Source organism: Entelurus aequoreus, linkage group LG25 (genome assembly GCF_033978785.1).
Source record: "Entelurus aequoreus isolate RoL-2023_Sb linkage group LG25, RoL_Eaeq_v1.1, whole genome shotgun sequence".
NCBI classification, from domain to species: domain Eukaryota; kingdom Metazoa; phylum Chordata; class Actinopteri; order Syngnathiformes; family Syngnathidae; genus Entelurus; species Entelurus aequoreus.
In genome coordinates this window covers 2,110,041-2,254,219 of record NC_084755.1, presented here as the reverse complement: position 1 = coordinate 2,254,219, position 144,179 = coordinate 2,110,041, and the positions used below count along the sequence as shown (strand labels likewise).

The 144,179-nt window shown below is 39.7% G+C and overlaps 2 protein-coding genes and 1 long non-coding RNA gene across 6 annotated transcripts in view; all 3 read right to left on the bottom strand.

Annotated features, from left to right (window-relative positions):
- LOC133642395 (uncharacterized) overlaps window positions 1-1,356 on the bottom strand; it is a 119,366-nt gene extending 118,010 nt beyond the window's left edge. For both annotated transcript variants that reach the window (XR_009824506.1, XR_009824507.1), the window contains exon 1: window positions 1,219-1,356. This is a non-coding gene — a long non-coding RNA (uncharacterized LOC133642395). The remainder of the gene's footprint in view (window positions 1-1,218) is intronic.
- A 26,498-nt stretch (window positions 1,357-27,854) lies between these two features.
- LOC133642999 (axin-2-like) lies at window positions 27,855-82,540 on the bottom strand. 3 transcript variants are annotated; one of them, XM_062037417.1, is made up of 11 exons: window positions 81,918-82,540; window positions 76,665-77,599; window positions 70,245-70,367; window positions 56,976-57,078; window positions 52,242-52,382; window positions 51,649-52,157; window positions 51,405-51,578; window positions 47,138-47,356; window positions 46,911-47,051; window positions 43,448-43,615; window positions 27,855-28,906 (listed from the first exon to the last, which is right to left on the bottom strand). In XM_062037417.1, the coding sequence occupies exons 2-11, from the start codon at window positions 77,471-77,473 to the stop codon at window positions 28,780-28,782; spliced, it is 2,514 nt and encodes an 837-aa protein (XP_061893401.1). In that variant the 5' UTR covers window positions 77,474-77,599; window positions 81,918-82,540; the 3' UTR covers window positions 27,855-28,779. The 3 variants fall into 3 exon arrangements, with proteins under 3 accessions (XP_061893401.1, XP_061893402.1, XP_061893403.1); XM_062037418.1 differs by having other exon boundaries at window positions 47,138-47,353; XM_062037419.1 differs by having other exon boundaries at window positions 52,266-52,382.
- Window positions 82,541-106,772: 24,232 nt separating this feature from the next.
- The window catches only part of LOC133642392 (centrosomal protein of 112 kDa-like), a 159,964-nt gene continuing 122,557 nt past the window's right edge, over window positions 106,773-144,179 (bottom strand). The window contains exons 5-7 of the mRNA XM_062036556.1: window positions 120,167-120,268; window positions 112,890-112,954; window positions 106,773-107,299 (exon numbers count right to left, since the gene is read on the bottom strand). Coding sequence (XP_061892540.1) covers window positions 107,296-107,299; window positions 112,890-112,954; window positions 120,167-120,268 — 171 coding nt within the window. The 3' untranslated portion in view covers window positions 106,773-107,295. The remainder of the gene's footprint in view (window positions 107,300-112,889; window positions 112,955-120,166; window positions 120,269-144,179) is intronic.

Genomic DNA, 144,179 nt, shown 5'->3' with positions numbered 1-144,179 from the left:
AAAAAAATAAAAATAAATAAATAATGAAATCAACATAAAAAACACAATATATACGTTCTATATCAATATATATCAATACAGTCTGCAGGGATACAGTCCGTAAGCACACATGATTGTATTTATTTATTTAAAAAAAAAAAAAAAAAAATTAATTTTTTTTTTTTTTTTTTTAAATACACCCAGTCCATAGTGGATCTAACATAATAGTGTGAGAGTCCAGTCCATAGTGGATCTAACATAATAGTGAGAGTCCAGTCCATAGTGGATCTAACATAATAGTGTGAGAGTCCAGTCCATAGTGGATCTAACATAATAGTGAGAGTCCAGTCCATAGTGGATCTAACATAATAGTGTGAGAGTCCAGTCCATAGTGGATCTAACATAATATTGTGAGAGTCCAGTCCATAGTGGATTTATCATAATAGTGAGAGTCCAGTCCATAGTGGATCTAACATAATAGTGTGAGAGTCCAGTCCATAGTGGATTTATCATAATAGTGAGAGTCCAGTCCATAGTGGATCTAACATAATAGTGTGAGAGTCCAGTCCATAGTGGATCTAACATAATAGTGTGAGAGTCCAGTCCATAGTGGATTTATCATAATAGTGAGAGTCCAGTCCATAGTGGATCTAACATAATATTGTGAGAGTCCAGTCCATAGTGGATTTATCATAATAGTGAGAGTCCAGTCCATAGTGGATTTATCATAATAGTGAGAGTCCAGTCCATAGTGGATCTAACATAATATTGTGAGAGTCCAGTCCATAGTGGATTTATCATAATAGTGAGAGTCCAGTCCAAAGTGGATCTAACATAATAGTGTGAGAGTCCAGTCCATAGTGGATCTAACATAATAGTGTGAGAGTCCAGTCCATAGTAGATCTAGCATATTAGTGTGAGAGTCCAGTCCATAGTGGATCTAACATAATAATAATTTCCGATATTACATTTTAAAGCATTTATCGGCCGATAATATCGGCAGGCCGATATTATTGGACATCTCTAGTTTTATTCGATTAGTTGTTGCAGCCCTAATTTAGTGTCCAAAATAAATGTAAAACACAAACCAGGAACTAGGAATAGCCAAACTGAAAACAGGAACCAGCAGACAGAAAAACTGGAAACAGCTAACGGCTAACAGGATCTAGCTAACAGGAAAACACGATACAAAAGAGCTAGGAGACAGCAAAGTGTAAATAGCTATTAGGAACATCTTACCGCAAACAATGAGAGTGACAAGTAGTAGCTCCAACGACAAGTAGTAGACAATCACATGGACAAGTCTTAGCGACAACACTCCAGCACAGACTGGATGGCAAGGCAGGCTGATTGACACCAGGTGTGACCAGGTGTGGCCAGCCGCAGCGCTCAGGGAGACAAGCAGGAAACAACCAAAATAAAAGCGCTGACAGGAAATAAAGACAAACACAGAGGAAAAACTAAAACATAACCAAATTGTCAGGGACTAGCCTGACAAACATGTGTTCTTTGGTTGATCAACTCACGGAGGAGACGTCTAACAACATTGAATACACCAACAAATGTTGTTTTTCTGCATCACAAATTGAAGATACCAAAGAATAAAGACTATATAAAAGGGAATGAAATCCAACAGAAGCTATGAAAAAAATACACAGAACTTAAGTAAATTGTAGTCCTAGTGGCAGTGCTTGGAACAACACTAACTATCATGACCATGCTGTACTATTGTGAGGGATGAAAAACACAATTGGGTATTTTGGGACATTTTCTGTAATAAGTACTGTCATGAAAACGTTTCCAAAGTAAACTTAAAGTGCTTGATGGAAACGAGACTGACGTTCCATCCTAGCACGCCACCACGGACTTACTGCACCAGTTGAGTTAGCTGAGGTATATAATGTACGGTGTATTTTGTCAACAACTGTATGTGTGTAACGTATTTCTTGTGCTGAGCAATCATAAAACGGCTGCGAAGACGCACTGGCTGAGGCTCGCAGTAATCCCGCCTCCTGGTGGTAGAGAATGCACCCCCGCCGTAGAATGCACCCCCTGACGGGAGTCAATCAATCAATCAATGTTTATTTATATAGCCCTAAATCACAAGTGTCTCAAAGGGCTGCACAAGCCACAACGACATCCTCGGTACAGAGCCCACATACGGGCAAGGAAAAACTCACCCCAGTGGGACGTCGGTGAATGACTATGAGAAACCTTGGAGAGGACCGCATATGTGGGTACCCCCCCCAGGCTAGCGGTCCACCCCGGGTCCCGACTTTGGACAGCCAGCACTTCATCCATGGCCACCGGACCTATGCAACTCCCCCTCCCAAGGGACAGGGGAGAAGAGGAGAGAAGAAAAGAAACGGCAGATCAACTGGTCTAAAAAGGGGGGTCTATTTAAAGGCCAGAGTATACAAATGAGTTTTAAGATGGGACTTAAATGCTTCTACTGAGGTAGCATCTCTAACTGTTACCGGGAGGGCATTCCAGAGTACTGGAGCCCCAATAGAAAACGCTCTATAGCCCGCAGACTTTTTTTGGGCTCTGGGAATCACTAATAAGTCGGAGTTCTTTGAACGCAGATTTCTTGTCGGGACATATGGTACAATACAATCAGCAAGGTAGGATGGAGCTAGACCGTGTAGTATTTTATACGTAAGTAGTAAAACCTTAAAGTCGCATCTTAAGTGCACAGGAAGCCAGTGCAGGTGAGCCAGTATAGGCGTAATATGATCAAACTTTCTTGTTTTTGTCAAAAGTCTAGCAGTGTTGTATCAACTAAAGCCCACACTTAAACTTTCCACGCGCAAGATTGAATCTATTTAAAAAAGTTACTTAATAAGAAGCCAAAAAGGGCAAAAACAATAATGTTGGTGTTGGAGGAGTTGTGAATGACTGCAGGGCCACAACATTAGGTACACCTGCAGACTGCAGCACGGATTTCATATTTCAGTCATTCACAACTCCTCCAACACGAACATTATTGTTTTTGCACTTTTTGGCTTCTTATTAAATAACTTTTTTAAATAGATTCAATCTTGCACGTGGAACGTTTAAGTGTGGGCTTTAGTTGATACAACACACCCGTCAGGGGGTGCATTCTACGGCGGGGGTGCATTATCCGGCACAACAGCGGCGCATGGACTTCATTTATAAGTGAAGATAAGACCATAATAACGTTTTTTTTAATTAAATGTGCTTTTTTGTGTGCTACAGTTTGTATGTGTAAAGTTAAAGTTAAGTTAAAGTACCAATGATTGTCACACACACACTAGGTGTAATGAAATTTGTCCTCTGCATTTGCCCATCCCCTTGATCACCCCCTGAGAGGTGAGGGGAGCAGTGGGCAGCAGCGGCGCCGCGCCCGGGAATAATTTTTGGTGATTTAACCCCCAATTCCAACCCTTGATGCTGAGTGCCAAGCAGGGAAGAATGCTGGTATGAGCTTTTAAACATAACCCGTTAACTGCTGCCAATCAAATGGTGAATAAGATACTCTTTAGGGTTCATATGTTTGTAAATCTGACTGTGATGAAGTCAGTGCCTCACCAGTCATGAACCTCACCGCACGCCACTGCATCATAATACAGTCATCACACAAGTTAATCATCAGAGTATATACATTGAATTATTTACATTATTTACAATCCGGGGGGTGGGATGTGGAGGGAGGGGTTGATATCAACACTTCAGTCATCAACAATTGCATCGTCAGAGAAATGGACATTGTAACAGTGTAGGACTGACTTGGTAGGATATGGACAGCAAGTAGTGGACATAGTGAGCTCAGAAAGCATAAGAACAAGTATATACATTTGATTATTTACATTTGATTATCGAAATCTGGGTTTAACGTGGTTAGTGGAGCTCCCCCTGGTGGTGTGGTTCCTACTGAGGCGTGTTCTCATCAACAGAAGGTGGAAGAAGCACATCTTCATCTCCAAACATTTTGCTTTAGGATGGAGATGACAAGTATGAAACAACATACTGGAACTTGAGGGTTCCAGGTTCGAGCCCCGCTTCCGCCATCCTAGTCCCCGCCGTCGTGTCCTTGGGCAAGACACTTTACCCACCTGCTCCCAGTGCCACCCACACTGCTTTAAATGTAACTTAGATATTGGCTTTCACTGTGTAAAACACCGCAAAATATCTCAAATAAGGGTGATATTTGCTTATTTTCTGTCTGATAAGATCATTCTTCTTGTTAGAGTGTTTTACTTGTTTTAAGTGTTTTGGTCCTAAATGATGTCAGTAAGATATTACAGCTTGTTGCTGAGATGTTATGACCTATATTGAGTAAAACATGCTTGAAACTAGAATATCAACTGTTGCAAAGCTGTGTCATCAACACTCACAAGTAGAAAACTACTTTTTTAAAGTCATCATTTCTTATTCCAAGCATGAAAAAAAATAAAAAATTAACATGTGACATTTCTAACAATTTTGAACAGAAATAGTTCATGCACATTCAGATAAATTCTTCAAAATTACAATTAAAAATTAATTTGACCGTATACATGCGCACTAATGGACTGAAAGAGCACGCACTTGGCGCGATGATGTCATGTTATCCATGGAAAAATGCATTTTTAGACAATATGATTTGCCTGAGCGGCTAGGAGACCCCGAAAGTAACAAGCGCTTGCCTTGTTGCCTTTCCATTAAGAACAATAAATTAGTTTTTAGTCTAAGTTTGCTGGTTTCAAGAAATGTAATGCCGAGCGCATATCATTATGTCAAGATAATGGCACTAGCATTTACTTCATTTAAGAATATTTGTCAACATATTGAGCAAAAAGGTCTCATTTTTTTTCCTACCAAGAAAAGTGCATTTGTTACTAGTGAGAATATACTTATTTTAAGCTATTTTGGGGTTCATTGAAGTTAGCTAATTTTACTTGTTTTGGAAAGTCCAAAACAAAACAAAACAAGCCAAATTTTCTTGTTCTATTGGCAGATAATTTTGCTTAGTGTAAATAAAATACCCCTCATTTTTGTGTTTTTTTTCTTGTTTTTGAACACTGACTTTTTGCAGTGAAGTGCTTTGAGTCACTGGAGAAAAGCGCTATATAAATATACAGTAATTCACATCCTTCATCTTTTTGCTTTTACTTTGAAAGAAAGAAACTTGTTTTCTGTGTGTAATCTCTGCCTTCTTCTTCTCCTTTTTCTTTTTTCACATCTACACCCTCCCCTTCTTCTTCTTCTCTCATTATTCATATTATTACTACCTTTCCTCCTTTTCTTCTCCCTTTTTGTTTTTCCTTTTTCATCTTCTTCTTTTCCCTTTTCCTCCTCTCCTTCTTCCATGCATCCTTCAGTGTTAGCTGACCCGAGCTAATTTTTCTGTTTACACTACTCAGCGTTTCACAGATCAAACATAAGTTTGTTTACTCTGACCGCCCGGCCGACTCGCCGGGAACGAGCGCCACTGCTTTCCCTTCCACAGCCATGTTCTTTCCCCCCCCCCCTTTTTCTTTTCATCACAGCCTCTCTCCTTTTTGGATGGCTCGCCTTTGGCCCCCTCGCCTTGGAAAAAATAACAAATGCTGTCCTGGTAACTTTTTTTTTTTACATCTCATCTCCTGCTAGCCTGCATGTAGAACATGTAGTTTGTGCAGGTGGACCTAATGAAGGGTTCTGTCAGTCACAGCGACACATTGAATACAAGAACAAAATCTAATAAAACAAAATAATACACAATGATGTATGTAATATAATTGTAAAACACCGTAATAATTAAAATAAAAATCATAAAAATAAAATAATGCTAAGGAAAAATGACGAAAATGCCAAGACAAAAAAAGATAAGACGTTGCTAAAAAAAAATTTTTTTTAAATGGGACAAGCGGTAGAAAATGGATGGATGGAAGAATATGTAAAGACACAAAATATAAGAAAATGCTAAAAAAAAAATAAAGAAAAAGTAAAGACAAAAAAAGATGAGATAATGCAAAAAAAATAAGGACAATTTAAAGACAAAAAAATAATAAGATAATGCTAAAAAAAATTAAGAAAATGTAAAGACAAAAAAAGATAAGACGTTGCTAAAAAAAAAAAACAAGAAAATGGGACAAGCAGAGAAAATGGATGGAAATGTAAAGGCACAAAATATAAGACAATGCTAAAAAAAATAAAGCAAATGTAAAGACAAAAAAAGATAAGATAATGCAAAAAAAAAATAAGGAAAATGTAAAGACAAAAAAAATAAGATAATGCAAAAAACAATAACGAAAATGTCAAGACAAACAAAAGATAAGACGTTGCTAAAAAAAAATAAGAAAATGGGACAAGCAGTGGAAAATGGATGGATGGAAGAAAATGTAAAGACATAAAATATAGGACAATGCTAAAAAAAAAAAATAAAGAAAATATAAAGAATAAAAAGATAAGCTAATGCAAAAAAAATAAGGAAAATGTAAAGTCAAAAAATAAATAAGATAATGCTAAAAAAAAATTAAGAAAATGTAAATACAAATAAAAAAGATAGAATAATTTTCCTTTACTAAATATTTGGTTTTATCTTCAAATTAAATCCATTCGTAAGTTTTTAAAAAACACATACAAAAATGTATAACAAATATTTTTTTTTATAAATATTTATCAATTCTAGATTGACAACGATTTTCTTATTACTTATTTTCATATTTTATTTATTGTTTTTATTTATTTATTTAGTATTACTACCAATAATAACAATATTAGTCATTATTATTATCACTGTTATTTTCCCATACCATCATCATCACCATACAGTTTTTAAACTTGTACAGTAATATTAAACAATTACTACAGTATGCTATAAAAAACAATAATGAATAATACAAATAATTAGGTTTTGTATTACAGTATTCCTTGAGACCTCGTGCTTCTAAAATTTTGGCATCACTCAATCCCAATTTTTCAAAAAAATTATTTTACAATTCCTTGCTGTTTTATGGCATAATAGACTTATACATTATTTTGGCCTCAATTAAGTGTGTGTGTGTGTGTGTGTGTGTGTGTGTGTGTGTGTGTGTGTGTGTGTGTGTGTGTGTGTGTGTGTGTGTGTGTGTGTGTGTGTGCTTGTATTTCTAGCCTTCTTGAGACGTGAAGAAGGAAAAGTATCTTCCATATGAGGAGGTGTGAACAAGTGATGACATAAATCATGGGCCCAATAACATTGCATCTAATAGAGAATGTCTCATTAGCACCCCTGCTGGTGACTACTATCAAAATGAGGGTGGTCCCAAAAAGGAGGGATTTTTCACATTGACTGTGTGTCGCTTTTAAAAGTGCTCCCCCCTCTGGTCAACATATGAAATAACAAGTGTGTGTAAAAATTTGAGGTGCTCCCCCTCTGGCCAATATATGAAATAACAAGTGTGTGTAAGAAATTGAAATGCACCCCCTTTGGCCAAAATTAATTAAAACATATAAAATAAATATGTATATAGAGACATACTGTAATAACTTGAAGTAAATAATGGAGATTACAATCCAATTACAAATAAATAGATAAATAAATTGACTAAAAGCAGTCTTTTTTCACAATGTGTCGACTTTTTTCTTATAAAATTGGGAACAATTTCTCATATTCTATCTGTTTCTGTAATGTTGCAATATTTTCTCGTAAAATTATTACTTTTTATATAAAATTATTACTTTTTAAGGCAAAATTGTGACATTTGTCATATACAATTCTGGCTTTCATCACGATGTTGCCAAATTTTTGTTGTTCTTGTAAAACAGTGACATTTTTTGAGTAAAATTATGACTTTTTTTTCATAATTTTGCAGAATAGAATTCCGATTATTTTTACATTGCCCAAATTTCAAAGTTTTCTTCTAAAATTGTGACTTTTGTCGAGTAAAATTACGACTCTTTTCATAAATTGCCACAATTTTAAGCTTTTCTTGTAAAATTGTGACTGTTATTGAGTAAAATTCCAACTTTTATCATACTATTGCACAAATGTTCAGTTATTCTTGTAACATTTTGACTTGCGTTGAGTAAAATGACGACTTTTATTATAATACTGCCACAATTCTAAGTTTTTCTTGTGAAATTGTGACCTTTTTGTGAGAGTCCAACTAATTTTTCACAACAAGCTTTTTTATATTTGCATAGTATGTATATATTATTCATGTTGTAAATACACATCTTTATATATCTAGAAAGGCTGGTCCTAAAGAGGTAGGCATTTTTTCGGAGGTCTCAAGAAGGTAACAAATACAAGAATGTGTGTGTGTGTGTGTGTGTGTGTGTGTGTGTTCTTGTATTCCTGCCCTTCTTGAGACATGAAGAAGGAATAGTATCTTCCATATGAGGAGGTGTGAACAAGTTAGGACATAAATCATGGTCCCAATACGGAAAACCATTGCATTGAATAGAGAGCAAAATTCTAGAGTCTGTGAACATTGCTCCAAAGTCAGGATTTTTGGTTGATTTAATGTGCATTTGATGTTAGCCAGCGTGTTTTCCTTCACTGCAACTTTGCATACGTGTGGTTTGTGTGTGTGTGTGTGTGTGTGTGTGTGTGTGTGTGTGTGTGAGATATGTTCAAATGAAAGGTTCATGTTAAAATGAAGCATTGTTGTGCATGATGACCTTGCAGGGTGTGCTGCACACATAATTCATGAGCTCATTCCTGACCGAGCGATACTGTTGATGGAATTGTTACAGAAAGAAGGCGTATTTAATGTTGCCCACAGGCCGCATGCTAATGTCCTCCCACTCGCTTCCAACCAATGGCGGGGCAGCAGAGCAAACACAGCCTGGACGTGTCCTTGTCAAATAATGAGCATTGTGCGCTTGACCTGCTGAGATCAACGCTGGGTTTTGTCGTTTTGGGTTTCCCTGGCGGGGGGCATCCGTGTTGTTTAATAATCAGTGGGATGTTTGGATTATGGATGCAGGTCAGCGCGGGGAGAAGTCAGAGCCATCATCTCTGCGTGGAGCGCCATCATCAAAACAAGAACCACATGTTCCAGAATGCGCTGGTACGGAAGAGAGCAAAGCCCCTCAGCCTGGGAAAGAACGTGGAAGCGCAGCGGATCCAAAGACACATGTGGTTCGCCGTAAAACTTCACATGCACTTTTGAGCAACCCACCCGCCCCCCCCCCCCCTTTTCTCGTCAACCCCGCACTCCCGGGGCCTCCGAGCGCTCGCACCGCCGACTCACACGTCGAGCCGCCAGCGGGGAGAAAGAGGAGCCACCGTGGAAACAATAGGAAGCAACAGGAGGCCACAAGCTGAGCCCAAACAAAGATGGCGCAGGACCAGTCGGCAGGACTGCAGGCCGCCGTCCTTACACGGGTCCTTGCACGGGTCCTTAAACGGGTCCTTACACGGGTCCTTGCACGGGTCCTTGCACGGGTCCTTGCACGGGTCCTTAAACGGGTCCTTGCACGGGTCCTTGCACGGGTCCTTACACGGGTCCTTCCACGGGTCCTTGCACTGGTCCTTACACGGGTCCTTACACGGGTCCTTGCACTGGTCCTTACACGGGTCCTTGCACTGGTCCTTACACGGGTCCTTACACGGGTCCTTGCACTGGTCCTTACACGGGTCCTTGCACGGGTCCTTAAACGGGTCCTTGCACGGGTCCTTCCACGGGTCCTTCCACGGGTCCTTGCACTGGTCCTTACACGGGTCCTTACACGGGTCCTTACACGGGTCCTTGCACTGGTCCTTACACGGGTCCTTACACGGGTCCTTGCACTGGTCCTTACACGGGTCCTTACACGGGTCCTTGCACTGGTCCTTACACGGGTCCTTGCACTGGTCCTTACACGGGTCCTTACACGGGTCCTTGCACTGGTCCTTACACGGGTCCTTCCACGGGTCCTTGCACTGGTCCTTACACGGGTCCTTCCACGGGTCCTTGCACTGGTCCTTACACGGGTCCTTCCACGGGTCCTTGCACTGGTCCTTACACGGGTCCTTCCACGGGTCCTTGCACTGGTCCTTACACGGGTCCTTCCACGGGTCCTTGCACTGGTCCTTACACGGGTCCTTCCACGGGTCCTTCCACAGGTCCTTGCACTGGTCCTTCCACGGGTCCTTCCACAGGTCCTTGCACTGGTCCGTACACGGGTCCTTCCACGGGTCCTTGCACTGGTCCTTACACGGGTCCTTACACGGGTCCTTCCACGGGTCCTTGCACTGGTCCTTCCACAGGTCCTTCCACAGGTCCTTCCACGGGTCCTTCCACGGGTCCTTCCACGGGTCCTTTCACTGGTCCTTACACGGGTCCTTACACGGGTCCTTACACGGGTCTTTGCACTGGTCCTTACACAGGTCCTTCCACGGGTCCTTCCACAGGTCCTTGCACTGGTCCTTGCACTGGTCCTCACACAGGTCCTTGCACTGGTCCTTCCACAGGTCCTTCCACAGGTCCTTCCACGGGTCCTTCCACGGGTCCTTACACGGGTCCTTACACGGGTCTTTGCACTGGTCCTTACACAGGTCCTTCCACGGGTCCTTCCACAGGTCCTTGCACTGGTCCTTGCACTGGTCCTTGCACTGGTCCTCACACGGGTCCTTGCACTGGTCCTTACACGGGTCCTTACACGGGTCCTTGCACTGGTCCTTACACGGGTCCTTCCACAGGTCCTTGCACTGGTTCTTACACGGGTCCTTCCACGGGTCCTTGCACTGGTCCGTAGACAGGTCCTTCCACAGGTCCTTGCACTGGTCCTTACACGGGTCATTCCACGGGTCCTTGCACTGGTCCGTAGACGGGTCCTTCCACAGGTCCTTGCACTGGTCCTTACACGGGTCCTTCCACGGGTCCTTCCAAGGGTCCTTCCACGGGTCCTTCCACGGGTCCTTGCACTGGTCCGTAGACGGGTCCTTCCACAGGTCCTTGCACTGGTCCTTCCACGGGTCCTTCCACGGGTCCTTCCAAGGGTCCTTCCACGGGTCCTTCCACGGGTCCTTGCACTGGTCCTTACACGGGTCCTTCCACGGGTCCTTCCAAGGGTCCTTCCACGGGTCCTTCCACGGGTCCTTGCACTGGTCCGTAGACGGGTCCTTCCACAGGTCCTTGCACTGGTCCTTACACGGGTCCTTCCACGGGTCCTTCCAAGGGTCCTTCCACGGGTCCTTCCACGGGTCCTTGCACTGGTCCGTAGACGGGTCCTTCCACAGGTCCTTACACGGGTCCTTCCACGGGTCCTTCCAAGGGTCCTTCCACGGGTCCTTGCACTGGTCCTTGCACTGGTCCTTACACGGGTCCTTCCACGGGTCTTTCCAAGGGTCCTTCCACGGGTCCTTCCACGGGTCCTTGCACTGGTCCGTAGACGGGTCCTTCCACAGGTCCTTGCACTGGTCCTTACACGGGTCCTTCCACGGGTCCTTCCAAGGGTCCTTCCACGGGTCCTTCCACGGGTCCTTGCACTGGTCCGTAGACGGGTCCTTCCACAGGTCCTTGCACTGGTCCTTACACGGGTCCTTCCACGGGTCCTTCCAAGGGTCCTTCCACGGGTCCTTCCACGGGTCCTTGCACTGGTCCGTAGACGGGTCCTTCCACAGGTCCTTACACGGGTCCTTCCACGGGTCCTTCCAAGGGTCCTTCCACGGGTCCTTCCACGGGTCCTTCCACGGGTCCTTGCACAGGTCCATACACAAGTCTACAACAATGGCTGTCCTGAAACTCCACACGCAACGTAAACACCAGGACCAGGACAATGGTGCTCGCTCTTTGTACACAAAGATGCTTTCCTCTAGCTCGGGGGGGTCGAAGCAGACAGAAATCCCCCTCCGTGTCCTCCATGGCCTTTGAGCAAGTCACACTGCTGCACAGGTTGAAGGTTGGGTTGCTAGCAATGAAATATTACGGGGATAATTGTGGTCTGAGATAAGAGTGGTATGTCAACTAATTGTTGTGTGAATGCTCCAAACATTCACACATGTGGTTTTCTACACTAAAATTCATCGATTTATTCTTCTCCAGATTTCGGCGCGCTCTACCTTTCACATTTTTCACTGTTCAGCTCTTGCGGGAATCGCCGACTTTCCCTTGACAAATTCCAAAAATTCCCAGATTTCCCAGAATTCCAGGTTTCCCGGGACATTTACTACTTAGGTATAAAATACTAAAGGGTCTAGCTCCATCCTATGGCAAGAAATCTGCGTTCTAAGAACTTATTAGTGATTCCCAGAGCCCCAAAAAAGTCTGCGGGCTATAGAGCGTTTTCTATTGGGGCTCCAGTACTCTGGAATGTTCTACCGGTAACAATCAATCAATCAAGCAATGTATACTTATATAGCCCTAAATCACAAGTGTCTCAAAGGGCTGCACAAGCCACAACGACATCCTCGGCTCAGATCCCACATCAGGGCAAGAAAAAACTCAACCCAGTGGGATGACAATGAGAAACCTTGGTGCAATGAACGTCGAATGGATCTAACATAATATTGTAAGAGTCCAGACCATCGTGGATCTAGCATAATAGTGTGAGAGTCCAGTCCATAGTGGATCTAGCATAATAGTGTGAGAGTCCAGTCCATAGTGGATCTAGCATAATAGTGTGAGAGTCCAGTCCATAGTGGATCTAACATAATATTGTGAAAGTCCAGTCCATAGTGGATCTAACATAATAGTGTGAGAGTCCAGTCCATAGTGGATCTAATATAATAGTGTGAGAGTCCAGTCCATAGTGGATCTAACATAATAGTGTGAGAGTCCAGTCCATAGTGGATCTAACATAATAGTGTGAGAGTCCAGTCCATAGTGGATCTAACATAATATTGTAAGAGTCCAGACCATCGTGGATCTAGCATAATAGTGTGAGAGTCCAGTCCATAGTGGATCTAGCATAATAGTGTGAGAGTCCAGTCCATAGTGGATCTAACATAATATTGTGAAAGTCCAGTCCATAGTGGATCTAACATAATAGTGTGAGAGTCCAGTCCATAGTGGATCTAGCATAATAGTGTGAGAGTCCAGTCCATAGTGGATCTAACATAATATTGTGAAAGTCCAGTCCATAGTGGATCTAACATAATAGTGTGAGAGTCCAGTCCATAGTGGATCTAGCATAATAGTGTGAGAGTCCAGTCCATAGTGGATCTAACATAATAGTGTGAGAGTCCAGTCCATAGTGGATCTAACATGATAGTGTGAGAGTCCAGTCCATAGTGGATCTAACATAATAGTGTGAGAGTCCAGTCCATAGTGGATCTAACATAATAGTGTGAGAGTCCAGTCCATAGTGGATCTAACATAATAGTGTGAGAGTCCAGTCCATAGTGGATCTAACATAATAGTGTGAGAGTCCAGTCCATAGTGGATCTAACATAATAGTGTAAGAGTCCAGACCATCGTGGATCTAACATAATAGTGTGAGAGTCCAGTCCATAGTGGATCTAACATAATAGTGAGAGTCCAGTCCATAGTGGATCTAACATAATAGTGTGAGAGTCCAGTCCATAGTGGATCTAACATAATAGTGAGAGTCCAGTCCATAGTGGATCTAACATAATAGTGTGAGAGTCCAGTCCATAGTGGATCTAACATAATAGTGTGAGTCCAGTCCATAGTGGATCTAACATAATAGTGTGAGAGTCCAGTCCATAGTGGATCTAACATAATAGTGTGAGAGTCCAGTCCATAGTGGATCTAACATAATAGTGTGAGAGTCCAGTCCATAGTGGATCTAACATAATAGTGTGAGAGTCCAGTCCATAGTGGACCTAACATAATAGTGAGAGTCCAGTCCATAGTGGATCTAACATAATAGTGTGAGAGTCCAGTCCATAGTGGATCTAACATAATAGTGAGAGTCCAGTCCATAGTGGATCTAACATAATAGTGTGAGAGTCCAGTCCATAGTGGATCTAACATAATAGTGTGAGAGTCCAGTCCATAGTGGATCTAACATAATAGTGGGAGTCCAGTCCATAGTGGATCTAACATAATAGTGTGAGAGTCCAGTCCATAGTGGATCTAACATAATAATGAGAGTCCAGTCCATAGTGGATCTAACATAATAGTGGGAGAGTCCTGCTGCAAAAACCATAGTCAAAGATCATCTATAGGATGATCTTAGACTATGGTTTTTGCAGTAGATCCCTAAAAACTGCATAGGACTTCTGTCATATAGCTGATCTTTGACTATTGTTTTTGCAGCAGATCCCTAAAAACTGCATAGGGCTTCTGTCATATAGATGATCTTTGACTATTGTTTTTGCAGCAGATCCCTAAAAATAGCATAGGACTTCTGTCCTATAGATGGTCTTTGACTATTGTTTTTGCAGCAGATCCCTAAAAACAGCATAGGGCTTATGTCTATAGATGATTTTTGACTATTGTTTTTGCAGCAGATCCCTAAAAATAGCATAGGACTTCTGGCCTATAGATGATCTTTGACTATGGTTTTTGCAGCAGATCCCCAAAAACAGCATAGGGCTTCTGTCATATAGATGATCTTTGACTATCGTTTTTGCAGCAGATCCCTAAAAAATAGCATAGGACTTCTGCCCTATAGATGATCTTTGACTATTGTTTTTGCAGCAGATCCCTAAAAACAGCATAGGGCTTCTGTTATATAGATGATCTTTGACTATTGTTTTTGCAGCAGATCCCTAAAAACAGCATAGGGCTTATGTCTATAGATGATCTTTGACTATTGTTTTTGCAGCATATCCCTAAAAACTGCATAGGACTTCTGTTCTATAGATGATCTTTGACTATTGTTTTTGCAGCAGATCTCTAAAAACAGCATAGGGCTTCAGTCATATAGATGATCTTTGACTATTGTTTTTGCAGCAGATCTCTAAAAACTGCATAGGGCTTCAGTCATATAGATGATCTTTGACTATTGTTTTTGCAGCAGATCTCTAAAAACAGCATAGGGCTTCAGTCATATAGATGATCTTTGACTATTGTTTTTGCAGCAGATCCCTAAAAACTGCATAGGACTTCTGTCATATAAAAAAATGCTGTTTTCTTCGACAGATGTTCACTGAATTTAGATCTCCTGACATTTTATGAAATAAGTCTTGCAAAAAAAGTTGAGAAAGCAGAGAAAAAAAAAGCAAAACAATTGCAGATGTTCCTTTTGAAGGAGAGCCATCTTCTAGTCTGGCCAAAAAAGGCTCAAAAAGCCAAAGAAAAAGCACTTGGTGAAAGTCTAGGTTGTCTGTTTGATGGAAGAGATGGTCCACATTGAACTGAAAGTCTTTTTTCTGCTCCCAAAAAAAGATTCGGTGGAGGAAGGACACGTTCTAAACTTAGTCATGTGCTCTAATAATCTTTTTTCCCCCGCACTTCCCACATGTAAAAAGGCATCAAAGTGAGACTTCGTCCCAGTGAAAGCTGCGAAAATAAGCCTGTTAATTCCCGCTTGACGGATGGCCGCCGCGTCTCGGCCGTCATCTCCACACATCAGGAAGTGGTGGTCACGTGACTGGTCACATGGCACGCGGTCCTGGCTGGAGACCACAGCAGCGGCGGCGCCTGGCTACGTTCCAGATGAGGCCTCCCCTCGCTTTTTTTTTTGGTAGACCGCAGTCCCACGGTTGTCTGGGATGATGCCTGTGTTGTAAATGAGGGGGTTCAGGACCCAAAATTGGGGGTATGGAATGTCTGACAGTAAGCTGTGTTTTCCCAAGGCTGCGTCCGCAGGCACGACACTTCAAAGATGGCCATTTTTGGACAAAACCAATAAAGAAGTGACGTGAAAACCTGGACTTGTCCAATCATAATCTGGACTTATCCAATCAAAGCCTGGACTTGTCCAATCAAAGCCTGGACTTGTCCAATCAAAGTCTGGACTTATCCAATCAAAGTCTGGACTTGTCCACTCAAAGTCTGGACTTGTCTGATCAAAGCCTGCATTTGTCCAATCAAAGTCTGGACTTGTGTGATCAAAGCCTGCATTTGTCCAATCAAAGCCTGCATTTGTTTGATCAAAGCCTAGACTTGTCCGATCAAAGCCTGGACTTGTCCAGTCAAAGCCTGGACTTGTCCAATCAAAGCCTGGACTTGTCCAATCAAAGCCTGGACTTGTCCAATCAAAGCCTAGACTTGTCTAATCAAAGCCTGGATTTGTCCAATCAAAGCCTGGACTTGTCTGATCAAAGCCTGGACTTGTCCAATCAAAGCCTGGACTTGTCCAATCAAAGCCTGGACTTATCCAATCAAAGTCTAGACTTGTCCAATCAAAGCCTGGACTTGTCCAATCAAAGTCTGGACTAGTCCAATCAAAGTCTGTCCAATCAAAGTCTGGACTTATCCAATCAAAGCCTGGACTTCTTTGATCAAAGCCTGCATTTGTCCAATCAAAGCCTGCATTTGTTTGATCAAAGCCTAGACTTGTCCGATCAAAGCCTGGACTTGTCCATTCATATCTGGACTTGTCCAATCAAAGCCTGGACTTGTCTAATCAAAGCCTGGACTTGTCTAATCAAAGCCTGGATTTGTCCAATCAAAGCCTGGATTTGTCCAATCAAAGCCTGGACTTGTCTGATCAACGCCTGGACTTGTCTGATCAAAGCCTGGACTTGTCCGATCAAAGCCTGGACTTGTCTGATAAACGCCTGGACTTGCCTGATCAAAGCCTGGACTTGTCCAATCAAAGCCTGGACTTGTCCGGTCAAAGCCTGGACTTATCCAATCAAAGTCTAGACTTGTCCAATCAAAGCCTGGACTTGTCCAATCAAAGTCTGGACTTGTCCAATCAAAGTCTGGACTTATCAAAGCCTGGACTTGTCCATTCAAAGTCTGGACTTGTCCAATCAAAGCCTGGACTTGTCTAATCAAAGCCTGGACTTGTCTAATCAAAGCCTGGATTTGTCCAATCAAAGCCTGGACTTGTCCAATCAAAGCCTGGACTTGTCTAATCAAAGCCTGGACTTGTCTAATCAAAGCCTGGATTTGTCCAATCAAAGCCTGGATTTGTCCAATCAAAGCCTGGACTTGTCTGATCAACGCCTGGACTTGTCCGATCAAAGCCTGGACTTATCCGATCAAAGCCTGGACTTGTCCGATCAAAGTCTAGACTTGTCCAATCAAAGCCTGGACTTGTCCCATCAAAGCCTGGACTTGTCCAATCAAAGCCTGGACTTGTCTGAGCAAAGCCTGGACTTGTCCAATCAAAGCCTGGACTTGTCCGATCAAAGTCTAGACTTGTCCAATCAAAGCCTGGACTTGTCCCATCAAAGCCTGGACTTGTCCAATCAAAGCCTGGACTTGTCTGAGCAAAGCCTGGACTTGTCCAATCAAAGCCTGGACTTGTCCCATCAAAGCCTGGACTTGTCCGATCAAAGTCTAGACTTGTCCAATCAAAGTCTGGACTTGTCCAATCAAAGTCTGGACTTGTCCGATCAAAGCCTGGACTTGTCTGAGCAAAGCCTGGACTTGTCCAATCAAAGCCTGGACTTGTCCCATCAAAGCCTGGACTTGTCCGATCAAAGTCTAGACTTGTCCAATCAAAGTCTGGACTTGTCCAATCAAAGTCTGGACTTGTCCGATCAAAGTCTGGACTTGTAATTCTATCCAGTACCACCATACTGACAACCGTAAAATAGAGTAGCCAAATAGGCCTACATATTCATTAAAACAATTCAGAGGTTTCCTTTAACAAGTATATTTAATATTTACTAATATATGACCCAGTTTGAACAGTACCACTGTGTTTGAATATTAATGAAGTGATTCTATGGCGTACCACTAGTAGTACAAATATCACAGTTTGAGATATGGAGGATTGTTGACTAGCGTTTCTGAAATTAGCCCTTGAAAATAGTGCTGTAGGATTTGTTGGACAGTATCCGTCTAACTTTGTGAAACACTTGCGGATTATTTGATTTTTTGACTGCTAAGGTTCAGTGATGCATTTTATCCAAGAGCAGACTGAGGGTGTGGCAGCATAGTCAGCAGACTGAGGGTGTGGCAGCATAGTGGAGACTGTGGAGTATTTGGAAGGACACAGAATATAGTGAGCTCCATTGTTTTGGTCATTTAAAGCCGTGTATCCTCACGATGAAGTCCCAGTGACCAACGAGAAGGCATCAGGGCTTGGTTGCTTTATTGGGTCTGCTCCTGTCTCTGGCCATTGTTTTTCGTATTTCTATTTACTATCTTATTTTTTATTTTTTTGTAGCTGTATGTAGACGTGGCTGGTTGCATCAGCTCTGCTCTTTTAATGTCCTTTGATGTTTCCCTCTTACACACATGTTTATGTGTGCTATGGCTATGAGGTTTTATTCTTCCTTGGCCTCAGTCTGGACATCCTCTCCAGGGGCCAGGCTTAGACTGAATATTTTATTTTATGTATTTTTTTACTCAACCCCAGCGTTGACCTGTTTCTTACCTTTTTTTGTTAGGGGCGCCGGAAGTTGGCAGACCCGTTAGCAATCCTGTTCTGTCTCCCTGTAATTTTTCATCCTGTTCTGTCTCCCTGTAATGTTTCATCCTGTTCTGTCTCCCTGTAATGTTTAATTATGTTCTGTCTCCCTGTAATGTTTCATCCTGTCCTGTCTCCCTGTAATGTTTCATTATGTTCTGTCTCCCTGTAATGTTTCATCCTATTCTGTCTCCCTGTAATGTTTCATCCTGTTCTGTCTCCCTGTAATGTTTCATTATGTTCTGTCTCCCTGTAATGTTTCATCCTGTTGTTTTCCTGTAATGTTTCATCCTGTTCTGTCTCCCTGTAATGTTTCATCCTGTTCTGTCTCCCTGTAATGTTTCATCCTATTCTGTCTCCCTGTAATGTTTCATCCTGTTCTGTCTCCCTGTAATGTTTCATCCTGTTCTGTCTCCCTGTAATGTTTCATCCTATTCTGTCTCCCTGTAATGTTTCATCCTGTTCTGTCTCCCTGTAATGTTTAATTATGTTCTGTCTCCCTGTAATGTTTCATCCTGTCCTGTCTCCCTGTAATGTTTCATTATGTTCTGTCTCCCTGTAATGTTTCATCCTATTCTGTCTCCCTGTAATGTTTCATCCTGTTCTGTCTCCCTGTAATGTTTCATTATGTTCTGTCTCCCTGTAATGTTTCATTATGTTCTGTTTCCCTGTAATGTTTCATCCTGTTCTGTCTCCTTGTAATGTTCCATTATGTTCTGTCTCCCTGTAATCTTTCATTATGTTCTGTCTCTCTGTAATCTCATCCTGTTCTGTCTCCCTGTAATGTTTCATCCTGTTCTGTCTCCCTGTAATGTTTCATCCTGTTCTGTCTCCCTGTAATGTTTCATTATGTTCTGTCCCCCTGTAATCTCATCCTGTTCTGTCTCCCTGTAATGTTTCATTATGTTCTGTCTCCCTGTAATGTTTCGTCCTGTTCTGTCTCCCTGTAATGTTTCATTATGTTCTGTCTCCCTGTAATGTTTCATCCTGTTCTGTCTCCCTGTAATGTTTCATCCTGTTCTGTCTCCCTGTAATGTTTCATTATGTTCTGTCCCCCTGTAATCTCATCCTGTTCTGTCTCCCTGTAATGTTTCATCCGGTTCTGTCTCCCTGTAATGTTTCATCCTGTTCTGTCTCCCTGGAATGTTTCATCCTGTTCTGTCTCCCTGTAATGTTTCATTATGTTCTGTCTTCCTGTAATGTTTCATCCGGTTCTGTCTCCCTGTAATGTTTCATCCTGTTCTGTCTCCCTGTAATGTTTCATTATGTTCTGTCTCCCTGTAATGTTTCATCCTGTTCTGTCTCCCTGTAATGTTTGTCTGCTCTTGAATGGGATTGTGCTGAAAATCTTAATTTATGTCTCTGGAAAAGTCCATCATCGCTACCAAGCTGTGGAAAAAAGTCCTGAAAATAAACACTTGTCTCGTAAGCCTTTCAAACCCGAACTACCCACCTACCTATCTACCCACCTACCAACCTACCTACCTACCAACCTACCCACCTACCTACCTACCTACCTACCCACCTACTTACCCACCTACCTACCTACCTACCTACCTACCTACCTACCCACCTACCTACCCACCTACCCACCTACCTACCTACCTACCTACCTACCTACCTACCTACCCACCTACCTACCTACCTACCAACTTACCCACCTACCCACCTACCTACCCACCTACCTACCCACCTACCCACCTACCTACCTACCCACCCACCTACCTACCTACCTACCCACCAACCTACCTACCCACCTACCCACCCACCTACCTACCGACAGACCTACCCACCTACCTACCTACCTACCTACCTACCCACCTACCCACCTACCTACCAACTTACCCACCTACCTACCCACCTACCCACCTACCTACCTACCTACCTACCTACCTACCTACCTACCTACCTACCTACCCACCTACCTACCTACCTACCTACCTACCTACCTACCTACCAACTTACCCACCTACCTACCCACCTACCCACCTACCTACCTACCCACCTACCTACCTACCTACCTACCTACCTACCTACCAACTTACCCACCTACCCACCTACCTACCCACCCACCAACCTACCTACCCACCTACCTACCCACCTACCCACCTACCTACCTACCCACCTACCTACCTACCTACCTACCTACCAACTTACCCACCTACCCACCTACCTACCCACCCACCAACCTACCTACCCACCTACCCACCCACCTACCTACCGACAGACCTACCCACCTACCTACCCACCTACCTACCTACCTACCTACCCACCTACCTACCCACCTACCTACCTACCTACCTACCTACCTACCTACCCACCTACCTACCTACCTACCCACCTACCTACCTACCTACCTACCTACCTACCTACCTACCCACCGACCGTCTTGCACTCCTTCCAAGTGTGCCGTCTTCAAAGAAGAAGTGTGCAATCTAAAACAGCCACTAAGGAGCGGCCCTCAAGGTCCCTCAGACTGACTTGTGAAGTCCCCCGAAAGGATGACCTTCAAGTGTATACGCTCTGACCTTTGCTGATGAAGGCGACGCCCCAAATGCTATTTGAACAACATCACGCTGCCCTTTCACTATGAAAGGAGGCGCAAAGCGACGCTCTTACCCTCGCTGGCTCAAGAAGGGCGAGGGAGGCACACACAAAGACATCACACCATCTTTTTTACCGAGGCTGGAAAACAAGCGGAATATTTACTCAGCATTAATCGCAGTTTGTTCATAGTCAACTCTAATTAATGGCCGTTAATCGCGGATAGTTACAACTTTTCATCATTTTTACCCTATTTTGCGTACAAAAGGCGCACCGGACTATAAGGCGCATTAAAGGAGTCATATTATTATGATTATTTACTAAATGTAAAAGACTTCCTTGTGGTGTGATGGTGGTTCTTTGCTCAAAATGTTGCATAGATGATGTTTTACACATCATCTTCAACTCACTTTCTATGCGCCGTTTTGTGGGCGGTCTTATTTACGTGCCTCCACTTCGACAGCGTCTTCTCCCCCGTCATCTTTGTTGTAGCGGTGTAGCGTGCAAGGACGGGAGTGGAAGACGTGTCAAAAGATGGCGCTAACTGTTTTAATGACATTCAGACTTTACTTCAATCAATAACGAAGCAGGATCTCCTCATCCGTGGCTCACTAGTGCAACAACAACACCCGAAATGTGTCCCGAGAAAAAAGCGTCCGACCGGAACTCTCTAATACCAAAGACTATAAAAATGGGAGCCATTACCTCCCTGCTTGGCACTCAGCATCAAGGGTTGGAATTGGGGGTTGAATCACCAAAAATGATTCCCGGGCGCGGCCACCGCTGCTGCTCACTGCTCCCCTCACCTCCCAGGGGGTGATCAAGGGTGATGGGTCAAAGGCAGAGAATAATTTCGCCACACCTAGTGTGTGTGTGACAATCATTGGTACTTTAACTTTAACTTTAATAACTAAAGTTCCTTGGGTGAATAATGTAAACTCACTACACCGGTATGTTTTAGTGCTTTCATGGCGAGTTTACTGACAGATATAAGTAAGAACTTTACACTACTTTATATTAGAAATGGCAACAGCGGAGGATGAATGTCACATAACAAGAAGCTTATCGACTACGGCGTCCACACGGACTACAAAGGCGGATGCGCGCACATATTCAGGACTTATGCAGATCCCAAATACAGATCAGCAGGTACCAAAAGGTAAAAAAAAGTTGGTTTTGCATAATATTGCGAAACAAAACGCCAGATAGTGTCTGCTAATAAGTCCCATTTTGCGGTGCTTATACACACACCATAATAACACTCCTATGTTTAATGCACGGACAATCCATCAAGCGGTGTGGCTTCATAGCTTACCAAAGTCCTACTAAAAACATTTAGACAGATTTTTGAGCGCCGTGTGTAATGTTCTATATTCTCAATGGAACATTTAAAGTTTTGGTGTTGTTTACTGGCGTCATATTGCAGTCTACACGTATCTCTTATGTGTGACTGCCATCTACTGGTCACTTATCATTACACCATGTACCAAATAAAATTGCTTCCAGGCCGGTCAGCACGACCAGAATTATGCCGTACATAATGTTTCATCCTGTTCTGTCTCTTGTAATGTTTCATCCTGTTCTGTCTCCCTGTAATGTTTCATCCCGTTCTGTCTCCCTGTATTGTTTCATCCTGTTCTGTCTCCCTGTAATGTTTCATCCTGTTCTGTCTCCCTGTAATGTTTCATCCTGTTCTGTCTCCCTGTAATGTTTCATCCTGTTCGGTCTCCCTGTGATGTTTCATCCTGTTGTCTCCCTGTGATGTTTTATCATGTTCTGTCTCCCTGTAATGTTTCATCCTGTTGTCTCACTGTAATGTTTCATCCTGTTCTGTCTCCCTGTAATGTTTCATCCTGTTCTGTCTCCCTGTAATGTTTCATCCTGTTCTGTCTCACTGTAATGTTTCATCCTGTTCTGTCTCCCTGTAATGTTTCATCCTGTTCTGTCTCCCTGTAACGTTTCATCATGTTCTGTCTCCCTTTAATGTTTCATCCTGTTCTGTCTCCCTGTCATGTTTCATCCTGTTCTGTCTCCCTGTAATGTTTCATCCTGTTGTGTCTCCCTGTAATGTTTCATCCTGTTCTGTCTCCCTGTAAAGTTTCATTATGTTCTGTCTCCCTGTAATGTTTCATCCTGTTCTGTCTCCCTGTCATGTTTCATCCTGTTCTGTCTCCCTGTAATGTTTCATCCTGTTGTGTCTCCCTGTCATGTTTCATCCTGTTCTGTCTCCCTGTAATGTTTCATCCTGTTGTGTCTCCCTGTAATGTTTCATCCTGTTCTGTCTCCCTGTAACGTTTCATTATGTTCTGTCTCCCTGTAATGTTTCATCCTGTTCTGTCTCCCTGTAATGTTTGTCTGATCTTGAATGGGATTGTGTCCAATTAATAAAGCTATTAATTGGGGATTAATAAAGTACTTCTGATTCTGATAATTGATACACTGGGAACCGGTTATTATTCGGAACCGGTTTTCGATTCCCGTCCCTACCTATTTTTTTTATCATGTTAAACGGTGTTGTTTTTTTCTATTTTTCAACAATACCGGAAAGCCACAATGGAGTTTATTTCAGATACACACTAACTATTCAAGGTAACACCTATTCAAGGTAACAAATAGCATTACGAACAACAAAGTAACATTAAGGAGTGGGAAGGACAAGAAAAACATAGCGAGCATTAGCATAGCTACGTTGGCTACAATGCTAACAATACACCTTACATTTTGCTAAGTTAGTCAATTTGCTGAATTAAACTGAACTGATGTCATTTAAGATGTGTAGTGAAGCCTTTTTTCATTGTAATTAAAAGCTGGCCTCTGTGAAATGGTGGCAACATTTTCTTAAATGACAACATGAAAAGCTACGACTTCAAAAGCAACCCTTTTTTTTTCCCGTCAAAATTGGAGGGAGACGATTTGTCTCCTAAACCAGCTCTCCATTACTGTTAGAATCTCATTAAAAAGTACACTTTCCATAACGGGGGACTTTTAAAAAGCCCACAGTAGTACTACTTAGCATCGGACTCCCACGCTGTGCCGAGCTATATTTGTCAAGATGCGGATGCAGTGGGTGTTTGTTTGACTCCCCGGCCTAAAAATAAGACGGAAAAAATTCCCTATTTACGTGTTTGCGACAGACGACATCACGGTGCCGTTTTAAGACGGGGCTATTTCTGAAATTAAAATTACATATTTGCAAGCCGCTGTAATTACACGGCTCGCGTCCGACGAATGCCGGGCGGCCGGGCCCAGACAGGAAGTCGGTATTAACCTAGTAACGTCTTTGTTTTGTTTACCGACGTCACGTCAAGAGTCGTCCACCTCGCCAGTCATCAGGGCAAAGACTAAATTACAACAACCAAACAAGGTATTTACACACTAAAGTGTCGCCGACTATACCACGTCTGCCTTAAAGTCTCATTACCACTACTAGACTACTACAACTCACTTCTTGTGGGGATCCCCAGCAAGAAGGTCCAGAAGCTGCAGAACTTACAGAATAGTGCTGCTAGGATCCTGAGGAGAGTGCGGAAATATGACCACATCACACCAAGTCTCAAATCCCTTCACTGGCTTCCTGTTCCACTCAGGATTGAATTCAAAGTCTCCCTACTAACCCACCAGTGCCTCCATGGAAATGCCCCCCCTCTACCTCAAAGAACTACTCACCCCCAAATCCTCCACGCGACACCTCTGCTAACCTCCTCCAACCTCCAAGGACAAAGCTCCGAACAATGGGAGACCGGGCTTTCTGCTCCGCCGCTCCCAGTCTGTGGAACGCTCTCCCTGACCACCTGAGGGCACCACAGACTGTGGATGATTTAAAAAAACGCTTAAAGGCCTACTGAAATGATTTTTTTAATTTAAACGGGGATAGCAGATCCATTGTATGTGTCATACTTGATCATTTCGCGATATTGCCATATTTTTGCTGAAAGGATTTAGTAGAGAACAACGTCGATAAAGTTCGCAACTTTTGGTCTCTGATAAAAAAAAACAACCTTGCCCCTACCGGAAGTAGCGTGACGTTGTCAGTTGTTCACTCCCTCATATTTTCCTATTGTTTTCAACGCAGCTAGAGTGATTCGGACCGTGAAAGTGACGATTACCCCATTAATTTGAGCGAGGATGAAAGATTCGTGGATGAGGAACGTTAGAGTGACGGACTAGAATGCCTTTTTCTATTGTGGATCACGGATTTGTATTTTAAACCACCTCGGATACTATATCCTCTTGAAAATGAGAGTCGAGAACGCAAAATGGACATTCAGTGCCTTTTATCTCCACGACAATACATCGGCGAAATGCTTTAGCTACGAGCTAACGTGATAGCATCGTGCTTTAACTGCATATAGAAACAAAAAAAATAAACCCCTGACTGGAAGGATAGATAGAAAATCAACAATACTATTAAACCTTGGACATGTAAATACACGGTTAATGCTTTCCAGGCAAGGTTAACAATGCTGTGCTAACGACGCCATTGAAGCTAACTTAGCAACAAAACATTAGCTCTCCACCTACGCCAGCCAGCCCTCATCTGCTCATCAACACCCGTGCTCACCTGCGTTCCAGCGATCGGCGGAAGGACGAAGGACTTCACCCGATGCGTTTGGCGGCCCGGAGACGTAGGAAGTCAAGGTGAGGTCGGCGGCTAGCGCGTCTGCTCTCCAACAAAGTCCTCCTGGTTGTGTTGCTGTAGTCCGCTGCTAATACACCGATCCCACCTACAACTGTCTTCTTTCCAGCCTTCATTGTTCATTAAACAAATTGCAAAAGATGTCCAGAACACTGTGGAATTATGAAATGAAAACAGAGCTTTTTGTATAGGATTCAACGGGGTACCATAACTTCCGTTAAACTGACTTCGTCACGCGCATACGTCATCATACCGCGACGTTTCAGCCGGATATTTCCCGGGAAATTTTAAATGTCACTTTATAAGTTAACCCGGCCGTATTGGCATGTGTTGCAATGTTAAGATTTCATCATTGATATATAAACTATCAGACTGCGTGGTCGGTAGTAGTGGCTTTCAGTAGGCCTTTAAAAGCCCTTCTTTTTTTTAAAAAAAAAGGCTTTTTTTTTGTAGATATATGCATACTAGTTATAGCTATTTGGCTGTTCTAGTTTTAATTTTTATTTATTATCTTTTTATTTTTATTATTATTCTATTTTTAATACACTGTAGCACTTTGAGATTGTTTACTCAATATAAAGTGCTTTTTACAAATAAAATCTATTATTATTATTATTACCACACACTTAAAAGATGCACGCTTTGACTCTCGCTCGGCTCCGATGGCCAAATTAAAGCTACATGCTTTCATTTCCAACAGGGAGTAAATTAAGAGCTGACAAAGCTACGAACAATGGGAGACCGGGCTTTCTGCCCCGCTGCTCCCAGTCTGTGGAACGCTCTCCCTGACCACCTGAGGGCACCACAGACTGTGGATGCTTTTAAAAAAGGCTTAAAAGCCTTTTTTTTTTTTTAGATATAAGCATACTAGTTATAGCTATTTGGCTGTTCTAGTTTTTATTTTTATTTATTTCTTTATTATCTTTTTATTTATTTTTTAATACACTGTAGCACTTTGAGATTGTTTACTCAATATAAAGTGCTTTTTACAAAAAAATCTGTTATTATTATTATTACCACACACTTAAAAGATGCACGCTTTGACTGGCGCTCGGCTCCGATGGCCAAATTAAAGCTACATGCTTTCCTTTCCAACAGGGAGTAAATTAAGAGCTGACAAAGCTACGAACAATGGGAGACCGGGCTTTCTGCCCCGCCGCTCCCAGTCTGTGGAACGCTCTCCCTGACCACCTGAGGGCACCACAGACTGTGGATGCTTTTAAAAAAGGCTTAAAAGCCCTTTTTTAAAAAAAAAAAAAAAAAAGCCTTTTTGTAGATATATGCATACTAGTTATAGCTATTTGGCTGTTCTAGTTTTTATTTTTATTTATTTCTTTATTATCTTTTTATTTATTTTTTATTTTAATTTTTTAATACACTGTAGCACTTTGAGATTGTTTACTCAATATAAAATGTTTTTTACAAATAAAATCTATTATTAATACCACACACTTAAAAGATGAACGCTTTGACTCGCGCTCGGCTCCGATGGCCAAATTAAAGCTACATGCTTTCATTTCCAACAGGGAGTAAATTAAGAGCTGACAAAGCTACGAACAATGGGAGACCGGGCTTTCTGCCCCGCCGCTCCCAGTCTGTGGAACGCTCTCCCTGACCACCTGAGGGCACCACAGACTGTGGATGCTTTTAAAAAAGGCTTAAAAGGCCTTCTTTTTTTTTTAAAAAAAAAGCCTTTTTTTAGATATATGCATACTAGTTATAGCTATTTGGCTGTTGTAGTTTGAATTTTTATTTATTATCGTAAAATTTATTTTATTTTAATTATTATTTTTATTTATTTTTAATACACTGTAGCACTTTGAGATTGTTTACTCAATATAAAGTGCTTTTTACAAATAAAATCTATTATTATTATTATTACCACACACTTAAAAGATGCACGCTTTGACTCGCACTCGGCTCCGATGGCCAAATTAAAGCGACACGCTTTCATTTCCGACGTGACGTCACGTCAAGAGTCGTCCACCTCGCCAGTCATCAGGACAAAGATTAAATTACAACAACCAACCATGGTATTTACACACTAAAGCGTCGGGTCTCCTGCGGTGCGCAGGAGACCCAAATATCATGTTTGCCTTAAAGTCTCATTACCACACACTTAAAAGATGCACGCTTTGACTCGCACTCGGCTCCGATGGCCAAATTAAAGCTACATGCTTTCATTTCCAACAGGGAGTAAATTAAAGAGCTGATAATGGATGCAAATCTGGCGGAGATTTCTCCACGGATCGCCTCAGCAGGGCGGAAGCGGATTGAAGTCGACGCAATTAAAAAAAGGAGGGAAATCCATACATTGCAGGGGGGGGGGGAAACCCAAAAGGAAGACGTTTGCTCATTTGAAAAATAGAACATTTTATTTAATAAAGGCTACATCTCTTCATAATTACAATAATTAAAAGTACCAAGCTCTATAGAACGCATAATTTACAGTTTAAGTGGAGCCGAAGAAAGCCATGAAAAAATATTAAAAAAGGATGACGAAACAAGATACTAATCATAAAAATGGCATAAAAATATCTTTTTTGGGGAGGTGGGGGCCCTTGTGAAAACCAAGGGAGTAACAGGACCCCTTAGAACGGGGTCAAACACGGCAAGAATCCATGTAGGCACAGCTGCTGTCCTCGATGTGTACATGTACATCGTCATCACTTGCAACACACAAATCCGCTCAGTCTCGCATACACAATAAGCACATGGGGGCTAACGTAGAGCTTCTGTTGGGATGTAAACACATTAGTATATTTTTAGAGGGGGGGGGGGGTCTTGATGGCCTCTTGTGCGAAGGCTATTTGTGCAACGCCGGCGCCACTCAAACAAAAGGCACTAAGACGAGACAGATCAAGGCGAGCTGGGCACAATTAAATATTATATTTGTCATATATGGTCCACTCTTGGCAAGGGGGTGGGGGTCACAAATAGCACTGCAGTAGTAAATGTAATGTTCAACTTGGAAAGAAAGTGTTAGTGACCATCAGAAGAATGTGGAGTAGTTTTTGTCACTACCGAGCAGCATGTCCATAGTGTGGGGTTCTCTTCAATAAATAAGCAATAAAGATCTTTACATGACAATACGAGCGTCACAAAGGGATGCAATGTACACCTGCAGGGGAGGGGGGGGGGGGGGGGGGGCGGGGCTTCGCTCACGAGTGGTCATTCACCTTCAGAGTCTACACAGTTCTCCTTTTTTTGAAAGAGTGCTTTGGTGCAAAGTCCGCACTCTTTTTAAGTCCCAACGGCCCCTTTTTTGGGAGGAGGCGCTCTCACTCCATCCTCTCCACCTTGCCCAAGATCTTGCCCTCGTAGGTGGGCAGCAAGGAGCAGTCGTCCGACACTTCCTCGAACACGGCGCCGCACTCAAACTCGTCGCTGGCCTTCTTGAAATAGTACCTGCAACACGAAAGAGACGGGAGTTTTTAGTCCCACATCTCCACATCTTGTAGTACAGATTTTGGGCATGAACACAGTATTGACACAGATTACGGGGCACCCTTCCCTGCCTTGGTACCCAACGAGTAGAGGAATAATATTCCAGCATGCAGTATGTCCTAGGAACCCTTCTCTTGCCGGAGGAGAGTCAGAGTACAGGCTTTTTCCTGCGTTCAAAATTGCGTAGCGGGTTATTTTGTGGCGCCCCCAGCCAGAGCGATTCATGTCCCTCTGCGGCAGCTACGTATTTTTAACCGCAGTTGCCGCGTTTCGCCACTATAGAGGCGCTATATCGACCGCAGTGCACCGGAAAGACCTGAAGCAACTACCGAAGAAGAAACAGTTCGAAAGGTGTGTTTTTTTCCCCCATTGAGCGCCTGATACGGAGGGATCACTGGACTCCTACAGAACACTCCAGACTGTGCTGTGAACTTTTTGTCTCTGGTAAGTGAACACAGCAAGTAGTGTGTTGGCTTCCGTTACCAACCTTTTCTGACTAATTACAATAGGAATAATATTCCAGCATTGCAGTATGTCCTAGGAACCCTTCTCTTGCGTTCAAAATTGCGTGGCGGCCTCCTCCAGCTAGTTTTGTGGCGCCCCCAGCCAGAGCCATTGATGTCCCTCTGCGGCAGCTACGTATTTTTAACCGCAGTTGCCGCGTTTCGCCACTATGGAGGCGCTGTATCGACCGCAGTGCACCGGAAAGACCTGAAGCAACTACCGAAGAAGAAACAGTTCGAAAGGTGTTTTTTTTCCCCCATTGAGCGCCTGATACGGAGGGATCACTGGACTCCTACAGAACACTCCAGACTGTGCTGTGAACTTTTTGTCTCTGGTAAGTGAACACAGCAAGTAGTGTGTTGCCTTCCGTTACCAACCTTTTCTGCCTAATTACAATAGGAATAATATTCCAGCATTGCAGTATGTCCTAGGAACCCTTCGCTTGCGTTCAAAATTGCGTGGCGGCCTCCTCCAGCTAGTTTTGTGGCGCCCCCAGCCAGAGCCATTGATGTCCCTCTGTGGCAGCTACGTATTTTTAACCGCAGTTGCCGCGTTTCGCCACTATAGAGGCGCTATATCGACCGCAGTGCAGCGGAAAGACCTGAAGCAACTACCGAAGAAGAAACAGTTCGAAAGGTGTTTTTTTTCCCCCCTTGAGCGCCTGATACGGAGGGATCACTGGACTCCTACAGAACACTCCAGACTGTGCTGTGAACTTTTTGTCTCTGGTAAGTGAACACAGCAAGTAGTGTGTTGGCTTCCGTTACCAACCTTTTCTGACTAATTACAATAGGAATAATATTCCAGCATTGCAGTATGTCCTAGGAACCCTTCTCTTGCGTTCAAAATTGCGTGGCGGCCTCCTCCAGCTAGTTTTGTGGCGCCCCCAGCCAGAGCCATTGATGTCCCTCTGCGGCAGCTACGTATTTTTAACCGCAGTTGCCGCGTTTCGCCACTATGGAGGCGCTGTATCGACCGCAGTGCACCGGAAAGACCTGAAGCAACTACCGAAGAAGAAACAGTTCGAAAGGTGTTTTTTTTCCCCCATTGAGCGCCTGATACGGAGGGATCACTGGACTCCTACAGAACACTCCAGACTGTGCTGTGAACTTTTTGTCTCTGGTAAGTGAACACAGCAAGTAGTGTGTTGCCTTCCGTTACCAACCTTTTCTGACTAATTACAATAGGAATAATATTCCAGCATTGCAGTATGTCCTAGGAACCCTTCGCTTGCGTTCAAAATTGCGTGGCGGCCTCCTCCAGCTAGTTTTGTGGCGCCCCCAGCCAGAGCCATTGATGTCCCTCTGTGGCAGCTACGTATTTTTAACCGCAGTTGCCGCGTTTCGCCACTATAGAGGCGCTATATCGACCGCAGTGCAGCGGAAAGACCTGAAGCAACTACCGAAGAAGAAACAGTTCGAAAGGTGTTTTTTTTCCCCCCTTGAGCGCCTGATACGGAGGGATCACTGGACTCCTACAGAACACTCCAGACTGTGCTGTGAACTTTTTGTCTCTGGTAAGTGAACACAGCAAGTAGTGTGTTGGCTTCCTTCACCAACCTTTTCTGACTAATTATAATAGATGGATTGATTGAAGAATTGATTGGAAGTTTGCATATGATCAGGTAGATCGACTGGTACGAGGTCAACTAGCAGGAGTTACCCCAAGAAGGGTTGCAGAATTCCAGGAATATTCAAAGTTGGAAACTTTCCATGGGAATTAAATGGTAATAAACTTGAATGCAACATGCTAGATCTTTCAGCATGATTATTAGCTAAAACCTCCTGATTTAATGCAAATTCAGTAGGATTTCAACCCTGCACTGTGCATTCCTCCATCACATGCACAGATAATTACCAGCATGCTACACACTACAGCAGGGTTATTGAGGCCACACTAGTATTTGAGCCCAAGGACTTCATCCAGTCATGTAAGTGTTGATGATATTACTGGGGTAAATATATTTGATCTATGGTATTTAAGTGTTAATAGAGGTGTAATTGCTTGTTACTGTATGACTGTAGACTACTCCAGCAGACTTACACTCAAGCTAGCTAGCTGTTCCTGTACTTGTTCAATGATTTTGGGGCCAATATCTCTAGCTAGCTAGGTTTATGTACCACCACCAGTCTCATAATGAAGCGAAAATATTTCTCCGTTAGCCGTGATGCTAATTTTCTCTCTGTTAAATCCCATTCATTTATGCTAACAAGGTTAGCGATCCCAATTTATACCTTTTTTGTGATGTGTAAAGTTCAACTAGCAAATACTAAATCAAAAGGTGTAGTTTCCTCTGCCTTCTGTTCTGCTAGCCATTCTGTTGTCGTACAAGAATGTAGCTTATAGTTTGATTCAGCATGCCGATTGACTGTTTATTTATTAATTTGTCCATCAATAAAATATTTTAAAAATATTTTTAAAGACTACTCCGATTGTCTAGCTGACTATTTATAACTGTGTGTGGCATTGCATTAGTGTTTTGCAAGAATAAATCAATACAAACAGAATAATGCCACGTACACCATCTGATGTGTGGAGACATTTCACCCCAAGCAATGTAGGCGGAAAGGCGGTGTACATTTGCAAATACGGTGCAAAGAGCTACGTCAAAAATGCCACAAAGATGCAGCAGCATATAGACAAGTGCCCTATAATATATCATTATTGTAATTACCCATTCATTCCCATATATTCCCATTAATTCCCATATATTTCCAGTAATTCCCATTAATTCCCATGTTTCCAGTAATTCCCATATATTCCCATGAATTCCCATAAATTCCCATATATTTCCAGTAATTCCCATATATTCCCATTAATTCCCATATATTTCCAGTGATTCCCATTAATTCCCATATATTTCCAGTAATTCCCATATATTCCCAGTAATTCCCATATATTCCCATTAAAGGCCTACTGAAACCCACTACTACCGACCACGCAGTCTGATAGTTTATATATCAATGATGAAATCTTAACATTATAACACATGCCAATACGGCCGGGTTAACTTATAAAGTGACATTTTAAATTTGCCGCTAAACTTCCGGTTCGAAACGCCTCTGCGGATGACGTATGCGTGTGACGTAGCCCGGCGAACACGGGTATGCCTTCCACATTGAAGCCGATACGAAAAAGCTCTCTTTTCATTTCATAATTCCACAGTATTCTGGACATCTGTGTTCGTGAATCTGTTTCAATCATGTTCATTGCATTATGGAGAAGGAAGCCAAGCAAGCAAAGAAGAAAGTTGTCGGTGCGAAATGGACGTATTTTTCGAACGTAGTCAGCCACAACAGTACACAGCCGGCGCTTCTTTGTTTACATTCCCGGAAGATGCAGTCAAGATGGAAGAACTCGGATAACAGAGACTCTAACCAGGAGGACTTTTGATTTGGATACACAGACGCCTGTAGAGAACTGGGACAACACAGACTCTTACCAGGATTACTTTGATTTGGATGACAAAGACGCAGACGTGCTACTGTGAGTATGCAGCTTTGGCTTTTTTTTGCGTATGTACGTAACTTTTTTAAAATATATAAGCTTTATGAACCTTGGGTTAGGTGAACGGTCTTTTGGGCTGAGTGATTGTGTGTGTTGATCATGTGTTTGAATTGTATTGGCGTGTTCTATGGAGCTAGGAGCTAGCAGAGGAGCTAGGAGCTAGCATAACACGTACCGTACCGTACGTGCGCGTCACGTACTAACTTTTTAAAAATATATAAGCTTTATGAACCTTGGGTTAGGTGAACGGTCTTTTGGGCTGAGTGATTGTGTGTGTTGATCAGGTGTTTGAATTGTATTGGCGTGTTCTATGGAGCTAGGAGCTAGCAGAGGAGCTAGGAGCTAGCATAACAAACACGCAGGTGTTATTATGCAGGATTAATTTGTGGCATATTAAATATAAGCCTGGTTGTGTTGTGGCTAATAGAGTATATATATGTCTTGTGTTTATTTACTGTTGTAGTCATTCCCAGCTGAATATCAGGTACCGTGAGTATGCAGCCTTGGCTGCTAAACATTCGATAACTTGACCGTATGTGCGCGTCACGTACGTAACTTTTTAAAAATATATAAGCTTTATGAACCTTGGGTTAGGTAAACGGTCTTTTGGGCTGAGTGATTGTGTGTGTTGATCAGGTGTTTGAATTGTATTGGCGTGTTCTATGGAGCTAGGAGCTAGCAGAGGAGCTAGGAGCTAGCATAACAAACACGCAGGTGTTTTTATGCAGGATTAATTTGTGGCATATTAAATATAAGCCTGGTTGTGTTGTGGCTAATAGAGTATATATATGTCTTGTGTTTATTTACTGTTGTAGTCATTCCCAGCTGAATATCAGGTCACCCTCGGCTCTCACAGCATCTTCCCTATCTGAATAGCTTCAACTCCCCACTAGTCCTTCACTTGCACTTTACTCATCCACAAATCTTTCATCCTCGCTCAAATTAATGGGGAAATTGTCGCTTTCTCGGTCCGAATCTCTCTCACTTCATGCGGCCATCATTGTAAACAATAGGGAACTTTGCATATATGTTCAACTGACTACGTCACGCTACTTCCGGTAGGTGCAAGCCTTTTTTTTATCAGATACCAAAAGTTGCAATCTTTATCGTCGTTGTTCTATACTAAATCCTTTCAGCAAAAATATGGCAATATCGCGAAATGATCAAGTATGACACATAGAATAGATCTGCTATCCCCGTTTAAATAAAAAAAATTCATTTCAGTAGGCCTTTAATTCCCATACATTCCCATATATTTCCATCAATTCCCATATATTTCCAGTAATTCCCATATATTCCCATATATTTCCAGTAATTCCCATACATTCCCATTAATTCCCATGTTTCCAGTAATTCCCATATATTCCCATGAATTCCCATATATTCCCATGAATTCCCATATATTTCCAGTAATTCCCATATATTCCCATTAATTCCCATATATTTCCAGTAATTCCCATTAATTCCCATATATTTCCAGTAATTCCCATTAATTCCCATATATTTCCAGTAATTCCCATATATTCCCATTAATTCCCATACATTCCCATTAATTCCCATATATTTCCAGTAATTCCCATATATTCCCATATATTTCCATCAATTCCCATATATTTCCAGTAATTCCCATATATTCCCATATATTTCCAGTAATTCCCATATATTCCCATTAATTCCCATATATTTCCAGTAATTCCCATTAATTCCCATATATTTCCAGTAATTCCCATTAATTCCCATACATTCCCATATATTTCCAGTAATTCCCATATATTCCCATTAATTCCCATACATTCCCATATATTTCCATCAATTCCCATATATTTCCAGTAATTCCCATTAATTCCCATATATTTCCAGTAATTCTCATATATTCCCATTAATTCCCATACATTCCCATTAATTATAAATGATAAATGGGTTATACTTGTATAGCGCTTTTCTACCTTCAAAGTACTCAAAGCGCTTTGACACTATTTCCACATTCACCCATTCACACACACATTCACACACTGATGGCGGGAGCTGCCATGCAAGGTGCTAACCAGCAGCCATCAGGAGCAAGGGTGAAGTGTCTTGCCCAAGGACACAACGGACGTGACTAGGATGGTAGAAGGTGGGGATTGAACCCCAGTAACCAGCAACCCTCCGATTGCTGGCACGGCCACTCTACCAACTTCGCCACGCCGCCCCTAATTCCCATATATTTCCATCAATTCCCATATATTCCCATTAATTTCCATATATTCCCATATATTTCCAGTAATTCCCATATATTCCCAAATATTTCCAGTAATTCCCATATATTCCCATTCATTCTCATATATTTCCAGTAATTCCCATATATTCCCATATATTTCTAGTAATTCCCATATATTCCCAATAATTCCCATTAATTCCTATGGACGGTGTCCAACTTTGAATAATCCAAAAATCGTCAATATTTCCAAACTTCCCGACCTTAACTTCCCGTGGAAAAAGTTTCCGGAAATTTACCGGAAACTTTCCACCCCTTTGCAACCCGTAACGCTTAAGAAAGCATTACAAGCATGTCGTGTTTATTAAAAAATAAATTTAAAAATAGTTTCCTCTGTGTCAGAGTTATGTTTTTTAGCGTTGCAGATATGGCAGGCAAAAAAATCAGCCACTACTTTAAATAAGTGCTCTCGCGGGGAGGAAAGTTAGGAGAGAAAGGAACGTAACAGGCAGCAAAATGTCACCATTCATGGTGGTGACAACATTTGTCCACAGAGCGCTTGAAGGCGGCTTCAAAATCATCTGTGAGGGTCTCAAGCAAAAGTGGCCCCCACCACATAAGCTAGGAGCCCATCATTCTCTTATGCAGGCACTTAGGCCACAGGTGTCGAACTCAAGGAAGGAGCTAAAGAGTTGCCGACCCCAGTTCTAGGAACTTTTAAGTTCCTAGAACTGTCAGGTACAAAACTTTACCTTACTAGCCTATATAAATCGACCATTTATAAATAAAGTTCCTAGAACTTGTGGTGGAAAAGGCCTATTGTGTATGTTTCGGGGGTGTGCGAGTACCCGTTGAAAATATGCAAACTTAGATCTTGAAAGTCCTGACTGTGAGGCAGACATGCTAATAACTATGATATTGCAGTGTATTGCAGAAAGTACACACACATATAGGACGGGTGGCCGATAAACGTTGAACAACGAGGAAGTGAGGGGGTTAATAACATCATGTGGGTCGTTAATGATGCAACCCACCATCATTCTTATTTTTGAGGAAGAGAAAGCAGCAGGGGGGGGGGGGGGGGGTTTGTAGTAAAGAGGAGGGGTGTCTCACTCACAATTCACTCATTAACCATGTCATGGAAAAATGCCTTGATTTGCTCCGTGTGTGCATGTGTGTGTGTGTGTTCTTGTATTTCTAGCCTTCTTGAGACATGAAGAAGGAAAAGTATCTTCCATATGAGGAGGTGTGAACAAGTGATGACATAAATCATGGTCCCAATAACATTGCATCTAATAGAGAATGTCTCATTAGCACCCCTGCTGGTGACTACTATCAAAATGAGGGTGGTCCCAAAAAGGAGGGATTTTACACATTGACTGTGTGTCGCTTTTAAAAGTGCTCCCCCTCTGGTCAACATATGAAATAACAAGTGTGTGTAAGAAACTGAAATGTGCCCCCTTTGGCCAAAATTCATAAAAACAATAAATAAATTCCGGTATGTATATAGAGACATACTGTAATAACTTGAAGTAAATAATGGAGATTAAAAACCAATTACAAACAAATTTTTTATTTTTTTTAACTAAAAGCAGTGTTTTTCTCACGTGTCGACTTTTTTCTAATAAAATTGGAAACAATTTCTCATATTTTTTCTGTTTCTGTAATATTGCAATATTTTCTCGTAAAATTACTACTTTTTTTTATGTTAAATTATTACTTTTTAATGCAAAATGGTGACATTTGTCTTGTAAAATAGTGAAATTTTTTGAGTAAAAAATTATGACTTTTGTCATAATTTTGCCAAGTAAAAATTCCGAATACTAATATAATATTGCCAAAATTTTTAAGTTTTCTAATAAAATTGTGACTTTTGTGCAGTAAAATTACGACTCTTTTCATAAAATTGCCAAAATGTTAAGCTTTTCTTGTAAAATTGCGACTGTTATTGAGTAAAATTCCAACTTTTATCATAACATTGCACAAATGTTCAGTTTTTCTTGTAAAATTTGGACTTGCGTTGAGTAAAATGACGACTTTTATTACAATACTGCCAAAATTCCAAGTTTTTCTTGTGAAATTCCAACTCATTTTTCACAACAAGATTTTTGATATTTGCATAGTATGTATATATTATTAATGTTGTAAATACAAATCTTTATATATCTAGAAAGGGTGGTCCTAAAGAGGTAGGCATTTTTCGGAGGTCTCAAAAAAGTCCACAAATACAAGAACGTGTGTGTGTGTGCGTTTTTATTTTTGTATTCAACCCTTCTTGAGACATCAACAAGGAAAAGTAATTTCCATGTGAACAAGTTAGGACATAAATCATGGTCCCAATACGGAAAACCATTGCATCTAAAAGAGAGCCAAATACTAGAGTCCGTGAACATTGCTTCAAAGTCAGGATTTTTTGTTGATTTAATGTGCATACAAAAGTAAACATTGACAGGTGCAAAGGCAGCAATATATGATAAAACAAGCTAAAGAAGGACTTCCCTATTAATCCCCCAAAAAATCCGCCAGGTGAAAGCTGATTTTACGACTTCCGGTGCTGACGTAAGACAACCCATATGTGACCATAGGATGAACAAATACACTACGCTACTAAGACTAGAGTGGCCATTAACAGTTAGCTTCTACAGCTGGGTTGCTCAAAGTGCGCCACAGGTGCCATCTGTGGTCCGTGACTCCTTTGTCATCGGCCTTAAGCACATTACAAAAAAAAACAAAAAATAGAGATCTCAATTGGTGGTGAAATCTATCAAAATGAGGGTGGTCCCGAAAAGGAGGGATTTTTCTAATTGACTGTGTGTCGGTTTTAAAAGTGCTCCCCCTCTGGTCAACATATGAAATAACAAGTGTGTGTAAAAATGTGAAGTGCTCCCCCTCTGGTCAACATATGAAATAACAAGTGTGTGCACGAAATTGAAATGCGCCCCCTTTGGCCAAAATGCATTTAAAAAAAAAAAAAAAAAAAAATGTATATAGAGACATACTGGAATAAAGTAAATAATGAAGATTAAAAACCAATTTTAAACAAAAATTTATAAAGAAAAAAATGACTAAATGCTTACCTTTTTTATATTTGCATAGAATGTATATATTATTAATGTTGTAAACACACATCCTTATATATCTAGAAAGGGTGGTCCTAAAGAGGTAGGCATTATTCGGAGGTCTCAAGAAGGTAACAAATACAAGAACGTGTGTGTGTGTGCAACCATGTTACGTTTTTAACGAGAACAGGCCATTCTTATAAAAGGATAATCTTGAGAAACAGCATTCTGGGGATAGTTGGGGTGTGTTTGGGGGGCCTTCAACATGCATGCGGGGGGGGGGGGGGGGGGCGGTACTAAAAAGTAGTAAGATACATGAAGTAAATGAAACGAAAGGGTCATCACGATCATCAAGAAGCGTCTCTCCTGTTTGCTGGGGAAGAGGTCAGCGACATGAGGAATCATCAAAAGAGCCATCATGATCCACAGCCTGAGAGCCAGAATTTCCACTGGAACATGTTTTATGTGGCTAAATCCCCCCCCCCCCCCCAACCCCCCAACCCCCTTTCCTTCGCACTGACATCTGGCACCAATATCGTCTGGCAGGGCCCAGCATTACTGTTCTTTGTTGAACCGCTGCCATGCTGGAGAAATGACCAAACGTCACACATTCTCTGGCTGCTGTTAAACTGCTCTCCCTTTTGCCCCCCAAAAATGTGGACGTACCACACAGGGACCAGAGATAGAGAAGAGAGAGAGAGAGAGAGAGAGGAACGAGGCCGACAGACCCTCGTCACAACTGTTGATCTCCCGTTACTAGCGAACAAAAAGAAAGCAGGCTTGATCACGTTGCTAATTAATTCCACAGCATCTTCCTAATGCCAGCGCTGCCTTTAACAAAGTAGCCATCAAATGACTACAGCGTGTGTAAACATGGTGCATGTACACAGCAGAAGAAGGCGAAGGAGGATGAGGAGTGTGTGTATGTGTGTGGTGGTGGTGGTGGTGTGTGAGCTGGGGGTGGAGGGGGTTGAGAGGGCCCCTGATAGCATCAGTGAAGCATTTGCATGCTGGCCATTTGTGAGAGTCTTTGTTGGTTCAAATGAAAGCGGCCGGGGCTTCAAAGCCGCGTATTAAGTGTGCCTTAGCATGGAAATCAATACCAGATGGGACCCAAAATCGCTGCAGTTCAAACTCTCCCACTAACCTCCCCCCCCTCCAAACACCATACGCCCTCCCCTTCTCAAAACACACACACACACACACACACCAGACACGGTCCTCCGTCTGAACCCAACAGATAACATGACTCCCATGAACAAGCATTAAACACAATAATAACCTCACATCATTGCTCTCCATGGTCAGAGGTAGGGCATCCTTTCAATTTGGACTACCGTATTATTCGGAGTATAAGTCGCTCCGGAGTATAAGTCGCACCGGCCGAAAATGCATAATAAAGGAGGAAAAAAACATATATAAGTCGCATTGGAGTATAAGTCGCATTTTTGGGGAAATGTATTTGATAAAAGCCAAAACCAAATATTGACATTTGAAAGGCAATTTAAAATAAATAAAGAATAGTGAACAACAGGCTGAGGGACGATGTTCGAAACCGGTTTTCCCGGTTGTTCGATAAGAAAATAACCGATTCCATGGACTCGAATCCCTTTTTGAGAACCGGTTCCCGTTATCGAGGCCACTATAGTAAAGAAAAAGAGTCGGTTCTTTATTCGAATCCCTGGGAACGAATCCCGTCCCACAAGAAATGCCCCGTGGGACAACACAGGAAATGTTGCTCTGAACTACGTCATTTCCTGTGATGTCACACAAGCAGCAAAAATAATGGACCGGAAAAAAACGCCTCAAGGCATGGCTATTCACCTATAGTGATCACAGAGACAGGTTGTTTTTGTGTTACTGTATATATTTGTTTTTCTGAAAAATCCCACTTAATATACTTTGGGTAACTACAGTCAATATTTATTTTTTTAAATTTTTTTTAGGGGGGTAACAGTCAATATTTACTCATTTATTTTATTTTATTTTTTTCTTATCAAATAAAAGTGAGCTTTTGTTAAACCAAATATTGTTTTTTTCCCATATACAACAACCTATCTGGATTCGATAAGAGAATCGATAAGGAATCGGTTCGATAAGAGGATTCGATAATGGGCTCAAACTCGATAATTTCTTATCCTAATAATATTCTTACCCTAGTTATATGAGGCATAAATAACCAACTGAGAACGTGCCTGGTATGTTAACGTAACATACCATATTTTTCATATTATAAATCACAGTTTTTTTTCATAGTTTGGCCGGGGGTGCGACTTATACTGAGGAGCGACTTATGTGTGACATTATTAACACATTAGCGTATAATATTATTGATCTCATTCACGTAAGAGAATGAGAATCATGGGATTTAGCGATTAGGAGTGACAGATTGTTTGCTAAACGTATAGCATGTTCTATATGTTATAGTTATTTGAATGACTCTTACCATAATATGTTACGTTAACATACCAGGCACCTTCATTTATGCCTCATATAACGTACACTTATTCAGCCTGTTGTTCACTATTCTTTATTTATTTCAAATTGCCTTTCAAATGTCTATTCTTGGTGTTGGCTTTTATCAAATACATTTCCCCCAAAAATGCGACTTATATATGTTTTATTCCTTCTTTATTATGCATTTTCGGCCGGTGCGACGTATACTCCGGAGCGATTTATAATCCGAAAAATACGGTATTCAGATTCCGTTTCCTAACAATTTTAGATTTTTTTTGCTATTAAGAAGGATGGTCAAAAATGTACTATGAATTTCTCGAAGGGCTATTTTCAAGCAGAATGTAAGTAATACATCTTTAGAACTTGAATATAAATTAGAGATGTCCGATTATGGCTTTTTTGGCCCATATCCGATATTGTCCAACTCTTAATTACCGATTCCGATATCAACCGATACCGATATATACAGTCGTGGAATTAACACATTATTATGCCTACCGTATTTCCTTGAATAGTCGCCGGGGCGTTAATTAATTTAAAACCTCTTCTCACTCCTGCGCTTACCAAAAGCATGCGGGATGGGCAAGCATGCGCTAATTATTTTAATACCTCTTCTTACTCCGGCGCTTACCTTATCATGAAAAGGACATTTAATAAAAAAAAAAAACGTTATTATGGTCTTACCTTTACTTATAAATGATGTCCATGTGCAGCTGCTTCTGATCAAAGGCAGTCTTCCTTATCTTTCTTCAGTTTTAAAAGTCTCTGGAGATATTCTTTTAATTATTACCTCCTGCTTCGATTGAAAGTCCAGTTTAGAAAACTGTTTTATTTTAGATATGTAATCCTCCATGTTAAAAGTGCAAGCAAACGATCGCTGCTCACGCTTGCTGCTTGTTGTCTTCTTCTGCAGCACCGGTCTTCTGCAGTACTGGTAGTCGCAAGAAGGATCACTAGCGCACTCTACCACCATCATTTAATGACTCATATTTGACCCGGCGGAAGTGCCAAGCATGCGCTAATTATTTTGAGAAACGAGTTTGACCCGGCTGTAATTCTAGGCAGGCGAATACTATATTCCCGGCGGCAATTCAAGGAAATACGGTAATTTTGTTGTGATGCCCGGCTGGATGCATTAAACAAGGTAACAAGGTTTTCCAAAATAAATCAACTCAAGTTATGGAAAAAAATGCCAACATGGCACTGCCATATTTATTATTGACTGAGGTCGCTGCTAAAAACGGCCTAATTTCTGCTGTAACGCACTTCCATCTACATTCCTTAAGGCAGGGGTGTCCAAAGTGCGGCCTGGGGGCCATTTGCGGCCCGCAGCTGATTGTTTACCGGTCCGCCACACATTCTGCAAAAATTGCAAAATTGATAATATTGAAAAAATTTAAAAATACATTTTAAAAAAGTGGAATGAGGTGAAATCTAACAAGAAAAAGTTGCAATGTTGACACAAAGCTGCCATGCAGGCTGTTTTTTTTCTTTTGTCTTTATTTTTTTTGCCATTGCTAATAATAAAAAAAAAAGACTAAAAATCAATGTTATAATAAATTATTACTTAAAAAATATCACTTTAAAATGTTTAATGTGGAAAAAATATTGCATATATTGTGTGGTTGCCATATAAAAACATCAAAGTTTTATTTGACAAAAGAGCATAAAACAAACAAAATAATAGTTCAAACGTAAAATCGACATATATATCTGGAGTTGATCTCGTAATTTAAGTGTTAAAAGTAAAAAAAAAACTAATAAAAATGTATCACTTTATGAGTGGGGGACCTTTTGGATTCCAAATATATTTAGTAGGATTTTATTTAACTTTTCACTGTGATTACTCAAAAATATTGTCCTGCATTATTGATCTTTTAAGGCTCTAATCACTAAGTACTGCATATTTCAGTTTTACTATAAAAAACAAAGTTGTCTTTGACAGAAAACCTTTTTTTTTTTAAATTGATATCAACCTCAAGTTGATATAGAGATTTACTGTAAGCGTTAAATTAAAAAAAAAATAATAATTTGACTTATTTTTAACAGTTTAATGACTGAGACCCTTTATATTCCCCGGGAGCAGTAAAGGTTAAAAAAAATAATAAATCCATATATTTTGTTAAGGTTTGAAAATGAAAAATATCAAAATGGCACCCGCATGCTTAAATTTTTCTGTGTACGGCCCTCAGTGGAAAAAGTTTGGACACCCCTGCCTTAAGGTTTACTAAGCACTTATTTCTTCCATTGTTTCAAGCTAATTTAGCAAGTAGCTTGCCTACTCTTGCTTTCTCTTACTCTGTGTGTGACATGTTTAGCCTTGTTCTCCAATGATAATAATACTTGTATGTAATGTTTATTTGCCGCGATGGATCATCGATTAAGGGGAGCAGCTCCACGCGGTGCATGGCGATACAGATAGCTGCTTAGAGTATTGAAAATGGGCATCGACGTTAAGAAATGTGAACGTTTCGGATACCAATATCGTCCTCGTGGTACTCATTGGACTACTAAATCTGCAACCTCGAGGACTAAATGTCGTGCCATCTCATGTGTGCTAGCTTGACAAAGTGTCTTAAATAAAATCAACGCGTCAAGTAGTGCCAGAGTTACGCTAACAACGTTGAAGAGTAACAAAACACCTATCCGAGAGGAGACTGAGGGCCCCTGCAGAAAGGTGGAGACTGGAGTATATAATACTGCAGCAATGGTATGGCCACAACGTCATTTCAAGCGGTTCCCCCCCCCTCAAATTGTGCAATGTTAAGCGGTACACACCTGTAGCTGCCCTTCTTGCGCAGCTGCTCCTTGAAGTGGCCCAGGGTGAGACTGTGGCTGTTCATGGTCCTCCTATAGGGGATCTCCTCCCCGCAAAAGAAGTAGGTGACCACCGTCTCTCCGCTGCAGAGCCCGTGGCTCGTTAGACCCTTCCGGCACTCTGTAGCGCTGCAGGAGAGAGAAACGGCGACGGGTAAGAGAGAGATGCTGGTACGTGTGATAATTATATAAAGTTAAGAGTAGATACAGTCGTGGTCAAAAGTGTACATACACTTGTAAAGAACATCATGTCATGGCTGTCTTGAGTTTCCAATGAATTTCTACAACTCTTATTTTTTTGTGATGGAGTGATTGGAGCACATACTTGTTGGTCACAAAAAACATTCATGAAGGTTTGGTTCTTTTATGAATTTATTATGGGTCTACTGAAAATGTGAGCAAATGTGCTGGGTCAAAAGTATACATACAGCAATGTTAATGTCCCTTGGCAAGTTTCACTGAGATAAGGCACTTTTGGTAGCCATCCACAAGCTTCTGCTGGAATTTTTGACCACTCCTCTTGACAAAATTGGTGCAGTTCAGCTAAATGTGTTGCTTTTCTGACATGGACTTGTTTCTTCAGCATTGTCCACACGTTTAAGTCAGGACTTCTGGGAAGGCCATTCTAAAACCTTCCTTCGAGCCTGATTTAGCCATTCCTTCACCACTTTTGACGTGTGTTTGGGGATCCTGTTTGGTCTCCCTCACAAACTTCAACTTCTCCAGAACTCTGCAGCCCGGATAATCCCCAGAACCCCTTCAATCCAGCACATCACCCCCGTTCTGCAGCAACTCCACTGGCTACCCATCGAACATCGTATCCACTTTAAAATAATTCTCCTCACTTTCAAAGCCATCCATAATCTCTCTCCATCTTATCTCTCTGACCTGATCCATGTCGCCACGCCCTCACGTTCCCCAAGATCCTCTTCATCCATCCATCTGACCGTCCCTTCGAAACTTGGACTCAATATCCCTCTTCAAATCAAGACAACACCTATTCCTGACTGCTTATTCATTGTAATCATCTTTTCTTCTCTATCTTTGTTGTTGTTTTTATCCAATTTAATTTTATTGTTTCGATCTTGTACCGTGTCCTTGAGTGCCCAGAAAGGTGCCTTATAAATAAAATGTATTATTGTTATTATTATTGTCCTGTTGGAACACCCAACTGCCTCCAAGACCCAACCTCCGGGCTGATGATTTGAGCTTGTCCTGAAGAATTTGGAGGTAATCCTCCTTTCTCCATTGTCCCATTTACTCTCTGTAAAGCACCAGTTCCATTGGCAGCAAAACAGGCCCAGAGTATAATACTAGGGCTGCAACTAACGATTAATTTGATAATCGATTAATCTGTCGATTATTACGTCGATTAATCATCGGATAAAAGAGACAAACTACATTTCTATCCTTTCCAGTATTTTATTGAAAAAAAACCCAGCATACTGGCACCATGTTGTGGACATTGGGGGTGCAGCATACACCAACAATAACACAGAAATGTAACTCATCAGAACTGAATCAGATAATGTACACGTTTCTGTTGTGAATAATAAAGGATTCATTTCAGGCTGCCTCTGAATAATAGCATGAAATATTCCAGCACCTTCATAACGTTTAGTTATACTAAAGCGTCACTCAAATCTAAATATATTTATATAGCTTTATCGGCCCGGCTACATTGATCCATTATGAAACCAACCTGAGATATTTCTGTCCGTTACGTTTATTTCCAAATTGGTAACCGTGCGTTTTCTCTCTCAAAACGGAGTCAAATGTGCCGGAGACACATTATCAGCCCCGCGTTGCAACAAAGGCATAACTTTAACGTTACTCACAAAAAAGCTGAACTCATGAATGCTTGTTGCCACTATGGACTTAAAAAGTTACGTACTGTGAGTTCCTCCCTTCATCCATGGCTCCAACATGTTTCCTTTTCAGGTGCTTCTGAAGCAATGTTGTACTTCCGTGCCATTTTGCAGGAAACGCTCTTCTTTGAAGTCTTTAAAGTGAAGTGTTCCCACACTTTTGACGACTCAGGTCGTACACTTTTCTCCATTGAAGCAATAACCTCAGGATGTTTCTCCGCTAAACTATCGGTCGTGTTTTCCTGCGCCACTTTTCGAATGTTTCCAGCAAAGGAGACGCCGTCGTCACGTGAGCTGCACATGACACATCATTGGCTAGTTTACGCCACCTCATGAGACGTAGCCTCACCGCCGCCCTGGCGCTGATTTGTACTGTTTTTGTACTTATTTTGATTATTGTTTCTCAGCTGTTTGTAAATGTTGCAGTTTATAAATAAAGGTTTATAAAAAAAAACAAAAAACAACAACGAAAAAATAACCAAAAAAAATAAAATAAAATTTAAAAAAAAGCCTCCGCGCATGCGCACAGCATAGTTCCAACGAATCGATGACTGAATTAATCGCCAACTATTTTGGTAATCGATTTTAAATCGATTTAATCGATTAGTTGTTGCAGCCCTACATAACACTACCACCACCATGCTTGACGGTAGGAATGGTGTTCCTGGGATTAAAGGCCTCACCTTTTCTCTTCCAAACGTATTGTGGCAAAACAGCTCAATTTTTGATTCATCTGACCACAGAACTTTCCTCCGGAAGGTCTTATCTTTGTCCATGTGATGTCAAAACATGTGGACAATGCTGAAGACACAAGTCAATGTCAGAAAACCAACAAAATTAGCTGAACTGCACTAATTTTGTCAAGAGGAGTGGTCAAAAATTCAACCAGAAGCTTGTGGATGGCTACCAAAAGTACCTTATTGCAGTGAAACTTGGGTTATGAGACATGTAAGCAAATATTAACATTGCTGTATGTATACTTTTGACCCCTCACATTTGCTCACATTTTCAGTAGACCCATAATAAATTCATAAAAGAAGCAAACTTCATGAATGTTTTGTGTGACCGACAAGTATGTGCTCCAATCATTCTATCACAAAAAAACACGAGTTGACAGCCATGACATTATGTTCTTTACAAGTGTATGTACACTTTAGAGCACGACTACATATATTAAAAATGACCCCGTTGGATGAAGAATGACCTAACCGGCGGTAACGAAGTGACCCAGTGGCGTGGCCCATAAATGTGTGTGTGCATGAAGAAAGGGGAGGGGTGTAGAGTGTTATCAATTCCCCTTCAGCTAGGTCCAAGGCTTTGTAGGCCCACTTCAGAGGAGCTGCCTCTTTGCTGAGCTCTGCTTGGCCAACTGGCAGCTCAACGAAGGACGGCGGGGGGAAAAAAAAATGATACATACAAATGAAAGAACATGTCTCGGTGTGGTGGTGCAGCGACTACTATTTACCGGATGCGCTCAAAATAAGCTTCTATTGTGAGTGAATGCATGTAGGTATGGAGGTGAATGGGTAAGAGGAGGAAGGGCGAGGCTAACATACTCGTTCGATTGAAGGCAGAGGCCGCTGCTGCTTTTGGTTGTTGAAGTGGGGTTAGGGTTGGCAGGAGACATGGGGGTGGACCCTGCACTCTGCAAAGGCACAAGGTGGCTCTTGTCCCGCTGGAGATTGGACAGTGAATGCCTGCGGGAAGCGTGGAGAAACTTCAGCAGGGAGCATCATCAATAAAACGATTGACGGCGCGCATTGAAAGAGGGTAAGGAGTGTACCTTTGCTTGGTGGTCTTGACGGAAACCTCCTCCAGTCGACGGCAGGCCTCTTCCAGCTGGGCCAGGGTATTAGGAGGGGGCAGTGGTGGCATGGCGGGGTCTTGGATGAAGGGCTGCGACGGCTGGTGGCCTCGCAGGTGAGCGCAGTTTCCGCCTCCGCCCCACGTATGAGTCTGGGTGGAGGAGCCGCCGAAAGCTTTTTTGGTGCTTTGGGGGCTGCTGGGGAGAGAGAAGCACAGAAAATTAAGACATGATCCAAACAAAAACTACACGCAGTTAGAATACCTATCACAGTGCTTTTCAACCTTTTTTTAAACGGGGCACATTTTTTCATTGAAAATATCCAAAAATCAGCAGAAATCATTAAAAAATTAAACTCAGTTGACAGTAAAAAAATTGTTGTCGCAATTTGTTGGATATGACTTTAAAGCAGGGGTCACCAACGCGGTGCCCGCGGGCACCAGGTAGCCCGTAAGGACCAGATGAGTAGCCCGCCGGCCTGTTCTAAAAATAGCTCAAATATCAGCACTTACCAGTGAGCTGCCTCTATTTTTTAAATTGTATTTATTTACTAGCAAGCTGGTCTCGCTTTGCCCGACATTTTAATTCTAAGAGAGACAAAACTCAAATAGAATTTGAAAATCCAAGAAAATATTTTAAAGACTTGGTCTTCACTGGTTTAAATAAATTCATTATTTTTTTTACTTTGCTTCTTATAACTTTCAGAAAGACAATTTTAGAGAAAAAAATACAACCTTAAAAATGATTTTAGGATTTTTAAACACATATACCTTTTGAATTCCTTCCTCTTCTTTCCTGACAATTTAAATCAATGTTCAAGTAAATTTATTTTTTTTATTGTAAAGAATAACAAATACATTTTAATGTAATTCTTCATTTTAGCTTCTGTTTTTTCGACGAAGAATATTTGTGAAATATTTCTTCAAACTTATTATGATTAAAATTCAAAAAAATTATTCTGGCAAATCTAGAAAATCTGTAGAATCAAATTTAAATCTTATTTCAAGGTCTTTTTAATTTCTTTTAAAAAAATTGTTCTGGAAAATCTAGAAGAAATAATGATTTGTTTTTGTTAGAAATATAGCTTGGTCCAATTTGTTATATATTCTAACAAAGTGTAGATTGGATTTTAACCTATTTAAAATATGTCACCAAAATTCTAAAATTAATCTTAATCAGGAAAAATTACTAATGATGTTCCACAAATTCTTTTTTTAAGTTTTTCTCTTCTTTTTTTCGGTTGAATTTTAAATTTTAAAGAGTCGAAATTGAAGATAAACTATGTTTCAAAATTTAATTGTCATTTTTTTCGTGTTTTCTTCTCTTTTAAACCGTTCAATTAAGTGTAAATATCATTAATTATTAATAATAACATAGAGTTAAAGGTAAATTGAGCAAATTGGCTATTTCTGGCAATTTATTTAAGTGTGTATCAAACTGGTAGCCCTTCGCATTAATCAGTACCCAAGAAGTAGCTATTGGTTTCAAAAAGGTTGGTGACCCCTGCTTTAAAGCATAACCAAGCATGCATCAATATAGCTCTTGTCTCAAAGTAGATGTACTGTCACCACCTGTCACATCACACCCTGACTTATTTAGACTTTTTTGCTGTTTTCCTGTGTGTAGTGTTCTACTTCTTGTCTTGCGCTCCTATTTTGGTGGCTTTTCCTGTTTTCCCATAGCAGTTTCATGTCTTCCTTTGAGCGATATTTCCCGCTTCTGCTTTGTTTTAGCAATCAAGAATATTCCAGTTGTTGCTACCCTTCTTTGTGGGGACATTGTTGATCGTCATGTCATGAACGGATGTACTTTGTGGACGCCGTCTTTGCTCCACAGTAAGTCTTTGCTGTCGTCCAGCATTCTGTTTTTGTTTACTTTGTAGCCAGTTCGGTTTTAGTTTCGTTCTGCATAGCCTTCCCTAAGCTTCAATGCCTTTTCTTAGGGGCACTCACCTTTTGTTAATTTTTGGTTTAAGCATCAGATACGACGACAAACCCTTGTCGTCTCACACGACGTGTTCAAGACATCTACAAAGCAATTAGCTACCGGCTGCCACCTACTGATATGTAAGAGTATTACACGGTTACGCTGCCGAGCTCTAGACAGCACCGACACTCAACAACAACACATCATTTGCAGACTACAATTACTGCTTTGCAAAAAATATTTTTACCCCAAATAGGTGAAATTACATAATCTCCCACGGCACACCAGACTGCACAGTGGTTGAAAAACTCTGATCTAGCACATCAACTGGGAGATGGTTAATCCAATGAAGCATCTTAAGTCATTTAAGAAAGGGGTCCCCAACCTTTTTTGCACCACGGACCGGTTTAATGTAAGCATTATTTTCAGGGACCGGCTTTTCACTTGTGCCAGATAAATACAGCAAAAATAAGTGCATGAAAACTACAACTCAGTATACAGTGCTTCCCACACATTCATTTATTTGTGGCGGCCCGCCACGAAAGAATTACGTCCACCACAAATAAAAAAAAATTTTTGTTTTTAAATTTTAAAAAAAATAAATTTTTGTTTTGTTTTTTGTCCTGTCCAGCTTCTCAGGCAAATCATATAGTTGATGTAAATGCCCATATCGGCTGTTCAGATTTACTTTACAAAAGAGGATAGAGCATACTTCTCTTGTTGCCTTATTTGTATTTGACCACTACTGTTTTCTGTTTATTTGTTACTGACTGTGGCAGGACACCTCTGCCTCTGTTTCACTTTATGTTGCTGGTAAATAATATGGTTGTAGTAGTAGGCTAAAGTTAAATGATTTAGTATGCACTAATTAAAGGGACAGAGCTTTAAGAGACATTTTAGCTTTTATATTTTATAAGATATATTTTTTGTAAGAACCACAATTAATAAATATATTTCAGTGAATAACTTATTGTTCAAATCTGTATATAAATATGTACATAGTGTTGTAATTATATTGTAAAATGGATGGATGGACGTTTAAAACAAAACTGTTATTATTAATTAGTAAGTATACATTTTTTGAGCCTTATTAGAGAAAATCATATCATTGTAGTAAACTATGCAAATTACTCGATGATGTCACCGCCACAGGTATCTTGGCAGTTTATGGGAAACACTGGTATAACACTGAATTAGTGGGAGCCCTGGGCTTGTTTCTTTGCAATGAGATGCAGATGGAAATCAGCCTTTTGGCTACAATCTGTCGCATTGATATTTTATATGTTCATTAATGTGCATTGTATCATCAATCAATCAATCAATGTTTATTTATATAACCCTAACATGTCACAAAGTTATAACAAATGACAACTTCCAATGAAGAGTTTTATTGTGCACCTATAAACAAGCTTCTTAGTGTGTCTAGTGGGACAGGCGAAAGTTAAGTCGGAGAAAATGCAGTCGTTTATAAATTATTTAATGTTTCTCTGCGGCCCGGTAGCAAATGCGTCACGGACCGGTACCGGACCATGGACCGGTGGTTGGGAATCACTGATTTAAGAGATATTTTATGCAAGAGAAGACTGAGGGCAGCAAGAAAATAACATAGAAATTCTGCTGGAATCATCCAAGCCAGGCCTGGGCAATTATTTTGACTCGGGGGGGGGCCACATTTAGAGAAGAAAATGTGTCTGGGGGCCGGTATATCTGTTTTTAGGAACACTAATACAAAACCTCACAATAATGTCTGATTGAATGCTAAAAACGGTATGACAGACCGCCTTAAAAAACGTAATGGAATTAAAAAAAATTTCTATGAACGGTAAAACACTGAATATTGACAACGTATGAATGTTTGTCGCAACAAAAATGCAAAAAAACAGTGAAATATCAACGCGAAGTGCACAAAATAAACCCACCTACAATCTGATATATCTGATATATCACTAATTTTAGAACTTTGTTGTGAAAATCTCCTTCCGCTTCTGTGGAAACGCTTCCCGCCCACACTGCACCGCATAGAATAGATGCTACAGTAGAGGCTGGGGTTGCGAGACCTGTTGTGGCTCAATATTGGTCCATGTATAAGGCGCACCGGATTATAAGGCGCACTGTCAGCTTTTGAGAAAATTGGAGGTTTTTAGGTGCGCCTTATAGTGCGGAAAATACGGTAGTTCAAGACTTACGGTCATTAGAAAACATCACTGCACATCATACACTTTCCATCTTAAAGATCTAAAAAAATTATTTGGGAATGTCCGGCGGGCCAGATTGAAAAGCTTACCGGGCCCTAATTTGCCCAGGTCTGATCCAAGCTTACCTTGACTTGTGTTTGCCCTGACGTTTGCTTTCAAGGATCCACTGCAAGACGTTCTGAGCAGGGTCCGTGGTGTTGCTGGGTAGCTGGAGGGCCCCGCAGTCCTCCATGCACCTCTCGGCTACCCCCTCCTCGGCCCCTGAACGGCACACTCGCCTGGACAGAGAGCTGGAACGCCTTGGGGGAAAGCAAATAAGTTAATGCCATGGAGGGAAAAAGGAAAATAAGCTGTTTTTGGAGAACTGACCCCACGCTGGAGTCTGCAGAGACCACGCCGCACGTCTCTCGGCCCAGGCTGCGGCTGCGCTGGTAAGGCTGGCAGGGCGGACACTCGCCGCTGCTGGAGCACAGAGCGTGCACCCTGAGAGCGGCCTCCCTCTCAAACTGCTCCTTTGTCTTGGGGCTGGCGTGATGGTGGATGTAATGGTGGTGGATGTGCTTGGTGGTGCTCTGCCTGCTCACCAGGGCTCCGCCGGGGCCCAAGGTGAGAGTGAAGGATCCCTGGTCGGGGCTGGAAAGGGACGCCTTTAGTCCGAACCCTGCTCGGGGTAAGGGTCGGTGCTCCGGCGAGCTGGAGCGAGGCGAGTGCCAGATGACGGCGGGGGACTGGCAGCCAGGCGTCTTGAGGACACGCGAGAGGTGCTTGTCCAGGATGGCCTGGGGGTCCTCCTCGGAGGAGCCGGGGAGAAGGAGGAGTGGATGAGGAGGGATCTGCTGAGCACTTCCCACTATCTCCGTGTCCTCTCGCTCTTCCTCCTAGAGACAAAAGACAACATTGCTCAGTGGAAGAAGAAGAAGAAACACCGAGGTGTACTTTACTCCACGGAGAAGCACACAAACCTCCTGAATCTGCTGCAGCCTCACCTCCAGAGAGCTGAGGGTGTCCTGTTCCCTCTTCAGGCTCTCCAGGCGTGAGATGAGCTGGGCCGCAAACTTTGCCGGCTCCACCGGGACCCCTTCTTTGGGAGGACAACGGGTGCGCTGTGGGTGGAAGGAGAATCCGTCAGCTGTGCCTTCATTTTGGAAGGTTTTTCATTTTTTAAAACAAACCTGGGAAAAATCAAGGCCCGGGGGCCACATGCGGCCCATTAAGCTTTTCAAACTGGCCCGCCGGACATTCCCAAATAATTTTTTTTAGATCTTTAAGATGAAAACTGTAGCTGCCATTATGATGTGCAGTGATGTTTTCTAATGACCGTAAGTCTTGAACTATACAAAGTATTTCAATGGTTGGAATCTGCGCTTTTGCATGATATACTAGTTACTATGGTAATCTAATTAGTTACTATGGTAATCTAATTAGTTATTAAGGTACCGTAATTTCCGGACTATAAGCCGCTACTTTTTCCCCTCGATCTGGTCCCTGCGGCTTATACAAGGGTGCGGCTTATATACTGCCTGTTCTTCTCCGACACCGACGAAGAGGATTTCGGTGGTTTTAGTACACAGGAGGAAGACGATGACACAATGATTAAAGACTGACTTTTCATATACCGGTAAGCTGGTTATTTTGATAACGTACAGGCGAGCACTTTGTATTACTTTGCACCGTTGTATTATTTGTACTCTGCACGAATGCTGTTCGCCATGTCAAAGATGTGAAAGTTTGATTGAATGATTGAAAGATTTATTGTTAATAAATGGGACGCTTTGCGTTCCCAAACAGTCATCTATGTCCCGACAATCCCCTCCGTGGTAGCAGGAACCCCTATATACTACGCTAATTACACATCAAAACCCTGCGGCTTATAGTCGGGTGCGGCTTATATATGGAGCAATCTGTATTTTCCCCTAAATTCAGATGGTGCGGTTTATAGTCAGGTGCGGCTTATAGTCCGGAAATTACGGTAATCTAATTAGTATGGTAATCTACGTCACAGCAGGGATATTTTTTAGTCAGTAAGTAAGTAGTAAGTAGATAAATGTTATTTATAAAGCGCTTTTCACAGACAGTGAAGAAAAACAACAATTAAATTTGAAACACCAGGGGCTACATCATAAAAAGGATACGAAGTGGATTAAAAAATGATAGTTAAAAGGTGCATTAACTTAAAACGTTACTAAAAAGAGAAGTTTTGAAATGAAAGTTTCAACACAGTCAAGATCACAGATGGACTGGTGCCAATTGTTCCAGAGTCTGGGAGCTTATAGTCTGGAATGCCAGGTCTCTACAGCTTTTAAAACGAGTTTTCGGGATATTTAGAAGACCCTGGCCTGAAGACTGGAGGCTGCACCCTGAAGAGTAGGGGCATAACAAGTTAGTGATGTACTGAGGGCCCCCACCATGCAACGCACGGAATGTCAGGACTAAAATTGTAAACTCCATGCGGAATCTAACTGGAAGCCAGTGAAGACCCTTCGTGTTCATATTTCGTGGTGCTTGTTGCATTTTTGTTGCGTTTCGCTTGATTGTAAAATATGTCGATCGAGAGGGAGTGTGACGTTCATGTTGTCAATATTCAGTGTTTTATCCTTCATAGTTAATATTGTAAATGCCACAGTCTGTACATTCTAGGTTGCTCATTCAGTAAAAAAATGTTTGAAATGCCATTAGTTTTTAGCATTCAATCAGACATTATTGTGAGGTTTTGTATTAGTGTTCCTAAAAATCAGATATACCGGCCCCCGGACACATTTTTCTCTCTAATTTTGGACCCCCGAGTCAAAATAATTGCCCAGGCCTGTTTTAAAAGGTGTGGCAGACACAATTGCGTGGTCACACTGGGCCCCGATCGCTCAGTCATCCTTAGCGGGTCTCTTTTAAAGGCCTACTGAAAGCCACTACTAGCGACCACGCAGTCTGATAGTTTATATATCAATGATGAAATCTTAACATTGCAACACATGCCAATACGGCCGGGTTAACTTATAAAGTGACATTTTCAATTTCCCGGGAAACTTCCGCTTGAAAACGTCTATGTATGATGACGTATGCGCGTGACGTCAATGGTTGAAACGGAAGTATTCGGACACCATTGAATCCAATACAAACAGCTCTGTTTTCATCGCAAAATTCCACAGTATTCTGGACATCTGTGTTGGTGAATCTTTTGCAATTTGTTTAATGAACAATGGAGACTGCAAAGAAGAAAGCTGTAGGTCGGATCGGTGTATTAGCGGCCGGCTGCAGCAACACAAGGAGGACTTTGAGTTGGATAGCAGACGCACTATCCAACACTAGCCGCCGACCGCATCGATGATTGGGTGAAGTCCTTCGTCGCGCCGTCGATCGCTGGAACGCAGGTGAGCACGGGTGTTGATGAGCAGATGAGGGCTGGCGTAGGTGGAGAGCTAATGTTTTTAGCATAGCTCTGACGAGGTCCCGTAGCTAAGTTAGCTTCAATGGCGTCGTTAGCAACAGCATTGCTAGGCTTCGACAGGCGGCACAGCATTAACCGTGTGGTTAAAGGTCCAGTGTTTGGTAGTATTGTTGATCTTCTGTCTATCCTTCCAGTCAAGGGCTTATTTATTTTGTTTCTATCTGCATTTAAGCACGATGCTATCACGTTAGCTCCGTAGCTAAAGTGCTTCATCGATGTATTGTCGTGGAGATAAAAGTCACTGTGAATATCCATTTCGTGTTCTCGACTCTCATTTTCAAGAGGATATGGTATCCGAGGTGGTTTAAAATACAAATCTGTGATCCACAATAGAAAAAGGAGAAAGTGTGGAATGCAACGAGCCCCTTTACCTAAGTTACGGTCAAAGCGAAAAAAGATACGTCCTGCACTGCACTCTAGTCCTTCACTCTCACGTTCCTCATCCACAAATCTTTCATCCTCGCTCAAATTAATGGGGTAATCGTCGCCTTCTCGGTCCGAATCGCTCTCGCTGCTGGTGTAAACAATGGGGAAATGTGAGGAGCCTTTCAACCTGCGACATCACGCTACTTCCGGTACAGGCAAGGCTTTTTTTTTTATCAGCGACCAAAAGTTGCGAACTTTATCGTCGATGTTCTCTACTAAATCCTTTCAGCAAAAATATGGCAATATCGCGAAATGATCAAGTATGACACATAGAATGGATCTGCTATCCCCGTTTAAATAAAAAAAATTCATTTCAGTAGGCCTTTAAAGTCGGCTAACTTCAAAGTGTTGCCCCGTCACATATCAAAAACGCAGTAGGAGGGAGATGGTTTGATACTAGTGTGTGTGTGTGTTGGGGGTAGATAGATGGGAAGTAGTCACTTTACATCTCGGAATAAAAGGCACATATCGACAGGGGGTAGAAAGGAACTCCAGGGAGGAAGGATGGGGGATTAAAAAAAAAAAAAAAAAAAGATGCAAAGATGAGCGCAGGAGGCCAGAGAAAAGGATAGTGAAGAGAGCAAAGGAGGCACATGAAGGTGCCACAAAAAAGGCTGCAAGATCAGAAAGGTTGAGATAATTTATCCCCCCCTCCTCTGTCACACACTGGGCACCTTTGAGCTACAAAAGTGACAGAGAATATATATATATGTACGTGTGTGTGTGTGTGTGTGTGCCCATATTAAATTATTTGCATTTTTTTGCGCTGAGGCTTTCTTGATTTTTTCCTTTTTTTGTTTTCTCTCGTCCCTTTGTAGTAGAGATGAAGGGGAGGAGAGAAAAAAGTGAGGAAAAGAAGCGTTCCGATGGAGCCCGAGGCGCCGCGCGGCACCGAGGGAGCAGCAGCCATCGCCAAAAATCAGACGGGAGGGGGGGAAACAAAAACAAGGCTAAAAAAGTGAAAATAAAAGCAACGCGGGACAGCCAGAGAGAGGAGGAGGGGTTGCCAGATCCAATCTGCGGATCTATTCCTCCCCTTTCCAAAAAAAAAAAAATGCCGCATGTCAAAAATGGTGACGAAAGGCGAGGTTACGTGAAGTTTATTTTTGCCGGATACTTGTTTTAACACTTATTCCAAACTCCGCGCTGAAGTTAGCTCCTATTAAGAGCCTTAAGCTACCAACTCCCCTTTGACCCACTGAAAGCTCACATGACATGCTCAAACTCTTCCCTTAGATCCCGCACCTCCAGGGGGAGGGGGTGGGGGTGCTGCGGTGGAGCAAAAGGGGGCCAAGCTCTGTTGGAAGTTGTCACTTTTCCTGCGCGCGTGCTCCATTCATCCTCAGATCAAAGCGCCGCATGTGTGTGTGTGTGTGCGCGCGAGAATGAACGTGTCTGAGAATCTTTGTGTTTTTGTTGGGCTCATTTCAGAGCCCTCGGGATAAAGCGGCAGAAGATCTTCCCCTCATCTCCACCTCGCCTCTGTTCTCTGTATTTGCATCACTGGTTGGGGAAGAAGAACCCCGGTGCGTTTTGAGCACTGTGGCGATAAACAGCTTAGAGACCTCCTGCTCTCCCGCAGACTTCAAGACACCCTAATGGGCGGGTGTAGGTGACACCAAAGGTAGCGAGGGGGCTCGTGTTTGCATGTGTGTGTGAGTGGGAGGCAAGATCTTTTTGACGCTTTCTCCTCAGATCTTTGCTTGCCGCGCAACTATTCATAGAACCAAGAGGGAAAAAAGAAGGTGGTATGGAAATGACGCCGCGCTAGCTGGCGAGCACCTAGTTTGGAAAAAAAAAGAAGGAGTGCGTTGATTAATGTACTTACAGGAAAAGCAGGAAGAGACACTTGGCTGTTCATCCTCACGTTTCGCTGCATCTCCCGGTGAAGCTGCTTTTTGGAGCTCAGTTTGTAAGGAGGGATGCCATCGCTGGAAATAAACGGACCAGGGGTGGGGGGGGGAAATAGTTCAAGGTGTGCAAACGTCATCGAGGAACATTGTGTCAGTTGTATAGTGACATGGGATGGAGGGAGCCCAAAAAGCCTTGTCGACACTAGGGTTGGGTATCGAGTATCGAGTATCGATTGGAACCGGGACTAACTTTCAGATTCTCCCGGAATCGTTCAAAAGTTTAAATTTCGATTCCTAGTTTCGATTCCTAGTTTCCATACCCAGTCCGCCGACCGGAAAAAAAGAATAAGTCTGCCGACCGGAAGAAGAAGCCGCTGAACACCAACGAAGAAGCGCCCAGTTGTATAGTGACATGGGATGGAGGGAGCCCAAAAAGCCTTGTCGACACTGGGTGGGGTATCGAGTATCGATTGGAACCGGGACTAACTTTCCGATTCTCCCGGAATCGTTCAAAAGTTTAAATTTTCTTATTTTATTTGATTAATTTTTTTGAAAAGTACCTTATCTTCACCATACCTGGTTGTCCAAATTAGGCATAATAATGTGTTAATTCCACGACTGTATATATCGGTTGATATCGGTATCGGTTGATATCGGTATCTGTAATTAAAGAGTTGGACAATATCGGCATATCGGATATCGGCAAAAAGCCATTATCGGACATCCCTAGCTGCAACTAACGATTAATTTGATAATCGATTAATCTGTTGATTATTACTTCGATTAATCGATTAATAATCGGATAAAAGAGACAAACTACATTTCTATCCTATCCAGTATTTTATTGAAAAAAACAGCATACTAGCACCATACTTATTTTGATTATTGTTTCTCAGCTGTTTGTAAATGTTGCAGTTTATAAATAAAGGTTTATTAAAAATAAAAATAAAAACTCTGCGCATGCGCATAACATAGATCCAACGAATCGATGACTAAATTAATCGGCAACTATTTTAATAATCGATTTTAATCGATTTAATAGATTACTTGTTGCAACCCTAGTTGGAACTAGGGATGTCCGGACTGACGATATTATCGGCCGATAAATGCTTTAAAATTTAATATCGTAAATTATCGGTATCTGTCTCAAAATTGTCGGTATCGGTTTCAAAAAGTAAAATGTATGACTTTTTAAAAGGCCGCTGTGTACACGGACGTAGGGAGAAGTACAGAGCGCCAATAAACCTTAAAGGCACTGCCTTTGCGTGCCGGCCCAGTCACATAATATCTACATCTTTTCACACACACACACAAGTGAATGCAAGGCATACTTGGTCAACAGCCATACAGGTCACACTGAGGGTGACCGTATAAACAACTTCAACACTGTTACGAACATGCGCCACACTGTGAACCCACACCAAACAAGAATGACAAACACATTTCGGGAGAACATCTGCACCGTAACACAACACAAACACAACAGAACAAATACCCAGAACCCCTTGCAGCACTAACTCTTCCGGGACGCTACGATATACACCCCCCAAACCCGCCCACCTCAACCTCCTCATGCTCTCTCAGGGAGAGCATGTCCCAAATTCCAAGCTGCTGTTTTGAGGCATGTTAAAAAAAAATAATGCACTTCAATAATAAATATGGCAGTGCCATGTTGGCACTTTTTTCCCATAACTTGAGTTGATTTATTTTGGAAAACCTTGTTACATTGTTTAATGCATCCAGCGGGGCATCACAACAAAATTAGGCATAATAATGTGTTAATTCCACCACTGTATATATCCATATCGGTAATAAAGAGTTGGACAATATCGGAATATCGGTAAAAAAGCCATTCTCGGTCATCTCTAGTTGGAACAATAAAAAAAACCTGTCAGACTAGTTTAATGTCTAATGTTTGTAGGTTTTATGGTATTAGCTGCGTTAGCTACATAAACAGTTGTGACAGAGCAGTGTTTTTCCAACCTTTTTTGAGCCAAGGCACATTTTTTTCATAGAAAAAATGCGGAGGCACACCACCAGCAGAAATCATTAAAATATGAAACCCAGCAGCCGATATTGACAATAAAAAGTTGTTGTCGCAATTGTTGGATATGACTTTAAAGCATAACCAAGCATGCATCAATATAGCTCTTGTCTCAAAGTAGGTGTACTGTCACCACCTGTCACATCACACCCTGACTTATTTGGACTTTTTTGCTGCTTTCCTGTGTGTAGTGTTTTACTTCTTGTCTTGCGCTCCTATTTTGGTGGCTTTTTCTCTTTTTTTGGTATTTTCCTGTAGCAGTTTCATGTCTTCCTTGACCGCTATTCCCCCACACCTGCTTTGTTTTAGCAATCAAGACTATTTCAGTTGTTTTAAATCCTTTGTGGGGACATTGTTGATTGTCATGTCATGTTCGGATGTACTTTGTGGACACCGTCTCTGCTCCACAGTAAGTCTTTGCTGTCGTCCAGCATTCTGTTTTTGTTTACTTTGTAGCCAGTTCAGTTTTAGTTTTGTTCCGCATAGCCTTCCCTAAGCTTCAATGCCTTTTCTTAGGGGCACTCACCTTTTTGTTTATTTTTGGTTTAAGCATTAGACACCTTTTTACCTGCACGCTGCCTCCCGCTGTTTCCGACATCTACAAATCAATTAGCTACCGGCTGCCACCTACTGATATGGAAGAGTATAACGTGGTAAGTCTGCCGATCTCCAGACAGTACAGACACTCACAATGGCACATTATTATCAGATTATAATTACTGGTTTGCAAAAATTTTTTTTAACCCAAATAGGTAAAATTAGATCATCTCCCACGGCACACCAGACTGTATCTCACGGCACACTAGTGGTTGAAAAACACTGCATTAGAGAATCAGAATCAGAATAGTTTTTATTGCCATTGTTTGAGAACGGGTTCACAAACTAGGAATTTTTCTTGGTGCAATGGTGCAACATAAAACACATATAACACGGAATAGGTAATAAAATGAGCTGAGCTCATGTTGAGACATGTTGCAATACATTTTCATAACATGGGCACAACTGTCTAGTTTCTCTTGTTATATTCTTATTTTTACGGTTATATTTTTATTCTTATTGTAATTTTTTTTAATTTTAATTTCCATTTATACCCCTATTATTTACCTTTTAAATTCGATCTCAATCACTGCTGCTGGAATTTTAATTTTCCTGAGGGATCTCTCCTGAAGGAATCAATAAAGTACTATCCATCTATCTATGTTCGCCGCCGAGTTTTACAACAAACACACGGCACGGTCCATGTCTTTGGAGGGTCACGGTGGTCAACTGACCAAAAACTGTTTTTATCATCTCAGAAGTATTTCTAATGTGAGAAATATGTTGTCAAAATTGGATCTCGAAATGATCATTCACGCGTTCGTTTCGTCTCGCATTGACTATTTTAATTCTCTTTTCACTCTTAACAACAAGTCACCGCTAAAGAGACTTCAACATACTTGCCAACCCTCCCGTTTTTAGCGGGAGAATCCCGGTATTCAGCGCCTCTCCCGACAACGTCCCGGCAGAGATTTTCTCCCGACAAACTCCCGGTATTCAGCCGGAGCTGGAGGCCACGCCCCCTCCAGCTCAATGCGGACCTGAGACTGAGTGGGGACAGCCTGTTCTCACGTCCGCTTTCCCACAATATAAACAGCTTGCCTGCCTAATGACGTCATAACATCTAGGGCTTTTAGAGAGTAGAGTGCACAACTGCGCACACAACAAGGAGACGAAGCAGAAGAACGAGGAAATTACAGACATGGCGACGCCGTCGACGAGCAAGATGAAGAAATACGCTTGCAAGTTCCAAAATGAATGGAAACAAGAATTTCAGTTCATCCAGGACAGTTCGAAGGGGAAGGGGTATGTTGCCTGTAAATATGTAGAACAGACTTCTCCATTGAACACGGTGGCCGAAATGATATACTCATCATGAACGGAGAAGTTAAACAGGACAATACTGCCATCTAATGGATAGCCACCGGAACACTGAAATTCAAGTATTTCTTTTATGTAAATACAATAAAATAAATAAATATATATATATATATATATATATATATATATATATATATATATATATATATATATATATATATATATATATATATATATATATATATATATATATATAGCTAGAATTCACTGAAAGTCAAGTATTTCATACATATATATATATATATATATATATATATATATATATATATATATATATATATATATATATATATATATATATATATATATATATATATATATATGAAATATATATGAAATACTCGAGTTGGTGAATTCTAGCTGTAAATAACCACGCCCCCCCCTGCCCCCACCTCCCGATATTGGAGGTCTCAAGGTTGGCAAGTATGGACTTCAGACTGTACAAAATGCGGCTGCCAGACTTTAGACCGGTGCACCCAGAACAGCCCACATCACCCCCGTTTTATCCAGTCTTCATCGGCTTCCAGTTACATTCCGCATTGAGTTTGATTTTAGTCCTGGTGGGGCCCCTCCGTACATCAATGACTTGTTAGGCCCCTACTCTTCAGGGCGCAACCTCCGGTCTTCAGGTCAGGGTCTTCTAAAGATCTCCCAAAACTGGTTCTAAAACCCGTGGAGACCTGGCATTCCAAGCTATAGCTCCCAGACTCTGGAACAACTTGCACCAGTCCCCTCCGTGATCTTGACTGTGTTGAAACTTCTAAGAAACATTTGAAAACTTCTCTTTTTAGTAAAGCTTTCAGTTAATGCACCTTTTAACTTCAATTTTTAATCCACTTTGTATCCTTTTTATGATGTTGTTTTAAATTGAATTGTTGTTTTACTTCACCTATGTTTTGTACAGCGCTTTATAAATAAAATGTACTTACTTACTTAATTACTAACTAGTGATATGGGATGGAGTGATCCCAACAAGCCTTGCACGCCACCTGTACAGTAATAATAAAAAACGTGTCCGACTAGTTTAAAGTCTAACGTTTGTAGGTTTTATGGTATTAGCTGCGTTAGCTATATAAACAGTTGCGACATTAGAGACATGTTCGCCGCCGAGTTTTACGACAAACGCGCGACACAGTTGAGTGCAGCAATAAGCAGATGATGACACTTTTTAGCTCACGTTTAGGGCGTACTCACACCCGGTGCTCGACTTGACACACTGAACAAATTCCGTCAGCCCGTTTGCTTGTGTGGGCCAACACTACTACGCCGCCAAATTACTTCAATTTCCTCTTTTTGTGCAAGATAGCATTGATTCCACACGGACATATTAAGTAGCGTAACGCACGTTGTGTAAACAATGCACACCGAGGCACAACACACGGCATGCTAGCAGCTAACGGGCTACGATAGACTGACCATACGTTCTCTTTTCACCGGACATGTCCTCTTTTGCGGAGCTGTCAGGGCGGAGTTTCTTAAATGCCTCAAATGTCCGGCATTTTGAGTTAGGGTTGCGTGTATTTTCAATGTACGTTCAGGGTTAAGAAGGGGTTAAAAACAAAACAAATTGTGTATGCAGCAGCATTGGTGAGGGAGGGGCAGAGACAGAGAGAGAGAGTTATGATAAACGCGCATGCGTCGACAGGCTCTGCTTTTTATCCATAGATTTATCACATTTAATTTTTTATTATCTATAGCAGGGGTGTCAAAAGTGTGCCCCGGAGGCCATTTGCGGCCCACAGCTAATGTTTTAAAAGGCCCACGGCACATTCTAAAAATACTCTTAAAATAAACAAAAACATAACAAAAGTGAAATAAAAAAGCTTAAAGGTTAAATGTAATTTAGAAAAAGTTGCAATAAAACAAAGCTGTTTTTTTTCTTTCAAACTGTCATTGCTCAAAACATAATATTGAATCAAAATCAATGTTATTAAGAATTATTGACCTATCCAAGGTTCCCATTACTTCACATCAAATATTCCACTAAGAAAAATATTTTTGGTGGAAGATTTTGCAAATTTGGTAAATAAATAACCCCAAAATTTATATTTTGTTGTTTTCTTACTGTGCCGAAAATGAACCGAACTGTGAACTCTAAACTGAGGTACGTACCGAATCTAAATTTTTGTGTACCGTTACACCCCTACTTTCAGTTTATTTTTTTTATTCCGTTATGAAATATGCATGCAGACTGGACACTGGCCAAGAGTTGGTGGGCGGCCGAGGGTGGAGTCGGCTCTCTTGGTTGCTTTGTTGGGTCTGCTCCTGTCTCTGGCCATGCTCCCGCAGAGGCCACAACACTGTATATGTTTTTTTTGTTTGTTTTTGTTGTTGTTTGACTTTTGTGGCTGTGTGTAGAAGGGGCTGGTTGCATCAGCTATACTCTTTAATGTCCTTTGATATTTCCCTCTTACACACATGATTATGTGTGCTATGGCTATGAGGTTGTTTCCCCCCTTGGCCTCAGTCTGGACCCCCTCTCCAGGGGCCCAGGCTTAGACTGAATATACCTGTTTCTCACCTTTTTTGTAAGGGGCGCCGAAAGATGGCAGACCCGTCAGCGATCCTGTTCTGTCTCCCTGTAATGTTTGACTGCTCTTGAATGGGATTGTGCTGAAAATCTTAAATTTCCCCTCGGGGACTATTAAAGTATTTCTGATTCTGATTCTGTCGACAATTTGCGAGGAGGGATGGCGTTACAGTCATTCAATGATTATTGTATCATCGCCCCAAAGGAAGAGAATTGCGCCCAACTTGACGACAACCAGACTGTTGGTGTGCAGGCGTGCTACAATTAGCCTAGCGCGAGTACGCCCAGAAGAACACGACGCAACACGACTCTCCTTCTTATTGAAGAGCGTGTTGCTACGCTAGTTTTCAAGCTATCAACAGGCGCTGATGGGGTTGAACAAAAGTCATCAAACAGTCACGCTCCAAACTTCAAACCGGAGCCAAACAGTTGTCTTTTCTCCGCGTTAAGCTGCCGTTTCCTGGTGACCGAGCCTTAACTGAGGAGCACTTTTCTACTTTTGCTTTGAAATGCCACAGTCATGCGCATAAGGCCCACACCCCCCCGCCCGCCGTACTGCCACCGCCTCCTCCCCCTCCCGCCCCAATCTTCATTTGGCAAGCGCTGCCTCTGATCTCCGCACATCAAAAGGCTGGTTTGTAAGATAAGGTAATGTTTGAAGTCTGCGCAGCTGCATTCCCCAGCGTCCAAGCAAATCCATAAATAAGATATAAGCAAAAAAAAAAAAAAAAATATTCCCCCTCCGCCGCTCTCGTTCTCTTCCCACCCAACTGCGTCCTCTACTACTGCTGCCGCCCCTTTTTATTTCTTTAACACTCGCAATTCCGTCTTAAGCAAAACGAGCGGACGTTATGAGGCGATGGCGGCTCTGTGCCAAGTACAAACCGGATACGGACTTTGGTGTGTTCGAATATTCTTGAGACAACTCGAAAAAGCCAATGTGAGTGTTACATGTGAACGTTCATAGTTACTGAAAAACTTCCCGTCCACACCTGATCGGAGCACTCCTGGACGTGAGCAATGACCACGGCGTGACCTCGTGTCACCTAAATGACACGTCATTACGCCCAGGAATCTGTTCCAGGAACAAGGCCGCCGGCACGTACGCACTGTGTGCACTTTTAACAATGATCACTGAACACAGAATGAACACTGCGGCCGTTGGACGCCACCCAAACGGGTGTCATTGCTCTCTGACTGTGTGTGGCATTTTTCAAAGTTTCCTGACATCATGAAAAAAACAATGCAGCCTCACACCCAAACATCTTAAACGGGACGGCACGCATCAAGCCTATCATTTAGTGTAATTAGCCGGCACGACACTTCCATTGAAACGGCCGCATTGTAGAGTGACACTACTTCCCTGTTACAGACACATTCAAAAGTAGCAAGTCAGCAGTATCCAATGTGACTACAAAGGCCTCGACTTAAGCCTCATAAGTAGGGATGATACTCGAAACCGGTTTTCCCGGTTGTTTGATAAGAAAAGAACCGAGTCCTCGGACTCGAATCCCTTTTTGAGAACCGGTACCCGTTATCGAGACCACTATAGTAAAGGAAAAGAGTTGATTCTTTATTCGAATCCCGTCCCGACCAGAAATGCTCCGTGGGACATCACAATAAATGACGTCACGTAGCTCAGTCATTAGGCGCAGATAGCGAAAGCAGGAAAACAATGGACGGGAAAAAGCGCTCCAAGGTGTAATAAAGTTCAAAACAAAAGCTATAATCCATCGAATAACTTTACTGAGAGATTTGAGCAGGGTAAAACACATGACCAACACTTTTACGACCAACCGGAAACATAGCAACCAGGCTAGCAACGCACCTCCTTTACGGCAGCTGTCGCAACGTTCTTAAAACAACCGCAGCACATACATATATATACAACATATCTCACTTTTTTAACTTTTGTTTTTCTTTCCTTGTAAACGTTACAAAATCACACTGTATATGTGTTGTCTGTCTAATTATAAATAATGCAGACGAGGCGTGTTGGCTGAGTTCTTGACGTTTACTTTCACAGCGTGGCAACATGCAACACTTTTCGGGGCTACCGCGCAGGCTCGTAACTCCCGTTGCATGCTGGGTAGTGAAGTTGTTATATTCTCTAGCTCATAACATTTTTCCCCCTATAAAGAAATAATGTTAACTCAATAAAGTGTATTTCTTTTTTTAGCTTTAACTTTTCATTTATTAGCATTGTAACCACATTTGCAAACAACTTTTCTCTTCATAGAATTTTCTTTCAATAAAGAAATAAGGTGCAAAAATGTCAAAGCATCATAACAAACAGTTATGTTCCAATAGCAGCAGAAGTGCACTTTTTGGAGAGCTGTATTATTTTCAGTTTTGTGCCCAAGGGACTGATTTTATTTAACACTATATTATTATTTATACACCTATAGTGATCACAGAGACAGCTTGTTTTTGAGTTACTGTATATATTTGTTTCTCTGAAAAATCCCACTTAATATACTTTGGGTAACAACAGTCAATATTTATTTATTTTATTTTATTTTTTTAGGGGGGTAATAGTCAATATTTATTTATTTATTAGATTTTATTTTTTTTATTATATAATAAAAGTGAGCTTTTGTTAAACCAAATATTGTGTTTTTTTCCATATACAACAACCTATCTGGACTCGATAAGAGAATCGATAAGGAATCGGTTCGATAAGAGGATTCGATAATAGGCTCGAACTCGATAATTTCTTATCAAACATCATCCCTACTCATAAGCCAGATTGGCTTGAAATTTCTCACCGAGCTGAATGTGCTTGAGAAAACAGCCGTTTCACTGCTAAATCTGATACAGACCTCCAGGTCACCGACGTGCACACGTGTGCAAGATTTGTCGGAAAACACGGACGCCGTCAAACCAAATGACTTTGCAGAACCATGTGGACTTGGTAGCAAGGAGCCCTTAAGTCACCAATCATTTGTTAATGATTAAACACGTTTAAGGGTATTTATATTACAAACCCCGTTTCCATATGAGTTGGGAAATTGTGTTAGATGTAAATATAAACGGAATACAATGATTTGCAAATCATTTTCAAGCCATATTCAGTTGCATATGCTACAAAGACAACATATTTGATGTTCAAACTGATAAACATTTTTTTTTTGCAAATAATCATTAACTTTATAATTTGATGCCAGCAACACGTGACAAAGAAGTTGGGAAAGGTGGCAATAAATACTGATAAAGTTGAGGAATGTTCATCAAACACTTATTTGGAACATCCCACAGGTGAACAGGCAAATTGGGAACAGGTGGGTGCCATGATTGGGTATAAAAGTAGATTCCATGAAATGCTCAGTCATTCACAAACAAGGATGGGGCGAGGGTCACCACTTTGTCAACAAATGCCTGAGCAAATTGTTGAACAGTTTAAGAAAAACATTTCTCAAGCAGCTATTGCAAGGAATTTAGGGATTTCACCATCTACGCTCCGTAATATCATCAAAGGGTTCAGAGAATCTGGAGAAATCACTGCACGTAAGCAGCTAAGCCCGTGACCTTCCATCCCTCAGGCTGTCCTGCATCAACAAGCGACATCAGTGTGTAAAGGATATCACCACACGGGCTCAGGAACACTTCAGAAACCCACTGTCAGTAACTACAGTTGGTCGCTACATCTCCTATGCAAGGCGAAAACCGTTTATCAACAACACCCAGAAACGCCGTCGGCTTCGCTGGGCCTGAGCTCATCTAAGATGGACTGATACAAAGTGGAAAAGTGTTCTGTGGTCTGACGAGTCCACATTTCAAATTGTTTTTGGAAACTGTGGACGTCGTGTCCTCCGGACCAAAGAGGAAAAGAACCATCCGGATTGTTATAGGCGCAAAGTTGAAAAGCCAGCATCTGTGATGGTATGGGGGTGTATTAGTGCCCAAGACATGGGTAACTTACACATCTGTGAAGGCGCCATTAATGCTGAAAGGTACAAACAGGTTTTGGAGCAACATATGTTGCCATCCAAGCAACGTTACCATGGACGCCCCTGCTTATTTCAGCAAGACAATGCCAAGCCACGTGTTCATAGTAGAAGAGTGCGGGTACTAGACTGGCCTGCCTGTAGTCCAGACATTGAAAATGGGTGGCGTATTATGAAGCCTAAAATAGCACAAGGGAGACCCCCGGACTGTTGAACAACTTAAGCTGTACATCAAGCAAGAATGGGAAAGAATTCCACCTGAGAAGCTTCAAAAACTGAGTGTTGTTAAAAGGAAAGGCCATGTAACACAGTGGTGAACATGCCCTTTCCCAACTACTTTGGCACGTGTTGCAGCCATGAAATTCTAAGTTAATTATTATTTGCAAAAAATAAAATAAAGCTTATGAGTTTGAACGTCAAATATGTTGTCTTTGTAGTGCATTCAACTGAATATGGCTTGAAAAGGATTTGCAAATCATTGTAATCCGTTTATATTTACATCTAACACAATTTCCCAACTCATATGGAAACGGGGTTTGTAGATGTATGCTGGCTCGTCTTCCAACACATTTTGACCACAACCCATTGGAGGCCTCACAATTTTCATTTACATAAGCAAAGATTGTTACATTCTATGGATTTCCACTATCCATCAAAAGGGGGCTCTCAAAGACAGTGTTTTTGTAAACTTACACACTGCTGTGTCCGTGACGGACAGGGAATGGTCCGTCAAGGCCTTGACTCTAGCCTCATGAGCCAGATTGACTTGAAATTTCTCACCAAGCTGAATGTGCTTGAGAAAACAGCCGTTTCACCGCTAAATTTGATACAGACCTCCAGGTCACCGACGCAATGTCTTTGCAGAACCACGTGGACTTGGTAGCAAGTAGCCCTTAAGTCACCAATCATTTGTTAACGATTAAACACGTTTAAGGGTATTTGTATTACATGTATGCTGGATCGTCTTCCAACACATTTTGACCACAACCCATTGGAGGCGTCAGCTTTTTCATATCAAGCCATGAAAGAATGGAATGGTCTCGCAGACGATCTAAAGAACAACTCTAGTTTTCACAGCTTCTGACAAGCAGTCAAAGACTGGCTTTTAGACCACCAGTCCTGCTCACATTATCAATACCAGGCAGGTAGTTGACCGTCAGATGATACCCTGGCGGGAGTAGTCTGAGTACAAGATTTGAGTACCATTCCAATCTTGTAACATCGCAAACTTTTTTATGTATGCAATCTCAATGGGGTATATAGTTATTGAATGATACCCTTATGGGTATCATCAGATGGCTACTGCATTGCATGTGGACTTTGATAAAAACTGCTGCACTGTATATACTTCTGCAGGGGCCTAGTGGTTAGAGTGTCCGCCCTGAGACCGGTAGGTTGTGAGTTCAAACCCCGGCCGAGTCATACCAAAGACTATAAAAATAGGACCCATTACCTCCCTGCTTGGAGCTCAGCATCAAAGGTTGGAATTGGGGGTAAAAATCACCAAAAATGATTACCGGGCACGGCCACCGCTAGGGATGTCCGATAATGGCTTTTTGCCGATATCCGATATTGTCCAACTCTTTAATTACCGATACCGATATCAACCGATATATACAGTCGTGAATTTAACACATTATTATGTCTAATTTGGACAACCAGGTATGGTGAAGATAAGGTACTTTTTAAAAAAAAATTATAAAATAAAATAAGATAAATAAATTAAAAACATTTTCTTGAATAAAAAAGAAAGTAAAACAATATAAAAACAGTTACATAGAAACTAGTAATTAATGAAAATGAGTAACATTAACTGTTAAAGAGTCATACCAAAGACTATAAAAATGGGACCCATAACCTCCCTGCTTGGCACTCAGCAACAAAGGGTTGGAGTTGGGGGTTAAATCACCAAAATGATTCCCGGGCGCGGCGCCGCTGCTGCCCACTGCTCCCCAAGGGGATGGGACAAATGCAGAGGACAAATTTCACCACATCTAGTGTGTGTGTGACAATCATTGGTACTTTATTCTTTAATCTTAAAGGTTAGTACTATTAGTGGACCAGCAGCACGCACAATCATGTGTGCTTACGGACTGTATCCCTTGCAGACTGTATTGATATATATTGATATATAATGTAGGAAGCAGAATATTAATAACAGAAAGAAACAACCCTTTTGTGTGAATGAGGAGGGAGGTTTTTTGGGTTGGTGCATTAATTGTAAGTGTATCTTGTGTTTTTTATGTTGATTTAATTAAAAAAAAAAAAAAAACGATACCGATAATAAAAAAACTGATACCAATAATTTCCGATATTACATTTTAACGCATTTATCGGCCGATAATATCGGCAGGCCGATATTATCGGACATCCCTAGCCACCGCTGCTGCCCACTGCTCCCCTCACCTCCCAGTGGGGTGATCAAGGGTGATGGGTCAAATGCAGAGAATAATTTCGCCACACCTAGTGTGTGTGTGACAATATTCGGTACTTTAACTTAATTATGTAATTTTAATATTGTTGTGTAATTTCAATCCTGAGTCATTTTATTGTGGATGTTAGACGCACCATAAAAGGACTACGGATCGAAATTAGCATGGTGCAAAATCTGGTGCAGCCATCTTCTTAATGCAACTGCACACTGTCCTTCAAATAAACAAATACAATACTAATTTCCTTTACGTTTATGTGAAAAAAATAAAATAAAAGAGTTTGCTACACATAAGCAAAGATTGTTACATTCTATGGATTTCCACTATCCATCAAAAGGGGCTCTTCAAAGACAATGTTTTTTTTGCAAACTTACACACTGCTGTCGGTGACGGACAGGGAATCGTCCGTCAAGGCGTCGCTGGACACCTCGCTGTCGTTGGTGCTGCTGACGGGGGCAAATGAGCCCATGTGACACACATCTCCACCCTTGTGGGACCTGAAAGGTGCAACAAAAACAATCAGGCCAGCGCCCGTATTGTAGTGACCATCTAACAGATGAGTTCAGTGTTTCCCATAAACTGCCAAGAGACCTGTGGCGGTGGGGGCGTGGTCACCATATCATCGAGTAATTTGCATAATTTACTACAATGAAATTATTTTCTCTAAAAAGGCTCAAAAAATGTTGTCTTACTAATTAGGGCTGTCCGATAATGGCTTTTTGTCGATATCCGATATGCCGATATTGTCCAACTCTTTAATTACCGATACCGATATCAACCGATACCGATATCAACCGATATATACAGTCGTGGAATTAACACATTATTATGCCTAATTTGGACAACCAGGTATGGTGAAGATAAGGTACTTTTTAAAAAAATGAATCAAATAAAATAAGAAATAAATTAAAAACATTTTCTTGAATAAAAAAGAAAGTAAAACAATATAAAAACAGTTACATAGAAACTAGTAATTAATGAAAATTTGTAAAATTAACTGTTAAAGGTTAGTATTATTAGTGGAGCAGCAGCACGCACAATCATGTGTGCTTACGGACTGTATCCCTTGCAGACTGTATTGATATATATTGATATATAATGTAGGAAGCAGAATATTAATAACAGAAAGAAACAACCCTTTTGTGTGAATGAGTGTAAATGGGGGAGGGAGGTTTTTTGGGTTGGTGCACTAATTGTAAGTGTATCTTGTGTTTTTTATGTGGATTTTATTTAAAAAAAACAACAACAAAAAACGATACTGATAATAAAAAAACCGATAATTTCCGATATTACATTTTAACGCATTTATCGGCCGATAATATCGGCAGACCGATATTATCGGACATCTCTATTACTAATTAATAATAACAGTTTTGTTTTATCCATCCATTTTACAATATAATTACAACACTTTATGTACATATTTATATACAGATTTGAACAATAATTTATTCACTGAAATATATGTATTAATTGTGGTTCTTACAAAAAATATATCTTATAAAATATAAAAGCTAACATGTCTCTTAAAGCTCTGCCCCTTTAATTAGTGCATACTAAATAATTTAACTTTAGCCTACTGCTACAACCATATTATTTACCAGCAACATAAACTGAAACAGAGGCAGAGGTGTCCTGCCACAGTCAGTAACAAACAAACAGAAAACAGTAGTGATCAAATACAAATAAGGCAACAAGATCTGAACAGCCTATATGGGCATCTACATCAACTATATGATTTACCTAAGAAGCTGGACAGGACAAAAAAATAAATAATAATAAATACAAATAGTTTTTTTTTATTTGTGGCGGACGTAATTCTTTCGTGGCGGGCCGCCACAAATAAATGAATGTGTGGGAAACACTGGAGTTCTTTGCAACAGGGTAACCTCTAAATACCCGACATTTAACACGCAAGTGCACTGGGAGACCACCTTCCCCCCTTTTTTATGCCCCATTTCTTCCATCTTAAAAAGCCAGCAGCTTTCCACTTCCCTCGCTCACTCTTTCCTGAACATTGATGTCCCGCTGTGCATGCATCCTTGCCACGATACAGGGGGAGGAGACGAGGGGGAGTGGCCATAATGGATGCATGAGTGTGTGTTGGGAAGCAAGGGGGTGGGCTAGCATGACTAACACTGTATAGGGCCCCCCCCCTCCAGCTCCAGGCTTGACCTTCAGAGGGGGGGGGGGGGCTTGCAAAGAGTCAGGTATTTAACGCAGCTGGCCTTGCATTCTTCCCCTGCCGTTTATCCTTTCTACTCCCTCGCTTTATTCCAAGAGGTGCCCCCTCACTTTTGCTCCAAAGGCATCCGTGACTTCTCCGAAAGGGAAGGAGGGAAAAACAAACACAAAGTGGAGAAAGGCAGGCGTGAGGGAACCGGGGGGAGAGTTGACACAAACAAGAGGGAGGAAGAGAGGGCTGAGGGGGTGTGGAAGTGGAGGTGTGCGCTGGTTGTTCTAAAGAGTCAGATGAGAAGATGCAAACAGGGAGAGGGAGAACATAGAAATGAGTTCCACATGGTTTGAATCGGTTTGACAACGAGAAGGAAAGAGACGGGGGGGGATCACATCAAACCAGGACTATTCTAGAAGTAGGGGTAGGCGCTCATAAGAAGGTTAGGTCCTGTCCAACATTTGCTTGTTTTTTTTTGTTGGGTTGAAAAAAGATCGTTAATAGTCACGTACCGTATTTTTCCGACTATAAGTCGCACCGGCCAAAAATGCATAATAAAGAAGGAAAAAAACATATATAAGTCGCACTGGAGTATAAGTCGCATTTTTTGGGGAAATGTATTTGATAAAAGCCAACAGCAAGAATAGACATTTGAAAGGCAATTTAAAATGTCTAAAGAATAGTGAACAACAGGCTGAATAAGTGTACGTTATATGAGGCATAAATAACCAACTGAGAAGGTGCCTGGGATGTTAACGTAACATATTATGGTAAGAGTCATTCAAATAACTATAACATATAGAACATGCTATACGTTTACCAAACAATCTGTCACTCCTAATCGCTAAATCCCATGAAATCTTATACGTCTATACTGTAATGTTTTGGAGCATTCACGCAATTAAGTATTGGGTTTTGTAGTCCACACGACGATTTTCCACTCCCGAACCCCTTCTCAAAAAACATTGTTGCAGGGCATCCAGAACGTCATTGCCATGTTGTAAAAAAGAAAGGCCGAAACGATGAATACTTTTATCGTTCCGCCCTAAAATCAATCTTGTGCAAAAAATAGCTTTAAAATGGATTATATTTACCCTCAAACTAGTATGTTTGTCTAGATCAGGGGTTTCAAACGTACAAATTAACCTGACATTTTTGAACGAAAAACAGCTGTTTTAAATGTGTCCACTAGATGTCGCAATAGCAATTATTTGTATCTTTGTACATGATGCTACATATGTACAAAACAAACCACATGATGTTAGTCGAGGAAAATGATCCAACTACATAAATTACATTCTGTAATTTGAGTTTGATGTACTTTTTTTTTCATCTTGATAGATTGAAAATTACCACCAATGAGTTGACTGATGGACATAATCACATCATTTATTCAGAAAGTATAAATAACGACAAATAAGGAGTATAAGTCGCACCGGCCGAAAATGCATAATAAAGAAGGAAAAAAATCATATATAAGTCGCACTGGAGTATAAGTTGCATTTTTTGGGGAAATTTATTTGATAAAAGCCAACACCAAGAATAGACATTTGAAAGGCAATTTAAAATGTCTAAAGAATAGTGAACAACAGGCTGAATAAGTGTACGTTATATGAGGCATAAATAACCAACTGAGAAGGTGCCTGGTATGTTAACGTAACATATTATAGTAAGAGTCATTCAAATAACTATAACATATAGAACATGCTATACGTTTACCAAACAATCTGTCACTCCTAATCGCTAAATCCCATGAAATCGTATACGTCTATACTGTAATGTTTTGGAGCATTCACGCAATTAAGTATTGGGTTTTGTAGTCCACACGACGATTCTCCACTCCCAAACCCCTTCTCAAAAAACATTGTTGCAGAACGTCATTGCCATGTTGTAAAAAAGAAAGGCCGAAACAATGAATATTTTTATCGTTCCGCCCTAAAATCAATCTTGTGCAAAAAATAGCCTTAAAATGGACTAAATTTACCCTAAAACTAGTATGTTTGTCTAGATCAGGGGTTTCAAACGTACAAATTAACCTGACATTTTTGAACGGAAAACAGCTGTTTTAAATGTGTCCACTAGATGTCGCAATAGCAATTATTTGTATCTTTGTAGATGATGCTACATATGTACAAAACAAACCACATGATGTTAGTCGAGGAAAATGATCTAACTACATAAATTACATTCTGTAATTTGAGTTTGATGTACTTTTTTTCATCTTGATGGATTGAAAATTACCACCAATGAGTTGACTGATGGACATAATCACATCATTTATTCAGAAAGTATAAATAACGACAAATAAGGAGTATAAGTCGCTCCGGAGTATAAGTCGCACCGGCCGAAAATGCATAATAAAGAAGGAAAAAAATCATATATAAGTCGCACTGGAGTATAAGTCACATTTTTTGGGGAAATGTATTTGATAAAAGCCAACACCAAGAATAGACATTTGAAAGGCAATTTAAAATGTCTAAAGAATAGTGAACAACAGGCTGAATAAGTGTACGTTATATGAGGCATAAATAACCAACTGGTATGTTAACGTAACATATTATGGTAAGAGTCATTCAAATAACTATAACATATAGAACATGCTATACGTTTACCAAACAATCTGTCACTCCTAATCGCTAAATCCCATGAAATCTTATACGTCTAGTCTCTTACGTGAATGAGATCAATATTATTATTTGATATTTTACGCTAATGTGTTAATAATTTCACACATAAGTCGCTCCTGAGTATAAGTCGCACCCCCGGCCAAACTATGAAAAAAAACTGCGAATTATAGTCCGAAAAATACGGTAATTCTATTAACCGCAACATGTGAGTGTGAAAAAACCCCAACAACATTATCATTTGTCCATAAACAAAGGAAATAATCTGAGACTGTCTTTATTTTTAAGTTATCGTGCCGTGATTTTACCAGTCCGGCCCACTTGGGAGTAGATTTTTCCCCATGTGGCCCCCCCCCCGATCTAAAATGAGTTTAACACCCCTGCTCTAGACCAGGGTTTTTCAACCACAGATACAGTCTGGTGTGCCGTGGGAGATTATCTAATTTCACCCATTTGGGTTAAAAATGTTTTTTGCAAACCAGTAATTATTGTCTGCAAATTATGTGTTGTTGTTGTTGAGTGTCAGTGCTGTCTAGAGCTTGGCAGAGTAACCGTGTAATACTCTTCCATATCAGTAGGTGGCAGCAGGTAGCTAATTGCTTTCTAGATGTCGGAAACAGCGGGAGGCAGTGTGCAGGTAAAAAGACGTCAAATGCTTAAACCAAACATAAACAAAAGGTGAGTGCCCCTAAGAAAAGGCATTGAAGCTAAGGGAAGGCTACGCAGAACGAAACTAAAACAGAACTGGCTGCAAAGTAAACAAAAACAGAATGCTGGACGACAGCAAAGACTTACTGTGGAGCAGAGAAGGCGTCCACAATGTACATGAAAATGAACAATGTCCCCACAAAGACGGATGAAAAAAACTGAAATATTCTTGACTGCTAAAACAAAGTAGATGCGGGAAATATCGCTCAAAGGAAGACATGAAACTGCTACAGGAAAATACCAATAAAAGAGAAAAAGCCATTAAAATAGGAGTGCAAGACAAAAACTAAACCACTACACACAGGAAAACAGCCAAAAAGTCCAAATAAGTCAGGGTGTGATGTGACAGGTGGTGACAGTACACCTACTTTGAGACAAGAGCTATAGTGATGCATGCTTGGTTATCCTTTAAAGTCATATCCAACAATTGCGACGACGACTTTTTACTGTCAACTGAGTTTCATTTTTTAATGATTCCTGCTGGTGGTGTGCCTCCGCATTTTTCCAACGCCAAAAATGTGCCTCGGCTCAAAAAAGGTTGAAAAACACTGCTCTGGACGGTGACCGTACCTCGTCTCTCGTTCAAAAACTGAGCAGGGATAGGCTCCAGCTCCCCTACGACGACGTAGAAAACGGCCAGACGACAACCGCCCAGCAGTATAAAAATGCCCTTACCCAGGAATTTCCCATTGAGATTAAGAATCTCTTTTACAAGGGAGAGTCCTGCGCTCATAAACCAGCGTGGGCGGCACCGGCGGGTGAAGTGTCTCGCCTGAGGACACGACGGCGGCGACTCGGGGACGGCGGGAGCGAGTATTCGCACCGGGAACCCTCAGGTTTTCTGGACGGCCGCGCTACCATCTGAGCCACGCCGCCCTTTATCAACTTTATTCGTTTACGAAGTTATAAACCGAGCGCTTTATAGGTCATCAAACGTGTGCCACCGCCGGTGACGGTTTTACGAGGCTATAACCAAGCGAAGGTGCGTGGTATCATCATCAATCTGTCGGTGCCGCAGAAAGCGCCTCAAGGTCGGCGCGGCACTAAAGCTGGCGTCATCAGGAAGCCGAGCGAGTCCTGCCAACACTGTGAACTTTTCCACTGGAAGATGATCCCCCCCCCAACCCCACCCCACCCGCCTGTTCCACGGGACTATTTCAAAGTGCCGGAAATCCGGGTGGCCAGTGCCAGCAAACATGGGCTGCCAGAGATGGTGTCAGGGTGACATATGGGGGGAGGGTGGCACACACGGCACAAGCCAACGGTCGCACACAAAATAGTCTTACCTGAAGCCCCTGTCCAGGACCTCCACCCCCCTCGTGGACACGTGCGCCCTCTGCGCCTTCACCAGCAGTGCGGTCTGGGCTTTGCTTTTGAAGTCAAAACTCCACTCCTCCTCTTCGTTGAGCGTGGGCAGATATCCGCACATGACCTGCAGGTCGCCCAAGCTGCCGGGGTTGACGGGGTTGGGGTTCTCGCCGCCGCTCCTCGCGAACTTGAAGAAAACGTCCGACGTCAGGAACATCTGGTAGGCGTTCTCCTCCATGTCGCTCTGGATCTCCGTCTGCGCCTGGTCGAACATGGCAGAGTCGATGTGCTGCTTCTTGATGTTGTCCCGGATGAAGGTTTTCGTCGCCGGCTTGAGCTGTTTGGCCACCACGCCGTTGTTCTCGATGTAGCGCTTGTAGATGGCTTTGGCCACCCTCTGCGTTTTGGCATCCTTGAGGTCCATCTGCCTGAAGCCATTGCAGGCGAACCAGAAGTCTAAAGTGTCGGCGCACTTCTCCCCTTCCAGGAATGTCCTGAAAAGAACGGCGCCGTCCTGGTCGCCCAGGAGAGAATGCAGGGATTTGGTCCAGCGGGAGAGCGGCGAGTCCGGGGAGGCGCTGCCCTCGGGCTCCCCGAGACCGTCCTCGTTCCTCCTGGCCGAGGAGCCGGGAGGGCTGATGAGCTCCACGGACTTGGGGGGCGGCGGTTTCATCATGGCGCGTTTGGAGGGGTAGCAGGGCGCCTCGCCCTCCTCCCCGGGCACCGGGGGTCGGGGAGCATCCTCTCGGAAACTACTGGCGATGTGGTCCATGAGCAGCCAGCTCATGGCTCTTGAAAGCAGCGGGGAGGAGGAGAGAGACCCGAGTGTTGTTCCGCCTTCTGAGCTTCTCCTGTAATCTCCTCACTCTCTTATGACAGCGGGGAGCTTCTTCTCCTGCAGCCCGACTTCTCTCTGGAACACAAAGTATTGATCTAATCAAAACCTGATCCAGCACAGCCTCAAAGGGAGTCTTTTTTTGAGCCACATGCTGACTTTTACAGGGGTGGAGGGGGGGGGAAGAAACAAGAGAGGAAATGTGCAGCTGCATTACATACACTTTGGATCGTCAAGCACAGATAAACATGGAACTGGACAATTTGCACGAATGTCAAACTAAAAAGTGTGACTTCTAATAAAGCTCGTTTGGAGGCTGCAGAGACAAGGATGGAGGAATGATGGGAGCAAAATGTCACCAAGGAAAAAGTTTTCTGGCCACTACTTCACCCATAGACTGTCATTGTGCTGCTTCGATTCCGTTCCAGTTTATGTGGAACATGCGTACGATACAATGTCATGCGTCACACAATTCCAAGTTGTTTCGTTACAGCACGCCCGAAAAGGAGTAGGAAGAAGCAGAGCTTATTTAATCCTACCCCATTTCATACCATAGCAATTGTCCTTGTTCTCTGTAACATAACAGTGAACAAATAAATCATAAATAAATAATATACCATAGTAAGCATGCAAATATTAAAGACATAAATAATCTTTGTCTCAATAAAACAGAAAAGAAAAAAAGGGTTCAAGATGTTCATCATAATTCTTGTTCTGTGTACTTAGTGAACACTTGTAGTTTAAACAGTCTCTCAAACTGAATCATTTTGGTGCTTTGATGGATTTCTTTGCTTAATCCGTTCCATAATTCAATTCCACATACTGATATGCTAAAGGTTTTAAGTGTTGTACGAGCATACAAACATTTTAAATGACATTTTCCTCTAAGGTTATATTTCTCCATTTTTGTTGAGAAGAATTGTATTCTCATTAAACAAAAATAGTAAACAAAACCCGGTGGGTGGTTTTCCTATTATAATGTGTTTCAATGTCAAAATAGTCATGCTGTTGGTTGAGTTTGAGTTGATTTGGAACGTGCATGCATGCATGCAACATGATGCATCACGATATAGAAAGCGACTTAAATGTAAAATATATTTTTTTGTGTTGGAATCGTGTTAAAAAAAGTCTTAAAATTAACGCGGAAAAAGTTTTCTGGCTACTACCTTACATATAGAATGTGATTTTACTACTTTTGGGAAGCAAAGTATTCTCATTTAACAAAAATTGTCAACAACACCCAGCGGGTGGTTTTCCTATTATAATGTGTTACAATGTCAAAATAGTCATGTTGTTAGTGGTTATACATCCTATTGTATAGAAAGCGACTTAAATGTAAAATAGCTTTTTTATGTTGGAATTGTGTTAAAAAGTCTTAAAATAAATGCAAAAAAAGTTTTCTGGCTAACACCTCACAAATGGAATGTAATTTTACTACTTTTGGGAAGCAAAGTATTCTCATTAAACAAAAAATGTCAACAACACCCAGGGGGTGGTTTTCCTATTATGTGTTACAATGTCAAAATAGTCATGTTAGTGGTTATACATCCTATTGTATATACAGCGATTTAAGTGTAAAATAGCTTTTTTATGTTGGAATTGTGTTAAAAAGTCTTAAAATAAACGCAAAAAAAGTTTTCTGGCTACTACCTTACATATAGAATGTGATTTTACTACTTTTGGGAAGCAAAGTATTCTCATTTAACAAAAATTGTCAACAACACCCAGCGGGTGGTTTTCCTATTATAATGTGTTACAATGTCAAAATAGTCATGTTGTTAGTGGTTATACATCCTATTGTATAGAAAGCGACTTAAATGTAAAATAGCTTTTTTATGTTGGAATTGTGTTAAAAAGTCTTAAAATAAATGCAAAAAAAGTTTTCTGGCTAACACCTCACAAATGGAATGTAATTTTACTACTTTTGGGAAGCAAAGTATTCTCATTAAACAAAAAATGTCAACAACACCCAGGGGGTGGTTTTCCTATTATGTGTTACAATGTCAAAATAGTCATGTTAGTGGTTATACATCCTATTGTATATACAGCGATTTAAGTGTAAAATAGCTTTTTTATGTTGGAATTGTGTTAAAAAGTCTTAAAATAAACGCAAAAAAAGTTTTCTGGCTACTACCTTACATATAGAATGTGATTTTACTACTTTTGGGAAGCAAAGTATTCTCATTTAACAAAAATTGTCAACAACACCCAGCGGGTGGTTTTCCTATTATAATGTGTTACAATGTCAAAATAGTCATGTTGTTAGTGGTTATACATCCTATTGTATAGAAAGCGACTTAAATGTAAAATAGCTTTTTTATGTTGGAATTGTGTTAAAAAGTCTTAAAATAAATGCAAAAAAAGTTTTCTGGCTAACACCTCACAAATGGAATGTAATTTTACTACTTTTGGGAAGCAAAGTATTCTCATTAAACAAAAAATGTCAACAACACCCAGGGGGTGGTTTTCCTATTATGTGTTACAATGTCAAAATAGTCATGTTAGTGGTTATACATCCTATTGTATATACAGCGATTTAAGTGTAAAATAGCTTTTTTATGTTGGAATTGTGTTAAAAAGTCTTAAAATAAACGCAAAAAAAGTTTTCTGGCTACCACCTCACAAATGGAATGTAATTGTACTACTTTTGGGAAGCAAAGTATTCTCATTAAACAAAAAATGTCAACAACACCCAGGGGGTGGTTTTCCTATTATGTGTTACAATGTCAAAATAGTCATGTCGTTAGTGGTTATAAATCCTATTCTATAGAAAGCGACTTAAATGTAAAATAGCTTTTTTGGGTTGGAATCATGTTAAAAAGTCTTAAAATATACATGAAAAAAGTTTTCAGGCTACTACCTCACACATAGAATGTAATTTGATGACTTTAGGGAAGCAATGTATTCTCATTAATTAAACAAAAATTGTCTACAACACCCAAGCGGGTGGTTTTCCTATTATAATGTGTTAGAATATCGAAATAGTCATGTTGTTAGGGGTTATAAGTCATATTGTATAGAAAGCAACTTAAATGTAAAATAGCTTGAATTGTGTTGAAATTGTGTTAAAAAGTCTTAAAATAAACGCAAACAACGTTTTCTGGCTACCACATCACACATAGAATGTAATTTTACTACTTTTGGGAAGCAAAGTATTCTCACTAAACAAAAATTGTCAACAACACCCAGCGGGTGGTTTTCCTATTATAATGTGTTACAATGTCAAAATAGTCATGTTGTTAGTGGTTATACATCCTATTGTATAGAAAGCGACTTAAATGTAAAATAGCTTTTTTATGTTGGAATTGTGTTAAAAAGTCTTAAAATAAATGCAAAAAAAGTTTTCTGGCTAACACCTCACAAATGGAATGTAATTTTACTACTTTTGGGAAGCAAAGTATTCTCATTAAACAAAAAATGTCAACAACACCCAGGGGGTGGTTTTCCTATTATGTGTTACAATGTCAAAATAGTCATGTTAGTGGTTATACATCCTATTGTATATACAGCGATTTAAGTGTAAAATAGCTTTTTTATGTTGGAATTGTGTTAAAAAGTCTTAAAATAAACGCAAAAAAAGTTTTCTGGCTACCACCTCACAAATGGAATGTAATTGTACTACTTTTGGGAAGCAAAGTATTCTCATTAAACAAAAAATGTCAACAACACCCAGGGGGTGGTTTTCCTATTATGTGTTACAATGTCAAAATAGTCATGTCGTTAGTGGTTATAAATCCTATTCTATAGAAAGCGACTTAAATGTAAAATAGCTTTTTTGGGTTGGAATCATGTTAAAAAGTCTTAAAATATACATGAAAAAAGTTTTCAGGCTACTACCTCACACATAGAATGTCATTTGATGACTTTAGGGAAGCAACGTATTCTCATTAATTAAACAAAAATTGTCTACAACACCCAGCGGGTGGTTTTCCTATTATAATGTGTTAGAATATCGAAATAGTCATGTTGTTAGGGGTTATAAGTCATATTGTATAGAAAGCAACTTAAATGTAAAATAGCTTTAATTGTGTTGAAATTGTGTTAAAAAGTCTTAAAATAAACGCAAACAACGTTTTCTGGCTACCACATCACACATAGAATGTAATTTTACTACTTTTGGGAAGCAAAGTATTCTCACTAAACCAAAATTGTCAACAACACCCAGCGGGTGGTTTTCCTAATATAATGTGTTACAATGTCAAAATAGTCATGTTGTTAGTGGTTCTAAATCTTATTGTATAGAAAGCGACTTAAATGTAAAACTTGTGTTGGAATTGTGTTAAAAAAGTCTTAAAATAAACGACACCCCCCCCTCCTGCTAGCTTGGAACTTCAAAGGCAAGTCACCGCGACATCAAAGCAAAGAGAAAAAAGAAGGAGGGGGGGAATTAGCTTACCATCGACCCCCGAGAGTTCACTCCTTAAATGTGTTGGAAAAGTATAAAAATGATGAAATAAAAGTAAGAAGGTATCCACGGGACGATATAATCCACAGTGGCAGCCGCGAGCTTCGCCACGTTCGGTGCGTCCACGCTTTTGGTGGCGAGGAGGGAAGAAAAAATAAAGTGTCCAGACGAGCGAAAGAAGGATCGAAAGGGGGGAAAAGAGCGCTTTGCTCCCCGCCTCCTAGTCTCCACCTCCCTCCTTCCCCTCCGCGTCCTGCTGGCGGTGTTTCAGGCGGCCATGGGGCGACTGCGGCTCTCCTCAAGGCGACTCCAGCGCGGAATGAGCCGCCAGTGCTGCGGGGCGGCGCACTTCAAAGTAAAAGCGCCGACTGCCGGGTCCTGGAAGCTACATAACAACACCGGCGACAGCTGTGTTTCCCCGCCTTGTAAAAAACAAAACAAAGCGCGGTGGGTTTACCGCGGCCGCTCCTCGCACACGAGTGGACGTACGTGTTTTTTATTTCCGGACCGCGTCTCCTCTTTTTGTCAATTTGTTGCGTGTTTGTGGCCAGGACCTTATCAAAGGCCGGCAATCTTGCGCCAACTCCCTGAGGCTTTGGCGCGTCACAAGTAACTGATCCTGCCGCCCCAATAGTATTATCGCAACAATCCCTCTGTTGCTACATCAACTTAAAAAGACACTTTTTTTTTTCACTCTTTTCTTTTTCGACCTGCATAGTTGGAGAGATTAACCCGTTGGAGCCTCGGGGATGCACAAAGCAAACACCGACAATGCTCTAATATGATTTAGCTGCTTCTTTTTTTTTTTTTTAGCATAATCAGTTTAACTAAGGTAAAAGTTGATAACAATAAAAAAAAAAAAATTAAGCATCTCTAGGAGTGTGAGAGAAAACAGCACTCAACAGCGCCCACCAGTGGCCACATGCACATCGCATGTTAAGTCAGTTGTTGGAGGTACTGAACCCCACCAGTTTCATATGCACTTTCACCGAACCCTTCAGTGAAAAATAAAATGTTTTTTTCTTAATTTATAAATATTAATCATGAAATGATGTTACTACATCAAATAAATACTAATAACGATCTATTTTACAAACAGAATGTTACAGGAATGTACACACACTGCAAAAACTGAAATCTATGTAAGATTAAAGGCCTACTGAAATTAAATATTCTTATTTAAACGGGGATAGCAGATCCATTCTATGTGTCATACTTGATCATTTCGCGATATTGCCATATTTTTGCTGAAAGGATTTAGTAGAGAACATCGACGATAAAGTTCGCAACTTTTGCTCGCTGATAAAAAAAAGCCTTGCCTGTACCGGAAGTAGCGTGACGTCACAGGTTGAAAGGCTCCTCGCATTTCCCCATTGTTTACACCAGCAGCGAGAGCGATTCGGACCGAGAAAGCGACGATTACCCCATTAATTTGAGCCAGGATGAAAGATTTGTGGATGAGGAACGTGAGAGTGAAGGACTAGAGTGCAGTGCAGGACGTATCTTTTTTCGCTCTGATCGTAACTTAGGTACAAGCTGGCTCATTGGATTCCACACTTTCTCCTTTTTCTATTGTGGATCACGGATTTGTATTTTAAACCACCTGGGATACTATATCCTCTTGAAAATGAGTCGAGAACGCGAAATGGACATTCACAGTGACTTTTATCTCCACGACAATACATCGGCGAAATGCTTTAGCTACGAGCTAACGTGATAGCACCGTGCTTTAACTGCATATAGAAACAAAAAAATAAACCCCTGACTGGAAGGATAGATAGAAAATCAACAATACTATTAAACCGTGGACATGTAAATACACGGTTAATGCTTTCCAGGCTGGCGAAGGTTAACAATGCTGTGCTAACGACGCCATTGAAACTTAGCAACGGGACCTCACAGAGCTATGCTAAAAACATTAGCTCTCCACCTACGCCAGCCAGCCCTCATCTACTCATCAACACCCGTGCTCACCTGCGTTCCAGCGATCGGCAGAAGGACGAAGGATTTCACCCGATGCGTTTGGCGGCCCGGAGACGTAGGAAGTCAAGGTGAGGTCGGCGGCTAGCGCGGCTAGCGCTCCAACAAAGTCCTCCTGGTTGTGTTGCTGTAGTCCGCTGCTAATACACCGATCCCACCCACAACTGTCTTCTTTGCAGCCTTCATTGTTCATTAAACAAATTGCAAAAGATGTCCAGAATACTGTGGAATTATGAAATGAAAACAGAGCTTTTTGTATAGGATTCTACGGGGTACCATAACTTCCGTTACTCTGACTTCGTCACGCGCATACGTCATCATACCGCAACGTTTCAGCCGGATATTTCCCGGGAATTTTAAAATGTCACTTTATAAGTTAACCCGGCCGTATTGGCATGTGTTGCAATGTTAAGATTTCATCATTGATATATAAACTATCAGACTGCGTGGTCGGTAGTAGTGGCTTTCAGTAGGCCTTTAAAGGAATGTACACACACTGCAAAAACTGACATCTAAGTAAGATGAAATATCTCAAATAAGGGTGATATTTGCTTATTTTCTGTCTGATAAGATAATTCTTCTCACTAAGCAGATTTTATGTTAGAGTGTTTTACTTGTTTTAAGTGTTTTGGTCCTAAATGATGTCAGTAAGATATTACAGCTTGTTGCTGAGATGTTATGACCTATATTGAGTAAAACATGCTTGAAACTAGAATATCAACTGTTGCAAAGCTGTGTCATCAACACTCACAAGTATAAAACTACTTTTTTAAAGTCATCATTTCTTATTTCAAGCATGAAAAAAAAAATTCATGATTTTGACAAAATTGTCTCGTAATTAAAACAGATGACAGCCAAATGGACTTTGCTGTTTTATTTTCCATGAAACAATAGAAAATACGTACTCATCAGTTGGCACAGTACAGTAAACTGACAGTTAATATTTAAACATTTCACATTTCTAACTATTTTGAACAGAAATAGTTCATGCACATTCAGATAAATTCCTCCAAATTACTATTAAAAAAATGTTGGCCGGGAGCCGGGCTGTATATATGCGCACTAATTGACTGAAAGAGCACGCACTTGGCGCGATGATGTCATGTTATCCATGGAAAAATGCATTTTTAGACAATATGATTTGCCTGAGCGGCTAGGAGACCCTGAGAGTAACAAGCGCTTGCCTTGTTGCCTTTCCATTAAGAACAATAAATTAGTTTTTAGTATAAGTTTGCTGGTTTGAAGAAATGTAATGCCGAGCGCATATCATTATGTCAAGATAATGGCACTAGCATTTACTTCATTTAAGAATATTTTTCAACATGTTAAGCAAAAAGGTCTCTTTTTTTTTCTACCAAGAAAAGTGCACTTGTTATAAGTGAGAATATACTTATTTTAAGCTATTTTTGGGTTCATTGAGGTTAGCTAATTTTACTTCTTTAGGAAAGTATTGACAAGCCAAATTTTCTTGTTCTGTTGGCAGATAATTTTGCTTAGTTCAAGTAAAATACCCCTCATTTTTGTATATTTTTTTCTTGTTTTTGAACACTGATTTTTTGCAGTGCATGATCCCATGTTTACATCTCATTGTGCAAAATGTGAATGTTTTAGTGGGAACTAAATGCGATATCGGAAAGGGGTACAAATTATTTCCAAAGCAGGACCCCCACCCAGACATACAATACTAGCACACAGCTCATGAAAACAATATGTGGTAGGTTGGAGTTCAAATCCCAGCCGAGTCATACCAAAGACTATAAAAATGGGACCCATTACCTCCCTGCTTGGCACTCAGCATCAAGGGTTGGAGTTGGGGGTTAAATCACCAAAATGATTCCCGGGCGCGGCGCCGCTGCTGCCCACTGCTCCCCAAGAGGATGGGTCAAATGCAGAGGACAAATTTCACCACATCTAGTGTGTGTGTGACAATCATTGGTACTTTAATCTTAATCTTAATCTTGCGTTACTGTCATTGTAAGTGGGCCAAAACACTTATTTTTGAAAATAATCCCATGACTGCTGTCATTTGATTATAATAAAACATCCATCCATCCATCCATTTTCTACCGCTTGTCCCTTTTGGCGTCATTAACTTGGTATTTAGTCAGGTTTGGGACAGGTGTGCTGCTGGTGTGGCCACAGTGTGCATGTCTAAGTTAAAGTACCAATGATTGTCACACACACACTAGGTGTGGTGAAATTTGTCCTCTGCATTTGACCCATCACCCTTGTTCACCCCCTGGGAGGTGAGGGGAGCAGTGAGCAGCAGCGGTGGCCGCGCCCGGGAATCATTTTTGGTGATTTAACCCCCAATTCCAACCCTTGATGCTGAGTGCCAAGCAGGGAGGTAATGGCTCCCATTTTTATACACTGCAAAAAGAGTGAAACCAAAACTAGTGTACACAACAGGGTCCAGATTTGAAAAGCGGGATTTAAAAAAAAAAAAAAAAAAAAAATGGTAACAAACCTGAATGGTCTGAATAAGTTCAAATGGTTGGTTTTGGAATTTTTCAAATCAGTCAAGAAATGTTGAAGTAGTAACATGTTGAATTGAGAAATGGTATTACGGAATTCCTGGAATTTCGGGAAAACCGGCAATTTTTCCAGTTCAAAAAACAACTTTATTTTTTTGTCCTGATTAAGAGGAATGTTTTGACGGTTGAAGTGGGTTGAAAAATGTGGAAGGAGTAGTCACCAGAAAAAAGGGTGGAAATAGGGCTTTAGAAAACCAGGAATTCTGGAAAATCCTGGAATGCTTTTGAATTTGGACAAAAAGTAGTTTAAATTTACAGGATGAGTGGAATGTGTTGAAGGTGGAATGGTTTGAATCAGTTGAAAAATGTGGAAATGGTGGAAGTTTGAAAAATGGCCAATTCATTTTGAATGGGAAAAATGTCCCGGGAAAACTGAAATTCTGGGAAATCTGTGAATTTTTGGAGTTTGTCAAGGGAAAGCCCGCTATTCCCGAATAGGCTGAACAGTTTGAAGTTGTAACAGTTTGAATCAGATGAAAAATGTGGGAATTGTGGAACTTTGAAGAATGTCCCATTGATTTCAATGAGAATTTCCCTAAAATTTGGGAATTTCGGGAAAAGCGGGATTAAAAGAAAAAAAATGGTAACAAACTTGAATGGTCTGAATAAGTTCAAATGGTTGGTTTTAGAATTTTTAAAATCAGTCAAGAAATGTTGAAGTAGTAACATGTTGAATTGAGGAATGGTATTAAGGAATTCCTGGAATTTCGGGAAAAAGGGGAATTTTTCCAGTTCAAAAAACAACTTTGTTTTTTTGTCCTGATTAAGAGGAATGTTTTGATGGTTGAAGTGGGTTGAAAAATGTGGGAGGAGTAGTCGCCAGAAAAAAAGGTGGAAATAGGGCTTTAGAAAACTAGGAATTCTGGAAAATCCTGGAATGCTTTTGAATTCGGACAAAAATTAGTTTAAATTTCCAGGATGAGTGGAATGTGTTGAAGGTGGAATGGTTTGAATCAGTTGAAAAATGTGGAAATTTGAAAAATGGCCAATTCATTTTGAATGGGAAAAATGTCCCGGGAAAACTGGAATTCTGGGAAATCTGTGAATTTTTGGAGTTTGTCAAGGGAAAGCCCGCTATTCCCGAATAGGCTGAACAGTTTGAAGTTGTAACAGTTTGAATCAGATGAAAAATGTGGGAATTGTAGAACTTTGAAGAATGTCCCATTGATTTCAATGAGAATTTCCCTAAAATTTGGGAATTTCGGGAAAAGCGGGATTAAAAGAAAAAAAATGGTAACAAACTTGAATGGTCTGAATAAGTTCAAATGGTTGGTTTTAGAATTTTTCAAATCAGTCAAGAAATGTTGAAGTAGTAACATGTTGAATTGAGAAATGGTATTACGGAATTCCTGGAATTTCAGGAAAAAGGGGAATTTTTCCAGTTCAAAAAACAACTTGGTTTTTTTGTCCTGATTAAGAGGAATGTTTTTACGGTTGAAGTGGGTTGAAAAATGTGGGAGGAGTAGTCACCAGAAAAAAAGGTGGAAATGGGGCTTTAGAAAACCAGGAATTCTGGAAAATCCTGGAATGCTTTTGAATTTGGACAAAAAGTAGTTTACATTTCCAGGATGAGTGGAATGTGTTGAAGGTGGAATGGTTTGAATCAGTTGAAAAATGTGGAAATGGTGTAAGTTTGAAAAATGGCCAATTCATTTTGAATGGGAAAAATGTCCCGGGAAAACTGGAATTCTGGGATATCTGTGAATTTTTGGAGTTTGTCAAGGGAAAGCCCGCTATTCCCGAATAGGCTGAACAGTTTGAAGTTGTAACAGTTTGAATCAGATGAAAAATGTGGGAATTGTGAAACTTTGAAGAATGTCCCATTGATTTCAATGACAATTTCCCTAAAATTTGGGAATTTCAGGAAAAGCGTGATTAAAAGAAAAAAATGGTAACAAACTTGAATGGTCTGAATAAGTTCAAATGGTTGGTTTTAGAATTTTTAAAATCAGTGAAGAAATGTTGAAGTAGTAACATGTTGAATTGAGAAATGGTATTACGGAATTCCTGGAATTTCGGGAAAGAGGGTAATTTTTCCAGTTCAAAAAACAATTTCATTTTTTTGTCCTGATTAAGAGGAATGTTTTGACGGTTGAAGTGGGTTGAAAAATGTGGGAGGAGTAGTCACCAGAAAAAAAGGTGGAAATAGGGCTTTAGAAAACCAGGAATTCTGGAAAATCCTGGAATGCTTTTGAATTCGGACAAAAATTAGTTTGAATTTCCAGGATGAGTGGAATGTGTTGAAGGTGGAATGGTTTGAATAGGTCGAAAAATGTGTAAATGGTGGAAGTTTGAAAAATGGCCAATTCATTTTGAATGGGAAAAATGTCCCGGGAAAACTGGAATTCTGGGAAATCTGTGAATTTTTGGAGTTTGTCAAGGGAAAGCCCGCTATTCCCGAATAGGCTGAACAGTTTGAAGTTGTAACAGTTTGAATCAGATGAAAAATGTGGGAATTGTGGAACTTTGAAGAATGTCCCATTGATTTCAATGAGAATTTCCCTAAAATTTGGGAATTTCGGGAAAAGCGGGATTAAAAGAAAAAAAATGGTAACAAAATTGAATGGTCTGAATAAGTTCAAATGGTTGGTTTTGGAATTTTTCAAATCAGTGAAGAAATGTTGAAGTAGTAACATGTTGAATTGAGAAATGGTATTACGGAATTCCTGGGATTTCGGGAAAAAGGGGAATTTTTCCAGTTCAAAAAACAACTTCGTTTTTTTGTCCTGATTAAGAGGAATATTTGACAGTGGAACGGTTGAAGTGGGTTGAAAAATGTGGAAGGAGTAGTCGCCAGAAAAAAGGGTGGAAATAGGGCTTTAGAAAACCAGGAATTCTGGAAAATCCTGGAATGCTTTTGAATTTGGACAAAAAGTAGTTTAAATTTCCAGGATGAGTGGAATGTGTTGAAGGTGGAATGGTTTGAATGAGTTGAAAAATGTGGAAATGGTGTAAGTTTGAAAAATGGCCAATTCATTTTGAATGGGAAAAATGTCCCGGGAAAACTGGAATTCTGGGAAATCTGTGAATTTTTGGAGTTTGTCAAGGGAAAGCCCGCTATTCCCGAATAGGCTGAACAGTTTGAAGTTGTAACAGTTTGAATCAGATGAAAAATGTGGGAATTGTAGAACTTTGAAGAATGTCCCATTGATTTCAATGAGAATTTCCCTAAAATTTGGGAATTTCGGGAAAAGCGGGATTAGAAGAAAAAAAATGGTAACAAACTTGAATGGTCTGGATAAGTTCAAATGGTTGGTTTTGGAATTTTTCAAATCAGTCAAGAAATGTTGAAGTAGTAACATGTTGAATTGAGAAATGGTATTACGGAATTCCTGGAATTTCGGGAAAAACGGGAATTTTTCCAGTTCAAAAAACAACTTTGTTTTTTTGTCCTGATTAAGAGGAATGTTTTGACGGTTGAAGTGGGTTGAAAAATGTGGGAGGAGTAGTCACCAGAAAAAAAGGTGGAAATAGGGCTTTAGAAAACTAGGAATTCTGGAAAATCCTGGAATGCTTTTGAATTTGGACAAAAAGTAGTTTACATTTCCAGGATGGTGGAATGTGTTGAAGGTGGAATGGTTTGAATCAGTTGAAAAATGTGGAAATGGTGTAAGTTTGAAAAATGGCCAATTCATTTTGAATGGGAAAAATGTCCCGGGAAAACTGGAATTCTGGGAAATCTGGGAATTTTTGGAGATTTGACAAGGTAAAGAGCAGTGAGCAACAGCGGTGGCCGCGCCCTGGAATCATATTGGGTGATTTAACCCCCAATTCCAACCCTTGACGCTGAGTGCCAAGCAGGGAGGTAATGGCTCCAATTTTTATAGTCTTTGGTATGACTCGGCCGGGGTTCGAACTCACGACCTACCCATCTCGGGGCGGACACTCTAACCACAAGGCCACTGAGCAAGTATGCTTTGAGTACCTTGAGGGTAAAAAAGCGGCATACAAGTATAACCCATTTACCGACCTGGCAGACACAAGAAGTACGGCCCGCAGGGTCTGACCTCTGACAGCAAACCCACCAGGGTGGAGAGCATCACCATGCCAATGGCGGGGACCCCCTGCCGGTACCCGGGGTGGGGGCCAGTTGGGCTCTCACGTCCTGCCTTGTCAGCCCCCCTCCACCCCCCGTCCTCGACCCCGTGGCTCACGGGAGGTCCCCTTTACAGGTTGTCTCGTCCCTGGGTCTGTGACGGAGCCCGGACCTTGTCTCCTGGCCCTATAAAAAGACCTTTTTGAAAGCGGGCCGGGAGGGGAGAGGTTACGGGGGTTTAAGGGAATATATTTTATTACCAGGACAGGTCACGACTACAAAGACTTGCAATAAACAAGAGCAGGGACGTAAATCACGCTGGCGTCCGATTAAGTCCGCTTCTTTTATTCGCGGGCGAGTTCTGAAGAGACGGCGCTTCTTCTTCTTCTTCTTCTGCCGCCGCCGTCCAAAAGCGGCGAAAGCGCATCCTTTTTCTTTTTTAACAAGTCACGGAGGTTGTTTTTACGGCGCCGTAACCGCTATTGGCCACCTCAAGACCGGAGGGTGTGTGCGAGTCCAGCACAGCCCTATGATGGCTAAGTCCTCTCAATTACAGTATTGTGCCACGTTCCTTTCGGCTTCGGGGGGTTAAACTCTTCTGCCTTTGAAGTATTCATCCCTTTATCTGGAGCCGGAGCCAAGAATTTGGGGGTGGGCGGGGTGGAGGAGGCAAGGGCGGGTGTGGGGTGGGGGGTGTGGGGGGGGGGTTTGGAGGACAATGGAAAACGAAACCAAGAGGGAAGCTTACGGCAATTATCAAGCAGGGCCATGAGGAGGAAGTCGGCTCACGCGGACCCGGCGAGGGAAGCCGGCAGATAAAGGCCACCGGAGCCAGACCGTGTAGCACCAGGAGGGGGGGGGGCCGGGGGGCTGGGTTTGTTTCAAGTTTGTTTGGTGTGTACACACCCCGGGCCACAACCGCCAGAGGAAATGGAGGCAGGCTCTTCAAAGCAGGGTGACAACGGTGCAGGGGGGGGGGGGTAAACAATGGCCTCCAAGGGACAACACGCCAGATGAGTGAGACGGTGACGCCGCGTTTCCACCGACAGTTCCACTCGTCGGTCGCGTCAAAGGTGCTAATAGATGTACGTACGCGGCATATCATGCACGGTCTTCCTTAAAAGGCTTAGTGGCCACATGCGTGGACAGCACCTTTTAGCTCAGGCCTGGGCAATCATTTTGACTGGGGGGGCCACATTTAGACACTCTCTGGGGGCCGGTATATCTATTTTTAGGAACACTAATACAGAACCTCACAATAATGTCTGATTGAATGCTAAAAACGTTTTGACAGACCGCCGTACAAAACGGAATGGAGTTTTACATTTTTCTATGAACGATAAAACACTGAATATTGACAACGTAAGAACGCCACACCCCGTCTCGATCGACGTATTTTACAATAGAGCAAAACGCGACAAACAGCGAAATATGAACGCAAAGGGTAAAAACACAATATACAATCTGATATATCACTAAGCTTTAGAACTTTGTTGTGGAAATCTCCTTCCACGTCGGTCCCTGACACTCTGTGGAAACGCTCCCCACCCACACTGCTTGGTGCCTCGTCTGAGCTGCTGTGACTTACATTACCATCGTAACTAATTAATTACCATAGTAACTAGTACATCATGCAAAAGCACAGATTCTGCGCGGATCGTGTTCTGTTTGGGTTTTCGGGTCACTTGTGTTTTTCTGTAAGTCTTGGTTTCCTTCTAGTTCCTGTTTACGCACCTCTGAGTTGGTTTCCATAGCAACTGATTACTTTCACCTGCCGCTTGGGTTTCCGACACGCACCTGTTTGTCATCACAGTCATTATTTAAACCTGCCTTCCCATTCAGTCTGTCTTGCTTCGTAGTTTGTTTCCTTACAACAGATGACAACTTATGTTCCTGCTCTGGTAACCTTCTAGCTCCCACGCTAAAGGCTCTGTATGTTTAGTGTTTACCTTCTAGCTCCCACGCTAGCTCCTTTTGTTTCTACCTTAAGTGCTATGAGCACGTTTTTTGTTTGTTCCAGTATTATTTATTTCTTAAATAAATCATTCTTTACCTGCAAGCTGTGTCCGAAGCCCGATCTGCAACCCTGGGAGAACAAACACCCGCATCTATGCGACCCGGTCGTCACAGATTCCAACCATTGAAATACTTTGTATGGTTCAAGACTTAGGGTCATTAGAAAACATCACCCAACATCATAATGGCAGCTACACTTTCCATCGTAAAGATCTAAAACAGTTATTTGGGAATGTCGGGCGGGCCGGATTGAAATACTTAAATTTGCCCAGGTCTGTTTTAGCTCTTATTTCCAAAATTGTGTACACTACTGAATTGGGGTCTTATGGCCACTTATGTGGACACTTATACTGCCATCTGGTGGTGTCAGAAGAGTATAACATACAATGGAATTTGGGGGGAAAAACAGTGGAAAAATAACAATTAGCATGTCACTAAACATGAAGTACACGTTTGTGTACTTATGGACTAAGTACCGTATTTTTCGGACTATAAGTCGCACCGGCCGAAAATGCATAATAAAGAAGGAAAAAAACATATATAAGTCGCATTTTTGGGGGACATTTATTTGATAAAAGCCAACACCAAGAATAGACATTTGAAAGGCAATTTTAAAATGTCTAAAGAATAGTGAACAACAGGCTGAATAAGTGTACATTATATGAGGCACAAATAACCAACTGAGAAGGTGCCTGGTATGTTAACGTAACATATTATGGTAAGAGTCGTTCAAATAACTATAACATATAGAACATGCTATACGTTTACCAAACAATCTGTCACTCCTAATCGCTAAATCCCATGAAATCTTATACGTCTAGTCTCTTACGTGAATGAGATCAATAATTTTATTTGATATTTTACGCTAATGTGTTAATAATTTCACACATAAGTCGCTCCTGAGTATAAGACGCACCCCCGGCCAAACTACGACTTATAGTCCGGAAAATACAGTATGTGGCATATCATGCACTGTCTTCCTCTAAAGCTTAGTGGCCACATGCGTGGACAGCACCTTTTTAGCTCTTATTTCCAAAATTGTGCACACTTCTGAATTGGGGTCTTATGGCCACTTATGTGGACACTTATACTGCCATCTGGTGGTGTTAGAAGAGTATAACATACAATGGAATTTGGAAAAAAAAAAAAAAAGTGTACAAATAAGAATTAGCATGTCACTAAACATGAAGTACACGTTTGTGTACTTATGGACTAAGTACATCATATCAAAATATGATTCTTAGTTTTTATTCTAATTAGGGTCCAATATGCCCAAATAGCAAAGAGAAATAAATTAAAAAAAAGCATGTAAACAAACAGCTTGGGCTTTAAGAGGATAAAGTAGATGCTAACAGTGACAAGCAGTACATTTCAGCTTGAACAGTTGTACAAAACCCCCAAAAGCAGTGAAGTTGTCACGTTGTGTAAATGGTAAATAAAAAGAGAATACAACAAATCCTTTTCAACTTATATTCAATTGAATAGACTGCAAAGACAAGATATTTCATGTTCACACTGAGAAACTTCATTTTTTTGGGCAAATAATCACAAACTTAGAATTGTATTATCAACTGGAACAAACCAAAATAGAAATGTGGAATGTTTCTATAATATTTGTCATAATTAACCCCATGCCAACACGTGTATCCCATTCATTGTTTCATCTATTGTTGCAAACCACATTAATGAACATTTTCTTCAATTAATATTTGCTCCAACACATTAAGTGTATAAACGCATGTTATCATTTTCTTGCATGCTAATATACCTTTGCAGACACTTTAGTATATGTAACGTGCATCAATCATGAAGAAAAAAGTCGATTTTAAACTAACATTATATGCAACATAGCTACAACAATAAAAACAGTTTGTACGATTAATCCATTAAAAATTCAACAATTTGCAAACCCATTTTATTATTGCGTTCATTCATTAAAGTTGTGTCCACAGGGGCGTTTTTACCACTGTGTTACATGGCCTTTCCTTTTAACAACACTCAGTAAAGGTTTGGGAAGTGAGGAGACACATTTTTGAAGTGGAATTCTTTCCCATTCTTGCTTGATGTACAGCTTAAGTTGTTCAACAGTCCGGGGGTCTCCCTTGTGGTATTTTAGGCTTCACACATTTTCAATGGGAGACAGGTCTGGACTACAGGCAGGCCAGTCTAGTACCCACACTCTTACTATGAAGCCACATGGCAGCGTCTTGCAGAAATAAGCAGGGGCGTCCATGATAACGTTGCTTGGATGGCAACATATGTTGCTCCAAAACCTGTATGTACCTCTCAGCATCTTCACAGATGTGTAAGTTACCCATGTCTTGGCCACTAATACACCCCCATACCATCACACATGCTGGCTTTTTCATCTTTGCGCCTATAACAATCCGGATGGTTCGTTTCCTCTTTGGTTCGTAGGACACGACGTCCACAGTTTCCAAAAACAATTTGAAATGTGGACTCGTCAGACCACAGAACACTTTTCCGCTTTGCATTAGTCCATCTTAGATGAGCTCAGGCCCAGCGAAGCCGGCGGCGTTTCTGGGTGTTGTTGATAAATGGCTTGGGCTTTGCATAGTAGAGTTTTAACTTGCACTTACAGATGTAGCGACCAACTGTAGTTACTGACAGTGGTTTTCTGACGTGTTCCTGGGCCCATGTGGTGATATCCTTTACACACTGATGTCACTTTTTCCATGCATTACCGCCTGAGGGATCGAAGGTCTGTAATATCAACGCTTACGTGCAGTGATTTCTCCAGATTCTCTCGCTTTTTAAAGGTCTATCTTTTTTGGGAACAACTTCTTCTTCCAGATTCAGCCAAGTGTAGCAGAAAGCAGCATATCATGCACCGTCTTCCATGAAGCAAGATGGTAGAGCTGTGTTTCCACCAAGTGGTAGAGTTGAGCTTGAGCAGTTGTACTTACCACAATGAGACAAAGGGGCGGCATAGCTCGGTTGGTAGAGTGGCCGTGCCAGCAACTTGAGGGTTCCCGGTTCGATTCCCGCGTCCGCCATCCTAGTCGCTGCCGTTGTGTCCTTGGGCAAGACACTTTACCCACCTGCTCCCAGTGCCACCCACACCGCATTAAATGTAACTTAGATATTGGGTTTCACTATGTAAAAGCGCTTTGAGTCACTAGAGAAAAGCGCTATATAAATATAATTCACATTCACACAAAGTCTTCATTAAAGATGGTAACACTCAGTACGTGTCCATGCACTAAATTAGTCCGTCTTCTCAAATAGTTTGGCTCTAAATAAGCCTCTCACAACCCGGTTTTTGCAAAGTCAAACTATCACACCCGGATTATGTGATCGGAACCCACATCCCCTTGAGGGGGTGTGCTGCAGGAGGGGACCCCGAGTATGGTGTATGCAGGCAACAACAACCAGGTACCATGCAATAAAAACGTAGCAACAATTGTCATGTAGAGGAGAATGTTTACTTGCTTCACAAATTAAAAGAACAGAACATTTCCAAGAGCATCGAAGGTAGCTTGTTAGAATAATTATGTATAAGTTATCACACAACTCTTATGCTTAAAGGCCGTTGCTATAGTTATTATCAATTGTGCTGAAGTTGTATTTTTCTATCCGTGCAAAAGCACAACTTGTAATTGCGAGTTGTCTCGTGTCAGCAGTTTGTTTCCAGACCCTGCCTGCTGACAACCAAGGACGGACATCGAGTACATCAACGCAGACAAAGCAGAGACAGGGCAAAATCACGAGTGTCAGCACATTTCCATTCTGATTAATCATGTATTGTGTCTACTGGGGCTGCTTGCATTACCCCTCCCTTCAGAAGCAGCCTCACTGATGTTAACTAGGGACCTCCCGAATAAATAGAGGAGCACGTGGGACTGTACCTTAGAGCGTAGGGTGAAACTGTAACTGAGTGTGCAGCCCAATACGTCTCTCCTCATGAGTAAAATTCAACTCCGTCTCTGCCTGATTCCTTCTTCTTGTCTCGTGTGATAGATAGTTCAGTGTTTGAACCTGACAAGCTAAGGAAATGTAAAATGTAGACTTAATTAGGACTCCCGAACCAAATAGGAATGAGATGAAAGATAATGTAGCAGGTATATTGAAGGTGAATAATAAAGTGTACACAAAACTCTTCACGCTGCATTTGTGCACTCCAACCTGATTCACTTTCCACGAGTGTTGCAAAGGGGTGGAAAGTTTCCGGTAAATTTCCGGAAATTTACCACAGGAAGTTAAGCTCGGGAAGTTTAGAAATATTGGCCATTTTTTTGGTTATTCAAAGTTGGACACCGTCCATGGGAATTAATGGGAATATATGGCAATTAATGGGACTATATGGGAATGAATGGGAATATATGGGAATAAATGGGAATTAATGGGAATATTTAGGAATTAATGGGAATATATGGGAATTAATGGGAATATATGGGAATTAATGGGAATTAATGGAAATATATGGGAATTAATGGGAATATATGGGAATTAATGGGAATTAATGGGAATATTTAGGAATTAATGGGAATATATGGGAATTAATGGGAATATATGGGAATTAATGGACATATATGGGAATTAATGGGAATATATGGGAATTAATTGGAATTAATGGGAATATATGTGAATTAATGGGAATATATGGGAATTAATGGGAATATATGGGAATAAATGGGAATTTATGGGAATTAATGGGAATATATGGGAATTAATTGGAATTAATGGGAATATATGGGAATTAATGGGAATATATGGGAATTAATGGAAATATATGGGAATTAATGGGAATATATGGGAATTAATGGGAATATATGGGAATTAATGGGAATATATGGGAATATATGGGAATTAATGGGAATTTATGGGAATATATGGGAATTAATGGGAATATATGGGAATTAATGGGAATATATGGGAATTAATGGGAATTTATGGGAATATATGAGAATTAATGGGAATATATGGGAATATATGGGAATTAATGGGAATATATGGGAATTAATGGGAATATATGGGAATTAATGGGGAATTACAATAATGGTTTTCTGACATGGACTTGTTTCTTCAGCATTGTCCACACGTTTAAGTCAGGACTTTGGGAAGTCCATTCTAAAACCTTCATTCGAGCCTGATTTAGCCATTCCTTCACCACTTTTGACGTGTGTTTGGGGTCATTGTCCTGTTGGAACACCCAACTGCGCCCAAGACCCAACCTCCGGGCTGATGATTTTAGCTTGTCCTGAAGAATTTGGAGGTAATCCTCCTTTTTTCATTGTCCCATTTACTCTCTGTAAAGCACCAGTTCCATTGGCAGCAAAACAGGCCCAGAGCATAATACTACTACCACCATGCTTGACGGTAGGAATGGTGTTCCTGGGATTATCTCCTCCAAACATATTGTTGGGTATTGTGGCCAAATAGCTCCATTTTCATTTCATCTGACCACAGAACTTTCCTCCAGAAGGTCTTATCTTTGTCCATGTGATGTCAAAACATGTGGACAATGCTGAAGAAACAAGTCCATGTCAGAAAACCAACAAAATTAGCTGAACTGCACCAATTTTGTCAAGAGGAGTGGTAAACATTTTTTTATGTTCTTTATGTCGCGACGGGGTTTTCGCAGCTTCTCCCGGGATGCAGACGGACCACTCTGGACAAGGCGTGCAGGTAGGAACATGATTTTTTTTTACCACGGCTGTAAATGGAACCCCGTCCCCCGCCCAAAAACACGTACAATTGCGTTAGGAACTGGGCTGCAGAAGTGTGAGGGATGCGGGGAAGCGAAGAAGACAATTAACAAAGCGGCGTTAAGACCGACTTTGAAGTCGGTCATGGCGCGTTTAATACCCTCGCAGAGTTAAGTCAGCGGCTGTTTAGAAGGAGCTGCTTTTTAAAAGGGTTCACTTTGAGGGGAATAAAGTTGCGTCACATTCGGAGGCGCCAATTGAGCCCAGAATGATGTGTTTTTTCCTGGCGAAATAAGATAAAAAGTGCGAGTGGGAGTCGCGTCGCCCACCTGTGCGGTTTGATGATGGGATGAGTGTGCGCAAGATGGACGTGAGAAAGGGATGTGTCAGAGGCATCTATTGGGAGTGGGAAGAAAAAGACATGAAAGGAAGGCAGAGAAGAAATAAATAAAAAAACAGAAGGGGGGGGTTTAGTTGTTGAAGGTTATTTATTGGGCTCCCCCCCCTCCCTCTCTGGTTTTAATCCCATTTTGTGCTTGACTTTTAAGTCTAGCAATGTATAGAAACAATGTTGGATGCTGCGTCTAATCCCGTTTGGGCCATGAAGCTCGCTGCGCTCTGACAGTAATGACTTTCACTTCCTCTTCTCCTCGCCAATCCGGAAAAACGGGCGCACGCTTCACACGGCCGGCCGCTCGGACGCCACTTTGTTCCGCCATGCTTGACAGGACGGCGATGCGTCTCTCCAATCGGCCTTAACCCCGACCTCGAGACTCCCTCAACTCATCCTTAATCCATCACTCCCCCCCGCCCCTCCTCGTCTTCCTCTTCCATGTGAGCTGATTAACTCACTTCTTCTGCAGACTCCACCTTTCATGTCTGGCCTCACACTCCACTGCTGACAAACACTGTTGGAAACGACTAGAAAGTGAAACTAAAAGTGCTTTTTTTCATCTCTTTCTTCATGTATCATCTTAATATGAGAGTGTCTTATTTTGAAACTATTGATATATTATGTACAAAAACCCAAAAGCAGTGACGTTGTCACGTTGTGTAAATGGTAAATAAAAACAGAATACAATGATTTGCTAATCCTTTTCAACTTATATTCAATTGAATAGACTGCAAAGACAAGATACTTAAAGGCCTACTGAAATCCACTACTAGCGACCACGCAGTCTGATAGTTTATATATCAATGATGAAATCGGCCAGGTTAACTTATAAAGTGAAATTTTAAATTTCCCGGGAAACTTCCGGTTGAATACGTCTATGTATGATGACGTATGCGCGTGACGTCAATGGTTGAAACGGAAGTATTCGGACACCATTGAATCCAATACAAAAAGCTCTGTTTTCATCGCAAAATTCCACAGTATTCTGGACATCTGTGTTGGTGAATCTTTTGCAATTTGTTTAATGAACAATGGAGACTGCAAAGAAGAAAGCTGTAGGGGGGATCGGTGTATTAGCGGCCGGCTGCAGCAACACAACCAGGAGGACTTTGAGTTGGATAGCAGACGTGCTATCCGACGCTAGCCGCCGACCGCATCTATGATCGGGTGAAGTCCTTCGTCGCGCCGTCGATCGCTGGAACGCAGGTGAGCACGGGTGTTGATGAGCAGATGAGGGCTGGCTGGCGTAGGTGGATAGCTAATGTTTTTAGCATAGCTCTGTGAGGTCCCGTAGCTAAGTTAGCTTCAATGGCGCTGTTAGCAACAGCATTGTTAAGCTTCGCCAGGCTGGAAAGCATTAGTAGTTACAGGTCCATGGTTTAATAGTATTGTTGATTTTCTGTCTATCCTTCCAGTCAGGGGTTTATTTCTTTTGTTTCTATCTGCAGTTAAGCACGATGCTATCACGTTAGCTCCGTAGCTAAAGTGCTTGGCCGATGTATTGTCGTGGAAGATAAAAGTCACTGTGAATGTCCATTTCGCGTTCTCGACTCTCATTTTCAAGAGGATATAGTATCCCAGGTGGTTTAAAATACAAATCCGTGATCCACAATAGAAAAAGGAGAAAGTGTGGAATCCAATGAGCCAGCTTGTACCTAAGTTACGGTCAGAACGAAAAAAGATGCGTCCTGCACTGCACTCTAGTCCTTCACTCTCACGTTCCTCATCCACGAATCTTTCATCCTGGCTCAAATTAATGGGGTAATCGTCGCTTTCTCGGTCCGAAACGCTCTCGCTGCTGGTGTAAACAATGGGGAAATGTGAGGAGCCTTTCAACCTGTGACGTCACGCTACTTCCGGTACAGGCAAGGTTTTTTTTATCAGCGACCAAAACTTTATCGTCGATGTTCTCTACTAAATCCTTTCAGCAAAAATATGTCAATATCGCGAAATGATCAAGTATGACACATAGAATGGATCTGCTATCCCCGTTTGAATAAGAACATTTCATTTCAGTAGGCCTTTAATATGAAAGTGTATTATTTTGAAACTATATTATGTACAAAAACCCAAAAGCAGTGAAGTTGTCACGTTGTGTAAATGGTAAATAAAAAGAGAATACAATGATTTGCAAATCCTTTTCAACTTATATTCAATTGAATAGACTGCAAAGACAAGATATTTAACGTTCCAACTGGAAAACTTTGTTATTTTTGCAAATAATCCTGAACTTAGAATTTAATGGCAGCAACACATTGCAAAAAAGTTGTCACAGGGGCATTTTTACCACTGTGTTACATGGCCTTTCCTTTTAACTGTCAATACGTGGACTATGGGTTGTTTTGTTTTTCCCGGAAGGCAAAGGAAAGTTGGCGCGGGCAAGGCGTGAATGTAAGTACATATTTTATTTTACACACTAACAGACTACAAAAAAGGAAGCAAACAAAAGGCGGAGCAAAAACTCGACTAATGAAACAAAACTTGCACAAAGGCAGAAACTATGAACAATAAACAAAAACTGACTTGGCATGGAACAGCATGAAAACTATGGCATGGAACTATGGCTTCAAATGAATGGTAGCAGAGGTAGAAAGGATATCAGAAGTAGCATGGTATGATAGGATAATGTCACCAGGACGATCAAGAGAAACAGACAGGCTTAAATAGCAGTGACATGATCAGTGAAAACAGGTGCGTGACTCAAAACGGGAAACAGGTGAAACTAATGGGTTGCTATGGTGACAAAACAAACAAGAGTGCACAAAGAGTCCAAAAACAAAACCGAACATAACTAAAACCAAACATGGTCACACAGACAAGACATTAACAACACTCAGTAAAGGTTTGAGAAATGAGGAGACACATTTTTGAAGTGGAATTCTTTCCCATTCTTGCTTGATGTACAGCTTAAGTTGTTCAACAGTCTCCCTTCTCATATTTTAGCCTTCATAATGCACCAATGGAAGACAGGTCTGGGCTACAGGCAGACCAGCCTAGTACCCGCACTCTTTTACTATGAAGCCACGCTGTTGTAACACGTGGCTTGGCATTGTCTTGCTGAAATAAGCAGGGGCGTCCATGGTAACGTTGCTTGGATGGCAACATATGTTGCTCCAAAACCTGTATGTACCTTTCAGCATTAATGGTGCCTTCACAGATGTGTAAGTTACCCATGTCTTGGCCACTAATACACCCCCATACCATCACACATGCTGGCTTTTACACTTTGTGCCTAGAACAGTCCGGATGGTTCTTTTCCTCTTTTCTCCGGAGGACACGACGTCCACATTTACCAAAAACAATTTGAAATGTGAACTCGTCAGACCACAGAACACTTTTCCACTTTGCAAGAGTCCATCTTAGATGAGTTCGGACCCAGCAAAGCCAGCGGCGTTTCTGGGTGTTGTTGATAAATGACTTTGGAATTGAGAAATGGTATTACGGAATTCCTGGAAAACCGGGAATTTTTCCAGTTCAAAAAACAGCTTTGTTTTTTGACCTGATTAAGAGGAATGTTTTGACGGTGGAACAGTTGAAGTGGGTTGAAAAATGTTGAAGGAGAAAAAAAAGAGTAGAAATAGGGCTTTGGAAAACCAGAAATTCTGGAAAATCCTGGAATTTTTGGGAATTTGGAAAAAAGGTACTTCAAATCTCCAGGATGGTGGAATATGTTGAAGGTAGAATGGTTTGAATAGGTTAAAAAATGTGGAAATGGTGAAAGTTTGAAAAATGGCCAATTCGTTTTGAATGGGAAAAATGTCCCGGAAAACCTAGAATTCTGGGAAATCTGGGATGATTCTTTTGGAGTTTGTCAAGGGAAATCCTGCGATTTCCAAATAGGCTGAACAGTTTGAATTTGGAACGGTTTGAATCAGATGAAAAAGGTGGGAGTTGTGGAACTTTGAAGAATGTCCTATTGATTTCAGTAAGAATTTCCCCAAAATTTTGTAATTTCGGGAAAAGCGGGATTTTTTTTGGAAATGGTAAACAAGTTTGATGGTCTGAATGAGTTGATGTTGGAATTTTTCAAATCGGTCGAGAAATGTTGAAGTACTAACATGTTGAACTGGGATATGGTATTATGGAATTCCTGGAATTTCTGGAAAACCGGGAATTTCTCCAGTTCAAAAAACAAATTCATTTTTTATCCTGATTAAGAGGAATGTTTTGACGGTGGAACAGTTGAAATGGGTAGAAAAATGTGGGAGGAGTAGTCGCCAGAAAAAAGGGTGAAAATAGGGCTTTGGAAAACCAGGATTTCCGGAAAATCCTGGAATTTTTTTGAATTTGTAAAAAAAGGTAGTTCAAATTTCCAGGATGGTGGAATATGTTGAAGGTGGAATGGTTTGAATATGTTGAAAAATGTGGAAATGGTGAAAGTTTGAAAAATGGCCAATTTGTTTTGAATGGGAAAAATGTCCCGGAAAACCTGGAATTCTGGGAACGGTTTGAATCAGATGAAAAATGTGGGCGTTGTTGAACTTTGAAGATTGTCCCATTGATTTCAGTAGGAATTTCCCCAATTTCGGGAAAAGCGGGAATTTTTTTTGGAAATGGTAAACAAGTTTGATGGTCTGAATGAGTTGGAATAGTTGATGTTGGAATTTTTCAAATCGGTCGAGAAATGTTAAAGTACTAACATGTTGAACTGGGATATGGTATTACGGAATTCCTGGAATTTCTGGAAAACCGGGAATTTTTCCAGTTCAAAAAACTAATTCATTTTTTATCCTGATTAAGAGGAATGTTTTGACGGTGGAACAGTTGAAATGGGTAGAAAAATGTGGGAGGAGTAGTCGCCAGAAAAAAGGGTGAAAATAAGGCTTTGGAAAACCAGGATTTCTGGAAAATCCTGGAATTTTTTTTGAATTTGTAAAAAAGGTAGTTAAAATTTCCAGGATGGTGGAATGTGTTGAAGGTGGAATGGTTTGAATGGGTTGAAAAATGTGGAAATGGTGAAAGTTTGAAAAATGGCCAATTCGTTTTGAATGGGGAAAATGTCCCGGAAAACCTGGAATTCTGGGAAACCACATGTGAATGCTTTGGAACATTCACACAATAAAAACTCATTACAAAATAAAATTCAAAAATCATCCATCCATCCATTTTCTACCGCTTGTCCCTTTCAGGATCACGGGGGGGGGTGCTGGAGCCTATCTCAGCTGCAAAAAAAATCAGTTTGTCCTAAAGTCTCCGGTACAATTAGCTCGACTCAACCTGCTATATCGCCTCTAACTCGCTTTCAAGCCCCACGGCTGCAAGTCCTTCTCAGCACCGGACTGACGGGGAGGAGAGAAGGAAGAATGGCGGCCATAAATACCAGAGCAACAAAGCATGGTACCGGCCAGCAGGAAGACAAAGAAGACGATGGCAGATGGCAGCCACACAGCAGAAACATGTGAAAGCAGAACAATCTCCTTAAAACAAGTCATGTAAAGTCACTAAGTAAATAACCTGCCATCCTCCCATTTGCTCCTCACTAGCTGTCTCAGCAACAGAATAATAATAATAATAATAGATTTTATTTGTACAGTGTATTAAAAATAAAAAGATAATAAAGAAATATATAAAAATAAAACCTACAACAGCCAAATAGCTATAACTAGTATGCATATATCTAAAAAAAATATTAAAAAAAAAAAAAGAAGGGCTTTTAAGCCTTTTTTAAAAGCATCCACAGTCTGTGGTGCCCTCAGGTGGTCAGGGAGAGCGTTCCACAGGCTCGTAGTAAGAAACAAACCACCGCTTTCAAGCATTTAGCCGAATAATCTTTATTTTGTCATAAAGCAATTGCAGGATCGAACCAATAAATCACTTTGAGAAAGCGAGCAGCGTGAGTCACCGAGCGTCAGCCGCCACTAAGAAGCCAAACGTGGGCTTGATGAGCGCCCCCTCGGTGTTGTCACACCACAGTGGGCCTGTGATGTGCAGATAAGCGAGGGGGGGGGGGGGGGCGCTTTGATCCTCCGAGATGACATCCAGGGCTTGTATTTACACAAGCACAATTACCCGCCTTTATTTTGGCGGGAGACAATCAATTAGCGTGAAATGATGTCGGCGTAATAGCGCAGATTAAAGCCGAGGTTCGGGTGTGCGCACACGGGCTCATTAGGAAGGAATCATCCGCCCGGGAAGAACGAGGGTGAAGTCAAACATGACTTGACGTGAACGAGGTGGGAGACGTAATAAAAGTGGAACTGCAATTGTTTTTTTGGGGGGAATTCACAATCTTTATGTAAGACAAGAACACACGTTTGTCTTTTTGTTAATGCATTCTAATAAAGAAACTAGGAAATTCCCGCGGAAATTTTGACGGGCATGGACCTCTGGAATCCGCCGTGCTTTTAAGATGGTGCAGAGTTTGTATATATATACATATATATATACATATATACATATATATATACATATGTATATATACATATGTATATATACATATATATATATATATATATATATACACATATAGACACATATACATATATATATGTATATATACTGATACTGATTAATGCGAAGGGCTACCAGTTTGATACACACGTAAATAAATTGCCAGAAATAGCCAATTTGCTCAATTTACCTTTAACTCTATGTTATTATTAATAATGAATGATATTTACACTTAATTGAACGGTTTAAAAGAGGAGAAAAGACGAAAAAAATGACAATAAAATTTTGAAACATAGTTTATCTTCAATTTCGACTCTTTAAAATTCAAAATTCAACCGAAAAAAAGAACAGAAAAACTAGCTAATTCGAATCTTTTTGAAAAAATTAAAAATAATAATTTATGGAACATCATTAGTAATTTTTCCTGACTGAGATTAATTTTAGAATTTTGATGACATGTTTTAAATAGGTTAAAATCCAATCTGCACTTTGTTAGAATATATAACAAATTGGACCAAGCTATATTTCTAACAAAGACAAATTATTATTTCTTCTAGATTTTCCAAAACAAAAATTTTAAAAGAAATTCAAAAGACTTTGAAATAAGATTTAAATTTGATTCTACAGATATTCTAGATTTGCCAGAATAATTTTTTGGAATTTTAATCATAATAAGTTTGAAGAAATATTTCACAAATATTCTTCGTCGAAAAAACAGAAGCTAAAATGAAGAATTAAATAAAAATGTATTTATTATTCTTTACAATAAAAAAAATAAATTTACTTGAACATTGATTTAAATTGTTAAGAAAGAAGAGGAAGGAATTTAAAAGGTAAAAAGGTACATGTGTTTAAAAATCCTAAAATCATTTTTAAGGTTATATTTTTTCTCTAAAATTGTCTTTCTGAAAGTTATAAGAAGCAAAGTAAAAAAAAAAAATGAATTTATTTAAACAAGTGAAGACCAAGTCTTTAAAATATTTTCTTGGATTTTCAAATTCTATTTGAGTTTTGTCTCTCTTAGAATTAAAAATGTCGGGCAAAGCGAGACCATCTTGCGTGTAAATAAATACAATTTAAAAAATAGAGGCAGCTCACTGGTAAGTGCTGCTATTTGAGCTATTTTTAGAACAGGCCGGCGGGCTACTCATCTGGTCCTTACGGGCTACCTGATATATACATATATGTATATATATATGCATATATATATATATGTATATATATGTATATATATATATATATATATATATATATATATATATATATATATATATATATATATATATATATATATATATTATATACATATATATATATATATATACATATATATGTCTTAATTAGATTATCAAAAAAAAAAATAGTGTTCGATACCGTGGTAGAGCGTAATATGTATGTGTGGGAAAAATCACAAGACTATTTCATCTCTACAGGCCTGTTTCATGAGGGGTTTCCCTCAATCATCAGGAGATTTTTTCCTGATGATTGAGGGAAACCCTCAAAAATCACCAAAAAAACCCGAAACCGATAATAAAAAAAACAATACCGATAATTTCCGATATTACATTTTAAAGCATTTATCGGCCGATAACATCGGACATCTCTAATATATATATATATATACACTGTATATATATATATATATATATATATATATATATTTTTTATTATATATATATATATATATATATATATATATATATATATATATATATATATATATATATATATATATATATATATATATATATATATATATATATATATATTCATATAAATAAAATAAAAACTTGAATTTCAGTGTTCATTTATTTACACATATACACACACAACACTCCTCTATTCATTGTTGTATTTGAAAGTGCAATGCTTTGCCGCCAGTAGCACAGCCTTTGAAGGAGCATAGGTATGGGCAGTGTAATATTCTGGGTTGGAGTCAACAACCAGGCGAGGTGACGAAGTTACGTCTCTTTACTTCGTACTTCAGAACCGACTCCCACACTTGCCGTCAGGGTGCGCGATACAACGTGAACCGTTGACAGAACACTACACGGTATAGTGTTCTGTGGTTACTTTTTGGTTGGCCAAGCGGACGTGACGACAGGCGGACCTGGAGGGGGCGTGCCTTAAGTCCGGCTGGAAATCGGGAAAAATTCGGGAGAATGGTTGTCCCTGAAATTCGGGAGTCTCCCGGAAAATTCGGGAGGGTTGGCAAGTATGTCTTAGATTGTGTGTAACCTGACCAGGTAAATGTGTGACTGTATAATGAAGACAAACCAACATGTCTGGTATCGGAGACGCTCACATCTGATTGGCTGTCTTCCTGCCGGATGGACGTCCCCACTGGGCGCTACCTGCAAACAGAAAACACGACTTTCCACCGACGTGTTTCCAAAAGAATGGCTACAAATATAAACGGCTGTAATCCGACTGATGTTTCCTTTGAGATGCTCGGCGTCTGACTCACTTGCAGTCACGAGGAGGCCGGCTGACGAGGGGCTTATTTGTCTAGCGGCCCTACGAGATGCCGGCGGAGATGTTGAGTGGCGGCGGGGGTTTGATTAGGCAGCTCATGACTATGGATGCTTTGTGGGAAAGACAAATGACTCTTTTGCTGTGACGGATGGTCCGGGGAATCGGAGGCAAGCAAAGTATGTCATAATCTTCAACCATTTCTGTATTATAATCCTACACTGAAAAAAGTCAGTGTTCAAAAACAAGGAAAATTAAAGCTGCAAGCAGCGTTGGTCGGGCCCGCATATTTGGCAGGTGCTAGTCCTAAGTGTCCAAAAACTTTTGTCTACTGTTAGTCCTAAGTGTCCCAATACTTTTGTTGACATCAGTGGTTCTATTAAGGCTCGTAAAATCACAGCAGCATTATCAGCGCAGCGGTTCTTTGAAGGCTCGTAAAATCAAAACCGTAGCACTTATCCCAACTCTTTGAGTATCCGTCAATCAGCAGGGTTCAATCTCTCTCCTGTAGTAGTTTGAAGCCGAAACGACAAACGCGCTCAGAGGAGATAATGTTTGATGTTTGGTGACCGGTTTTAACAAAAATTTAGTTTTGAAGGAGGGATTGCAAACTTCTTGTTGATTTTTGCTGAAGGGTGTCAATCTATGAAATGTAGGTCTAAGTGAGACCTACGTAGAGGTTTTTGTTTCATGTCTCTAAGACGTTCCTACCGGAAGTTACAAGCAGTTTTGTCTGTGTTTTCCTCTGAGGAGCAGTTTTGTCTCTGTTTTGTTCAAAAATTGCGCTAGAGTGCAAATTTGAGTTTTGGGGTTAGTTTTTTTTATTAGATCGCAATATACACCAGTCCTGATGTGTGTGAAAAGTTTGGTGAGTTTTTAAGTATTTTAAGGGGGTCAAATTACAGCTCAAAGAGGCAAAAATGAGTGTGTTTTCCTATGAGGAGCAGTTTTGTCTCTGTTTTATTCAAAAATTGCGCTAGAGCGCAAATTTGAGTTTTGGGGTTAGTTTTTTTTATTAGATCGCAATATACACCACTCCTGATGTGTGTGAAAAGTTTGGTGAGTTTTTAAGTATTTTAAGGGGGTCAAATTACAGCTCAAAGAGGCAAAAATGAGTGTGTTTTCCTATGAGGAGCAGTTTTGTCTCTGTTTTATTCAAAAATTGCGCTAGAGCGCAAATTTGAGTTTTGGGGTTTTTTTTTTTATTAGATCGCAATATACACCAGTCCTGATGTGTGTGAAAAGTTTGGTGAGTTTTGAAGTATTTTAAGGGGGTCAAATTACAGCTCAAAGAGGCAAAAATGAGTGTGTTTTCCTATGAGGAGCAGTTTTGTCTCTGTTTTATTCAAAAATTGCGCTAGAGCGCAAATTTGAGTTTTGGGGTTCGTTTTTTTTTTATTAGATCGCAATATACACCAGTCCTGATGTGTGTGAAAAGTTTGGTGAGTTTTTAAGTATTTTAAGGGGGTCAAATTACAGCTCAAAGAGGCAAAAATGAGTGTGTTTTCATCTCAGGAGCAGTTTTGTCTCTGTTTTAATCAAAAATTGCGCTAGAGCGCAAATTTGAGTTTTGGGGTTCGTTTTTTTTATTAGATCGCAATATACACCACTCCTGATGTGTGTGAACAGTTTGGTGAGTTTTGAAGTATTTTAAGGGGGTCAAATTACAGCTCAAAGAGGCAAAAATGAGTGTGTTTTCATCTGAGGAGCAGTTTTGTCTCTGTTTAGGTCAAAAATTGCGCTAGAGCGCAAATTTGAGTTTTGGGGTTCGTTTTTTTTTATTAGATCGCAATATACACCAGTCCTGATGTGTGTGAAAAGTTTGGTGAGTTTTTAAATATTTTAAGGGGGTCAAATTACAGCTCAAAGAGGCAAAAATTAGTGTGTTTTCATCTGAGGAGCAGTTTTGTCTCTGTTTTATTCAAAAATTGCGCTACAGCGCAAATTTGAGTTTTGGGGTTCGTTTTTTTTATTAGATCGCAATATACACCATTCCTGATGTGTGTGAAAAGTTTGGTGAGTTTTTAAGTATTTTAAGGGGGTCAAATTACAGCTCAAAGAGGCAAAAATGAGTGTGTTTTCATCTTAGGAGCAGTTTTGTCTCTGTTTTAATCAAAAATTGCGCTAGAGCGCAAATTTGAGTTTTGGGGTTCGTTTTTTTTTATTAGATCGCAATATACACCACTCCTGATGTGTGTGAAAAGTTTGGTGAGTTTTTAAGTATTTTAAGGGGGTCAAATTACAGCTCAAAGAGGCAAAAATGAGTGTGTTTTCATCTTAGGAGCAGTTTTGTCTCTGTTTTAATCAAAAATTGCGCTAGAGCGCAAATTTGAGTTTTGGGGTTCGTTTTTTTTATTAGATCGCAATATACACCACTCCTGATGTGTGTGAAAAGTTTGGTGAGTTTTTAAGTATTTTAAGGGGGTCAAATTACAGCTCAAAGAGGCAAAAATTAGTGTGTTTTCCTATGAGGAGCAGTTTTGTCTCTGTTTTATTCAAAAATTGCGCTAGAGCGCAAATTTGAGTTTTGGGGTTCGTTTTTTTTATTAGATCGCCATATACACCACTCCTGATGTGTGTGAAAAGTTTGGTGAGTTTTTAAGTATTTTAAGGGGGTCAAATTACAGCTCAAAGAGGCAAAAATGAGTGTGTTTTCCTCTGAGGAGCAGTTTTGTCTCTGTTTTATTCAAAAATTGCGCTACAGCGCAAATTTGAGTTTTGGGGTTCGTTTTTTTTATTAGATCGCAATATACACCACTTCTGATGTGTGTGAAAAGTTTGGTGAGTTTTTAAGTATTTTAAGGGGGTCAAATTACAGCTCAAAGAGGCAAAAATAAGTGTTTTTAGTAAATTTTTGTCTTGAAGGGGAAATTGCCAACTTCCTGTTGGTTTTTGCCCGAGGATGTGAAATTATGAAATGTAGGTTTAAGTCAGACCTACATAGAGGTTTTTGTTTCATGTCTCTACAACCTTCCTAGTGGGAGTTACAGGCAGTTTGTTTTTGTTTTTTCCTAGGGGGCGCTAGAGCGCAATTTTGAGTTTTGGGGTTTAGTTTTTTTATTAGATGGCAATTTTCGCAGGTCCTGATGTGTGTGTCAAATTTGGTGAGTTTTGAAGCATGTTAAGTGGGTCAAATTAGAGTTTTTTGTGGGGTCGGTATAATAATAATAATAAAACCTTACAATTTCAATAGGTTCCTTTCGTCCCATTGCAAAAGGACTACCTTTTTTGCTCAATATGTTGAAAAACATTCATAAATGAAGTAAATGCTAGTGCCATTATCTTGACATAATGATATGCGCTCGGCATTACATTTCTTGAAACCAGCAAACTTATACTAAAAACTAATTTATTGTTCTTAATGGAAAGGCAAGCGCTTGTTACTCTCGGGGTCTCCTAGCCACTCAGGCAAATCATATGGTCTGAAAATGCATTTTTCCATCGACAACATGACATCATCGCGCCAAGTGCATGCTCTTTCAGTCAATAAGTGCGCATACATACAGCCCGGCCCCCGGCCCAAATTGTTAGGGACCGAGTCCCTTATATTATTCACATGTGAATATTGTTAGGGACCGAGTCCTTTATATTATTCACATGTGAATAATGCTTTATAATAGATTGTATTTATATTATTCACATGTGAATAATGCTGTATAATAGACTGTATTTATATTATTCACATGTGAATAATGCTGTATAATAGAATGTATTTATATTATTCACATGTGAATAATTCTGTATAATAGATTGTATTTATGTTATTCACATGTGAATAATGCTGTATAATAGATTGTATTTATATTATTCACATGTGAATAATGCTTTATAATAGATTGTATTTATATTATTCACATGTGAATAATGCTTTATAATAGACTGTATTTATATTATTCACATGTGAATAATTCTGTATAATAGATTGTATTTATACTATTCACATGTGAATAATTCTGTATAATAGATTGTATTTATGTTATTCACATGTGAATAATGCTGTATAATAGATTGTATTTATATTATTCACATGTGAATAATTCTGTATAATAGATTGTATTTATGTTATTCACATGTGAATAATGCTGTATAATAGATTGTATTTATATTATTCACATGTGAATAATGCTGTATAATAGACTGTATTTATATTATTCACATGTGAATAATGCTGTATAATAGACTGTATTTATATTATTCACATGTAAATAATTCTGTATAATAGACTGTATATATATTATTCACATGTGAATAATGCTGTATAATAGATTGTATTTATGTTATTCACATGTGAATAATGCTGTATAATAGATTGTATTTATGTTATTCACATGTGAATAATGCTGTATAATAGATTGTATTTATGTTATTCACATGTGAATAATGCTGTATAATAGATTGTATTTATGTTATTCACATGTGAATAATTCTGTATAATAGACTGTATTTATATTATTCACCTGTGAATAATGCTTTATAATAGACTGTATTTATATTACTCACATGTGAATAATGCTGTATAATAGACTGTATTTATATTATTCACATGTGAATAATGCTGTATAATAGACTGTATTTATACTATTCACCTGTGAATAATGCTTTATAATAGACTGTATTTATATTATTCACATGTGAATAATGCTGTATAATAAACTGTATTTATATTATTCACATGTGAATAATGCTGTATAATAGATTGTATTTATGTTATTCACATGTGAATAATGCTGTATAATAGATTGTATTTATGTTATTCACATGTGAATAATTCTGTATAATAGACTGTATTTATATTATTCACCTGTGAATAATGCTTTATAATAGACTGTATTTATATTACTCACATGTGAATAATGCTGTATAATAGACTGTATTTATATTATTCACATGTGAATAATGCTGTATAATAGACTGTATTTATACTATTCACCTGTGAATAATGCTTTATAATAGACTGTATTTATATTATTCACATGTGAATAATGCTGTATAATAAACTGTATTTATATTATTCACATGTGAATAATGCTGTATAATAGACTGTATTTATATTATTCACATGTGAATAATGCTGTAAAATAGACTGTATTTATATTATTCACATGTGAATAATGCTGTATAATAGACTGTATTTATATTATTCACATGTGAATAATGCTTTATAATAGACTGTATTTATATTATTCACATGTGAATAATGCTGTATAATAGACTGTATTTATATTATTCACATGTGAATAATGCTGTATAATAGACTGTATTTATATTATTCACATGTAAAGAATACCTAAATGTTTATTGTCTATTGTGAGCGAACTGTGGTGCTGAATTTCCCCCAGGGATCAATAAAGTACTTTCTATTCTATTCACCCTGGATAACCTTATCCGGCTTAGTGTAAATGGGGCCTAATTCTGAATTGTATGACCTCATAGGCACTTAAGAGCTCCAGGTAGAAAGTAATGATCACTAACCTCTTTCTGCGACATGCGTCCAGGTCTTCCTGCAAGGCCGAGGCTCGCCTCTGAAGGAAATCCACCTGAGACATGAACACACACACCTGATATTAAACCTGAAAGGATTTCCAAGAGCTGTGCTTTTTGTGGAGAAACGCGAAGTCGGGGAAAGAGTGCATGAAAGACTGGGTTGTGGGGTCCAGGGGGGGTCGGGACAGAAGGGTAGGGGGTCATGAGATGAGGGCAGAGGGGTTAAGGCACATGGGGGGGAGAGTGAAGATTAGCTGAGGTTAGGACGCTACATACCATTCTTTTGTTTGGCCACAAAGCGGGAGTTTATTTATGAAGTGTCTGGCTAAAGTGAAAATAAACCACATCTACATTTACTCAGCTCGTGTGCCTCCTAAAGAATCTGTATTGTTCGTGCTGGAACGCCGCGTGACATTCCTGTCTGGGGCACGGGCGGAGGACTTTCGGAAAGATCTAGCATTAAGTTTGGCAAGCCGCTCCGAAAAACACCAGAGGCACGGAGCGGAGCGCCGCTGTGGTTTGCACCATTCTCAATTTAGGGAAAGTATGTCTCTGATGTGGTTCGAAACTGGTGTGTTTGAAAGCCTGCACGCAGGAACTTCACACCGGGGCCACAATACAGGTTACGCTGCTTTTTCTTTGGCTTTTTTTGTGTGCAAAAATAATATTCAGTGAGTGATCACATATGGTAGTGAAGTGAGAGGGCATTGCTGTTATCTATGTTGATGTACAGTGTTTTAATCTTCTATGTTTGGCAGTGGTTAACTTATTTTTACACTTGTGTGACAAGTAATGTGTTTAAAGTCACTCCAATCATTGGCATTATGCCTTTTATTGTTTTTATGTCTTAAAACTACCACTTCTTTTTAAAAAGTTACATTAAACATTGCCTGTTTAGTTTTATGAGAGCAGAAGTTTGACCCTGGAACAGATTATTGCCATTTATATAAATTTTATAGTGAATTATAAATTAGCATGTAAATATTCATTTTGTTTTAATTAGAATATTATTTTTTTAATGTCCAAACAGTTTTTTTTTGTTTTTTTTAACGAATTTGCAGTGGTTAACTTATTTTTACACATGTGTGACAAGTAATGTGTTTAAAGTCACTCCAATCGTTGGCATTTCTTCACAAATTCAGTTTAAATGACTAAACAATGTGTTGGAAGTCACTACAAAACAGCATTTACTTACATTACCCAATCCAAACAACCTTCCCTAGTCATGACGCAAAAAAAAAAGTTTTATGAGAGCAGAAGTTTGACCCTGGAACAGATTATTTCCATTGACATACATTTTATAGTGAATTATAAATTAGCATGTAAATATTTATTTTGTTTTAATTTGAAGAAATTTTTTTTTATGTCCAAACAGGTTTTTTTTAACGAATTTGCAGTGGTTAACTTATTTTTACACTTGTGTTACTAGTAATAACGTGTTTAAAGTCACTCAAATCGTTGGCATTATGCCTTTTATTGTTTTTTTTGTCTTAAAACTACCACTTTCCTTTTCTGTTTAGTTTTATGAGAGCAGAAGTTTGACCCTGGAACAGATTATTTCCATTTGCATACATTTTATAGTGAATTATAAAATAGCATGTAAATATTTCTTTTGTTTTAATTTGAAGAAAAAAAAATTGTCCAAACAGTTTTTTTTTTTTTTTTAACTAATTTGCAGTGGTTAACTTATTTTTACACTTGTGTGACAAGTACTAATGTGTTTAAAGTCACTCAAATCGTTGGCATTATGCCTTTTATTGTTTTTATGTCTTAAAACTACCACTTCTTTTTAAAAAGTTACATGAAACATTGCCTGTTTAGTCTTATGAGAGCAGAAGTTTGACCCTGGAACAGATTTTTTTCCATTTACATAGTGAATTATAAATTAGCATGTATATATGTATTTTATTTTATTTGAAGAAAAAAATAATTATGTCCAAACACAAACACTTTTTTCTTCTTCTTCACAAATTCAGTTTAAATGACTAAACAATGTGTTGGAAGTCACTACAAAACAGCATTTACTTACATTACCCAATCCAAACAACCTTCCCTAGTCATGACGCAAAAAAAAATGTTTTATGAGAGCAGAAGTTTGACCCTGGAACAGATTATTTCCATTTACATACATTTTATAGTGAATTATAAATTAGCATGTAAATATTTATTTTGTTTTAATTTGAAGAAGAAAAAAAAATGTCCAAACAATTTTTTTTTCACGAATTTGTAGTAGTTAACTTATTTTTACTCTTGTGTGACAAGTAATAACGTGTTTAAAGTCACTCCAATCGTTGGCATTATGCCTTTTATTGTTTTTATGTCTTAAAACTACCACTTCTTTTTAAAAAGTTACATGAAACATTGCCTGTTTAGTCTTATGAGAGCAGAAGTTTGACCCTGGAACAGATTATTTTCCATTTACATAGTGAATTATAAATTAGCATGTATATATGTGTTTTATTTTATTTGAAGAAAAAAATAATTATGTCCAAACACTTTTTTTTCTTCTTCACAAATTCAGTTTAAATGACTAAACAATGTGTTGGAAGTCACTACAAAACAGCATTTACTTACATTACCTAATCCAAACAACCTTCCCTAGTCATGACGCAAAAATGATGAGAGCAGAAGTTTGACCCTGGAACAGATTATTTCCATTGACATACATTTTATAGTTAATTATACATTAGCAGGTAAATATTTATTTTGTTTTAATTTGAAGAAAAAAAAAATGTCCAAACAGTTTTTTTTTAATGAATTTGCAATAGTTAACTTATTTTTACACTTGTGTGACAAGTACTAATGTGTTTAAAGTCACTCAAATCGTTGGCATTATGCCTTTTGTTGTTTTTATGTCTTAAAACTACCACTTCTTTTTAAAAAGTTTGACCCTGGAACAGATTATTTCCATTATTTCCACTGTACATTTTTATAGTGAATTATAAATGAGCATGCAAATATTTATTTTGTTTTAATTTGAAGAAAAAAAATATTATGTCCCCTAGAGGGGGGGGGTTACCCACATATGCGGTCCTCTCCAAGGTTTCTCATAGTCATTCGCCGACGTCCCACTGGGGTGAGTTTTTCCTTGCCCGTATGTGGGCTCTGTACCGAGGATGTCGTTGTGGCTTGTACAGCCCTTTGAGACACTTGTGATTTAGGGCTATATAAATAAACATTGATTGATTGAAACAGTTTAATTATATTTTAACGAATTCCGTTTAAATGACTAAACAATGTGTTGGAAGTCACTACAACACAGCGTTTACTTACATTACCCAATCCAAACAACCTTCCCTAGTCATGGCGCAAAATTTTTTTAAATTGCAACCAACACAAAAAGTCAACATAACATCCTAACACATAACACTGAACTTTGTGGATATTGTACCAAAAAAAATTATAAATCTAAGCACTATAAAAAATTCTAAATTACACCCAATTAAATCCATTACAATGCAAGATGGGAAAATGCAAATTTTGGCGCATTTTAGCTGCTTTATATTTTTTATTGATGATAAAATGGCCCTGTGATGAGGTGGCGACTTGTCCAGGGTGTACCGCGCCTTCCGCCCGAGTGCAGCTGGGATAGGCTCCAGCACCCCTGTGACCCCCGAGAGGGACAAGTGGAAGAAAATGGATGGATGGATGGATAAAACTTGACATATTTAAATACAGTTTACTCAATAAATTTTACCATTGTTTACTTTTATATATTTTTAAATAATATTATATTATTATTATTATTATTGTTATTTTTATTATTATTATTATTGTCTTGTATTTCCACTGCACCTTAATGAGGTAGCCACCTGTATTGTTGTCATGCGCTCTATTCTATTCTATCACATATGTTTTATTCTTATTTTATAATTTACCTGAATGCATGTTTTTTTTATTTATAGTTAAACATTTACATTTAGGAAATAAATCCATTTAAAAATTAGAGCACAAATTAAATTTTTTGCAAAATTATTTAGAAAATTTGGAAAAAAAAAAAAAACCAGCGGACTAAGAAAATGTACTCAAATAAAATACAACGACTTCAATTTAACTTTACTTGAGTCACAATACGTGTATAAACTATCTGGTCATTTAAAATCCATTTTAAATATACTTTACAGTAAAAACAAAACAACAAAGGTAGAATGCAGTATTTTTTTTTGCATGCTAGTTCATATTTTTTTACTAATAATGTGACATTTTGCAAATGGACCTAAGTAGGATTACAAAATACATTTTTTTAATATTGTTTTAAAAGTAGCGAGAGCCGAGATTGGCACACGGAATTAGCAGGCAAAGGGTTAACGACACAGCCGAAAGAAAAGCGCACACAAGGCTGCCTTCATTCATATTATGTAAATTCTCCCAACATGAAAGGCTTTTATTGCCTTTTATTAAGAGATTTGTGCTGACATGCCTGTGCCTGTTTTGGGTGTAATTATGTCAGTGTGTGTGTGTGTGTGTGTGTGTGTGTGTGTGTGTGTGTGTGTGTGTGTGTGTGTGTGTGTGTGTGTGTGTGTGTGTGTGTGTGTGTGTGTGTGAGTGTGTGTGTGTGTGTGTGTGTGTGTGTGTGAAGCACGCTGCCAGCTGCAAATGCATGCAAATGACTGTTAAATGTGAGCGCTGCCTGTGAGTGTTGACTGGTGCCCACAGCAAGTTAAAAGCTTTTACAGTCTTGTGTGAGCTAAAATGTTGTCTGCTGTTGTAATTAAACCTTAAAAGACATTGGCTTGAAATTTCTCACACAGCTTTAATGTGCTGTACAAAACAACCACTGTAACGTTTGTCTTTCATTTTTGCCTATCTTTCACAATCATTATGTAAGACAAGCACACATATGTTTGAATTTTTTTTAACTACAATTTTTCAGACCATAAGGCGCAGCGGATTATAAGGCGCATATTATGATTTTTTTCCCCCCTTCATTTAAAACACGACCTTGTGGTTTGGGGCGGTATAGCTCGGTTGGTAGAGTGGCCGTGCCAGCAACTTGAGGGTTGCAGGTTCGATCCCCGCTTCCGCCATCCTAGTCACTGCCGTTGTGTCCTTGGGCAAGACACTTTACCCACCTGCTCCCAGTGCCACCCACACTGGTTTAAATGTAACTTAGATATTGGGTTTCACTATGTAAAGCGCTTTGAGTCACTTGAGAAAAAGCGCTATATAAATGTAATTCACTTCACTTCACACTTCACACATAACATGTAATGCTGGTTCTTTGGTCAAAATGTATGACCCCATATATGAGAGTGGCTTGAAATTTCTCACACAGCCACTGTAACATTACGTTTGTTGTCGTGTTAACACCGAGTTTTGTACACACCTTAAAGGGGAACTGCACTTTTTTCTTTCGTTTTGCCTATCTTTCACAATCATTATATAAGACAAAAACACATTAACATTTTTTTTATGCATTCTAACTACAATTTTTCAGACCATAAGAAGCAGCGGATTATAAGGCGCATATTATGATTTTTTTCCCCCCCTTCATTTAAAACACGACTTTGTGGTCTACATAACATGTAATGCTGGTTATTTAGTCAAAAAGTATGACCCCATATATGAGAGTGGCTTGAAATTTCTCACACAGCTTAATGTCTACAAAACAACCACTGTAACGTTATGTTTTTGTTGTTTTAACACCAAGTTTTGTGCACACCTTAAGGGGAACTGCACTTTTTTCTTTCATTTTGCCTATCTTTTACAATTATTATGTAAGACAAAAACACATTTTAATTGTTTTTAATGCATTCTAACTACAATTTTTCAGACCATAAGGTGCAGCGGATTATAAGGCGCATATTATGATTTTTCCCCCCTGCATTTAAAACACGACCTTGTGGTCTACATAACATGTAATGGTGGTTCTTTGGTCAAAATGTATGACCCCATATATGAGAGTGGCTTGAAATTTCTCACACAGCTTAATGTGCTGTACAAACCAATTACATTATGTTTGTTGTCGCGTTAACACCAAGTTTTGTACACACCTTAAAGGGGAACTGCACTGTTTTTTTTTGTTGGCCTATCCTTCACAATCGTTATGTAAGACAAGCACACATATGTTTGAATTTTTTTTAACTACAATTTTTCAGACCATAAGGTGCAGCGGATTATAAGGCGCATATTATGATTTTTTCCCCCTACATTTAAAAACACGACCTTGTGGTCTACATAACATGTAATGCTGGTTCTTTGGTCAAAATGTATGACCCCATATATGAGAGTGGCTTGAAATTTCTCACACAGCCATTGTAACGTTATGTTTCTTGTCGTGTTAACACCAAGTTTTGTACACACCTTAAAGGGGAACTGCACTTTTTTCTCTAATTTTGCCTATCTTTCACAAACATTATATAAGACAAAAACACATTTTAATTTTTTTTATGCATTCTAACTACAATTTTTCAGACCATAAGGCGCAGCGGATTATAAGGCGCATATTATGATTTTTTCCCCCCTACATTTTAAACACGACCTTGTGGTCTACATAACATGTAATGCTGGTTCTTTGGTCAAAATGTATGACCCCATATATGAGAGTGGCTTGAAATTTCTCACACAGCTTAATGTCTACAAAACAACCACTGTAACGTTATGTTTGTTGTCGTGTTCACACCGAGTTTTGTACACACCTTAAAGGGGAACTGCACTTTTTTTTGCCTATCCTTCAGTTCTGCCTTTGCGTGCCGGCCCAGTCACATAATATCTACGGCTTTTCACACACACAAGTGAATGCAACGCATAGTTGGTCAACAGCCATACAGGTCACACTGAGGGTGACCGTATAAACAACTTTAACACTGTTACAAATATGTGAACCCACACCAAACAAGAACGACAAACACATTTCGGGAGAACATCCGCACCGTAGCACAACATAAACACAACAAAACAAATACCCAGAAGCCCTTGCAGCACTAACTCTTCCGGGACGCTACAATATACACCCCCCCCCCCCCCGCCCCCCAACCCCACCCACCTCAACCTCCTCAAGGTATTTTTTTTCCATAACTTGAGTTGATTTATTTTGGAAAACCTTGTTACATTGTTTAATGCATCCAGCGGGGCATCACAACAAAATTAGGCATAATAATGTGTTCATTCCACCACTGTATATATCGGTATCGCTTGATATCGGAATCGGTAATTAAGAGTTGGACAATATTGGAAAATCGGATATCGGCAAAAAAGCCATTATCGGACATCTATAGTGAAAACTAAACTTTATCATATCATTTTCCTATCTTGGATGTAGATACCTGATATTTGAGTGAGGTGATGGTATCCTCCAGTTCCTGTCTTAACTCAGCCGGGATCAGACCTTTCATCTTGTCCTCGTACTTCTGACACACCATGGTGACCTGAAAAAGTTCAATAACATACATTACATACACTACTTCTCATTCAACGCCTTTTCTTTATTTCCACGACTATTTACATTGTAGATTGTCACTGAAGGTGTGCAAAAATAATATCCAGTGAATGATCACATACAGTAAAGTGAGAGGGCATTCCTGTTATCTATGTTAATGTACAGTGTTGTAATCTTTTACTTGTATTTTTTGCAGTGTTTAACTTATTTGACAAGTAATAACATTGGCATTATGCCTTTTATTGTTTTAATGTCTTAACCTCTTAAGGCCCAAGCTGTTTGTTTACATGTTTTTTTTATGTCTCTTTGCTATTTGGGCTTATTGGACCCTAATTAGAATAAAAACTAAGAATCATATTTTGATATGATGTACTTAGTCCATAAGTACACAAACGTGTACTTCATGTGTAGTGACATACACATTTTTATTTTTACACTTTTTTTTTTTCAAATTCCATTGTATGTTATACTGTTCTGACACCACCAGATGGCAGTATAAGTGTCCACATAAGTGGCCATAAGACCCCAATTCAGTAGTGTACACACTTTTGGAAATAAGAGGTTAAAAGGTGCTGTCCACACATGTGGCCACTAAGCCTTTGGAGGTTAAAACTACCACTTCTTTATAAAAAGTTACAATAAACATTGCATGTTTAGTTTTATGAGAGCATCAGTTTGACTCTGGAACAGATTTCCGTTTACATGCATTTTATAGTGAATTTTAAATTAGCATGTAAATATTTATTTCACTTTAATTTGAAGAAAAAAAAAAGATGTCCAAACACTTTTTATTTTATTTTACAAATTCAGTTTAAATGACTAAACAATGTGTTGGAAGTCGCTACAAAACAGCATTTACTTCCATTACCCAATCCAAACAACCTTCCCTAGTCATGGCACAAAAAAATTAATAAAAAAATGCAACCAACACAAAAAGTCAACGCACATGGTCACACATAATACTGAACTTTGTGGCTAAAATATGTCCAAGCAGCATAAAAAAATCAAAATTACACCCAATTACAATGAAAGATGGGAAAATGCAAACAACTTTCTCCACACTTATCAATAATTGGCACATTTTAGCTGCTTTATATTTTTGATTTATGATAAAATGGCCCTGCGATGAGGTGGCGACTTGTCCAGGGTGTACCCCCCCCTTCCGCCCCAGTGCAGCTGGGATAGGCTCCAGCACCCCCGTGACCCCGAGAGGGACAAGCGGTAGAAAATGGATGGATGGATATTTTTGAATGATAATAAAATGGTCCTGTGATGAGGTGGCGACTTGTCCAGGGCCAGGGTGTACGCCGCCTTCCGCCCCAGTGCAGCTGGGATAGGCTCCGGCACCCCCCCCCCCCCCCCCCCCCGCGACCCCGAGAGGGACAAGCGGTAGAAAATGGATGGATGGATGGATAGTTTTAAATGATAATAAAATGGCCCTGTGATGAGGTGGCGACTTGTCCAGGGTGTACGCCGCCTTCCGCCCGAATGGAGCTGGGATAGGCTCCAGCACCCCCCCTCACCCCGAGAGGGACAAGCGGTAGAAAATGGATGGATGGATGACTAAACAATGTGTTGGAAGTCGCTACAAAACTGCATTTACTTACATTACCCAATCCAAACAACCTTCCCTAGTCATGGCGCAAAAAAAAAAAAAAAAAATTGCAACCAACACAAAAAGTCAACACACATGGTTACATAACACATAACACTGAACTTTGTGGTTATTGTACAAAAAAAAAATGTCCAAGCGCCATAAAAAATTCAAAATGAAACCCATTTAAAACCATTACAATGCAAGATGGGAAAATGCAAACTACTTTAAAAAAATAAATAAATAAAAAATTGCAACCAACACAAAAAGTCAACACACATGGTTACATAACACATAACATTGAACTTTGTGGTTATTGTACAAAAAAAAAATGTCCAAGCACCATAAAAAATTCAAAATGAAACCCATTTAAATCCATTACAATGCAAGATGAGAAAATGCAAACAACTTTCTACACACTTATCAATGTTTGGCGCATTTTAGCTGCTTGATATTTTTGATTGATGATAAAATGGCCCTGTGATGAGGTGGCGACTTGTCCAGGGTGTACGCCGCCTTCCGCCCGAATGGAGCTGGGATAGGCTCCAGCACCACCGTCACCCCGAGAGGGACAAGCGGTAGAAAATGGATGGATGAATGGATGGATGGATGACTAAACAATGTGTTGGAAGTCGCTACAAAACTGCATTTACTTACATTACCCAATCCAAACAACCTTCCCTAGTCATGGCGCAAAAAAAAAAAAAAAAAAATTGCAACCAACACAAAAAGTCAACACAGATGGTTACATAACACATAATACTGAACTTTGTGGTTATTGTACAAAAAAAAATGTCCAAGCGCCATAAAAAATTCAAAATGAAACCCATTTAAATCCATTACAATGCAAGATGGGAAAATGCAAACTACTTTCTCCACACTTATCAATGTTTGGCGCATTTTAGCTGCTTGATATTTTTGATTGATGATATAATGGCCCTGTGATGAGGTGGCGACTTGTCCAGGGTGTACACCACCTTCCGCCCCAGTGCAGCTGGGTTAGGCTCCGGCACCCCCCCGCAACCCCAAAAGGGACTAGCGGTAGAAAATGGATGGATGGATGGATATTTTTGAATGATAATAAAATGGCCCTGTGATGAGGTGGCGACTTGTCCAGGGTGTACGGCGCCTTCCGCCCGAATGGAGCTGGGATAGGCTCCAGCACCCCCCCTCACCCCGAGAGGGACAAGCGGTAGAAAATGGATGGATGGATGACTAAACAATGTGTTGGAAGTCGATAAAAAACTGCATTCACTTACATTACCCAATCCAAACAACCTTACCTAGTCATGGCGCAAAAAAAAAATAAAAAAAATTGCAACCAACACAAAAAGTCAACACACATGGTTACATAACACATAATACTGAACTTTGTGGTTATTGTACAAAAAAAAATGTCCAAGCGCCATAAAAAATTCAAAGTGAAACCCATTTAAATCCATTACAATGCAAGATGGGAAAATGCAAACTACTTTCTCCACACTTATCAATGTTTGGCGCATTTTAGCTGCTTGATAGTTTTGATTGATGATAAAATGGCCCTGTGATGAGGTGGCGACTTGTCCAGGGTGTACCCCGCCTTCCGCCCCAGTGCAGCTGGGTTAGGCTCCGGCACCCCCCCGCGACCTCAAAAGGGACTAGCGGTAGAAAATGGATGGATGGATGGATATTTTTGAATGATAATAAAATGGCCCTGTGATGAGGTGGCGACTTGTCCAGGGTGTACGCCGCCTTCCGCCCGAATGAAGCTGGGATAGGCTCCAGCACCCCCCCTCACCCCGAGAGGGACAAGCGGTAGAAAATGGATGGATGGATGACTAAACAATGTGTTGGAAGTCGCTACAAAACTGCATTTACTTACATTACCCAATCCAAACAACCTTCCCTAGTCATGGCGCAAAAATAAATAAATAATTGCAACCAACACAAAAAGTCAACACACATGGTTACATAACACATAACACTGAACTTTGTGGTTATTGTACAAAAAAAAAAATGTCCAAGCACCATAAAAAATTCAAAATGAAACCCATTTAAATTCATTACAATGCAAGATGGGAAAATGCAAACAACTTTCTCCACACTTATCAATGTTTGGCGCATTTTAGCTGCTTGATAGTTTTGATTGATGATAAAATGGCCCTGTGATGAGGTGGGATAGGCTCCGGCACCCCCCGCGACCCAGAGAGGGCCAAGCGGTAGAAAATGGATGGATAAAACTTCAAATATTTAAATACAGTTGACCTAATAAATGTTACCATTGTTTACATTTATTTATTTATCCAGCCATCCATTTTCTACCCAAGTGAAAACCCTTTCAGGTGACTACCTCTCGAAGCTCATGAAGAGAATGCCAAGAGTGTGCAAAGCGGTAATCAGAGCAAAGGGTGGCTATTTTGAAGAAACTAGAATATAAAACATCAGTTATTTCATACATAACTCCATTCATAGTTTTGATGTGACAATCTACAATGTAAATAGTCATGAAAATAAAGATTGAAAGAGAAGGTGGGTCCAAACTTTTGGCCTGTACTGTACATAAACTGTAAGAACAATACACACACACACTTAGACATTCCCTCTATACATATCTCAGAGTATTTCCTCACTCCTCACATCCCCACAGGGGGTCCTGCACTACACCATCTACCTACCGGCTGCTGGATCCACACGAGTGTGTCGATGGTTTATCACCGGGGGAGACACAGAATATATGAAATGTGGCGGCGGCAGCTCGCTATAGCTCGGGCCAGCCGGGCGAGGAACTGGAGGAAGTCTGTCTGTCTGGGGCTAAATTACACGCCCGACCAAACCAGAGTCTGATTATAGAAGCTGAGAAGGCTTTAAAAACCGACAAACACACATGAATGGAGGGCACATATAGCACAGGGCTTTGGGCTAGAAAGGCATGTGCAGCACGAATAGTTGCTGAGTCAGTGACAGCAATTAAAGCAGGAGTTAGACGACTGGAATGAACGGCTTACAGTGGTGGTCAAAAGTGTACATACACGTGTAAAGAACATCATGTCATGGCTGTCTTGAGTTTCCGATCATTTCTACAACTCTTATTTTTTTGTGATAGAGTGATTGGAGCACCTACTATACGAACAATGGGAGACCGGGCTTTCAGTCTGTGGAACGCTCTCCCTGACCACCTGAGGGCACCACAGACTGTGGATGCTTTTAAAAAAGGCTTAAAAACCCTTTAACAATATTAATAATAATAATAATAAGTGGAATAGCCCTTTAAAAAAACCTTTTTTAGATATATGCATACTAGTTCTAGCTATTAGGCTGTTCTAGTTTTTATTAGGGTCCGCATGTACCCTGTATAAAGGACTCCCACAGGGAGTCCTTTGTACAGGGACAAAGGACACTATTGAAATTGTAAGGTTTTATTATTATTATTCTTTCTTTATTATTATTCCCCCCTTAACATGCTTCAAAACTCACACACATAGAAAAACTGTGACACAACACTTTAGTAAAAAAACCAAACCCCAAAAATCAAAACTGCGCTCTAGCGCCCCCTAGGAAAAAAAACAAAAACAAACAGCCCGTAACTCCCACTAGGAAGGTCGTAGAGACATGAAACAAAAACCTGTATGTAGGTCTCACTTAGACCTACAATTCATAATTTAACATCCTTCAGCGAAAATCCACAGGAAGTTGGCAATTTCCCCTTCAACACAAAAAATTACTAAAAACACTAATTTTTGCCTCTTTGAGCTGTAATTTTACCCCCTTAAAATACGTCAAAACTCACCAAACTTTTTACACACATCAGGACTGGCGGAAATTGCAACTCATAAAAAAACCGAACCCCAAAACTCAAAATTGCGCTCTAGTTTTATTTATTTTTTAAAATCTTTTTATTTTGATTTTTTTTAATACACTGTAGCACTTTGAGGTTGTTTACCGTATTTTTCGGACTATAAATCGCAGTTTTTTTTTTTTTTTAAAAAGGCTTAAAAACCCTTTAACAATAATAATAATAATAATAATAACTGGAATAGCCCTTTAAAAAAGCCTTTTTTAGATATATGCATACTAGTTCTAGCTATTAGGCTGTTCTAGTTTTTATTAGGGTCCGCATGTACCCTGTATAAAGGACTCCCACTGTCCTTTGTACAGGGACAAAGGACACTATTGAAATTGTAAGGTTTTATTATTATTATTCTTTCTTTATTATTATTCCCCCCTTAACATGCTTCAAAACTCACCAAATTTTACACACACATAGAAAAACTGTGACACAACACTTAAGTAAAAAACCAAACCCCAAAAATCAAAACTGCGCTCTAGCGCCCCCTAGGAAAAAAACAAAAACAAACAGCCTGTAACTCCCACTCGGAAGGTCGTAGAGACATGAAACAAAAACCTGTATGTAGGTCTCACTTAGACCTACAATTCATAATTTAACATCCTTCAGCGAAAATCCACAGGAAGTTGGCAATTTCCCCTTCAACACAAAAAATTACTAAAAACACTAATTTTTGCCTCTTTGAGCTGTAATTTTACCCCCTTAAAATACGTCAAAACTCACCAAACTTTTTACACACATCAGGACTGGCGGAAATTGCAACTCATAAAAAAACCGAACCCCAAAACTCAAAATTGCGCTCTAGTTTTATTTATTTTTTAAAATCTTTTTATTTTGATTTTTTTTAATACACTGTAGCACTTTGAGGTTGTCTACCGTATTTTTCGGACTATAAATCGCAGTTTTTTTTTTTTTTTAAAAAGGCTTAAAAACCCTTTAACAATAATAATAATAATAATAATAATAACTGGAATAGCCCTTTAAAAAAGCCTTTTTTAGATATATGCATACTAGTTCTAGCTATTAGGCTGTTCTAGTTTTTATTAGGGTCCGCATGTACCCTGTACAAAGGACTCCCACAGGGAGTCCTTTGTACAGGGTCAAAGGACACTATTGAAATTGTAAGGTTTTATTATTATTATTATTATTATTCTTTCTTTATTATTATTCCCCCCTTAACATGCTTCAAAACTCACCAAATTTTACACACACATAGAAAAACTGTGACACAACACTTTAGTAAAAAAACCAAACCCCAAAAATCAAAACTGCGCTCTAGCGCCCCCTAGGAAAAAAAACAAAAACAAACTGCCCGTAACTCCCACTCGGAACGTCGTAGAGACATGAAACAAAAACCTGTATGTAGGTCTCACTTAGACCTACAATTCATAATTTAACATCCTTCAGCAAAAATCCACAGGAAGTTGGCAATTTCCCCTTCAACACAAAAAATGACTAAAAACACTCATTTTTGCCTCTTTGAGCTGTAATTTTACCCCCTTAAAATACGTCAAAACTCACCAAACTTTTTACACACATCAGGACTGGCGGAAATTGCAACTCATAAAAAAACCGAACCCCAAAACTCAAAATTGCGCTCTAGTTTTATTTATTTTTTTAAATCTTTTTATTTTGATTTTTTTTAATACACTGTAGCACTTTGAGGTTGTTTACCGTATTTTTCGGACTATAAATCGCAGTTTTTTGTTTTTTTAAAAAAAGGCTTAAAAACCCTTTAACAATAATAATAATAATAATAATAATAACTGGAATAGCCCTTTAAAAAAGCCTTTTTTTAGATATATGCATACTAGTTCTAGCTATTAGGCTGTTCTAGTTTTTATTAGGGTCCGCATGTACCCTGTACAAAGGACTCCCACAGGGAGTCCTTTGTACAGGGACAAAGGACAATATTGAAATTGTAAGGTTTTATTATTATTATTATTATTCTTTCTTTATTATTATTCCCCCCTTAACATGTTTCAAAACTCACCAAATTTTACACACACATAGAAAAACTGTGACACAACACTTTAGTAAAAAAACCAAACCCCAAAAATCAAAACTGCGCTCTAGCGCCCCCTAGGAAAAAAAACAAAAACAAACTGCCTGTAACTCCCACTAGGAAGGTCGTAGAGACATGAAACAAAAACCTGTATGTAGGTCTCACTTAGACCTACAATTCATAATTTAACATCCTTCAGCAAAAATCCACAGGAAGTTGGCAATTTCCCCTTCAACACAAAAAATGACTAAAAACACTCATTTTTGCCTCTTTGAGCTGTAATTTTACCCCCTTAAAATACTTCAAAACTCACCAAACTTTTTACACACATCAGGACTGGCGGAAATTGCAACTCATAAAAAAACCGAACCCCAAAACTCAAAATTGCGCTCTAGTTTTATTTATTTTTTAAAATCTTTTTATTTTGATTTTTTTTAATACACTGTAGCACTTTGAGGTTGTTTACCGTATTTTTCGGACTATAAATCGCAGTTTTTTTTAATTTTTAAAAAAGGCTTAAAAACCCTTTAACAATAATAATAATAATAATAATAACTGGAATAGCCCTTTAAAAAAGCCTTTTTTAGATATATGCATACTAGTTCTAGCTATTAGGCTGTTCTAGTTTTTATTAGGGTCCGCATGTACCCTGTATAAAGGACTCCCACAGGGAGTCCTTTGTACAGGGTCAAAGGACACTATTGAAATTGTAAGGTTTTATTATTATTATTATTATTATTCTTTCTTTATTATTATTCCCCCCTTAACATGCTTCAAAACTCACCAAATTTTACACACACATAGAAAAACTGTGACACAACACTTTAGTAAAAAAACCAAACCCCAAAAATCAAAACTGCGCTCTAGCGCCCCCTAGGAAAAAAAACAAAAACAAACTGCCCGTAACTCCCACTCGGAACGTCGTAGAGACATGAAACAAAAACCTGTATGTAGGTCTCACTTAGACCTACAATTCATAATTTAACATCCTTCAGCAAAAATCCACAGGAAGTTGGCAATTTCCCCTTCAACACAAAAAATGACTAAAAACACTCATTTTTGCCTCTTTGAGCTGTAATTTTACCCCCTTAAAATACGTCAAAACTCACCAAACTTTTTACACACATCAGGACTGGCGGAAATTGCAACTCATAAAAAAACCGAACCCCAAAACTCAAAATTGCGCTCTAGTTTTATTTATTTTTTTAAATCTTTTTATTTTGATTTTTTTTAATACACTGTAGCACTTTGAGGTTGTTTACCGTATTTTTCGGACTATAAATCGCAGTTTTTTGTTTTTTTAAAAAAAGGCTTAAAAACCCTTTAACAATAATAATAATAATAATAATAATAACTGGAATAGCCCTTTAAAAAAGCCTTTTTTTAGATATATGCATACTAGTTCTAGCTATTAGGCTGTTCTAGTTTTTATTAGGGTCCGCATGTACCCTGTACAAAGGACTCCCACAGGGAGTCCTTTGTACAGGGACAAAGGACAATATTGAAATTGTAAGGTTTTATTATTATTATTATTATTCTTTCTTTATTATTATTCCCCCCTTAACATGTTTCAAAACTCACCAAATTTTACACACACATAGAAAAACTGTGACACAACACTTTAGTAAAAAAACCAAACCCCAAAAATCAAAACTGCGCTCTAGCGCCCCCTAGGAAAAAAAACAAAAACAAACTGCCTGTAACTCCCACTAGGAAGGTCGTAGAGACATGAAACAAAAACCTGTATGTAGGTCTCACTTAGACCTACAATTCATAATTTAACATCCTTCAGCAAAAATCCACAGGAAGTTGGCAATTTCCCCTTCAACACAAAAAATGACTAAAAACACTCATTTTTGCCTCTTTGAGCTGTAATTTTACCCCCTTAAAATACTTCAAAACTCACCAAACTTTTTACACACATCAGGACTGGCGGAAATTGCAACTCATAAAAAAACCGAACCCCAAAACTCAAAATTGCGCTCTAGTTTTATTTATTTTTTAAAATCTTTTTATTTTGATTTTTTTTAATACACTGTAGCACTTTGAGGTTGTTTACCGTATTTTTCGGACTATAAATCGCAGTTTTTTTTAATTTTTAAAAAAGGCTTAAAAACCCTTTAACAATAATAATAATAATAATAATAACTGGAATAGCCCTTTAAAAAAGCCTTTTTTAGATATATGCATACTAGTTCTAGCTATTAGGCTGTTCTAGTTTTTATTAGGGTCCGCATGTACCCTGTATAAAGGACTCCCACAGGGAGTCCTTTGTACAGGGTCAAAGGACACTATTGAAATTGTAAGGTTTTATTATTATTATTATTATTATTCTTTCTTTATTATTATTCCCCCCTTAACATGCTTCAAAACTCACCAAATTTTACACACACATAGAAAAACTGTGACACAACACTTTAGTAAAAAAACCAAACCCCAAAAATCAAAACTGCGCTCTAGCGCCCCCTAGGAAAAAAAACAAAAACAAACTGCCCGTAACTCCCACTCGGAACGTCGTAGAGACATGAAACAAAAACCTGTATGTAGGTCTCACTTAGACCTACAATTCATAATTTAACATCCTTCAGCAAAAATCCACAGGAAGTTGGCAATTTCCCCTTCAACACAAAAAATGACTAAAAACACTCATTTTTGCCTCTTTGAGCTGTAATTTTACCCCCTTAAAATACGTCAAAACTCACCAAACTTTTTACACACATCAGGACTGGCGGAAATTGCAACTCATAAAAAAACCGAACCCCAAAACTCAAAATTGCGCTCTAGTTTTATTTATTTTTTTAAATCTTTTTATTTTGATTTTTTTTAATACACTGTAGCACTTTGAGGTTGTTTACCGTATTTTTCGGACTATAAATCGCAGTTTTTTGTTTTTTTAAAAAAAGGCTTAAAAACCCTTTAACAATAATAATAATAATAATAATAATAACTGGAATAGCCCTTTAAAAAAGCCTTTTTTTAGATATATGCATACTAGTTCTAGCTATTAGGCTGTTCTAGTTTTTATTAGGGTCCGCATGTACCCTGTACAAAGGACTCCCACAGGGAGTCCTTTGTACAGGGACAAAGGACAATATTGAAATTGTAAGGTTTTATTATTATTATTATTATTCTTTCTTTATTATTATTCCCCCCTTAACATGTTTCAAAACTCACCAAATTTTACACACACATAGAAAAACTGTGACACAACACTTTAGTAAAAAAACCAAACCCCAAAAATCAAAACTGCGCTCTAGCGCCCCCTAGGAAAAAAAACAAAAACAAACTGCCTGTAACTCCCACTAGGAAGGTCGTAGAGACATGAAACAAAAACCTGTATGTAGGTCTCACTTAGACCTACAATTCATAATTTAACATCCTTCAGCAAAAATCCACAGGAAGTTGGCAATTTCCCCTTCAACACAAAAAATGACTAAAAACACTCATTTTTGCCTCTTTGAGCTGTAATTTTACCCCCTTAAAATACTTCAAAACTCACCAAACTTTTTACACACATCAGGACTGGCGGAAATTGCAACTCATAAAAAAACCGAACCCCAAAACTCAAAATTGCGCTCTAGTTTTATTTATTTTTTAAAATCTTTTTATTTTGATTTTTTTTAATACACTGTAGCACTTTGAGGTTGTTTACCGTATTTTTCGGACTATAAATCGCAGTTTTTTTTAATTTTTAAAAAAGGCTTAAAAACCCTTTAACAATAATAATAATAATAATAATAACTGGAATAGCCCTTTAAAAAAGCCTTTTTTAGATATATGCATACTAGTTCTAGCTATTAGGCTGTTCTAGTTTTTATTAGGGTCCGCATGTACCCTGTATAAAGGACTCCCACAGGGAGTCCTTTGTACAGGGACAAAGGACACTATTGAAATTGTAAGGTTTTATTATTATTATTATTATTATTCTTTCTTTATTATTATTCCCCCCTTAACATGCTTCAAAACTCACCAAATTTTACACACACATAGAAAAACTGTGACACAACACTTTAGTAAAAAAAACCAAACCCCAAAAATCAAAACTGCGCTCTAGCGCCCCCTAGGAAAAAAAACAAAAACAAACAGCCTGTAACTCCCACTAGGAAGGTCGTAGAGACATGAAACAAAAACCTGTATGTAGGTCTCACTTAGACCTACAATTCATAATTTAACATCCTTCAGCGAAAATCCACAGGAAGTTGGCAATTTCCCCTTCAACACAAAAAATTACTAAAAACACTCATTTTTGCCTCTTTGAGCTGTAATTTTACCCCCTTAAAATACGTCAAAACTCACCAAACTTTTTACACACATCAGGACTGGCGGAAATTGCAACTCATAAAAAAACCGAACCCCAAAACTCAAAATTGCGCTCTAGTTTTATTTATTTTTTAAAATCTTTTTATTTTGATTTTTTTTTAATACACTGTAGCACTTTGAGGTTGTTTACCGTATTTTTCGGACTATAAATCGCAGTTTTTTTTCATAGTTTGGCCGGGGGTGCGACTTATACTCAGGAGCGACTTATGTGTGAAATTATTAACACATTAGCGTAAAATATCAAATAATATTGTTTAGCTCATTCACGTAAGACAGTGGTTCTCAACCTTTTTTCGGTGATGTACCCCCTGTGAACATTTTTTTAATTCAAGTACCCCCTAATCAGAGCTAAGCATTTTTGGTTGAAAAAAAGAGATAAAGAAGTAAAATACAGCACTATGTCATCAGTTTCTGATTTATTAAATTGTATAACAGTGCAAAAATATTGCTCATTCGTAGTGGTCTTTCTTGAACTATTTGGAAAAAAAAGATATAAAAATAACTAAAAACTTGTTGAAAAATAAACAAGTGATTCAATTATAAATAAAGATTTCTACACATAGAAGTAATCATCAACTTAAAGTGCCCTCTTTGGGGATTGTAATAGAGATCCATCAGGATTCATGAACTTCATTCTAAACATTTCTTCACAAAAAAAGAAATCATTAACATCAATATTTATGGAACATGTCCACAAAAAATCTAGCTGTCAACATTGAATATTGCATTGTTGCATTGTACTGAATGGAATAGCCTACTTGATTTGATGTTCAGTTTATGAACTTACATTCATATTTTGTTGAAGTATTATTCAATAAATATATTTATAAAGGATTTTTGAATTGTTGCTATTTTTAGAATATTTAAAAAAAATCTCACGTACCCCTTGGCATACCTTCAAGTACCCCCAGGGGTACGCGTACCCCCATTTGACAACCACTGACGTAAGAGACTAGACGTATAAGATTTCATGGGATTTAGCGATTAGGAGTGACAGATTGTTTGGTAAACGTATAGCATGTTCTATATGTTATAGTTATTTGAATGACTCTTACCATAATATGTTACGTTAACATACCAGGCACATTCTCAGTTGGTTATTTATGCCTCATATAACGTACACTTATTCAGCCTGTTGTTCACTATTCTTTAGACATTTTAAATTGCCTTTCAAATGTCTATTCTTGGTGTTGGCTTTTATCAAATACATTTCCCCCAAAAATGCGACTTATACTCCAGTGCGACTAATATATGTTTTTTTCCTTTTTTATTATGCATTTTTAACCGGAGCGACTTATACTCCGAAAAATACGGTATATGCATACTAGTTCTAGCTATTAGGCTGTTCTGGTTTTTATTTTTTTTAATTTTTATTATCTTTTTATTTTTATTTTTTTAATACACTGTAGCACTTTGAGGTTGTTTACTCAATGTAAAGTGATTTTTACAAATACAATCTATTATTATTATTATTATTATTATTACTTGTTGGTCACAAAAAGACATTCATGAAGTTTGGTTCTTTTATGAATTTATTATTATTGTGAGCAAATGTGCTGGGTCAAAAGTAGGGATGTCCGATAATGGCTTTTTGCCGATATCCGATATTCCGATATTGTCCAACTCTTTAATTACCGACCCCGATATCAACCGATATAAGCAGTCGTGGAATTAACACATTATTATGCCTAATTTGGACAACCAGGTATGGTGAAGATAAGGTACTTTTTTTAAAAATTTGTAAAATAAGATAAATAAATTAAAAACATTTTCTTGAATAAAAAAGAAAGTACAACAATATAAAAACAGTTACATAGAAACTAGTAATGAATGAAAATTAGTAAAATTAACTGTTAAAGGTTAGTACTATTAGTGGAGCAGCAGCACGCACAATCATGTGTGCTTACGGACTGTATCCCTTGCAGACTGTATTGATATATATTGATATATAATGTAGGAAGCAGAATATTAATAACAGAAAGAAACAAGCCTTTTGTGTGAATGAGTGTAAATGGGGGAGGGAGGTTTTTTGGGTTGGTGCACTAATTGTAAGTGTATCTTGTGTTTTTTTATGTTGATTTAATTAAAAAAAAACGGAAAAAAAAACAAACAAAATAAACAGATACCGATAATAAAAAAAACCGATACCGATAATTTCCGATATTACATTTTAACGCATATATCGGCACATCTCTAGTCAAAAGTATACATACAGCAATGTTAATATTTGCTTACATGTTCCTTGGCAAGTTTACCTGCAATAAGGCACTTTTGGTAGCCATCCACAAGCTTCTGCTGGAATTTTTGACCACAAAATTGGTGCAGTTCAGCTAAATGTGTTGCTTTTCTGACATGGACTTGTTTCTTCAGCATTGTCCACACGTTTAAGTCAGGACTTTGGGAAGGCCATTCTAAAACCTTCATTCTAGCCTGATTTAGCCATTCCTTTACCACTTTTGAGGTGTGTTTGGGGTCATTGTCCTGTTGGAACACCCAACTGCGCCCAAGACCCAACCTCCGGGCTGATGATTTTAGCTTGTCCTGAAGAATTTGGAGGTAATCCTCCTTTTTCATTGTCCCATTTACTCTCTGTAAAGCAGCAGTTCCATTGGCAGCAAAACCGGCCTAGAGCATAATACTACCACCACCATGCTTGACGGTAGTTATGGTGTTCCTGGGATTAAAGGCCTCACCTTTTCTCCTCCAAACATATTGCTGGGTATTGTGGCCAAACAGCTCCATTTTTGTTTCATCTGACCACAGAACTTTCCTCCAGAAGGTCTTATCTTTGTCCATGTGATGTCAGATGAAAGTCCATGTCAGAAAAGCAACACATTTAGCTAGGGATGATACTCGAAACCGGTTTTCCCGGTTGTTCGATAAGAAAATAACCGAGTCCTCGGACTCGAATCCCTTTTTGAGAACCGGTACCTGTTATCGAGACCACTATAGTAAAGAAAAGAGTTGGTTCTTTATTCGAATCCCTCGGAACAAATCCTGTCCCGACCAGAAATGCTCCGTGGGACATCACAAGAATTGACGTCACGTAGCTCAGTCAATAGGCGCAGATAGCGAAAGCAGGAAAAACAATGGACGGGAAAAAGCGCTCCAAGGTGTAATAAAGTTCAAAACAAAAGCTATAATCCAATGAATAACTTTACTGAGAGATTTGAGCAGGGTACAAACTCATGAAGAACACTTTTACGACCAACCGGAAACATAGCAACCAGGCTAGCAACGCACCTCCTTTACGGCAGCTGTCGCAACGTTCTTAAAGCAACCGCAGCACATACATATATATACAACATATCTCCCTTTTTTAACTTTTGTTTTTCACACTGTATATGTGTTGTCTAGTTATAAATAATGCAGACGAGGCGTGTTGGCTGAGTTCTTGACGTTTACTTTCACGGGTGACGACATGCAACAACACTTTTCGGGGCTACCGCGCATGCTCGTCACTCCCGTTGCATGCTGGGTAGTGTAGTTGTTATATTCCTAGCTCATAACATCTTTCCGCCTATAAAGAAATAGTGTTAACTCAATGAAGTGTATTTCTTTTTTTAGCTTTAACTTTTCATTTTTTAGCATTGTAACCACATTTGCAAACAACTTTTCTCTTCATAGAATTTTCTTTCTTTCTTTAAAGTGCAAAAATGTCAAAGCATCATAACAAACAGTTATGTTCCAATATCAGCAGAAGTGCACTTTTTGGAGAGCTGTATTATTTCCAGTTTTGTGCCCAAGGGACTGATTTTATTTAACACTATATTATTATTTATACACCTATAGTGATCACAGAGACAGGTTGTTTTTGTGTTACTGTATATATTTGTTTTTCTGAAAAATCCCACTTAATATACTTTGGGTAACAACAGTCAATGTTTATTTATTTTATTTTATTTTTTTAGGGGGGCAACAGTCAATATTTATTTATTACATTAAATTGTTTTCTTATATAATAAAAGTGAGCTTTTGTTAAACCAAATATTGTGTGTTTGTTTCCATATACAACAACCTATCTGGACTCCATAAGAGAATCGATAAGGAATCGGTTCGATAAGAGGATTCGATAATAGACTCGAACTCGATAATTTCTTATCAAACATCATCCCTACATTTAGCTGAACTGCACCAATTTTGTCAAGAGGAGTGGTCAAAAATTCCAGCAGAAGCTTGTGGATGGCTACCAAAAGTGCCTTATTGCAGGTAAACTTGCCAAGAGACATGAAAGCAAATATTAACATTGCTGTATGTATACTTTTGACCCTCACATTTTCAGTAGACCCATAATAAATTCATAAAAGAATGAATGTTTTTTGTGACCAACAAGTATGTGCTCCAATCACTCTATCACAAAAAAATAAGAGTTGTAGAAATGATTGGAAACTCAACTTAACCTGTTAAACTCATCCCATCATCAACACGACTTCTTAAGAACCTCCTGAAAGACTGGAAGCTGCAAAATTCTATATTCCTACTTTTGTTTCCTGCTTCAGTCCACACAGTGTACTTCAAAGTCCTGGATCGTTCAAATGGTCCTAAATGTTTTTTTTTGACTGAGCTACAGAGATTGGGTTTTTCCAAAAATAATTTTCCTGTTGTGGATTTAACTGATTGTTCTGGCTTTGGCTAATTAATCTTCACGGGGCACAATGAGAGGGATTGGGAAGCACATCAAAGCAGCCGGCATAAAAACCATCCCGACATAAAGCAGCTCACTTTGGTCTGGAGATTTGCCTGCCAGAATGTACACCATCGTGCCGTATTGTTTTTTTGCAGTAATATTCATTTGGGAGTGCAGAAGCTGAGATAAATACTATAGAAATTCAACTTGAGCGTAGTCAGTGTACATCTTGCATAGCTGTATACATTTACAAACCCCAGTAAAGTTGTGTAAATGCTAAATAAAAAGAGAATACAATGATTTGCAAATCCTTTTCAACTTATATTCAATTGAATAGACTGCAACGACAAGATGCTTCATGTTCGAACTGGAAAATGTTATTTTTGGCAAATATTAGCTCATTTGGAATTTCATGCCTGCAACATGTTTCAAAAAAGCTGGCACAAGTGTCAAAAAAGACTGAGAAAGTTGAGGAATGCTCATCAAACACTTATTTGGAACATCCCACAGGTGAACGGGCTAATTGGGAACAGGTGGGTGCCATGATTGGGTATAAAAGCAGCTTCCGTGAAATGCTCAGTCGTTCACAAACAAGGACGGGGGCGAGGGTCACCACTTTGTCAACAAATGCGTGAGAAAATTGTTTAAGAACGACATTTCTCAAGCAGCTATTGCAAGGAATTTGGGGATTTCGCCATCTACGCTCTGTAATATCATCAAAAGGTTCAGAGAATCTGGAGAAATCACTGCACGTAAGCCATGATATTACAGACTTTTGATCCTTCAGGTGGTACTGCATCAAAAAGTGACATCGGTGTGTAAAGGATATCACCACACTTCAGAAAACCACTGTCAGTAACTACAGTTGGTCGCTACATCTGTAAGCGCAAGTTAAAACTCTACTATGCAAAGCGGAAGCAATTTATCAACAACACCCAGAAGCGCTCATCTCAGATGGACTGATGCAAAGTGGAAAAGTGTTCTGTGGTCTGACGAGTCCACATTTCAAATTTGTTTTTGGAAACTGTGGACGTCGTGTCCTCCGGACCAAAGAGGAAAAGAACCATCCGGACTGTTAAAGGCGCAAAGTTCAAAAGCCAGCATGTGTGATGGTATGGGGGTGTATTAGTGCCCAAGACATGGGTAACTTACACATCTGTGAAGGCACCATTAATGCTGAAAGGTACGTACAGGTTTTGGAGCAACATATGTTGCCATCCAGGCAATGTTATCATGGACGCCCCTGCTTATTTCAGCAAGACGGTGCCAAGCCACGTGTTACGTCAACGTGGCTTCGTAGTAAAAGAGTGCGGGTACTAGACTGGCCTGCCTGTAGTCCAGACCTGTCTCCCATTGAAAATATGAAGGCTAAAATATGAGAAGGGAGACTGTTGAACAACTTAAGCTGTACATCAAGCAAGAATGGGAACGAATTCCACTTCAAAAATGTGTCTCCTCAGTTCCCAAACCTTTACTGAGTGTTGTTAAAAGGAAAGGCCATGTAACACAGTGGTAAAAATGCCCCTCTGACAACTTTTTTTGCAATGTGTTGCTGCCATTAAATCCTAAATTCCTGATTATTGGCAAAAAAATAAAGTTTCTCAGTGTGAACGTGAAATATCTTGTCTTTGCAGTCTATTCAATTGAATATAAGTTGAAAAGGATTTGTTGTATTCTGTTTTTATTGACCATTTGCACAACGTGACAACTTCACTGCTTTTGAGGTTTTATAGCATTGGCCCCTTGAGAAAAAAAAACGTAATAAAAAATGCAGTTCCACATGTTTGCCATGCACACCATGTTTGTACTCCAGATATGCGATTGTCAAACAAGCAAAAAAAAAACAAAAAAAACTGCATTCCTTACTTCACATGCTCTGCAGCTGCCATGAAGATGACAGACATGCTCGGCCCAAATGACAAACTCCTTTGGTGCGGCTTTGACACGCTCGCTCATGCACGAGCTCAACGTCCACGTGACTTGTAATTCACGCAATCGCTCGCCTCGCCAGGTATTAATGAGAACCACCGCCTTGCACAATAGGAATACATAGAAAGACACAAAACAATCCACATAGACAAAGGCGAGAGTAGACTTGGACGGTATTAGGAAGTGCCACAATGCATTTGACAACAATAATGTGCTGTTTCATCAATGCGATTGCTTATTCCCCCACTTGTTGACGATAACTGCCAACTTTTTTTTAACAGAAGTTGAGTAGTACTTTGGTTTTTGTTAATAATCTGTTCCAAAAAGGTCAGACCAAATAGCCCAAAAACCTTCTTTTTTAACCATAAAAAATAATCTGAATTCTAATTAATCTTATGTTATTATCTATTTATTATTAATTAATAGATTATTATCATATTATTATTATTATTAATTATTATCTAATAATTATAATAATTATTAAGTAATTTATTATTTATTAATCATCTAATTAATCTTAATCTAATTAATCAGTACACCAAACACGTTTTATAGAGAATCATTTTAGTTGAATACATTATGAATTAAAAATAAATTAAATGACATTTAACATTTTTACCTTTACTGAAGACTCTTGATGAAGACTGCGATGACTTTGTAATTTACTACAAGTTATTTTTTTAATTTAATAGTGTTTCTCACATTTTTTTTTTTTTTTTTTAAATCAAAGTGCTGACACTTGCAACTTTCTTTGGCCCCGAGGCGGCTTTCTTTGTGCAGTTGCACTCAAAAACCAAATCGTGCAAAAAAGTGGGGTGTCCGAAAACCAAAACAAGTCGAAATTAAAGCTGCAAGCAGCGATGGACGGGACCGACTTTGAGGGCTCATAAAATCCAAACCGAAGCAGTAATTAAAACTCTTTCATCAACTTTTAATCAGAAGGGTTCAATCTCTCTCCTGTGCTAATTTGAAGCCGACACGATAAAAGCGCTCAGAGGAGATAATGTTTGAAAAAAGGTGACTGTTTTTACACAACTTTTGTTTTGACGGGGGAATTGCAAACTTCCTGTTGATTTTTGCTGGGGGTTGTCAGTGTCTGAAATATAGGTCTAAGTGAGACCTACATAGAGGTTTTTGTTTCATGTCTCTACGACATTCCTACTGGGAGTTACAGGCAGTTTTGTCTTTGTTTTCTTCCTAGGGGGCGCTAGAGCGCAATTTTGAGTAATTTATTATCTATTAATCATCTAATTAATCTTAATCTAATTAATCAGTACACCAGACACGTTTTGTAGAGAATCATTTTAGTTGAATACATTATGAATTAAAAAGAAATTAAATGACATTTAACATTTTTACCTTTACTGAAGACTCTTGTTGATGAAGACTGTGATGACTTTGTAATTTACTACAAGTTATTTTTTTAATTTAATAGTGTTTCTCACATTTTTTAAATTTTTTTTAAATCAAAGTTCTGACACTTGCAACTTTCTTTGGCCCCGAGGCAGCTTACTTTGTGCAGTTGCACTCAAAAACCAAATCATGCAAAAAAAAGTGGGGTGTCCGAAAACCAAAACAAGTCAAAATTAAAGCTGCAAGCAGCGATGGACGGGACCGACTTTGAGGGCTCATAAAATCCAAACCGGAGCAGTAATTAAAACTCTTTCATCAACTTTTAATCAGAAGGGTTCAATCTCTCTCCTGTGCTAATTTGAAGCCGACACGACAAACGCGCTCAGAGGAGATCATGTTTGAAAAAAGGTGACTGTTTTTACACAACTTTTGTTTTGAAGGGGGAATTGCAAACTTCCTGTTGATTTTTGCTGGGGGTTGTCAGTGAATGAAACCTAGGTCTAAGTGAGACCTACATAGAGGTTTTTGTTTCATGTCTCTATGACATTCCTACTGGGAGTTACAGGCAGTTTTGTCTGTGTTTTCTTCCTAGGGGGCGCTAGAGCGCAATTTTGAGCAATTTATTATCTATTAATCATCTAATTAATCTTAATCTAATTAATCAGTACACCAGACACGTTTTGCAGAGAATCATTTTAGTTGAATACATTATGAATTAAAAAGAAATTAAATGACATTTAACATTTTTTACCTTTACAGAAGACTCTTGTTGATGAAGACTGCGATGACTTTGTAATTTACTACAAGTTATTTTTTTAATTTAATAGTGTTTCTCACATTTTTTTAATTTTTTTTTTTTTTAAATCAAAGTGCTGACACTTGCAACTTTCTTTGGCCCCAAGGCGGCTTACTTTGTGTGTGGGGGGTGGGGGGTAGTAAAAAATAAATTATTATTATTAATTTTTTTTGCATAAAGAAATACAATCATGTGGGCTTACGGACTGTATCCCTGCAGACTGTATTGATTTATATTGATATATAATGTATATATTGTGTTTTTTATGTTGATTTAATAAAAAATAAAAAATAAAAAAAAAAATAAAATAAAAATAAAAATACATTTCTTGTGCGGTTATACCAGTGGTCCCCGGTACCGGTCCGTGGACCGATTGGTACCGGGCCGCGGCCCGGTGGTTGGGGACCACTGGTATAACCAATGCATTTGCAGCTCTCGCTGGTTATTAACAACAATTTACCATGACCACATTAAAGCACCACAGGTGTGAGGGTGCACCATGTCCACATTTGGATGCATGACAAAAACTTTCATGTGATTAATAATCATTTTTTTTAGCTGTAATCCCTTTTTTTTTTTTTTTTTTTAAACGGCTTTTCAAGCGCGTGATTCCTGTTGTTTGGAAGATTGCTGCCAGCTCCAGTGGCTTTACCTCCTCAGTCATCCCCAAATTAAAACATCTCATCTAAATATAGCTCTCAGATTTTTGGGCTGCGACTTCCCCGCCGCTACTGTCGAGGCGGCGGCGGCGTGCTTTGTGACAGCTGCCAGCAGAAAAGGAACAAGCCCTCAACACTTTCAACCTTCAAATGAAGTTTGTCACGTCGCCGGGGAAGGTTGACGTATGCTAATGAAGTGCGGAGAGAGTCGTTGCTAGGAAGAGGCTTTTTTTTTTTTTTTTTTCTATTTTTTTTTTTTTTTTTTTGCTACGACCCGGTGACAAAAACCTTGTCAGGAACAAGGCGCTACATCAATACATGACAAAAAGTTTGCTCCTCCACATTCACTGCCAAAAAAGCCTATTTGATATCGAAAAACGCCTCACTGCAAAGAAAAATGTAGAAGATTAAAAGTGCTTCTGATCCGGGAAGGTTGTTGGAAGGGAAGGTGGGCCTTTGCATGAACACATGAGGCAGGAGACCTTTTATCAAACTCATCCGAGCATAAGAACATTTTTGTTCAAATGCAGTACAGGTAGAAGGTGTGGCGTCTGCATGGTTTTTGTGCCACATTGGAGCCAGACATACTTTTTGTAAGTAAATGGCTTATACAAACCCCGTTTCCATATGAGTTGGGAAATTGTGTTAAATGTAAATATAAACGGAATACAATGATTTGCAAATCCTTGTCAACCCATATTCAGTTGAATATGCTACAAAGACAACATATTTGATGTTCAAACTGATAAACTTTATTTTTTTGTTGTTGCAAATAATCATTAACTTTAGAATTTGATGGCAGCAACACGTGACAAAGAAGTTGGGAAAGGTGGCAATAAATACTGATAAAGTTGAGGAATGCTCATCAAACACTTATTTGGAACATCCCACAGGTGTGCAGGCTAATTGGGAACAGGTGGGTGCCATGATTGGGTATAAAAGTAGATTCCATGAAATGCTCAGTCATTCACAAACAAGGATGGGGGCGAGAGGGTCACCACTTTGTCAACAAATGCGTGAGCAAACGGTTTAAGAACAACCTTTCTCAACCAGCTACTGCAAGGAATTTAGGGATTTCACCATCTACGCTCCGTAATATCATCAAAGGGTTCAGAGAATGTGGAGAAATCACTGCACGTAAGCAGCTAAGCCCCGTGACCTTCCATCCCTCAGGCGGTACTGCATCAACAAGCCACATCAGTGTGTAAAGGATATCACCACATGGAACACTTCAGAAACCCACTGTCAGTAACTACAGTTGGTCGCTACATCTGTAAGTGCAAGTTAAAACTCTCCTATGCAAGGCGAAAACCGTTTATCAACAACACCCAGAAACGCCGTCGGCTTCGCTGGGCCTGAGCTCATCTAAAATGAACTGATACAAAGTGGAAAAGTGTTCTGTGGTCTGACGAGTCCACATTTCAAATTTGTTTTTGGAAACTGTGGACGTCGTGTCCTCCGGACCAAAGAGGAAAAGAACCATCCGGATTGTTCTAGGCGCAAAGTGTAAAAGGCAGCATGTGTGATGGTATGGGGGTGTATTAGTGCCCAAGACATGGGTAACTTACACATCTGTGAAGGCGCCATTAATGCTGAAAGGTACATACAGCTTTTGGAGCAACATATGTTGCCATCCAAGCAACGTTACCATGGACGCCCCTGCTTATTTCAGCAAGCCACGTGTTACATCAACGTGGCTTCATAGTAAAAGAGTGCGGGTACTAGACTGGCCTGCCTGTAGTCCAGACCTGTCTCCCATTGAAAATGTGTGAAGCCTAAAATAGCACAAGGGAGACCCCCGGACTGTTGAACAACTTAAGCTGTACATCAAGCAAGAATGGGAAAGAATTCCACCTGAGAAGCTTCAAAAATGTGTCTCCTCAGTTCCCAAACCTTTACTGAGTGTTGTTAAAAGGAAAGGCCATGTAACACAGTGGTGAACATGCCCTTTCCCAACTACTTTGGCACGTGTTGCAGCCGTGAAATTCTCCGTTAATTATTATTTGCAAAAAAAAAAAAAGTTTGTGAGTTTGAACATCAAATATGTTGTCTTTGTAGCATATTCAACTGAATATGGCTTGAAAAGGATTTGCAAATCATTGTATTCCGTTTATATTTACATCTAACACAATTTCCCAACTCATATGGAAACGGGGTTTGTAGTTAATGCACCTTTTAACTATCATTTTTAATCACCTTTGTATCCTTTTCATGATGTTTCCCTTGTTGTTTTAAATTGAATTGTTGTTTTACTTCACCTAGGTTTTGTACAGAGCTTTGTCATTTTATCCGTGAAAATCACTTCATAAATAAAATATATTTTACTGACTTACATTAGACAGAAGCGTCACGGCCAAAACTGTAAAGAGAGCTTACCAACGTCAACATCCAGCCATGACAAAACAAAGGACGCCACTTAAGCGCAAAAAGAACGGATAAAACGTCAAAGGGGATGAAAGAGTCAAGCGGTACAAAGAGCTGTGGTGGGAAAACAAAAGGATTGAAGGAGAAAAAGGCAAGCGGCGGAGCTTGAGGTGGATATTGCTCACTTCCTGTTGTGTAAATCAAGACACCGTGCGCCATACAAAAACACTGAGAGGATGGTGACTGTTCAAAGACATACTTGTAAGATGGTAGTTGGAAGGTCAGACGGCAGTTCCGAAAATATATTTCCTACTTCCTGTCATGTCTGTGTGATCATGTTTTGTTTACGTTATGTTCTGCTTGGTTTTGGACTCTTTTTAGTTCCTGCTTTTCACTCCCTTGTCTTGTTTCCATGGTTACCCATTAGTTT

What these genes read in the sequence shown, in the direction of transcription:
- LOC133642999 (XM_062037417.1), bottom strand. Translation starts at nt 77,473, where the DNA reads ATGAGCTGGCTGCTCATGGACCACATCGCCAGTAGTTTCCGAGAGGAT. An exon ending in CAGGGCAAACACAAGTCAAG is followed by an intron (nt 47,357 to 51,404) that starts GTAAGCTTGGAT and finishes CTCTCTCCCCAG; the next exon opens with CAGCCCCCAAAGCACCAAAA. An exon ending in CGCAAGAAGGGCAGCTACAG is followed by an intron (nt 28,907 to 43,447) that starts GTGTGTACCGCT and finishes TTCGTGTTGCAG; the next exon opens with GTACTATTTCAAGAAGGCCA.